Source organism: Siniperca chuatsi, linkage group LG5 (genome assembly GCF_020085105.1).
Source record: "Siniperca chuatsi isolate FFG_IHB_CAS linkage group LG5, ASM2008510v1, whole genome shotgun sequence".
Classification (NCBI taxonomy): domain Eukaryota; kingdom Metazoa; phylum Chordata; class Actinopteri; order Centrarchiformes; family Sinipercidae; genus Siniperca; species Siniperca chuatsi.
In genome coordinates, this window is record NC_058046.1 from 9,296,676 (window position 1) to 9,440,854 (window position 144,179).

The following is a 144,179-nucleotide window of genomic DNA, read 5'->3' on the forward strand; positions in this document are numbered from 1 at the left end:
ACACTCACGTTCATTAGTTGCAATAAGATACGCTCAGATCACCGTTCACCAAAAACACGAGCCTGTTCAGTGAACGGCGGTCTTTTAGTGCGTTTATGCACAACACTGGTCTTCAGCCCCAACTGATGCTGACTCGAGTGACATCACTCGAGGCAATTTATCTGACTTCACACAGCTCCCTCTGGAGCCACAAAAGGCTTTGAACAACTTTTTTCACATATGCAGTAGTACTTCCCAAGACCTGTAAACAGACATTAATGTGTAAAATTGGTGGAATCTCTCTTTAATGTGACAGAAATGAAATGTATTGCACTAAATGCTGGTTAAACTGAGGCAACCTCAGATACAATTTGACCTGACAACACACAGTATGACAGTACAGGGATAGAGACCACCAGTCTTCTAGCTTGTTTACGGTAAATAAATGTATCGATGTTAAATGCGACACACACTGAATCATATTTAATAAAGAAGCCTTTTAAAAAGCTATTCCATATGCATTTATTCAAAGCTCTTTATAAGGATGTTGAGGGTACTGCATTGGAGGTTTGCCACATTGGAGGCCAATGAAAATGAGATTGACTCGATACCCAAAATAAAAACTTACTGAAAAACAAATATTTAAATATTGTACATTTCTCCATGCTGCTGCTATTTGGTCGAATCCTTGTTCAACTGATAACTCACCTCTCCTGGCAATCTTGATCAGTTAATTTGTTGAAAAATTACCATTACAAAAGACTGCCTGTGATGAGACCCAGAGTTGGAAAAAAGTAGCACTCGCCTACTACAAAATGATCGATGGCTGAAATTCCAGTACAATAGCATTATTTTATTTTATTTTTTAAATGTGTTGATTTGGTAGGGACAGAGCACGTTAATGAGCAACAGTATAAAAATACAAGTTGTAAACATGCCGGAGTTTAGCAAAAATGTTAATTTGCATCCGTAGTCCCTAGGCAGGTAATATGTATTGTGTATGTAGTATGCCTACTGCATACATGATAAATGTCAGATTTATTCCCCAATGAACTATGTAGCATGTTTCCAAACACCAAAAATCCATTGTATACCTTGTCTGAGGTCTGTGTGCTGCATGTAGAGGCAGCCACAGCTGTTGCATGCAGACACACTGGGACAGAAAAGCAGCCAGAGAGTAGCTAGAGGGTCTCTTGTTGTCCTGCCTTTGTTGCCCTCCTCCTGCTGTCTTTAGCTCCATAGGAGAGCTGCGCAGGGCTAAGAGCGTGCCTCTGAGCATCAATAGTAGAGGGCTCACAGCATTGAGCACAGAAAGGACCGAGGCAGCGGGACAACTTAATACCATTCAGCCACTAATTAACTAATTGAAAGACTAAAGTCTCTAAATCTGGGAGTACAAATAACTGATTATGCCTTTGTGTCTGTACAGAAAGTGCTCATCCATTTTAAAATGAGGCGTAAAATCAAATGTACAGTGAGTGTGAAATCTTGTGGCTCAGCCCCATATTTATCAATGAGATCAATGCTCTCTTATTACTGACAGTGAAAAGAACCCATAAAGACTTGATTTACTGTTGTCTCTTTAACTCTGTTTTGCCTGGAAGAGTGGATGATGGGCTGTAGGTGATGAGTCAAGCCCATAAGGTCAAACACATGAAGCTGTAAAATGAGGTGTAAAACACATTCATAAGGTCCTTGAGTAGAGGAAGACAGGGGGAAGAGGGAAAAGATATAGAGCAGGAGAGTATCAGTGGAAAGAAATGGACTCCATTTTTGTAAGTCCTCCTCTCCAGCTGTCAGCCCGCTCCCTGTCCCATGGGGGGTTGCCACGGTGACAGGAGGCCACATGTCTTGGGGGCGTCGTTTTGGTCAAAGGACCCCATTGTTCTTGTGTTAAGCCGTCTTCACTGTGCCCGTCTGGCAGGGACAGGGGCTTTGGCTTCACACCCCTCACACACACTCTCCCTCTCAGACACAGAAAACACACCCCACACCCCCCTGTATAGAAGTGCATTACTTTGGCTGTTCACTCATACAAAAAAAACAACAACAGCCGATTCACTAAGTTAGAAGTTTTAAAATCAGACAGGGGAAAAAGATCACAGTCATAACATGGGCACATGATGCCATGAAAAACAGAAAAGAAACACACACAAGCCTAAAGCAATTCTTGTTCAGCAGTAGCACCCAACAAAAACTCCTTTGACACAAATTAATGTGCATCTATTTCCTCTCCTGACGATAACATCAGTTCTCGTGACTTCTTTCATCTCCTTATAATTGATCAAGTTGACAGGTGAATAACTGGCGACTGCAACTCCTCAGGTCCACCACCAGATGGCACAGGAGCCCCGCTGCGTCAACCCAGAACTATATTAGTGGCCATACTATTCTGTCCATTTGTCTTCCAGTGGGAATACAGAAGAGACCTTGGCAGACGCTCAGAGCCAGAAACCTCTGGTGTCCTTCAGCCAAGTGACTCTGACTTGATGTAAAAGGAGGGAGTCAATTACCCAGTGATGGATAGATTACAGTCATGCATCATTCTAGGAGCCAACTTTCCTATGTGAACTGAATTTGAAACTCAATTTGTTACTGCGCTCTCCATTCCTCTCTGACAGATGGATGGAGCCAGTAAAGAGGAGCTGATTTGAATCTGTGACTGGTGGAATCTGAGGTTAGAGGTCAATTTACCACTAGACATTTTGCTGTGTTCAAAATGTAGATCAGAATGGTAATTTATGTAGCAATGCACTCAGATATGGCAAAAGGTCCTGGTTTATGCGAAAGGAAAGCTGCTGTACTTGAACTGAGCTCACCACACAGCTGGAACATCACATTTATGGAGATAGTGGCGTTTTTTTTATCTGGATGAATTCCTTTCAGATTAGTCTAAATCATCTGTTTAAATGAACACAATTTGATCTAATGATATGGCTTTGCAAAGCATTTAATCTGAATCGGAGTCTAGGAAATAACGTTTGACATTTCAGGAAACTCACTGAGAACACACTAACTTATTTTAAAATTTGACAATAAGACAATTTCAATGTGACTGGTTCTTACTATTAATTATTGACAGTACATTAAAACCATCCATTAAAAAGCTCAGATAATGCATGAGACGGGGACCTCTTCTGGACATTTTCCTGTATGTCAACAGTTCAGATCACTGAGAAAAAAAATAAAAAAATCCAAACAAAACCATTCCAGCAATCACAAAACAGATTTGTACGAGCCTATTAATATAATTTCTGTGTGTAAGGCACATTTTCTCCCTCCATTACTATTCCATTATTCCAGCCTTGCTGACAGATGGTGAATGCAGTTCAGCCATATTCATCTATCCACAAAGAGTAGATATTGACTTGGAAATGCTCGATCCAGTGACTTTGGAGAGTATGACTGAAGATGCACTGTGATTACCAGCTGAGTGGTTGGATATTGATTAGGAGGTGGTCAGTGGAGATGATTGGGCTGTGGGCTCTCAGCGTATTGACTGGCTTGGTTAGCGGAGGGAAACTGGCTACAAATTACTGGTCAGCTCTAATAATTCACAAGGAACAACAGCATGTTTTAAACTAAAATAAAAACAATTAACCCGTTGTTTGGAAAATCATTCCATTTAATTTTAAGAAAACGGGATAGGTATGTATGAAGGTGTAATGAATTTATTAGTTATCCCCCTTTAATCTCAGTTCATTCAATAAGCAGACAATGTCCCATGTAGTCATTTTAAAGTCTCATGTAGCGTTGTCTCGTGTCTCCTCAGGGAGTGAGGGTTGGGGAGGTGGAGCAGCACTGAGCCGTCGGCCCCGGGTCCTCCTGCGGGCCCCTTTACTGGAGTCAGGGGAGGTCCGAGGCAGCCAGGCGAGACCTGCACTGTTGCTGCTGTGCTCTGCGTTGCTCTGGTTCCTCAGGCTGCGGCGTACTGAGCGCTGCCCTCTAGTGGCAACAGGTTTAAATACATCCTCAAAATTAAAGTCAGCCTGCCAGGGGGCGAGGTCCAACGGGGCTACTTCCCTCTCTTCCTGTCTATCAGAGCTTGAGCTGATGTTTTCCTGCTTGCTAGCTGCTTGGTGTCCCTGTTCCTTCTCCACTTCATGGCTCGTTTGGTGCTCCTCTGCCTGGGTCCCCTGCTCCTGTAGGACTGAGCTGTTTACAGAGCTCCTCCTGCCCCGCTTGGTTTTTCTCTGTACTGGCTCTAATGGCAGACTCAAAGTGTTGTTGGATTCCTCACCTGAAGCCGGGCAGTCTGAGGTGGATGCATCCAGACTGCCATGACATTCTAATTTTCCATCTGAGTCTGTGCAGTGCGCATCTGCAGAAGTCTGGGCATTAGGTTCAGTGTCAGCTCCTCCCTGTTCAGGTACCGTGTGGGTCAGTGGGGTTTCCCTTGATGCCGCAAGGTTTGTAGTGGTTTGGTCCTCACAGTGCTCCTCTGTCTTTCTTCCAGTTGGGTCCCGAGTCTCCTCAATGAGCAGGATACCATCAGCAACACTGACTTTCCTTTTCTTCAGTCCTCTCCCTCTGATCCTCGGACCTGACAGCCTCCCTGTGGTGCTTTCTTTACTGGAGTTGGGAGATGTGACGGAATCTTCTGAAGGATCGTCCAAGTCTTTTGTCACAGTGAGGTCACCTGTCACTTGAGTGTCAGTCATCTCAGGGTTCAAGTTGGTCTCATGATTTGGGGCTGTTGGGAGAAATGGACAACAAAACAACCCAAGTTCTAACTTTTCAGGACTCAAAAATAAACGTAGTGACTGACAACCATGACAACAATTTTGAAGGGAAAGTTTTTTTCCCCACCCAACAGCAAAGAAGCAAAATCCATAAATAACTATTACTTACTATAAAATATAGATATAGCTAGTTATTGTCTGCATGTTTTACCTGTGCAGCCCATAGAGGGAGTGTGCTGCATTGCTGGAGACTGGCTGATGAAGGACAACCTCTCAGTGATGGGACTCAGGTTGGGGTTCTTGGAGGCGTATGCCCGAGAGCCGTACAGGGAGCGGTCCACGTCCCTGCTCCACCGACGTGTTGCTGTGGAGGTCATCTGTGAAAAGACAATCTGTATTGTTAGAAAGGTTTGTACTGATATGTCAGTGTCAATTGAAAATTGCTTTTAGCTGGTCAGTATTCACTTAAGATATGATGCTGAGTGATTATTTCTTTTACATCTAATTAACACCATACTGGTTATCTGGGAAAGTGATTATGCTAATTGATTCTTACAGACTATTTTGATATCAGCAAGCACATAAACATATTTTTAGTGGAGCGTTTTGGTGTCTCATTGTGTAGGCGCTGTCAGAGGCTGGGGATTACTGAATGAATGAATATTATTATTATTATTATTATTATATAAAAATGCAAAAATAAAAACATTTTATCATACAGTTTGCAGTTAAAGCCTTTACTTCTCTACAGAATCTAGGCATGTTCAATGTAAAATCACCCATTTCCCTTCCCTAACACAGTATTATTGTTTCAGATTTATTATGGATCAGGATAAACCCTTTGAGATGTACCATTTCATTTTTGAGGGGTATTTAATCTTATTTGGTCCATCCTCTAATTGCTAAGGTCCCATCTGAATGACACCTTGTGCTTTACAGTGGATCTGGGAGTATTTACACACTGCTTTAATTACATTTCATCAGCTCTGCCCACATTCTGCGCAGTGAAATGGCAGAAATTAGTTATTTGGCCAATAAACAACAAACAAAAAACACAACTACAAAACTGTTAAAAGTTAGAAGAGCCAGACACTACAAGCTCAGTAAATGGTCTGTTTAATGTGAGCTACAGTAAGGATAGTTAGAGCTATCCAGACTGCCTTCAGACAACTTTGTTTGATGCATAGGGGAATGTATTGTCAAGTACAAACTACCTGCTGTGCTGTTATTAATCTTGCCCAAATGGGCTTCAAGGATAAATCTGGTGATATTCTGTACTTTTCTTACAGTCAACAAATATTATGAAAACACTAAAACCAACAATAAATGTATCCTCCTAACACGTGTTGTGTGTGTACCCAAAGCCTGATATATCCTATTCCTCTGTGCCATAGAGCGCCATTCCTTCATTCATGTTCCTTCATTATGATGAACATGGGCACTAGTTTATTTTGACTTGATCAAACACACACCGTTCTGGTGCTGTAAATACTCACTGGCGTACCAAGTCAGCCACTGTAAATAGTCCAACAAATTCACTATTTACTTCAGTTAATGTTTGTTTAAACCAGAATAATCATCAGTTTTAGGAAATTTAGTGTTTTCTAAAAATAAAACAGGGTACAGACAGGCTAGGGAAGTCGGAAAGTACTTAGACTAACACATTCATATAACACATTCCTAATGGAATTCCCATTATTTAAAAATCCTGTGTTGAGCATGAGAAATCTGTGGTGGTGTGCAATAGATGGCGATATATACGGGTAACACCGGGACGTATAAACATACATACACACAGTTCTTTTCCCCAACTCAGGCAAAGTAAGTTGTAGTTCGATTGTGCAGGTATCAGCTCCATGACTGCCTCTCAGAAAGACATATTTGCAGATCCCTCAGTGAAGTGGTGTAAAGAGAAATCAAACGAGCAGACTCCGCCAACTCACCTTCATCTTCCCAGAGGCCAACTTGGCAGCAGAGCGTGTCGACCTCTTCACAGGTTCGCTCTCCTCTGGCTGCTGGGGGAACACAGAGCTGGCATGAGGATATGTTATATAGAAAATCTCTCTGCCACACTCTCTCTCTCACACATAAAGTGGATATCCTCAGATGTGATTAGGTGCAGATCCGGTGGAATTAAACAGTAGATTAGATGGGAGCATGTTATGGCCCCTAAATTATTAAAAAGACAATCTCATCTGGTAAATGGAGATTTCTACAAGTGAGATCAAGCTGAAAGCAGTTTGTGGTAATAGCAGACCTTTCTCTTTCGACTGCTAGAGCGAGCTGGAGCCTCAATGGTAGATTCACACTCTGGTCCTGGCTGCTTTGGAAGAGATTTAGAAGTTTTAGGTGCATTAAATGGAAATTTCACAGTATTGGAATCTACTGAGGACAGTAATAATTACTCTGGCGATATCAACAGAACAGTCACTGAATAAGTGTGTGTAAAAATATATCTTGGGCACCCACAATGACCTATCCAAGAAATTTGATTAAAAATAAAATAAAGCTATAATAGTGATATTATATAAAATAGACCTTTTTCCTTCGGTTTCTAGATTGGGCTGGAGCTTCAACACCTGCTTCAAGTTGCTTCTCCTCCTCCTGCAAGGATGTAAGCTCATCCAGGGCATCCATCTTGGAGGTTGTGCTGGGTTTAGTCTCAGACTCTGAGGAAAATGTAATTGACAACTGTTTGAGACTGCCAGCTGTAGGTAATATTAATATTGATTCTGTGGGTTAGCATAGTAAACAGTAACCAACAGAGACTAAATACGTTTCACAGGACTTTGGTACAGCTGAATCCAAATGAAAAAGGTCCTGTACTGTCTTTGAAACTTGCAAGCAGGTTTAACATGTTTATCATTTTGACTGCCCTGATATTTTTTGGCTTGGTTTCTAAAGCTGACTTAACAATGAGAAACCTTAGCAGTTTGAGTTACACACAACAAAACTGAAATTTCATTTCTGTTTAGTCTTATAGTGTGACACGCTTGAATGTGTCAGGAGACAGGAGAAAGTTGAGAACAGGAGAGATGAAGACAAAGTTAAGACAAAGTGACAATGAAAGGAAAAAAATGGAGAAGTATGACGGCAATTCACCTATCAGAATCTGAGAAAGAGACTCCTCATGGAAAGCAGAGTTTAAATTCAACGGCTGAGTGTCCCACATACATTCTGAAAATGTAACAAATGGAAAGAGCAGCTGTTATACAAACAGACTTTGACTGCATTCTACTAGAGACAATAAGTGATAACTCTCTGGGTAACCAAACTGTAATAACAACCTGTATCACTTGTCACTGCAGAGTCAATCTCCTCCATTGAAGGGAAAACAATCTAGGACCAGAAAATAAAGAAAAACAACATTGTTCAATCATCAATACTGACTATAACATGTACAATCTAGACCAGGGGTCTATTCCAGAAAGCAGGTTTTACAAACTCTGACTAACCCTGAACTCTGAGTTGATGAACCCTGAGATGGGAAACTGCCGTTCAGTCAGTTCAATCAACTCATCATCAGTGGAGCTCCAATACTACGATTCATCATGACAACAGGTAAATAAAAAGGCAGAGCCTCCATTTTAATCCCGTGGACGTAGAGATATAAATGCATGTATATGCGGACTGTGCACATTTACCTTTAAAATAAGAACATGAGTCAGAATTGGAATACGGTCGATAAGTTAACACAATAAAGTTTTATTCAGTGTTGTCCATGAATTCATTATTTACCAGACATTTCCTTAATGGATAATAAAGTGGTGGAATTTGACTGTGTATTAGGCAGTAGCCTACATTACGTTTTAAATATATTTCTTAAGTTTTAATCTGATGGGGACAAAACACAGGGGCCAGCAGCTGAAGATGAAAAATATAGTTGAAGATTTAAAAAAAATATAGAGATCAAAGACAGACATGATTGTAAACTCACAATCTGATCCAGTAATATGTTTTGTGGTTTACACTTGAAAAGCGTTGGTTAAAATACAGTAAATTTTAAATTTTAGCCATCTATTTGGATCAACAGCATTCAGTGGCTTATTTCAGCTACTTTAACAAATGTAGTAAAATTAAACAGTCACTGAAATGCTGTTAAAACACCTTCAGACTATACACAGCCTATTTAAAAAACTCACTTTCTAACTACATTCTGCAGCTGCACCACGATCCTGCTCACTCAGCAATATATAAACATATAATCTCCAGTATTATAGGAATTATGTTCCATCAGTGCAACCAATCACATCATGAGTGAAAGAGATAATTATTCATTGATCCTACTGTCTACAGCTTCAAACCGATTTTTACCATTTAAACTGAGATTACACATTATGTGCAATAAACATTTTAGTGGAACTGCTCTAACAAAGTGACAGCTGTCTTGTGTGCACAGAGTCACAGTGTTTTCTGAGCTGAGTGACTTGATGCTGTGTAGTATTTGAATGTGAGAGCATAAAATGCGCTTTGATACGGACTGAATCACTGAGCGTGTCTGGCTCTGTAAGAGGGAGGAGACAGAGAGAAACTCAGGTTGGAACTGAAAACCCAGAGTTTCCCTTATCTCAGGGTTAACAAACATTTTCACTAAACCCGCTGTCTGGAATACACCCCAGATTGTGGCTCATATCCTGGTTCTTGGAAGTAATATACAGTTATTAAACAACATACACATGAATAACTCATGCATGTAATCTCTTCAGAATTGTATCCAGTTATAATTTCCAAGTATACTAAGAAAAAAAAAGTACCGTTGGCAAAACAAAAAAATGTAAAACAGTGTAATGTATTTACATGCGGCAGTACTAATTACACAAAGCAAAATAGCCCTAGTTGCTTGAGGAAATCTTGGATATTTGTAGCTGAGAGCAACCTGGATTATCCAGGTTATTTCAATGTAAAATTTCAACTATTATTTTATGACATGTACAGTACAGTATAAAAACCACACTACCATCACAGAAACATTACCAATCTTAAAAACAATCCTGGAATCTTGTCTACCTTTCCATCCGTCTCTTCACTGTCCTCTCCCACTGACTGGGTTCTGTGGCTGCGAGGCATTGCAAGTGTAGGTGAGGCACCAAACACAGTGGGGCTGCTGAGGTCTGGCTGAGCTTGTGGTGTCTGGGATTCACTCCTCTGTGGTGTCTTCAGCAGTGAACGCAGCTGTAAGCTCCCACCTGGGGTGGGTGCTCGGGCCGGCGTGCCACCCTTCTGTAACGGGGTGCTGGGGGGCAGGTTCTTATCAAAGAACTCAGGAGAGAGTGGACCTCCAAAGCGCACCCTCTTTTTCTTCTTCTTAACTATGTCATCCTCTCCTGCAAAGACAGTAAAACCATGAATGCAAAAATAAGCCATTTACCTTTGACACAATGAATGAATGTATGGAGAGGCAGGAAGTAAAGCTACTTTGCTATAAGCTCTTAGATTGTATAAATGGTTCTTGGTGTAATTGATATTTGGGAAAACTCTCAAACATCTTACCAAAAAATATTAAAATAAACATGCTGTTTATAGTTCAGAGTGCCTGCCTGTTTAATCAACACAGATCTAAGTTTTTCAGATATTTTCATGCCAATTAGACAAGAAAATAGTAAAAGAAACTCATCCTGTCTCCCCTGTGTCTTACAGGCTGTGTGTGTATCACTCACTGAGTCGAGTCGCAATGCACAGATTTGATTGGCTGAGTTGCGTCACGTGAGATTTCAATGATAAGACCTCTCAAGAAATCCAATCTAGATCACTTTGAACTAGTCAATTACAGACCCATTTCTAATCTTCCTTTTCTTGGTAAGCTTTTAGAGAAAAATGTTTTAAATCACTACTTGTTCATCTAAACAACAACGGCATTTTAGAAAGACTCCAATCTGGTTATCGAGCGAACCACAGCACAGAGGATGCACTACTGAAAGTTGTAAACGACCTGAGAATTATTGTGCATGCAAACAATGTGGCTGTCCTTCTCTTAGACCTCAGTTCAACATTCAACACAATCGATCAAAATTTTTTAAATTGACACACTCGAGAAATGGGTGGGTCTCTCTGACAGTGTTTTAGCTTGGTTTCAGTCGTATTTAGCTGAGACTTTTTTGTCAGCCTGGGTGCTCTTGTATCATATTATTGATTATGGCATTCCTCAAGGAAGCGCTCTCAACCCAATTTTGTTTTCATTATATATGCGCTTTCTTGGAAACATTATTAACCATCACCATGTCAACTACCATTTTTATGCTGATGGTACACAATTGTACATCTCAGTCTCTCCAAATGACCCCAATGCACTGCATGCTCTCATTGCCTGTCTCTCTGACATTAATGTATGGATGGGTAAACACTTTTTAAAGCTAAATGGGGGAAAAAAGATTCTACTAATAGGACCAAAAGCAACACGAGAAAAACTGCACTCAATGCTTGGTGGTCTTAGCATACAGGTTAAATCTAACATCACAAACCTGGGAGTGATTTTAGATTCCGATTTAAATTTTATTTCTCATTTTAACAAGGTCATTAAAACATCTTTTTTTCCATCTCAGAAATATTGACAAAGTCAGACCTTTTTTTAACTCAGAAAGATGCTGAAATACTCACTCATGCTTTTATTACTAGCCGTTTAGACTACTGTCATTCCCCTTTCACTGGATTACCCAAAGCATGGAAGAAATATACGGCTAGTTCAGAATGCTGCAGGCAGAGTCTTTACTAAAACAAAGAAAATGGATCACATTACCCCAGTACTTAAGACACTGCCCTGGCTACCTGTATCTTTTAGAATTGATTTTAAAGATCTTTTACCTGTTTATAGAGCTTTAAATGAGCTGGCTCCTCCCTACATCAGAGACTCCCTCTCATTGTATGTTCCAGCCAGATCACTAAGGTCCTCCACTGCTTTTCTTTAAATGATGTACCCCATAAAAGTATCGGTAAAAGTGCCTTCTGTTCTTATGCTCCTAAACTGTGGAACTCACTGCCTCTGGATATTAGAATGGCAACCTCTCTGTATTTTTAAAAAGGAAATTAAAGACTTCTTTATAATCTGGCTTTTAATTTGGAGTAAAGTTGGTCTATACATTATTTTTTATCCTTGGTGTTTATTTTCTTTTCTTTTTATTCTATTGAGTTTTATGTATTAACTTTTAAACATATTGTTTTATTGTTGTAAATGGTCTTTTTTTGTTTGTGTTGTTGTAATCTTACTATGTAAAGCACTTTGGGCTACATGTTTGTATTAAAAGGTGCTATATAAATAAAGCTGAGTTGAGTTGAGATGATTCTGGGCCACTAAACTGGAAAGGCTTGAAAACCTGCACCGGTTAAAATGGAAACACTCCAGCATGCTACAATGATTTCTATCACCAGCAGCTCAGCTTTTACGTTTTTATTTTTCAAATACCGTCATATAACCTGGTGAAATGTCAGGAAGCTATGAATGTATGAAAAAATATTCACCGCACATGCCTAACACACATGGTGTTCTCCGACACAGAAAACTCAAAAGCTGTTAATTGACATAAATTTCCTCTCTGAAAATACAACTTTGACACTCTCATGGTATGCAGGCTGGATACACTACATCAAGCTCAGCTCTATCTACCAAGCCTCAAAGGCAGGGTTAAACCAAGATTAAAGGCCAGTTACTCTTGCATGGCCACTGAAAGCACTGTGTGTTTACCTGTGTGCTTCATCTCCAGCAGAGAAGCAAAAGAGGAAATGTGGAAGGAGGAGGCAGGATGGGCTGGTGAAGCGGCTGCGGAATCATCAGGTGGTGGTCGGCTGGGGCTTTGGTGTTCAAAGACACCGTCCTGTTGAGAGAGAATACATGAGAGCCCCCATTCTGTTGGACTGTAGTTCAAAGAGCTCCTGCAATTTATCTGGTATTAGCATCAAATTTTGTACATAGAATCTGGAAGGACATTGAGTGTGAAATGATCTATATCAATTAATCTAAATCAGCTCACTGCAGGTTTTACATTTCTTTCCTTGCAATATTTAAAATGGAATGAAAAAAAAAATCTTGTTGTGTAAACCAACTGTTTTGAACAACAGCTGTCAGCACTGACCTAAGTGACAAAAACTGCATTTCTTACAGCTGCTAGATAACAAAAGCCTCGGTTAGCATTAGCAGTAGCTTAACATAGCAAATACACATCTCTGATACAGCCGTAGAAAAGCGGATTAGAAAACTTAGGCTGTTATATCTTAAATGAAAGTAAGAACAAGAATGTAGGAGAGTACTTAAAACTGACTTCTAAAAAAGGCACACTCTCTCTTGTTGCCTGCATGACTAGACAAGTTGAGCTAGACAGCACTTGGTAGAGGGAGGAGACGGTCACAGTTTGGCCCTGCTCTGAAGCAGAGCAACAATATCGTAGGTCTGCCTTGTTACCACCTGCTGTGTGGCTGCAGTTGAAGCGCATGAGATTCCTGCTCGGCACCGTGTTGCAACAGCAGTGGGCTTTACTGAGCCTGTGAGCAAAGCAAGGCCACTACATGTTTCAGAAAATTGAGTGCTTGGTTAGTTACTTATACAACAGCTCTTTAACTGTGTTTTCATGTTTGTTCCATATGAATCATGATAATGATGATCATTCTGTTACTTAAATGGCACTATCACAGCAGGAGGTCATCTGTGTCATAGCAGAACCATTAAAAGTCTACATCCATTTCTCTGTGATTCACTCCTAACTTTTCTGTGCACATGCATGTGTGTTGCAATCTGGATTAAGACCTAACCTGTTGGTTCTCAGTAGGGGAACTGGCTTGGAGCTCAAAGTCAACATGAAGTGGTGGGGATATGAGCACAGCTTGGGCCTCTTCCACAGTCTCACTGGATGGCAGTGGTCCTTGTGTCACAACCTGCGTCACTGGTTCTTCGTCCTCCTGTGGATATGATTAAGGAATTCCCACTGATTTCATTCTATTGCACAGCACCACAACAGCAAGAACACTACTGCCGTGGATACAGAAAATACGAATTTGGTGCTTAGAATGATACAGAAGACTTAAAACTTGATATTGCAAAAAGATGCAATGATAAATAAATAAACCTCAATACCAAGCACTTGAATTAAATGTGGTTTGCTTGAGAGTGTTTGTTTTTCTCTTTTTGGATGCTTGTAGTCAAAAAGTTCCGTGTAGCACTGAGATCTACCATTCATAGACGAGGAAAAAAATAATCAGCGGATTCAATGGAAGCCAGAGAGGTAAAACCTTTTAGTTAAATTATTTACAGCAGTCAAGTAAGTACATGGTTAGAGTGAGTGTACCTCCTGCTCCTTCAAACTGAAGTGGAGGATAGGAGCGCTGGCCTCTCTAATCTCCACCTCGCAGCCTTCTAGGGGGCCCAGGCGCCTCCTCTTGCTGGGTATGGGCGTCATCATTGGTGGGTGGTTCTCCTTCCCTCCATCATGGCTGTTCCCATCTGAGAGGGGAAAGAAAAACCCCCATCGAAAAGGGAAGTTACATAAAGCATACAAAAACAAACAAATGGGACTTGGGTAAACCTCAGTTAAATAAAAATAAAATATTACATATCAAATAAACATATACAAGACACAGCTTGAAAAACAACTTTATAAAACTTGATCAAAAGGAGTGGAGATAAAGTCTCACTTCAGCAACAAACAGCTCAGAAACTAGCCCATTTAAGAAGCTGACCAAACTCAGAAGAAATGACGGCTGTAAGATGTTGTCAGAGTCAGGCTTATACTGTGCTATGCATTAATCCACTGCTTTTGAACAGTGCCTCCAGACATCATAAAGAAATCCTACTGGCATAGATCTTCTTGAGAAATGAAACTATTAATCCCTTGGCAATGAGGCAGCCTCACCAGACAGATAATCTCTTGTCTTGATGCATCCTCCAGTGTTGCTGTCCTGCCTTGGCATCGGATCACAGACCTCACTCTCTTCCACATCCATCAGATTCTGGAAGGAGGCCATCTTCTGCCTCAGTGTGGAGGCGACCCGGGGAAGGAAGGGGCTACTTCTGACAAGCTGAAAGTTGAGACAGCAAAAAGAAATATATCTGCTCAGTGATGCAGCTTGACAGGTCATAGACTTCTGAAATTACTCATGTAGTATTACTGAGAGGCAGTACATCTAGCACATACACACACAATCCAGGAATATTATGGTTTGTTGAGCTGCACAGACAAGTCACAGTAAGTCTCATGCTAGAGAATATTCTGTCATTACCATTCACACAAGAGTAAAAGAATACTTTACTTTCTGCCAAGTGAAATTTGACCCAAAATATATACCTTTAGTATCAGACTCACCACCTGCAGACTTGAGAATTGAATCGGTAGAAAAAAAAGTCTAAAGAAAATTCTTAAACCGCTTCTGCAGTATAATGCACTATTCCGCTGTCCGTTATATGCTCACTGTGTTCCAAACATGGACTTTGCCAAAATATGGCTAAATGCACAGCTTTCATTTGAATCCTCAGCACGAGCCATTTGTGTTTGTGAGCAGACTCAAGCTTTTTAGTGCCCACCTCCTGTCCTTCATTGGTTAGAAATATGCTATCTTAATCAGTGAGCGAGCTAGGATAGAAATCATATGGAAGCTGTGCATTTAAAAAGATAATCCACAGATTTGTTGTGAGCAGTTTCATGTAGGAACTATTTTCTTTCTACAGATAATCCCTACATGAAACTGCTTACAACAAGGTCTGTAGATTATCTCGAGTAACCGGGTCATAATTTCTAGAAAGAGACACCGCTGTTGAGTTTTTCAAATGTATTTTTTGGTGCTTTGAGCACCACAAGCCGAGGGCCATATAGTCCCATTATATTAAAAAAATGCAGACAAGGACATGGATGATACACTCTCTGATGAGACGTGGCGACGTAGTTTTATGTGTAAACATACCACTTTTTCTGCATAAGGCATGGTCTCATTCAATTCAAAGTCGGGCATCAATTGCACTACTCACCTGAGAGGCTGGCCAAAATATATCCAGGCACCAACCCCGAGTGCCTGAGATGTCACCACAGTCCAGCTACGCTAGGTCACATGTTCTGGTCGTGCAATTCACTGGGTAGCTTCTGGGGAAGATCTTTGAATCAGTCTCCTACATTTGTGGCGGATCAATAGATCCTAACCCCATAATTGCTGTTTTTGGGGTGTCCAGGCAAATGTAATAGCATTTGTAATGCTGCTGGCCCGGAGGCTAATTATTCTGCACTGGAAGTCAGTAACACCTTCCTCGTTTAAACACTGGGTCAAGGAAGTACCTTCTCTGATTCTGTTAGAGAAGTTGAGATATAGTTGAAGTAGATCCCGGGGTAAATATACTAAAACTGGGGCCCCATTTATAGAATTTGTTGAAAGCATATCCTTAACTTGATATAATTTTCTCTTACACACCTACATACACATAAGATAGCCAGTTGGATTCAGTGATGCATAATGTTACACGATGGCCCTTTTTGAAATACTGCTAAACAATGCACATGTCAGGAATTGTCATACAGCCATACTATATGTATATGTATTTGAATCTATTATTATCATTATCGTTTTGTTTTCTTCCACTGAGACCCTGGGGGGAGGGGGGTTATATAATGCTACTGTCAATGTATGTTTGCTTTTGTTCTGTAAATTAAAAATCTATAAATAAAGTGATAAAAAAAGGAAAAAAAAAGAAGAAGCAGACATCGCTACGGCCAGTATCTACAAAACTCGGCAACTCACACCAACACAATCGAGATGGATAAGGTAAGAGGAAAAATATGTATTTTTGATTTTGGGGTGAACTGTGCCTTTAAACTCAGAGGTTGTCAATTGTTAGTCCAACTAAAAGACGTTTTAAACAACTGAAGCATATTTTGGTTTGGGACATACTGAGAATAACGATGGACAGCAGAGATGTGGATTATGGTGCAGAAGTGATTTGAAAAGTGTCAGTGGATATTAGCATGCTTTTTATGCCATGGAGACTTGTTACTATTAGAGTGCACTGACTGACTTGTTCTTTTGGGTGAGGTATCACTTAACTGAGCTCTGTAGGGACTGTTAATTTATAATATTAGAAAAAGCAGTAATGTACTGTACTATGTTAACGTATTAAACATGGCAGAAGAAACAAGGGTTTAAGCATTATTACACTTTCACATGGTTTGACCTTTCTTTCCACATTGATCTTGTCAAGGCTTGTTTTGTGGAATCAATATATCTGTGTGTAGTTTGACATTATCCCCCGACCCCATATAATAATATACTGTATATAACATAGGCTAATTAATCTACGCGTGGCAGAATGTGTGTTTTAATGCAGTGTTTCTGCTACATTCATTCACATGTGACAGGCTGTCAAGCTTGAAATTTCAGTGCTCCAGCAATCCCGTGTACATAATATAGCTTTCATTTCTCAACGAAGATCCCCCCCGCATTTGACAAAAGTCATTCAAACGGCAGTGTTACTGTTATGCTGTGTTCATTTGCTGCATGAAGCTACTCTCAATGATAATAAGGTCTGTATCTGGACACAATACCAGTAATCATACACAAGCAATTGTGTGTTACAAGTGTTCGACAACTCAGACATGATAGCCTGTCTGCCCTCAGGTCAGGATATGGTAATTATTTTACTGAAGCTGATGTGAAGTTCCACAACATGTATTTACAGGGCCTCTGTCTACACAAAGCAAATTACTCTTTTTATTAATTATCAAACATGCTTTACAGACAGAGGGGAAGCTAGTGCACACTTCACAGTAAATATTTATTTAATAATTGTGAAGTTAACTAGGCTTTAAAAATCTCAATGTCTCACTGTGTGCCTGTGCAAAATTAAGGTGTGTGAATTTGGTGCCAGCTCATCTGTAATCACCTGGTGAAGGTGGAGTGAATTGGCCAGAGCAAGTTCTGTATACGAGTGCACATATGTGAAGATGTTCTGTAGATGTGCAAAACTGCCATGTATGTACAACTACATGTTAGTGACAGTCCTTGTATGTGTCCGATAAAGAAACACAGAAAACGTATGCCACACAGTGACATACAGTATCAGTAATATGTCAGTTTCAATATTGATCACAGAGAGCCAATCAAAAGCCAGTCTGTAATCTGAACAATGCTTCACACTCCAATACGATGCGACAGAGGTCCAAGATGTGCTGAACTGTATCCCGAGAAGCATCTCACCTCTGGAGTTTGGAAGGTTTTTGGAGTCTTCATCCTCTGTTGTGCTATGAAGCGGATGAGGGAGTTTGTCTCTGGGGAGCCCCGGACACCTATGCTGGACCTCCGCCTTGCCTTTATTTGTGCTAGACGAGACTTATCTAGAGCAAGAGGGAGAAGAATGTCACTTCAGGTACACTGATTGGTACCATAAACGGGAAATATAAACGTCCCTTTGATGTTTTTTATCTCTGATTTTATGCATCAGTGGTGCTGAACAGTGCATCTGTTACTGCTTTTGGTCACATTTGTATGTTAGTAGTATGGTTTGATATGCTCACACTTTTCTTTTAGGATTGTTTAAATCCTAATATTACAGATTATAACAAACCCTACATTATATATACACAGCATTTCTCATGGCCTTTACCAGTGGTGGCTTAACAATTCTATCTATGGAAGGATATGTACTGTAACAGTTTAGCATCAAATTAGGACCAGTCCGCTCACCTTTGCGGTTTGATAATGATGCTGGGGTAAAACTTTGGACAGAGATGCCAAACTGATGAGGTGTGAGCTCGGAGAAATTCAGGGGGGGCAAGGTATCATTTAAAACAGGAGGGGAGTCCTCTTCTGAGGGGGACAATATTTTCTCCTCCTGATCTCCCTCGGTGCTAGCAGTGTTCATCTCCACGGTAGCCATCTGCATTGACAATTTGAATACATCTTATAATTCAAGAGCAACTGAACCACAAGAACATGCAGAGTGTCAACAGTAGTTACTTGGGAAAACGTAAGATGGATGACAACAGAAGGCGGGTCAGTCACCTGTATTTCCTTAATATATTCTTCCAAAAAGGCTCATGTAGGCCATGTCAGCTAACAATAATATGATTTCAACATTTTGTACGAACAAAACTTCGTGTCTAAAACACTGCAAAAAATTAATGTTCCATTGACTTTAGCAGGATGCTAATATAGTTAGCTGAACAACGTTACCACCGGTAACATAAGAAAACACGCTAATACTAAATTTGGTTAACTTCAAACGTCCTGCATGTGCTTAATAATAAGTGAGTGTGTTGAATGAATAGTGAACTGAAAGGTTCGGTAACAGGTTAACAATTACAGTTAGTTAGATTTTTGCCAGGGACGTAACGTTATTATCGCCGACTAACCTTAACTCGGTAAAAGCAGAACTAGCTTAACTTTATTTGTGGTTTAACGCTAACGTTAGTTTGTCATGACCTTCTCTTCACATGGGACGTTAGCTAACAGTAACAACAGTACTGTTAAAGATCATGGAGTGACAAGTAAAACACTTACCTTGTTAATCTAAGGAAAATGATAAGGATATCTGCTGTTAAAATATATATAAAACACATATAGACTATTATGTCATTAAAAAAAAGGCCACTAATATCTCAATACATGTTCCTATAAAAATACAAACGACAAAAAAAGGAGCAGAGAGCGATTCAAATCACGCTCCACGCCAGAGCCAGCGGATGCGTACGGATCCCTCCGCGAAAAAAGTCAGCAACCCTCGTAAACAACACACATTTTTACAACCGAAAAAAAACGCGGTATATTATGTAGTCTTGCTTATACATGTCAAATATGAATAGCAGCGACGCGCGTTGTCAAACGCGAGAAACAGAATCTTTCGGAGGAACTAACTTCCGTATTTTTAAGGGTTCAAAAGGGACCGGAACTCGTTTAATATGAATTGGCCAATAAAAATGCCAGGTAAGATACCACGTGACATCCGAAGTCAACGCAACCTCAATAGATGTTTGATTTTCTCATTTAAAAACTTTTCTTGTAATCAACATGATTATAAGATTAGCAAAGTGAACGGAGAGTGGCTTGATATGTACAAAAACAAACAAAACAAAACAAACTAACATCCAAACAACAACAAACCTCTTGCACATCATTAAAATGTACAGTCTTTACTGATTCATTGATGTGCACTTGTGATAATATCAATTCCCCATTAATTTAAATTGATACCGAGCAAACACCGGTCCATAGCCCAAATGCATGTTAGGAAAAAGCAAGCATAATGTTTTTAAAATAAAAAAAACCAACTTTTTTTTCCAGTGATCCAGCTGGATTTGATCTTGCTCCCTAGACCGTAGGGCCCCATCTGCTGTTGGCTGTCTTGAAACCAAACAGCTGGAGCTCGACTGCATCCCTCTCTCAGTCTGTTGGTTCATAGCTGACCTGATGCTCAAAGTTAAAACTCCCCCAATCTGTCAGCCAGACAGGTCGCTATCTTGCATTTTCTTGGAGGTTATATGGTGTGACATACTGTATTGTACTTATTCCTTTTACAGTTTTTTTTACAATCACATCTGCCTATGGGAGTTTACTTTTTCAAAACTCTTCACACAGTCTGTACAGCAGCAGTCAATGTGGATCACTTTTCATTGCTTTTACCACAAATGCATTCAGTGACCACAAATTTCATGAACTGTTTTCTCACTCAAACTAAATCTGTGTGTGTACACTCCATTTTGTAATGTTTTATAATTGTATGGGGTGATGTGGCATTTCACCATTCTCCTCCAGTCACAGAGTGGTTTAGAGTCCATCCCAGGATGGTGTCCCTTTTCCTTCCATCTTTCTCTCCATTCCTCAACCCCACAGAGGAATTCTTGTCCTCATGGAGGTTGAAAGTTTATGACCACCAGTCACATGATCAGATGTCCCTCTTGGACACAATGAATGCTGAGTGTGTTTTTGAGGAGTACTTTTGTGTTACCTCGCAATAAATTTTGCAATACATTTCTTCTTCCATTACTTCAGAGCCATAAGTCTATTTCCGCTCAGCTGCTTCCAGCGCAACGCTCCAGTATATCAGCTCATTGAACTTTACTTTGAACTGGGTATTAAGTATGCTGATATAATACTACTGCTCAATAGGCATGCATGGTTATGTAATTAGTGAAAGTGAATTAAATGAATTCTTAGATCAAGAGGTCTCTCCAGAAGAAAGCAGTGCGGTGATGTGCAGGATGCTGTCGGTTTCATTCGTAAACAGTTACTGTTCTCTGTGCTGTACTGGACCCCAGAGGGGTTTCACTGAGAAAAAGGAGACGTCTCCAGAGGCGGATGTGCAGTTGAATCTACCTCATAAAGCAAATGTGCTGTATTTGTAGGAGTCAAAAAAGCAACAAACAAGAAAGTGACTGAAATGCTGCAAACAGAGTCTGTGGTTCTGTCACAGAAAGAGCAGACAGCACTGAACCACTTGCAGAGATACATCAGGAATGCAGAGCAATGCAAGCTGGAAAGCTTTTTGCATTTTTTGCACAGGGTCCTCTGTTCTTTGCATAAAACAGATTAAAGTAACCTTCAATGCTGAAACAGATTTTGGTAGAAGGCCTGTTGCTATAAGTGTGGAGCAATAACCGATGTTCCTTATGCATACACCTCCTACCCAGAAGTTTGATAACGTTCTATCTGTTAACTTTTTTGCAATGGACATCATACAAGGTGAGGTGTCCATAAACAATCTCCTAACTTCCATTACAAATAGACATACGGCTCATAAGGAATGGAAGAAGAAAAGTATTGCGAGAGAACACTAAACATATTGCGAGGGAATGAAAAAATAATCCTCAAAAAATTCTCACCATGACCTTTAGGGGGCTCCATACATTTCCTGTAAGGTAGCACAAGCCATGCAATAAAGAAGTGACCTTATTTTTGCTGTAATGGAATCTTGGTTTATGATAAATAAAGAAATAAAAGATACTTTAAAAAAGACAATAGTGACACTAACTGTAATGTAATGTAATATATAACGAATGACAAAGTGTTAGTATAGGCAGACAAATGGTGTCACTGTTTGGGACCCGAGTTGATCCTGAGATGTGTATGAAGTGTTTTGGTTGCATTAGTGCTTTTTGGATGTGAGATTAACTGTGCTCAGCTGCATGATGCTACAGAGAACTGTGAAGAGTTTTGAAAAAGTCAACTCCTGTAGCGAAATGTGACTTAGCAATTGTAAAAAACTGTAACACACATAATATAGATGTGAGTTTTGGGCCACAACAGCAGGGAAACATAATGCTTTGTGTTCGTTCACTTGCTTTTCTTGTTGGTTTTTAATGGTGAAGTTGTGGTAAATAAAATAAATAAGCTTTAATGTTCAGTTGGTTATAAGCCAAACAACCACCAGAATGAGTGCCACTTTAAGAAAAGCAATTAAAAATGTATTTAACCATAAACTACATGCGATTTACAATGGTTAGACATTACTTAGAACATTCTCTGTGTGACTGAAAATCAATAAGCCCAAACAGGTGGGTGAACTGTGGTCTACTCTTGTAAAGCTCAGTAAACCCTACCCACATACACCAGTCCCAAACACACACAGAGTTCCTACTTTTGTGAGGTTTCAGAGTCGGTGGCGCAGCTGAATACACTGAGATCAGATGCAACAGTGAGCCTCTTTCCACAGTCGGGACTGTCGACCACATGAAGCATGTGGCTTCTTTTGTTGACACCAGGCAAGGCTGTGCAAGTTGATGGAAGCTTGACTGTTGTTGTTGTTGTTGTGTGGCACAGGCTGGGGAAATGAAACAACTCCAGACATTCACAGGTGAAATAACCGTGTATGTGTATGAGTTCCTGTCCAAAATGAGATGTTTACAATTTGAGAAGCTGAAAGTCTTATTTTGAGAAAGTAGAATGACCAACACAATGATACACAGTGTTTTGGAAACCAAAAGACTTGACTACAAAGTTCCAAAGAATCCACCTATATATTTGCTAATCATCCTCTACTATTCGTAAGATTTTGGGTTATGATGTTTCTACACAGGCCTTTTCCACTGTCCTTAAGGTATATTTTTGATTATGCTTCAAGGCCCTCATTTTGTCACAGGGAATATGCTTCTATACGATAACTGACTAACAGTGTCGTCATTTTAGGGGTAATAAGCTCAAGCCCTTCATCAACACAACTCGTCTTGTTCCAAATATGTTGGTTTGAACTGATTTTAAGTTTGATGTCATTTAACACTATCATCATAAAAGTGGATTTTTTCATATGTGACACAGGGATTGTGTGGAGTTGTTGATGTTGGTCTCTGTTCTTTTCCCTCCTGTAGATTAGATCACATTTGTATTGTACTACTACCACTCTGAGTGGCAGATGCTTTCATATCCCCAGCACGGTTTAGTGATTTATTTATGCTTCACTGCTTGCTTGCTAACTAGTTTTTCTACACTGTCAATGTCAACGCTTGGTGATAATTATTGGTTATTATGACAATAAATAAACATCAGCCTCACACCACTTTGTAATCATATTTGTGTGTTTATTTTCACTCTAAACACAAATATGTGGAATTACATATTTTTTATCCCAAACATAACTGCATACCCCCTGAGGTACAAGTACCCCTGGTTGGGAATCACTGGTTTAAATCACTGAAAATATACAAACGCCGTTCAATATACATTTCAATATATGCTTCCTAAATATGTCTTTCGTGATTTAGTGTTACACTTCCAAAAAGTTTGGGAATTCACAAGAGAGATTTAAAAATGAATGGTCAAAATTGAAGCAGCAGAAGTCGTGATATCCTGACCTTTAGGTCCTATATGAGTGAAGCTCCAAATGCACTGGGTCCTGTTCCCATAATGCAACCCAATAGCTTCTTTTTGTTAGACATTCTGTGCCTTGGTAACACTCTATGCCCCCAGTTTGTAATGGAAGTTTTATGTTATAAATTTGTAGTCTCCAAGCCCAGGCTGAGATAACTCTGATGACATCACTATGACATCATCAGGGTTATTTTCTCAGACTTGACAAAGCTCCTCCAGAGCCACAGAAAACATTATACACCTGTTTTCACAGGCCCAGTAGTGCTTCATATGACTAGTAAACAGACCTTTATGTGTAAAATTGGTGGACTTCCTCTTTAACAAACAAACTCACACACCTCGAGTATATCTCTATTTTTATTTGTGTATATATACACATATAAAAAATAAGGACATATGTACAATGATAATAAATATCAACATGTTTGTACAAGTGAAATAAGTTAACATATTTTAAAAACAAACATAAAAGATCAATAACAGACAAGCAAAAATGGGGGCAAAATAAAATTGGGGCAGTAATAGAATAATACAAATAATAATTTGAGAAAACAGCTGAACTTAAAGCCTTGTGTGGGAGAAAATATTATGAGCAAACACATGCTTAAGAACTGAAGAAATGCACATACAAGTACATTACACACACATTTATTTCAAGCTTGATACCTGTATTCCTTTATCTTTTTAGTTTTTGCAACATGTTATATATTAAAAGAAAAGCCTAATTGTAAAAGGGAAATATATTAAGACATAGCCAATTACCAGTGTAAAAAGCTAATATGTTTTAGTTATCTGCTTCACGGGATTTAATAATATAAAGTGGACACATTCTATCACTGATCTGCTTTGAATCAACAGATACTTATTTGGTTTTTAGGGGCTGACAAATTAAATAAGAATTTAATAAAGTATAAAGTAATAAAGTTTTGGTACATTATTCAGCCTTTCATAAAGTGAGGGGATAAAGAATTGGGTCCAGCAAATCACTACTGACACATAAACAGGAAGCAAACAGGAAATCCATCAGCCTCAAGCCATTTTTGAGTTTTGCTTAAAGGAAAATTTAGCTGCGGATAAAATATGCAGAAAGGTTGCAGACATCAGCTCAGTGTAGCAAAGTGGACGGACTGCTGAGACTTAAATATCGATCTGGAATCAAATAAAATTAATTTAAGTATTTCAACAAGAACAAAAGCAACTGCAGTCTACTTTGGCTTATCCAAAAGGTGAAGAGGCACAGAAAAAGTAAACATGTTGAAACATAGCCATGAATTCCTGTACAACCCTTGAACCATAAAATCAGACTTTTTTTTCCCAAAGAGAGCATTAGTGTTCCACAATATTAGTGTCTGTAAAAGTCCAAAAATGATGCACTTGTACAAGGATGATCATATCAAAGATGTACAGTCCACTTGCAGAGGATCATGCAACACTTGGATGGAGTGCTGATGGCTGAGTACCTCTTCAACCTTGAGATCATTTTGATATTCTACATCTCTCTCAGCACTCTGTACACAGAGGGGCAAATAAGGTCTTTTTGTCCTCCTCTTCCTTCTTGCTGTGTTCCTCTGGTCCCGACAGACACGTCCCAAAAACAAAAGCCACCCCTGATGGACAAAGCACAGAAAGAGGACAAAATAGTGTAAAGTTAGCAAACATATGTAGTGTTTGCTGTATTTCAAAGTTTCCTTGAAGTTAGATCAGAAAGTAGGTTATATTTTTTAGGACATCATTGCATCACCATGGAAAATATCACATTTTGGCAGCCTGTTGGTGGATTAGATCATTTAGTCTGCTACTTCATGCTAACACTTCATTATCACTTCACAGAATCATTGTAGGTGATAATATAAATAATATATAAGGGTATATGAGAATTTGCAGCAACTGTAAGACCAATATGTAATTATATCTGTCAGTTTTGAGTAGGAGATTGGTATGAAAAAGTCCTATATACTGTCTGAATCTTGCAAGTAGAACATTGTTATTAAACAGACGATTCAGTCTGACAAAGGTCTTCCTTAGGTCAACTTATTTTGATCCTTGTCAGATTTTCTCTTTAATAAAAAGTTCTAGTGGCATGCTTCGGGCAGTGCGGGTCCTTTTCTTATCTTTTACCATGAAAGTAGCTTTTCTGATGCACCTCTCCCTCTAGACTTAAATGAAAGTGTGCACAAGGACAACTTTTGATGAGAAGGAGAGTGGTCAAATTGTGCAGAGCATATGCTGTAAGAGTCTACAGCCACCCTAGTGCTCTGTGAGGCTATACTACAGTACTTTGAGCTAACGATGATATTAGGATACTGCATTCAGCTTAACAAATACATTCTGACTTGAAATATCCCTAAAATTTAACCAGGCTGCATTAGCTGTATTGAGTTTATATACTGTAATAATACCACTTTATATTATCATAACAAGATAAGTCTCCTAACCGTGGATAATGCTAGTCTCTTCAAGTGATGTTACCTTGAAGCAACAGACACAGTGGTCAACCAGTGATAATTTGTATTGTCTCGTCACTTAAATGAAGTTCGACATTTTGGGAAATACACTTATACCGAGAGTTAGATGATAAATTTGATACTACTCATATGCCTGTCCGCTAAATCTGGAGCTGGAGCCAGGAGATGGTTAGCTTAGCTTTGCATAAAGACTGACTAGAGGGGGAAACAGCTAGCCTGGCTTTGTCCAGTGCCTGCCGCTCTAAAGCTCACTAATTATCCTTTAAACCTTAGTCTAAAACGACAAATTGCTGTTTGACGTGGGGTTTATGTGCCAGATAATGTCTTGGCCGGGAACAGTGACTTTGTGGGGTTCACAACTTTTTTGTACAGATTAAACAAACAAGAGCTTTTTTTAACTTTAGTTAAAGAAAGGCTCATTGTTTTCCCCTGCTTTCAGTTTTAATTCTAGGTTAGCTAATCGTCTCATGGCTGTAGCTTCATATTCAACAGACAACTACATGAGTGGTATTGATCTTCTCATCTGATTCTCATTGACCAAGAAAGCAAATAAGCGTATTTCCCAAAATGTTTAATTTATCCTTTAAGTGATAAGTTGAGCAAAGAGAGAGCAATATAAATTAACTAAAAAATAAATAAAATAATTCTTAAAACTACACTGAGCAGTCAAAAAACTAAACTAGTTAGGTCTTTGCTTAAATCTGTTTGCATGAATTTAATTAAGTGGAACAATACCTTTCACTGGTTCACAGCTGCTTCCCGCCAGCAATCAGTCTGTCTGTCTGTCCATTCCTCCATCAACACTGTGTGTGTGTTCTTTTTGTGTAGGTGTGTTTAACAGTGTTCTTCCTCTGTATAAGTCCACAGTAGCCCCGGGTCAGTCTCTGGGCATCGGTAAGAGGGAGGGTTTTTATGGGGTTTAAGGGTGCTTCACAAACACACTGTAGTCCAGGATGGTTGGCATTCAGAGGACTGTGAGTGTGTAAGTGTGTGTGTGTGTGGGAGGGGTAGTTTCCTTCTTGGCAGTGCAAGTTACCACCCTCACCAAACACATAAGATATAAAGCACTTATTGAGACATCCACAGCGGTTGCAACAGTGAGGGTTCAACTACATTCTCCACGCCTAATGTCTTTACGTCAGCTTCAATTTGGAATTAAGTGTGCAGTTATTGTTCCGCTGCTAAGAGCTGAATGCAAATAGCCTTTTCTTTCTAAAGAGATCAACAAACATCCAAAAGGACTCAACCCAGACACGTATTACACACTGTGACTCTAATAAATGCCGTTTGGAGTGCACTTGTATTATATTGGACTTGAAGGTGCGTTTGAAGGTCACCGTGCAGGGCTGAGCGAGGAATGTAAGAGCTTGCCCTCACATTGTCATTCACAGAGGGGAGCCATTAGTCACTCGATAACCGTTTGAACACTGCTGTAGTCCGTAAGACATAGAAAAAGAACAACAAGAAATGTCTTAATTCAAACCAATCACAACAAATGAAAGCGGAAGGAATCGAGGAGTTTCTCGTGGGGAAAAAAATATTAATTGAGCAGAGAAAGTCTTGAGAGATTGTCCTTCATTCAAACTTTCACTCCAATTCACTTCATTTTCCATTTAATTTCCTCTCTCTTTGTCTCTCGCTCTCTCTCCTCTCAGTCCCACGCAGAGCTCCTGCTACGGGGACATGATTGTCGTCTTGCTTCGAGATTAATTAGTCTTTTTATACCACTCTCACACTCTTGGCTCACAAATACAAAAAGGGAAGACGTGCTTCCAGTTTTTAAGTGCAGTAAGCTGAAAAAGTCCCAAAGGAACAGAAGGACAGAGGATCAGTTCAATATTACCAGTCAGTTGCACTTGTCGTTCATCAACTGGTTTCAACACAGGGGCTAAAAGCCTCACTTGGAACACTCAACATAAAAGAAATGTGCCCTTCAGAAAATCTGTAACGCCATTTGTTTGATTTCCATGCTTGAGGTGTTCTCCTTTGCGTTCAGCCTTTTTACATACACAATTTACACAAGTGGCGATTGCACAGTGGAAGAAGAAAAAGCCACAATCATGACTACATGTTGCCCAGAACACAATAATAATAGGAGTCCATGTTGGTGAACACGGTGTGTGAGTGTGTATATTTAACATGCTGTGTGCTATAAATGTCTACAGTGAGCCAAACAGGCATTGGCAGAGCGAGAGAGAGAGAGCATGGGGAATTGACAGCGTGTCACTGAAAGAGAGAGAGAGAGCAGGCATCCTCAAAAGGAGGGAGGTAGGTTGGTTGTTTTGTTTTTCCAACTCAGGGAATGGAGACGGAGGAGGACAGGCCTAGACGGACGACTCCTCAGGGTTGGCGTCGGGCAACACGCTTCTCTGCTGCAGAGTGCGTCTCAGCTCTTCCTTGAAGGGGCTGGAGTAGTCGTTCCCGCCCATGCCCAGGCCTCCCAGCCCGCTGCCCCCAGCGCCAGCCCCGCTAGCCCTCTCCTCCCCTGCTGTGCTCAGGTTGAGGCGAATGTAGCCATTGCTACCGGAGCCTCGGATGTTGGTGAGGCTGAGACGGCTGGGGGAGTGGATGGGCTGGCCTGGAATGGCGCTGGGCGACGCCGTGCTGCTGACGCTGCTGGGCCCCAGGGCGTGACCGGGAACGATCTTCAGCGAGCCGTCTGAGTAATAGTAGTTGGCGCCTGTCTCCCAGAAGCGGTCCTCGTCGCTGGGCATCTTGCTGGGCACAAAGGTGGGTGGCTCCTTGGGCAGGGTGATTGGGTAGACCAGAGTGCTCTCAAGAGGCTTCATGTCGGCTCCCTTTCCCAGTGCCAGCTTCAGCCTCCTGCGCAGGTAAAGAGCTGCTACAAGGAGCAGCAGGCACGCCGCTCCGAGGGTGATGACCAGCACCCAGAACAGCCCCATGCTGCTGTCTGGAGCCCGGGCCTCCATGAAGACCGGAGCGCTGGCTACTACGGCCACTTGGTAGCGCTCTGTCTGAAACCTGACCCCCTGCTCCTCTGAGTAGCAGATATAGCGGCCCGCTTGCATCTGGCCCGCTTCGGGGACGACGAGGGCCTTGAGGGTCCGGTCGAAGCGTGGCCCTCTTACCTCTGGGTCACCAAGCTGGAGCTCACGGTCATTGAGAAACCAGCAGGGCTGAGCCAGGTTGGAGACCAGCTGGCAAGGCAGCACCATGTCAGACCCCACCACCACTGTGACGTTCCTCAGACGGGAGTGCTCTGCAGCGGAACAGGAGTAGAAGGAGGAGGTGGAGGGAAGAGCAGAAAGGAGAGGGGGTTAAGTGACATCCATAATAATTTAATTTCATATTCTACAGCAGCCAGCTCTCTTCTGCTTAATTCAATTTATTCAGCTAAATCCAAATGTATTCACTCAGTCCAGCTCAAGTCCATTCTCTTTCCTTGCTACTGACTTACTCCTGCACTGACAGTCAATTCCCACAAGGGGCCACTACTGAGGTGTGGCCCCATACTCACCAGGGCTGGGGATGGAGACGGGCTTATCGAACTTGGCTTTCCCCCGGCTGAACCTTTCCAGCGTGAGGTCCTGTGACAAGGAGGAGGTGGACCTGGAGGGGAAAGGGCAGAAAGCAGAGCGGAAGATGGATAATGGTCTCTCACTAGAACTGAGAGACATTTCCACACAGCGTACTACAAACACTGTATCCAGTATGTGTGCAATCTGTTGTGTAATAATAATAATAATACTCTAATATACTGATACAGTATATCAACCTATTATTACTTAGATTTAATAAAAGTTATCAAAAAAAAAGTTAGGGGGATTTAGACACTGCCAAGTTGGCGATGACCGGAGCCACCACACTGAGCTTCACACTGGCTCTTCAGAAACCTATGGCTGATATCACAGAGACAACGTCCATATTTTATATAGAGTTTAAGGGACACATAATATCTAAATACTGTTTCAGAGGCTTTTCCAATATTTGCAGTCAGCAACTTCTTCTTCAGTATAGTGTATGAATGCATGGGTGCACACAGGTAGTTGTCTCACCCGCGATGGAGGTCGATGCGGACACAGGCCCGACCCTCGCTGTCCCATGCGCAGTAGGGGTCCCGGGCGAGCAGACAGTCTGGCTGAGACTGATAGCGGCTGCAGTTGGCCAAGGGCAGCTGGAGAACCTCTGAACGAGAGCCGATGTACAAGTACTTCTACAGAGAAACAGAGAGAGAAGAATGAAGAGAGAAAGAGGAAGACAAAGAACAGATCCAGCCATCACCCAGAGACAGAAACCAGAGAGAGATGAAAAACAAGAAGAAAGATAAACAGAGAGAGAGGGAGAGTGACTCACTTAGGGGTTAGAGGAGATAATGGGATAATCACTCTCAATTACAATAACATTCACCTCCCCAACCCTCTTCCAATCCAATCTGGGTTGCGCTCTTTTCGCAAAAGCTGTTATAAAATGTCTGGTCGCCGCTAAGCCAGCATTAATGAGATAAGCAGTGGGCTTTAGGGCTGGGAACACCCCGTCAAAACTGCATCGATCGGTGGTCATGCCATTGTAGAGCCACGGGGACACGGCCTGTGTCAACACACTGGCTCAGTTGACAGGGCAGGGAGATTGAGAAAACAACAGGGGCAGGAGTTCAATTCCCTGCTGCGGTGAAGGATTGTAATTACTGTTATTGTGAAGAGGGTTTTAGATTCATGAGGCGACACTTGATCTGAAAAAGGGCAGTGTTGATAAAAACATCTGCTGGGTGGCACCGGGCCAATGGCACCGTGCTGACTGCCTGACTGTTGTCAATGGATCTATGATTGTAAGCGTCTGGCAAAAAGGGTGTTAACAGATCAGCAGAAGACAAAGTCCCACTGTTATCACTGAATACCAATGAACAAGTGATGCAACAGCAAAGCAAGCTAATGGAACCAAAACTTTCGAGGGATATGATCAGATGAAGTACAGAACCATGCTAGATGTGCTGAACAGGCAGGAGATTACCAAAAAAAAACCCCCCAAAAACCCCCAAACAAACTAAAAAGAGCAACTTGAGAGACCATTAAGATTTCTCATCCCTCAAAAAGACAGAAAACAATACATCTATGACGATAATATGCACATACTATACTGTGTGGGAGAAGCTGGAAGCTCAAGCTCAAATGATCAAAAAAAAGAAAAAAGAATAAGGATTGGCCAGCTGTGCAGAATCTCTTTTACTACTTCTGTCACTTTTCATGTGTAAAACAACAAACACCTCCCCATATTTAAATTATTATCATGTCTCACCCCTCTCTGTGACTGGCAGCATTTTTGGGCATTTTATGCCTTTATCAGATAGTGATAGTAACAACAAAGGTCCACAGCTGGATTTGAACCAGGGACAATGCAATTCATAGTTGACATCTTAACCTCTAAGCCACGGGGGGCCCTCCTTGCCAGCTTTTCACAACACCTCAGGTTGGTGAGATGGTCAAAACTGACGAAGGCTGAGCTATCCTGACATTTTGTTACTAGTTTGGGTCAAGCTCCAAAAACACTAGATGCATCTTTTCGTTAGACCCTGTGTGGTAAACATCCACATTTTCAAACTCTGCACCCCCAGTTGGTAATGCACACTTTCCATTAAAATGTGTAGTCTCCCCGGCCAGTTCAAGCTAACCCTAGTGACATCATCAGGGGATATATTCCCTCCTCCAGAGCCACAGAAGACTTTATACAACTGTTTTCACATGATTTGTGTAAAAGTGTAGTGCATAATGCCCTTGAAAAACAAATTCCTCGAAATAACTGAGAGACAGCCTATCCCCTTTTCCTTACCTTGGAGTGGGAGATGGTCAGGCTGTCCACTGGCTGGGCTGCCTCAAACAGCTGGATCTCCTCTATCACGTGGGCCTCGGAGCCCAGGATCACCACCCTTTGCAGCCAGCCCTCCGCTGCAGCACACAGGAGAGGAAGAGGATTCAGCTCACTTGTGATCTGTTCAGTCAAACTTTCAATTCAAGTTCACTTCAGTGCAATAGACTTTCTTCATTCCCTCAGAGCAATTTTTCATGCATAAAATCATATATTTTCAAAGAGATAGCATCAGCACTCGGCTGAGTCCCGATACAACATACCCAATAAACACACACATTTTACCTTGACAGCAGAACAGCTAATTTAAATATCATTGATATGATATTAAAACTATTTACACACACACACACCTGTGACTGCACACCAGTTCATTTGAATAATAAAGATGTGGTATCATAAATTTACCCATACACCCATGACTGCATACCAGTCAATTTAAATATTAATGATCTGTAAACAAACACCTGTGACTGCACAGTATTTTAGTTAAATATTAATGATACACTAACACATTCACAAACACACACCTGTGACTGCATAGAAGTTCATTTAAATATTAATGGTGAGATATTATAATATACAAACACACTCCTTTGATGCCAAAACAAAAGCTGAAAATCATCATGTATGCTAGCAACCACTTTCTTTAGCTGCCGTTCACAAACTATACTGATGGCAAAATAACATATACTGTGTTCCTTAATTCAGTGTCATCAGTTTGAATGCAACTTTCATCAACTTTGTGAAAATCAAATTTGTGAAACTTTAATGCCAGCTGCACTAAAATTTCATGCTACTCTGCAACTGAGAAAGACAGAAAATGAAAAAGAAAACAACTTCTCCTGCCAGAACTCACAGCTGCATTACTGAGTCCAGCTCAGCAAAAAACTAAGAATCTAAACGTGAATTTAAAAGAGTTGAGATACTGTTCCTGGCCTTTTAAGACCTTGGGTAAATGTAATAATATCAGAGACATTTGAAAACTTTTTCAAGGGGTGTGTGGGAAGCTGATGCTGGAGGAGGAGGAAGAGGAGATCTGCTTTCATGTAGGGCATTGTGAACAAGTTTAGATCCCCTGTGATGAAAGGCGTTTCAGGCACAGCTGGTGGGGTGACCTTGATGTGTGTGTGTGTGTGTGAGTGTGTGTATATCTATGGATGGAATAGTGTTACGTGCTGACATGTGCTTTCTTGTGTGGTCCTCTCGATTAAGAGACTGTCACGGATAATATTAAAAGCTAACCCGGTAGCCAACGGGAGGCTTGAGAGAAAGAAATACATGTACACACACACACACACACACACACATACGGCCAGTGCAAACGGCAGGCATATCATCACACTCGCCTCTCACGGCGTCAGGGACTAGTGTCGGCTAATCCCTCAATCCTGTAGCCTGGTTTTTCTAAAAAACAGTCTCCACGAGAGTTCCCTCTCTCTCTTTTCACATCAGCTGTCGCTATGCTGCAGCTAATAGCTAATCAAGCCCGCAGCCCAACTGGCACTATGAGCGCACGTCTGCCAAGGGCCCTGTTGAGTTTGTGCTGTGAAGCACGACAAGCGGGGATGACTGCACTTGGCTCAGGGAGTGTGAGTGTGTGTATGTGTGTGTGTATATCAATTTGTGAGTGTGTTACCCATGTGTGTGTGCCCATGTGTGTGTTGATGTGTCAATGTGTGTGTCCGGGTTGGCCTCCCTGCTTGCCAGAAGAGAAGCCCAGAGTCCGCTGTTGTCACACTGTCAGTTGCCACAGTCACTCTGCCGCTGCAGTGATCTGAATGGTAAGTAGTTGAGTCTCTCTCCATTCATGAGATGGGCTGCATTGAAATTCACATTCCCTGGAATCCACTGTCAGATTTGTGTTATTCAAGATTATGGCTCTGGGAGGGCAGACTGACTTCAAATCTGTGCCAAAACAGGACACCTGCATATGGGCCTGATGGCTACTGACTAGAGATATTAATTAAGTTGCGCATACGTAGACGTTTTCTTTGATGCATGAAGATGGATCTCAGCATGCAAATCAAGTCCTTAATTGAAACCCAGCTGAAGTCTGGCCAGATGGCATGTTGTTTTGCGCCACCATACCTAATGCCAGTACCTGTCCCTGTCTGCTGCCATGGCCTGTAAGCTCTCATCTCTTCAACAAATACTGTGTGCAACTCCCTTCAACACACACACACAGACACAAACATACACTCACCGACAGTGGGGGAATAGGGGAATATGAAGAGAGACTGTGTACCTAGGATGTCTTTTCACTGCCACATCGAGAGAACACAATACTACAAGAGGTGGCCAAAATAACAGGAACACCATACAATACAACAAGCCTGCAAAAAAATACTAGCTTTAACTTTAGCTTGTAAGGCTTAATTTACGTATATAGATATTGTGTCATAAAGGTGATGACATTTTTCAACAGTCATTTTTAAAGCTGGAGAGTGTGGTGTTCTCTTGGCCGGCATTGTATTGTAAGAGGCTATGGATATTTTGTCCCAAAAAAAAAAAAATTGACATGTAACTAGAAAAGGGGAAATTTTCTGAAGAGAATTTAAGTGTGCTCACTTATGTTGAAAATTGCAAGTGCTAACGCTGTAAACAGGTTAAAATGTCTTAAAGTGTTAACTGTTTGCATCTGAGAGGTTGAATGGGAGTTGCAGCTTAAGCTGAAGCACTTAAATAAGTTTAAGTGTCAGCTTAAGTTAGGAGCTGAAAGTTAGCGAAATCAGTTGGGCAGAAGTGAAATTGCTGAAAACATTTAAAATTTTTATTACATTTTAAGCCTTATAGGCATTTGAATTTTAAATGTATATGTAAGCACTAAAAAAAGTTAAACTAACATTTGAAGAGCAAGCACTGAAAGTAGTTGAACTGTCAGTTGAACTGTTAATGATGAAAGCAATAGAAATTTCATTTGAAGTTGAAACACTAGAGAGAGTTGAAGCGTGTACACTGTAACTAGTTGAAGCGTCAGTTGGTATGTACTGTAAGTAGTGATAGCCGTTGAAATGTCAGTTGGAGTACTTGAGCTGTTGAAGAATAAAAGTGAGTTGAGGTGTCATTTGATGTGTAGAGGCTGAAAGCAGTTGAAAGGTCATTTGAAGGGTAAGAGATGAAAGCAGTTGAAATATCGGTTAAACTGTTAATGATGAAAGCAAGTGAAATTCCAGTTGAAGTTGAGGCGCCAGACATAGTTTAAGTGTTAGCATTGTGGATAATTGAAGTGTCAGTTGGTATGTAAGCAGGGACAGCAGTTGAAATGTCAGCTGGAGTATGTGAGCTGTCAGTTGATGTGTAGAGGCTAAAAGCAGTTGAGATGTCAATTGAAGTGCAGGCACTGAAAGCAGTTGAACTGTCAATTGAAGGCTAAGAGATGAAAGGACTTAAATGATCAGTTTAAGTGTAGCAATGAAAGCAGTTGAAATTTCCCTTCAAAGTTGAAGCAGGAGGGATAGTTGAATTATGTGCACTGTAAACAGTTAAAGTGTCAGTAGGTTCAAGAGCTGAAGAGGTAGAGTGCATGACATCACATCACTCTAGGTTTGAACATTCCATGCAATACACACCAATGTAAAAAAGTAAGATGGTCTGAAAAGAGCATGAAACTTGAACTGCGATTACTGAAAAACTATGAAAGGTATGAAAAGGCTGAACTAATATGATTGAGTACAAATGGTGACTGGTTTACAGTCTGAATTAAGTATGAATGAGCATGAAATGAGTGGAAGATGGGCAGGAACACCGAATTCATTGCTTTTATTCTACTGGCTGATCCCAATGCCAGTATTTTTCAACTAAAACTACCTGTGACACCATTTTTGAGGCAATAATAGAAACCCTTGTGTAATATGTACCTGTGCCAATGAAAAGCATGTTGTATGCCCGCTGGTCCAGGGCGCTAACCCGATCCACCGCCAGCCTCGTGAAATTGACGCCCTTGGTGAGCAGCAGGGGGCGAGCCAGAGCTTTGTCCTCCATCAGCGGGTGCTTCTTGGCAAAGTTGAGCGTGGCGTCAGGCAGCTGCAGAGAGCTGTTGTAGTTGTTCTCCCTGTCTGAGTTAGTTATACACTGCAGCACAGACAGAGGATGGAGAGTCAGGGGAGGGGAATGGACACAGGGGAAATGGAGGAAGGAAAGGAATGGAGGAAAGGACAACGGGAAGAATGAGAGGGCCAAGAAGGAGAAAGAGGAAGAGGAGGAAACTTCTTAGCTGCAGCTGGCACAGGTTGGCATGGCTAGTTGGTTTTGAGATGACTGCTCTCCCTCTTTCTCTCTCTCCCTCCCTCTCCTGTTTTCCATCTTTCTTTCACTCTCGCTCTCACCTCCGCCTGCCATCACACCCCTTCCTCTGCTTCCTTTCCTTTCATCCCGGCTCATTATGTTCTTAGCTTTTCGTGTCATGCCAGGTTTGTTTTTTTCCACTTCCATCGCTACAGTACCCCACGCCACCCATTTCTACTTCCCTCCCTCCCTCTTTCATTATCCCTCCTCTGCCCACTTATCTCTGCTTTTGTGATGCAGTAAAAAACAGGTGCACAAAACCATTTTAGAATATACTCTCTTTTCCTGCTTCCTGAAGTTGTCTGGAAATATTTGCATTTACTAAACATCGTATCATATGTACCAGTACAGGGCATCTTTCTTACCGATCCAGGCCGTGGGACAGGGACAGCACCGGTGTAGCGTCCCCACCTTTGGGATGCCTCCCTGTACTCTTTGTAGGATCCTTCAAACACCTTCTTCACATCACCAATCAGGTACTGGCACACTGCCGACACGTCCACATCACCCCTGAAACATGCCAGCAAGGTGGGGAATTAGTGATGTGTGGCAGTAAAAACTGAGAGACCGTCCATCTGGAAAATGTGACTTTTCAGTAGCAAGTAGCTTCTGGATGTTGCACAAGTAAAGCCAAACTGACATGCAAGAATGTGAGATATGCTAAACAGAATGGAATATGGGAAAATATAGCTAAATATACATATTTGTTGCATATTAAAAGCATGGAATACCAACTACAAATTAACATGTTTGCAATAGGCAAACACTGCCAAGGTGAGAAGACGTGCTTTTAAACAATATTTTCAGTAATCACAGTGCAGTACATATTTTTCGTAAATGTTAACCTTACAGCCTAAACTTTCCTTTACTGAGTGAGCTGAAATGATTGGATGTGTTGACACATCTCCGTTCTTTCTGTGGAGAAGCAAATTGATGTACAAATTTATGTACATCTAATATACTTCTTTGATAGGCCACTGAAATCAATCAGTTGGTGCTATGACTGACCGTGATTTCATTTAATGGTAAGGTTGGGGTTGTGGGATCTTAATTTTATTTTCCAACCCAATTTTAGATGCTGAACTGAACTGAAATTGGATGTTGACGCATGACCCACACACATTAAATCATACTTGTACTCCTCATCTCACAAATATATTTGATTTCCATGCTCATTCACAGGAATGAAATCTTTTTTTAGTCCAGCTACCAAAACTGAGTCACTGACATATTGATACAAAGAGATATAGTTATGAATAAGCCAAACGTTGTACCCTAAAACATGACAAATAAATTCCAGACTGGTTCTTCAGTCTTCATTGCAGTTATTTGTTATTTACATTCATCGAGGTACACAGCTGCAAATTTTGCTTTAAATGGAGTGTGTATTGCCTCTGTAAAACGTCCGTTTTTTGGAAAACTGTGAACTGGAAAGAAGAGGTTGTGTCCACTAATGCAGTGTTTTTCCAGTCTGGAACATTATTGTTAATGTGCTAAGGTGAACGTCAAAACCAAAGGACAGCACTGATGTCTTAGCAAGTTAAAAAGATAGCCTATTCAGTGAGATTATGGCTTGAACTCCAAGTCATCATTTACATAATGTCCAATTATCTTAATGTTATCTCTATCAAAGCCATGGGGCTTTAAGGAATCCCCAGCGAGTCACACAGAGAAAGAGGATTAGGCTTTCTTTCCCAGCAGCAGTAGGAACTCTGAATGAAGAAACAAAGCTTGAAGTTCAAAGCTGGTTCACTTTGTGATATGATATCTTATTGAAGAACACAAAAGACTCACATCAAAGGGCATTACCCAGAGACGGAGAAAGTCTCCAACTTTCCTCCCAAAGAAAACCTCCTGCCCTCGCTCCTATTTCTTTGTTGATAAGTAACTCATTAACACATTACAGTTATGTAGTGGTCCAACAAATGCCAATCTTTATTCTACTAATAATACCACAGTCACTTATTAGACAAGTTACTATTGTCAACACCCTTCTAATTATCTGTTTGTAGTTTAATTATCACACTTAAATAACTTTTCTCTGTTGCTACTTCAGAAGAAAAATGTTGGAAAAATGTATTTTTTAATTTATCAAGCTAAAAACTAAGAGCCAAGAACAGTGAACACCAACAGTTTGTTTTCCGTAATTATTTTATTTTATTTCTGTATTATTTTATTTACCTGATTGTATTTGCCTCACTCCTGAAATGTTTTAATCCTGGTTCAACCATGTAAAGCACTTTGTAACATTGTTTTTTAAAAGTGCTGTAGAAATAAAGTCTTCTGATAAAAATGTGTCCTCTTCTTGTTTATGTTTTTATATAATTATTTGATTCTGTTTAGCAAATGGGTTCACTATCATCTGAAACACAATTAAGTCCATGTGACAATAAATCACTAATAAAACCAATAACACATTCAAGCACACTTGAATTGTATCCACTCAAAATAACTCACATTACTGTCAGTTAAAGGCGTATTATATTTAAGGCCAATTACACAGTAAATATCTAATCACATAAAGTACATAATTAGAGCCATCATATCAGAGTGACTGGCTGACCCATGATTTTAATAAAATATTTTAAGAGTATCTGACATGTTGGCAAAGTGATGTAGTGTCTTGCCTTGACCGCAGATGGCCCATGTAGTAATTAACTCACATTTATTTGAGGATGATACTGAAATTGAGCTATATCTACAGTGTCTATTACATGTCTCTGACAGTGCTCGCTCTGACTCACCACTGGGCATGGAAGATGCCGTAGAAGGTGGTTCCCCGCCAGTCCTGGCCCGGCAGTGTGAAGACGGCCCTCAGGTTGTTGAAGGAGACATGACGCTCTGGGAGGGAGCACTCCAGCCGGGCTTTCTGGAAGGTGGTCCACTTCTTCTGCAGGGTCCTGGTACCACCTAGGTCCCCCTGAGAGAGGACATATCAGGTCTTATCAATGGCTGATATTGGTCAATTATATATTAATTCTTTTGGATTTATTATTATTTAAGTCCCCCTCCACTCAAAAATATGTTTAGCTTATTGTCACTTCACTTGGATGTTTGAGCTTCACTGTGCAGAATGATGCATGTGCAGAGTTTGACACATTCATCTGTTGAAGAGAGACCCTGTGCTCACCTTAAATCTGAGTTTAAGACCAGTATGCATGAATGTGATTTTGTGACATCACAACGACTGTAGTTTGGAAGCCATATCAGACAGAAATTATTAATCAAAGCACAATATTTTTTATATCTTAAAGATCTTAAACTGTGCTGTGTCACTCACACATGACACACTGCTGTGCTCTTTGCAGCAGATATCCAACACATCCTTTGCAGTAATGCAGCATTTTTTCAAGAACAACTTTACAGCAGCTTAAAATCTTGTTTTTCTTGGCTTACAGTGCTTTAACTTCTCACCTTGCTGTAGTGATGTGTACTATATGGTGTGGTCAGTGCACCGTGACACCACTGTTGGGTGTGGCTACAGATGCAACAGAGCACACTTCTTACACACCGGTGTGGTTAAAGGTGCAACAGACATGAAGAGGGCAGTAAAACAGTATTCAGTTACTCTTTAAGCTGACAGTGCTCTACTCACTTTCTTGCTCTATTATGCTACTCTTGCTTATGTTGCATTTCATTAGCCTCACCTTTACCTGATGGATGCCTAATATCATCTCTGTACATACACTGTACATACTCTGTATCTACATAATAATAATATTATATTTATAATAATTAGCTGACTGAATTGTTGCCATGTTGGAAAAGCCTCTATAGAAGCATGGGTACCACTGAAATGCAGGATAACGATAATAATAATATTCAATTATAAACACTGTATATATTGATGAGCAATTCCTTTATATAGTGTTCTCTGGGCTCAAAAGAGGCCTGTCTGCCAGATATGTCTCATTCCTATTACCCTCAGTGATTGCAGAAGCTGTAAAAAAGGAATTAAAAAAATGCAAATGCTCATATTACAGCAGTGAGATATAAACATTGTGCTTCTGCTGCAATAGCAATATCAGTAGGATACACTAAATTATTCCTCGCTCTAGTACACATCATGTGTGAGCATCTGTTTCTAATTTCATTCAGAGAGCTTTATTGTTCATCACAGCGCAGACATTAAAGGGCACATCCCATAAAACAATGTATATACTGTACACTTAATTACATGCATCTCTCAAGACTATTAACAATCTGTCTCCATTTTGCTCAGTTTAAAGGTTACTGAGATGATATGGTTGCATGTGTAACTGTAACATGACACTAAAAAAACCTTTGCTGCGTTTAACTAAAAGGTCACTGAAATCATACAAAATAAAAAGAATTACAGCCAAAAGTCTCACTTAGTGGCTCTCCTCACAACAAGAAGCACCTCTGATGTCTGGCCATAATCACTGTGGTATATCAAATCTAATCAGTTATCCTAACGAGGCCATTAATTAAGCAAAATAATACATTAATTACCAAATAGCTCTATGTCAATGTAATTGTCTTCACATAACACATTGTTAGTAAACTGGTGTAGAGCTGAAATTCAGTTGCTCTTGCTGTTATGGGTCAAATTAAAGCACAGGACAGCTATTTTATGTGTGCATCATTTTGTGCTTTATTCTGGTATTATTATATCAAATTATAATGAAAAAACATGTATCCAAATTTGCTTGACTATTAGATGAATGCATACAGTATGGAAGTTCAGCGATGACAAAATTCGAACAGTAATCTGTCCTCAAGGCAAAATATAAGATAAAAAATCTAAGCATTAGCAATCTTTTGAGCCCTCTTGAGAAATTGCGTGTCTGAGTTTAAGTGAACAACAGTGCTTCCTGTGTTAGCTATCTAGACAGCTGTGTGCTCTCAGTTTTGGCAGCTTGTATCCCTTGCATGGTAATCCAGCTAAAAGCAGAACAAGCGTCAGATCTGACCTGAAAATAAAACGTCATTCTGATAAGTTTGTTTTGTAAGTAACGTCAGGCTATTCCCAGTGTGATTTATAAGCTTTGCAGGTATATATACTTGCTTTAAATATATAGTTGTAAAACAACTCTACTGGTTGCCTCCATATATGGACATCTCCTGTTGAAGTCTGTCAGCCCAAAACCGTTAGCAAGTGCTGTCTCACATTATTAGATGCTCAGAAACAGCTGCCAAAACAGCTGGAGAAAACAGCTGATTCCAAGCCAAGAATGCATGAAACTATGATTTTGCAGTCAAAACTTGTTTTGGGCTTACAAATCTGTCCCTGTGCACTATTAAACAGTCTCTTGCAGATTGATTACTGTTTGAATTAGTTTGTGCTGTTCCCTAGGTTTTGTCATTAATAAACGTCCACAGATACACCACACGGAAAGTGAGAATAATGCAGCTTTACGAGATTTCTAGTTGAATCTGTTCTGATCGGTTTTGATTATCAACCGAAGTATTACCTTGCAGACGCGGGCCACTCTGGCCACAGTGAGCTCAGTGTCACAGTCCAGCTCCAGTGCTCGCTCACTGAAGAAGAAGTAGATCTTGTCGTCGTCCCCTTCTTTACTGCCGCTGCTCTCTCTCACCAGGGCTGAACCCACAAAGTCCGGCTCTGCACACACACACACACACACACACACACACACACACACACACACACACACACACACACACACAGAAGAGTGGTATCAGAAAGTGTATTTACACATGATAGTAAAGACACACTAAACAAATAAGACAGTCTGAGCCTGTAGGTGCATTTGGACTGAATCACACACCTCACAAACACACACGTATTGACACACAAGCTTGACACCTCCATCTCATTCCCTGCCGCCCCTTCTCACCTCTCTGTCTATTTTCTATCATCACTCTCTCCCTCGCCTCATCTCTCCTCCAGTCATTTCTCGCTCTCTATCTCTCCAGTGCTCCCTATTAACGGTTCATTTTGTGTTTCTCACTTCTTCCTGTCCTCCCTGTCTTTCTCAGATTCTCTCTATATCCAGTCCTCATTAGGTTGTGAATTATATCTTCTTCTAGTAAAAGGCAGATACAGACATTTTTCAACTCAGGTTGCTGGGGACTTTAAATTCAACCATTTTTATGCAAAAGTATTTTTTTTAAATCACAAGGATACAGTGTTTCCCCAGATGGACTGTTCTTTTCAGTATAAAATCCTCTGAAGCAGCATTTTAAGCCATCATGGGATACAAAAACTCTCCACTGAAACCCAGGCCAATCAAATGCTTTTAAGCTGGCCAGAAGCTGCTTAAATTAAGGTGAGGCTAGCTTCATTGGTCCAAGTCTAGTTTTTAATAATAGCTCTGTATCAGCATGAAAAATAAACGGATACATCGGTCCAAACCTCAGCCTCATCTGTATGTTCCCCCTTCCTCCCCCTCCATTTCTCATTCCCCTCACCTCTCTCTCTATCTTTTCATCACCAAACCTAATGTCTGTTCTTTCATCACCCATTTTTCCTGCTGTGACTTCATCCTCTTCTCTCCCCTTCATTTCTCTCCAAGTGGCTCGCTCCTTTCCCCCACCTCCTTCCCCCAAAAGATAACGATCCCTTGCTGTAGCCGAGTCCTGCGCTTCATTTCCTGCAACTCATTTCTCTTTCTCTTGTACTTGCATGATTCCGGCTCTTATTTTTTAATGAAAGTCAGTTAAAAAGAAGCAGAAGTTATCAACCTCTAATGTGATTTATTTTATTTGAATACATATTTAATTTGTCAGTGTCGCAGTATCTTGAAAGAAAATCTCAAACCTGAACTGATGCAGAATATTTTAGTTTAATTCTATAAGTATGGATGAATAGATATTTTTCCATAAATTTAAATTTTCTTTTGAATATAATTTTAGGATACAAGTTTACAATTTTCAGTTCCCTAAACCCCTCCCCAGCACACTGTAACTAGGCATGGTATGCATGGAAATCTAGTAATGGCGACACTGGGTTTCTTTGTACTGTAGTTTGAACGGTAGTTTGGTGGTGCCTTTCGAAAACCAAAACCAAAACAGACACACTAGTACAAACAGCGTAGCTAGTACTAAGGAGCATATCATTAGCTATTCGTTACCCAAGATAGTGTTACATTTACCAGATTCATCGGCCAGCCCTTCTTCTTAAAGGCTTTTCACTTGCATCAATGAAACATAGCTTGAAATACAAAGACTGAGGCAGACATTTAACATGTGTTGCTTGTCCAAGTATGTTTTTCTATAGTAAGCGTTCAAACAGGGTTATGTTAGAACGAAATAACAGTTTAATCAATTTATTTTTAATACTGTACTATAATACTTTGGCTGATTAGCTAATCTGCAATAAAAAAACAATGCTGCCACTTATTTCCAAACAAGAAACAAATATCGGTAATTTGGGGATTTATGGGCAAAGAACTGGTCAAATACAAACATATGGAGTATTGACCAAAATTATATAAAATGTTTTTTCTATCTCCCTGTCTCTCTTTCAGTTGGCAGGATTACCACGTCTTTCTCTTTGTCTTTATCATATCCTCTATTTCACTTACCATTGAGCCAGGCAGGCAAGTATTCGCTCTTCATGCTGTAGTGCTGTTGGCCCAGGTTCCTCAGAATGACTGGCTCTGTACCCAGGAAGTTGTTGAGCGTTGCTGAGTACAGCTCCTTATCTGTACCAGCAAAATGCAAGCTTTAGTTTAATTCTGTTTTTCAGGCACAATTGTACAGGCTAACAATGAGAGAAGGTCAGTGGTTCAGCAGGGAGACACAAAAAAGAATGGAGAACGGGTGCCTATAGGTTCAATGAAGCTGTTCAAACTGAAGTGAATGTAGCATGCAAAGTTAAATTGGACTTCTGGACTCTCAGTGCAATCGTATGGCTACAAAACAGATGGGAAAAGCTGCAGGAGCAGTTTGTGGAGATTTGATGGACATTTTATGCTTCTGTTAGAGCTGTAAAAACATGGTGCTGTTCACTTTACTATACTGACTGCTGAGATGGAACAACAGGAGCCAGTGTGTTTGGTGTTGATGTGAATGTCAGTGGATTTCCAACCCTGGACTAATCATTTCTGATTTTAAATGATCCTTAAATGATCATTACACCCATACAGAAACTTATAAAAACTTAGTATTGTCTGTATATGGAGTACATGAAAACATGCATGCATTTACATAAAGCTAAGAACAATATGTGCTCACACTAACACACACACACACACACATATTTTTACTCACCCACTATCAGGCCTGTATGCCCCTTGGCAGGGTCATATGGGCATTTGCCCTTCCCATCTTCCAGGGCTACAGTGTTGAGGGTAAAATAATCCGCCTTCTGCAAGCACACACACACACACACACACACACAGATACACACAAAATGAGGAACAAAGGTGGTTCGTGGTCAGTATGTATTATGACCCACATGACACAGCTGCAAGCTCTGTGTGTTCATTACAAGGACCATAGCTTCGCCCCTCGCCATGTTGTCCGATTGCATCAGTGTCACATATATGCACACACGCACTAGCATTCACACATTCAGCTAGCCCAGCGTGAGATACTTTTTTCCATTGCATATATTTTTATTTTGTCACACAGTGGTCTGAGCCTAAGGTCAGATGGCAGACATCTCAAGTTGACACCTGTCAGCACTGGCTCGCAGTAACTCACTATCGAGGGAAACACTCACGTTCACACACACACACACACGCACGCACGCACGCACGCACGCACGCACGCACGCACGCACGCACGCACGCACGCACGCACGCACACACACACAAACACACACACGCATACTTACCACGTAGGTGCATTTGGGCTGGAAGGCGTAAGTGCCACAGGTGTAGAGGTGTGTGTGGTTGTAGCTTTGCAGGAAACGGATATAGTTGAAGCACTCGGTCTGTGAAGGAGAGAGAAGGAATTGTTAGAATGCTATTGTCTTTCTTAAAGGGGCAATCAGTGCTGTTTTGTCCTCTGTTAACGTGAAGCCTATTCCACCATGAAGACTTTCAGTATCCTCCCACATCCTGTGATTTAGTTTTACTCTAATGCTTCAATGTGATTTCTTTTAAATCCCCATTCACCTGACATACCTCAATAACTACAATAAACTCAATAAATTAGATCATGTTTGCTGATAATATCAGATTATTAAAAATGTGTGAAATCAGTTGGCCAGTCAGCGATTGAAAAGATCTTTTGGTTGTGCCATTTTCTTTTTTTGGGTGTACAAACGGGTAAACTTGAAGACACTGAACATTGGCAGCCTCCAAGAACTGCATTTTACTCTTATCTGTTTTGTGTATGATGTCAGTCAACGTAAATACTGTTATACAAGTGTTCAGTGTCCTATTGAGGACATAACTTAAATGTCCAGTGTGTAACATTTAGGAGGATCTATTGGCAGAAATGGAATATAATATTTATAAGTACCTGAAAATAAGAATTGTTGTGTTTTCATTATCTTAGAATAAGCAGTTTTTATCTACAGAGGGAGCGGGTCCCTTTCTACGGAGTCCGCCAATGTTGAACTGCCATGTTTCTACTGTAGCCCAGAACTGAGAAACCAAACATTGACTCCAGATAGTTTCGTTCGTGTTTTGCGGCCACCGTAGTTTCTTCTACACACTTGGAAGGGGGAGGGTGATGGTTGAGGGTATTCAAATGGTTGCAAACTGCAATTTTACCACTAGATTCCACTAAATTCTACACACTGGACCTTTAATAGATGATGTAGTGATGCAACCACATTATCTCAGTAACCTTTAAACTGAACAAAAAAGGGACAGATTGTTTCCATTCAACGGATATGTTTGTAATTAACAGTATAATATATTCAGTGTTTTATGGGAAGTGGCCTTTAATGTCTGCACTGTGATGAACAATAAAGCTATTTGAATGGAATTGGAAGCAGATGCTCACACATAATGCTAGAGGAATGCATCCAGTCGATGTTGCCATTGCAGCAGCAAAAAAAAATCTGTATCTCACGGCTGTAATACGAGCAATAGGATTGTTTTAAATTCATTTTTACAGCTCCTACAATCAGTGAGGATAATCAGGATGAAATGTGTCTGGCAGACGAGCCTCTTTCAAGCCCACAACTACAACATTACATAAAAAGACTAATCGTTTAATACAACGACGGGCACTGTAAACATCATATGGTTAGTCTTGTGTAGTCAGTCATTTCCTGTTAGATATATAACCATACAGTACGTAAGCATTCACAGCTATTTAAGTCACTAGACTGAAGTAGTTGTGTAGAATAAAATAACTTTTACTAGTATTTTTGAGTAAATGTTCTATACATCACAGGCCATCATACTGTATTTTAAGAGCCACACCCAAAACAGAAAAAACATCAGTTTTCAGAAGGTAAATTTTAAATACACATTAAGTTTTAATAACTATTTGAAAACACTTGAGTATTTTTTAACTCTCCAGTTATGCAAATTTCTCAACATGTATTTTTGTATTTATTTTTGAGTCAATTTTAGTTAAAGTAGTGTTACTGCTACTACTGCACTCCATTTACGTATTTCCCGATAGGTTTAAAACCACTTTAAAAGTTAATATTGTGCAATGAGAGAAGTTTTAACTCAATTTCCAAAAGATCTGTGTCTTTCTACAACATATTAAATGAGACCTCTTACAAATGTAGATTATGCAGCCTAAGCAGTGGGAAGCCCTTGCTGAGGCTAAAGTGTGGAGCTGGGGGCCAATTCACTCTATTTGTTTACAAATGTACCACCACTGATGCTAACAACTGGAGGATGATAAGCTATGGGCATTGTAGGAGTTAATGCTGAATTACAAAGAGTTACTCCTCTGTTAAAAATCATCATAAAAGATTTGGAAAAAGTAGAACATCATTATGAGATTTGTTAAAAATGTTTTATCTGACTGAAGGATGGTTCTCTGACTGTGATATGTCATCTGTACATCATTATAAGAAGCAAATGTATATATTAAAAAAAAAGTTTCTTGCGGAGATTTAGATAAGAAGATTGATACTACTCTCATGTCAGTCTGTTAAATATGAAGCTACCGCCGGCTACCAGTTACATTAGCTTAGCATAAAGATTGGAAACATTGGGAAACAGCTAGCCTGTCAACCTACCAGCACCTCTGAAACCTCACTAATTTTTAATGTTTAATCCATACAAAAACTCTTGGCGGGTGCACATGACTTCATGGAGTCCTGTCATCACCGTCACATTCCACACTAGAGTAGAGAAAGAGGTTCCTAATCAATGATGTGTTTATGTAAGGTAATTATGTATTAGCAATAGTGTTTGTATTTGTTATATAATATGTTATGGCTAATAAATATTCCATTCAATTTCATTTTTTTTTTTATTGTATTGTGCCAGATTTAGTATTACTGAACTGATAAAGCCTCAGTGTCAGTCTTTATCAAATATTACATTCTTTCTGGAGCTGAACACTTGCTGAATCAAACCACCTTAAAAGTTGCTGATCCTAACAGTGTCTGGGAGATGCACTTCACTGTGTGCTAATGTAATGACTGGAAGGTTTCCAGTTTGAAACCCCAGACTGACTTGACAAAATGTAATTGAGCAAAGTGAAGTGAATAATGTTGCTCTCATAAACCGCTGTCTGAAAAATTACTCCCATGGTGCCCTTGAGCATGGCAGGTAACCCCAGCAACACTGACACGCTGTCAGCTAAAATCCATGTTACCTGGTTGTTCTTCCCCTTGGCAACACACTCTCTCTTCTTATCCTGCGGAGCCGGCCAGTCAATCTGGAGAAAAATAAGCGACAGATGTGATGAGGGTAACACGTCGTTTCCAGGAATGTTGTTGTCTGCCTTTGGCCCATAAGTATTACATCTCGCAAATTTTTTTTTTCATTAGTTGGCAGTGACCATAAAAAAATGCACTGTAAATAGATGTGTAAATGACATCACCTCATTTCTTTCCAACAGGGTGCACTTAGAGACACATCATGTCAAAAAATTTCACACTTTCCTTGTTGCCATTTTGATAAACTCGGCCTCTACACTCTGCACTCTTGGCCACTAGCTGTTGTAACTATAGCAACAACCAATGACTCACAAAAATAGCACATTTTACAAGTACATTTTGGTATTGAAAAATGGAATTTTTTTTATAGATGCACTATAACAGGCCCACAATGAACCCTACCAAATTGGTACTAAGTTGTTTCTGAAAGATTGGAGTACAAAGTTATCCTAGTTCACCCTGAACTACAGAGTTACTAACTAAATACTAAACTAACTAAAGCTTAAGTATGTTAAAATAGTCCACAGACTGAGCAGCCCAGGTGGTGCAGGGAAAATGCCCCACTGCAGAGACCCAAGTTCAGTCCCTGGCAGCTTCTGAATTGGCCCTATCACACACTATTAGTGGTAGGTAGGAAACTGTGAGGCCCTTACTGCATTAAAATTCCCTAATAATTATACCATTGTTTAAAGGATCAAAGACAGCCTGGCAAGAATAGTGTACCATCATGCCCTTGTACTTCTCTAGTGACAAGCTTTTGTCCTCCAAAAGGTAAAATTCTGCTGAAACATGTAGGGAGGAAGCAAATAAAAAAGGAAAGTGCACATTCTTCCACACTTTGTCTGTACTTTCTTTAACCAATGGCCTTTGCTATTTAGTATTATTTACAGTAGCTGCTTTTTTTAATGACTGTGCAACACATGGCTGAACTTTGCTCCGTGGACAGAGGTCCAAAATATGAACTGTGTTCACTAAGCGGTTTCCACACCATTAGAAATAATTACTCTGGTCATTACATGCAGAGAGCTGCAGCAAATTTAGAATGAAACTCTGATTTACTTGACTGGATTTAAACCAACAGCAATCAAACAATGGGTTATTGCCATATACTGTACTGGTAGATAGACTGCGCTTTAAAAACTAGACTTATAATACTGACTTTTATATATTATGATAATACCGGCTTTTAATGGCCTTGAAAGGGAAAAAAATTAAATAAAAACATGTATTACATAAAAATGTTTCCAGATACAACACCTCTTTTTAGTTCGATTTCTCTAGTTCAGTACAGTTCATATTTAATAATAATATTCCACTGGCAAGTCACAAGAAAATGATTCACCTTACCCCTCCCTACCACGGTCCACTGAATACCCACATTTATTCTCCTATTCCTTTGGTCACTGTAGAAATGATGGAGTTATAATGGTTAAGATTTAATAACCGAATTAATCATTAGGATCAGTGGCTGTGAAATATTACCTGTAGGATCTGTGGTTTTAACTAAAGAAAGACAAGTTAAAATGAAGCATAGCAACGCCAGCACTTTATTGTTACTTTTAATTTGTTCCCGGGGGATTCTCATTAGTTGCTAGTCTACTTTATTATCTAATCCAAGAAATTCACTCTTCATTTGCTCCACAGATCAGGTAATTAACAAAAAATGTCAGACAGTAGTGAGTTGACAAGTAGTAGTACAGTAGCTTTCATTGTTAATGATTAACAGCCTATAAAGAAACATCTGCCAAAAGAAATGTCCTCTACCTCACATTAATACATGGCAATAATAATAAGCAACAGCTCTTAGGCAAATATTTCAACTCTCTTCACATTAGTGTGTTTGTATACATTTTAGAGTATTTGTGTGACAAATAGATTGTAGAAAGTAAGTTTGTTTAATAAGTATCTTACATAGTCAGTGAAAAGGTCTTAAATTTTGAAAATGGAGTGGAAACATTTATTTTGGTTTCACGTAATGTCTGATGTTTTATCTCATGCAAATATCTCACATGCAAATAATGCAGTCTATGTTTTTATCCATAAGCAAATGAATAAAAAATACCTTAAATTGAACACTGGTTCTCAAATACCTCAAAGTGCTGGTTGAAATTGTAATATAGTGTACACTGATGGTCCTAAAAACAAATTTGTACAGCAAAGATAGGTAAATATGTGAACCAAATTTCATGTCATTTGAACAATATTTGCAACATTTTGTACATAAAATGCTGGAGCTAGGTGAAACTGTGCATTACTGTTGCAAATGTATTCAAAATTGTATCAGTGGTGTCTGAGTTACCACACGGGATGACTGAACAAAATGAATAAATTAAATAATCCACAATCATCATGGGAAAGAACATAACTAAATAATGTAGTTGGAAAGCACTTCAGACATGAATGGGAGCTGCGTGTCTCAAAAAAAGTCAAAATCCTCATAAAAACATCGCTAGAAAATATCCAGGGAATAAAGACAGACATGAAGATAATGAAGAAAGACAGCGAGTAAGACAGCAGCAAAGAAAAGAGTGGCAGTTAAAGGAAGGAAGGTGGAGGAGGGGTGAGAGAGTGATGGGCAGATGGTGACAGAGGGGATGGACTATTCCCTTGTCCTTGCACAGTCATTTTTCTGTGTTGGCTCCTTCCCTCTACATTGCACACTGGGGGCTGACAACAGGTGGTATTATCATTACTGTAAGACTCATAACCCTCACTCAAACAGCCTGTGCCTGTGTTGTGTGTGTGTGTGTGTGTGTGTGTGTGTGTGTGCATCTAATAACTGCTCATTATGGCGGTAAATCAGATAACAATCCCCAAACCGCTGCAGGCTGCTCCATACACCTTCATTGGACTGCTGTAATTGTATTGATTGCAATATGGACCAATTATTGAGGGAGCAAAGCAAAACCAGATTGAGTCTCTGAGGCTTTAGCATCTCTGTATGTGTAACTGTGTGTGTATTAGGTTAGGACAAGAGTATTTATAGAGCTTTTTCAACAAACAGGTTCGCCCCACAGTGCTTCACAGAAAAACAAGATACACAAATTAAAACAAGGACAATAAAAAACATGATTGAATAAGTGCATCATAAACTCAGAGAAACAGGGCCAAAGCCTGTGCAAGTGTATGTGCAAGTGAGAGTGCCTGCATACTCCCACACATTCACAGTGGATATGTTTGTGCTGATAGAAGCGAAATATTGGAGCAAATAGCCATACATATTATGATCTAATATTTGGCAGCTTACTCACACTATTACTGATGGAGGCTTTTAGCAACAGATTAGATAAATAACTTCCAAATAAAGTAATAACTTTGCCAAATGTCAGAAAACATCTGAACTAAGTCCAAAATATGTAAAACCTTTTTATGTTTTTGTAGCATGTTTTGGTGCTTTTTATGGTTTAACCTAGTTGAAAGATTTCATGTATGGAGCCTAAAACAAACAAACAAACAAACAAAAAAAATCAGTAAAAGGTTATCAGAAAAGTCTAAAACACTACACATAATAATAGACTAATATAACTAATATTGATAGTTAAATACTGAAAATGGAGTGTAAGAAATAAAGCTTTGTATTTTTCCTTTAACCTCCAGTCAGTTGATAAAAAAGCAAAAAAGCATTTTATTTTTGTGCAGAGAAGTAGTGATTGCTAAACACACTAAGCACCGGCCTTTTCAGCTAGCTACCTAACTGAAGCTAACTTTCATTATAAAACTACACCAGCCAGTACACGTAATATTAATCATCCATATGCTGTACTGCGCATTGCTGTAGCATTACTATATAAACTCTCATAACGGTAGCTGAAGCATTTTAGATGGCAAGCTAACGTTAACTAAGTTAGCTAGCTACTTGGAAGTTCACAGAAACCATGCTTCTATCTTCATAACATTATCTTGACCTTCAAGTGTGCATCTCTTGTCTTCATCAAGGGCCACAACGGAAATAAGTAGGCTACATTTCTTTTCACATTCCATTTTCATTTAACTAACAATATTATTCTGATGTATTTAGTATTTGACTTGTATGATAACATTTTACTACATTTTGTCAGTTTCAGGGCTCCATATACATGGTTTTCTACAGTTGAAAAAAAATGCTTTAACACTTTGGTTTGTGGCTTTTGGTTTACCCTCTCAAAAAATGTATTAAACTAAAAAAATACATGTGGGTCAAACCAAAAGCTATGCTGTTTTGTGCTTTGGAAATGCTGACATAATGGAGGGCTCTAAACTAACAGTGGCAATTAATACATTTTATTATATTATATGTACCATTCAAGAGGACACTTTTGTACATTTTGAGAATATGTTAAATGGCTTGACAGTTGTACATTATTAGCTTCTAAAAAGCCTGAAGATTTAATAAAAGAAGTACAGGCCAGACCAATAAAAAACCCAACAACTAGTATGACTCAGTCGACTTTTATTAGGTTCTTTGATTATCTGCCAGAATTTTCTTTTGTGTGCGTGTTCTTAATTAAATGTCCTTTAGTCCATAAATGAGCCCAAAAAAGAATAAAATAAGGTCAGTCTGTAAGTTAACAGGCAGCAAAGAAGTGTGGCAGCAGCAGAGATTAAGCTTCATGTTGTCTTTCCTTTCGTGCTTATCCAAGCTGAACCTCAGTAATATTTAAAGTTTTTCTATAATAATTATATCGCAGTTAATATCATAATTGAATTTGGTTTATTTAAATTAAGTATTTGCAATGTGTGTTTATCGCTGCAGTGCTCAGTAACCAGGCCGTGTGGAGGAGATGATGCTTTTTATTCTGATAACAGTCCATCATGAAGCTCTGTGATATTAAATCTTGTGTGTTATCATTTAATTTCTTGCATTTCTACAAAAGCCTTTCAGAATGTGTGGGTGTTTTCAGCGGCAGTTAGGCAGTGTTGTGAATATAATTGTTTTTCTTGAAATCCTTTCTTTTCCATATTGAACCTTTGTAAATTTCAATCCCTTTAAGGGGCGGAAAATAAAGCCTTTAAAGTGTGTGTGTGTGTGTGTGTGTGTGTGTGTTCATGTGTGTGTTACCTGTGGCCGTAGCTGTCTGCTAATATCGTTGGGGTCCAGGGCAAACAATGCCTCCCGTGCTCCGACGTACAAAACCCTCTCGTGGTCGGACAGAGTCAGCATGCTGTAGTTGAACACTCCCTGAATGCTGAACCTTGCCATGCTGTCCAACACATCTGGATAAAGACACACAGATTAATCGTTACATTACTGATAATACATAGCTGCAAAATAGCACCTTTCCTTTCAACTGGTCTCTTGACAGATGACAGAATAAAACCTGAGAAGAACATTTCACACTTCCCTTGTTGAAATTTGTTGATGTCTCAGTTTATTCACACCATCAAGCCTCGCCCACTCCACCACCTATAGCTTAATGCCATCCATTCTGCTTGTACTGTGCATGGTACATGCTGTTGTTTACAGCTCCTTTAATGTTTTGGTTCACTCAGTGCTCTCATCAGCATTGTTTCAAGACGCAGCAGGCAGCTGTTTTCAGTGAAAAAGCTCAGATAAACCCACTGTACAGGTCCACACGGCTGAAAGACAAAGTTAGCAGATACCTGTAGCTGGTCAACATAGGAATTCAGGAATTGATGGAGACTTACATTTGCCAGGTGGTCAGAAACTCACAAGGAATGCTAATGTTTCTCAGTGTCTGTTGGATGTGTAAATAGGTAAGTTAACACACTCGTCATATAAAAGTGATAATTTGACAATGTTGTGTTTACAGCTTGTTGCACTGCCCCCAAGTTGCCAAAAAACAATTAATGCAGGTTTAAACATTAACGTTTTTGCTAGCGAAATGGCTATTAGCATAGTGTTCTCCAGTTCAGCAGAGAGTAGACCAACTGCCCTCTCATTCCATTTAAGTGACTACAAGATTCAATTTGACCCCATTTACACCTCTGCTGTGTCCTCAACTCCCAGAGTAAAGTACCACAGTGCATTAGCAATAATCCACTACACACTGAGAGTCCTCCATTTAAAGATAAAAACTTCAAATTAACAAAGGCAGTGAAAATAACAAAATATCAACACAGCATAAATGCAACTATACTTAAAACTACTAAAAGCTGTCACGATTATAACTCATCAGGTCCTAATGAGTTTGCAGAAACTACCCACAGTATCTAGCTTCAGGATCTGTTGTGAATTATTCCTGCAGGATGGAAGGCTGCACTGAAAGCTTCCCAAGCTCTGTATTTACTTTAAGAACCTGGAGCAGAAGCCAGTCCTCAGGGCAAGGCTGATAAGTTCCAGATCTGCATGTCAGAAGTGAGATAAGGTGGTCTTCTATTTAGAAAAGCTGTGCAAATAAACAAGAAGCAGTCATGCTCTTGCCCTACCAGCCCTTGTTTTGATGAAGAATGTGGTGGCGTGTGCCATTATAGCCACCAGTTATATTGATGAATACAGATGATATCACCATAATATAGGACTGATTGTGAACCTGCAGGTTGTACAGATGTGCAACCATCTCTATCTGTTTATCTATAAAAGAAACTAACCTTCAACAGCTTCAGTCAGCCAATGCTTTAATGTGAGTTTTAAAAGTGAGTTTGTTATTGACACTTGTACACAAGCGCAGAGCCGATGGCTCATTGCAGAAGGGGAGAGGACCTGTAGTGGGCTCTTATACGGCCTAAAGGCTGTATGGAGATGCAACACAGATTCAAGGGGACACTTACGGAGATGGAAGGGCGGAACAGAGAGAAATGCGGATTACAGTGAGATGTGCTATTTCAGCTCCATGGATTTATCAACAGCACAACCGCTGATAGGCTATTTCAGAACGATGGTCGGTGACATGGATTTTACCAGTAATTTGCTCAAACCTCAGGAAAATTAAGGATAAAAAAGTAATGCAGACTAAACTAGCGGGCAGGCAACCAAGGACAGAAGGCAAATGAATACATAGTTTGACATTCAGTGATGTTGGATGCCCATACAGCCACACAGCCATATAACCTACAATTGTACAAGCAATGTGTGGCATGCTGTTACTACAATGACCAAGCGGACACAGCAGTCTGAAACACAAGCAGCAACAAACAACGCTGTTTTTGAAAATGGACAGATAGCCAGCATCTATGACAAGCCGAGACATGTCCTAACAAATCGGCTAATGAATATGAAACAACTTAGCCTATCAATGATGTTTTCATCCAGCAACTGTCAGTTTGAATCCAATCCAGCAAAAATGACATGGAATCCATTGTAGCCTATATGAAATGTCCAATGTCCACTATCCCAAAAATGTTTGAACACTCCAAACTCAAACGTATTTCCGAACTAGTAATGTGACTTGATATTATGGCAACCATCCTCCTCTCCTTCATCCTCGCAACCATTTCAGCCACCTTGTTCTTGACATGACAGTTTCCCTCTCTATGGATAGTAAGGTGAGGTTTGAGAGCCTGTCATAGGTTGTTTTTAATTAACTTCAGGCGGCTGAAACTGCGTCCCAGATTTGCACTGGTGACTGGTAGAGTTTTGTAAGTACGATACAAAATACTGATGTTGGGAAAAGCCCTTTCCATATTGTTGCAGATAATGAATGATTCTGTTCTGTCTCAGCTGTGGACACATTTCCAGCATTGGAAGTTGGCTAGACCCTGGATTCTGTTGGTTGCGTCATAATATTGTTATTGTGTGCTGTCCAAATATTTGGACAAATTATATTTTGATGCTTTGGCAACATTGTTCTTGAAACTTTCATGTCAATAAAGCCTCTTTGAACAGAATTGAATTGATTGATAGAGAGAGATTGACATTGGTAATGATGATGTCACATCACCTCTTGATTTTGAACTGATTTCAGAAACACTCTGACCTGGACTTTTTTACACGTTTAATGTTACGAAAAACTGCGTGGGAAACAGAAATACAGCAAACAGGCTGCAAGCTTTTAAAACTTAAGACTGGGTCCTGTTGAGGGGGTACTAAGGGGGTGGAATCAACGACAATACAATCAGGCCACAGTGCCCCCGCTGGTGAGACGAGAATCCCTTGGCAGTGGTGGGGGTTCGTCTCCCACACAGACGTGGTTTGAGTCGGACTTTGCCGCAATCAAGACAGTCATGCAGATTGCGCCCAGGGTGGGCTCCTTTGTAACTGGAGAGAACCATGCGCCCGGGGCCGCCGCACCCCCCCTGCTCCGGTACAGATGGAACAATAGAAATTCCATTACGACTGGTAATTTTCAATCTGAGAAAATCGGCTGATCGGCCGATGATACCTATATTTTTCTTACAGACAAAGAAGAACATAGGTTGATAACCTGTATGAACAATGTTTTAGCTAGGATGGATATCTGGTTCAAATGGAATAAGTTATCCCTTAATGTTAAAAAGAGTGCTTATATAATCTATGAACTAATGTGCTTGAATATGTATCCCATGTTAAGATCTTAGGTGTAATTATTGATGATCAGCTTAACTGGAAAAAACACATCTCTTGTCAAACAAAGTTGCAAAAAAGATTGGTATTTTACGGAGAGTAAGACATCTTATCAAGAAAAAATATTCTGGATCTATATTACTCTATGATTTATCCCTTCATATCTCTTCTTTGTAACTAGATCTCAGATCCACTGTTATTACACTAATATTGATAGTTAAATACTGTCTTAAACAAGATCTTAAACAATTTCTCTTGATGGAGTTCACTACTATGTAAAAGTGGTATGATACAGTGTATGATATCAGTGCAAATATTTGTCACTGTAATCCTTGTTTTTGCTTTTTCTCTCTAGTATTTCCTGTTTGGAATTTGTATTCTCTTTTTTCTTTTAGATATTTAAAAAAAAATGTACGTCTGTTGTGAAATTGTGGCAAGCATAGCCTAGCTGTTTCTCATCTTAATGTTAGGTGGCTTCCTTTTACAAGCCCTTATTGTTTTTTTTTCCATCCCGCCTGTGCATTTTTCTTATGTTATTGTACACTTTTCTCTTTTGTTCAATTTTATAATATGCACAAAAAAATAAAGAAAGAAAGAATCTTGTATTGGAAAACAACCTCAATTGTGTTTTGCCTCAATTTAGCAGCTTTTAGACTAAATATTGTTTAGTATAAAGACAAAATTAAGCACTGCAGCATTAAGGAGACTCCCTCAATGGAAAAGAGCAGCTTAATCTAGGCCAAACACAGCACCAATACACAACAATACAGAGATTTAGAGTTGGACCCAGAAGCATTATAGTAAATGGGAAATGAGATCCAAGTGACAACGTGGACAGAATGCAGAGCTTAAGATTGCTTATAAATGCACACTAATAATGGGTGTAAATCTGCAGGTGTGATTAGATTGTTCATTATCTGGGCTGCACATCCAGATGCAGATCGCATTTTAATACAAGGCCTAAATGAGGCCTTTTACTCTGATTAGGCTATCGCTCTGAGTATTAACGCAATATTAGCCTCCTTGTAAACCCAGTTATTGATCAAATAGCTGAATCGATGTGATTTATCTCTGACTGTCTACTTTGTTTAAGGATTGCCCATATTTTTGGGTTGTTTCTCATTTTGCTGCTCACAGACCGACACAAACAATCTCAAAAAGATTATAAGAAAATCACAAAATGTTCTCTCCATGGTCCCATCTGCAGGGCTTGTTGAAAAACCAGAGCTGACTTTTTTCATCAAAATTTAAAAAGATGCACCCACTGTTTTGCTGTTTCACTCTCTCTCTCTCTCTCGCTCACACACACACATACATACACATTCCCAAATACACACACACTGTTCAAATCCCCTGACTAGCATACAGACAAACTAGTGGTGCAGAGCAGATGAGAAAGCAAGACAGAGACAGGAGGAAAGAGAGAAAGGATGGTGTTTAGTTTTCATTATCCATACTCTTGTTGCTTGTAGTGTCACCTTGTTCTCCCTCTCCTCCTCTCACTCACTTTATCTGGGCTGATAGAATGCGTGCAAAACGCGAGGCGACGACAGCCCGCGCTGCGCGTAATGCGATCTCATAAATTGACTAAGAATATTTCTTTTTTTGTTTTCTACAGCATGAATCTTTCCACTTCTTCTGCCGTTTTCCTAACTGAAAATAGCAGCTGAAATCCAGGAAGGGAACAGCAGGAACTGGTGTGATTTATGGTGTGACTAACTGCTCATGTGACGTTGTGGCCTAGTTGGGACTAAATAGACTTATATACATGGAGCAGGCTGTGTGTGTGTGTGTGTGTGTGAGAGAGAGACAAAAGAAAGGAAGGTTAGAAAAGTGAGGCTTGTTTTACAGAAAACCAACATTGCTTTCAACTGAGTGCAATCACATCAAACACACTGACCATTTTACACCGAATGTGGTGCCAAAATCAAGAAAAACAAGCTTTCAACATGAATGTTAAAGTTCTGAAAGAGCTTGGAATAATTGAAAGTAGTACTGTTGCGATAATTACGTTATCGACTTATTGTACAGAGAGTCAGTAGGTGTGGCGTGTGGGGCAGGCAGGTTTGAGCTTCTCTCTCACTCTTTTTCTCCGGATCTCTGGATTAGAGCGTTCCTATAGCTTGTAAATATGTAAATAGTTTGTTTGATCTTCTCCCTCCCTTTGTAGATAAAAAAAAACATTTTTTCTCCAAATATACAATGTTATTGAGACAGACATAATGGAAAGTTAGAACATCTACAGTGGTCATCTGCTGATGAAGACTGTGTCATATGGTCGAAAGCTCCAGAAGAAACTAGTAAGTGGACCTTGAGTGTAAAATACTGTGTCAACTACTGTTTCCAAGGTCAAGAATGAACTGTCAAGCTCCAGTTCATTCATTCATTGTCAGGCGAGACAATTTTATAAGGCCCCCTACATGTTTAGAATTCATCGTTAATTTTTCCAATTAATATTTTTCCATGGCCTTTTATTCTAGAGTAATCATATAATTTTCTAGCAAGGTTGCATTAAAAGGAGAATAAAAATTATCTTTTATTTAATATATATATATATATATTATTTTTTTTAAAGAAAACCATCATTGCTTTCAACTGAGTGCAAAACGTCAATGAACTGACAGTTTTAGACCAAAGGTGATGCCAGAATCAGGAAAAAGAAGAATTTTGGGCATTATTATTTTACAGCCTGGGGGGCCAGATCCATGGCCCCCATGTAATTTGAGTTTGAGATCCCAGATTCAGGGATTTTGCAATGAGGGCAAAAGCTACTATTATACACGGGTATTTATCTACTTGAAATTTGACCACTTTCATGCATAAAGATACACAATGTTCCAAGTTTGAACTATTGACACCAGAAAAGTCTAAAAGCCTTTACAACAGCATTTTGACCATCATGGCACAATAAAAACCCCCACTTAAACCCTGCTGCTAACCAGCGTCCGCGTGTGCATGTGTGTTAAACTGTAATCACGCAGCACACATTATAAAAAAACATGGTCAGTCAAATCTGGTTATGTTATGGTTAAAAAAACCTGAGAGGCGACATGTTGTGAGAGGTACAGAGGGATGGAAGGAGCGAGATAGATGAGAAGAGGGAATAAGGAACCAAAGGAAGGAAGGGGGATAAGTACTGAAGTCAGCTTATTATCTGAAGAGCAGCGGTGTATAAACATTGGAGGGCATGTACGGATGAGGGCGCTTGATGAGAGTGAGTGAAGAGAGAGAGAGAGAGAGAGAGAGAGAGAGGCGACATCCTCAGGGGAGAACTGAGCACATCTGCTGTGTTCCACACAGCCGGGCAAAAAAACTCCAGAGCTGACACACTTTTACTAAGTTACACACACACACACACACACACACACACACACACACACACACACACACACACACACACACACAAGCTCACACTTGTGTCGAGGTACGTGGTGGCTATATACACAAATCAGTGCACGTCTGAACACATAAACACACAGAATATACAAAGTTTATGTGTAAGCTAAAAGACACATTGCATTTGCACAAACAAAACACACACACACACACACACACACACACACATACACACAAACGCAGAGTCCTGCATAGATCTCCAGGGTACCTGCTCAGTGACTTGAACGTCTCTCCACCAACAGAGGGAAAGTTTTGCTCCGAGTGGCTTGTTTGAAGTGATCATTAAGAGGCGATATGGGCAGATGCACTTACCATCTGCCACCACACTGTGGCAGCCCTGAGGCTGCCTGCTGTGTGTGTGTATGTTTCTCTATAACTGACACAAGACTGTCCACACCTGTGGTTCATCCCTATTTATGTGTGTATGTTTTTTGAAAGACAGTGTGTGAGTTCAAATTGATGTAAACAGCATGTGTAAGTTTAATAGAAATCTGACTTTTTAGATGTTTTTACAGCTGTGGAGAGCTGAATATAAAGAAAACTAAAGTGCCAAAACAACAAGAACATACTTAAATCCACAAACTCCAAAACATTAAGGAAGCATATTGTACAACTAACATTGCACTGAATATACTGTAATGCAGCACACAGAATCCTGTCCCGCCACTGTATACTGAAAAGAATCAGCCCTTTATTTACTTTATGTAAGGCATTTGAAAACTGTAAAACTAGGGTTGTTTTCAGACTTTTCCATCATTTTAAGGACCTGATGAGTGTGTGTGTGTGTGTGTAAAGGTGGTTTGAGTTACAAGGCCTTTGATGCTTGGAGACAACAGTTTGTAGGGAACAGAAGAAAAGGGAGAATATAAATAAAAGAGTGCAAATAAAAAATGGAGGGCAGAGACTGGGGGAGGCGTAATGAGTCCAACAGATGACGGGAGAAATACAAACAAAAGGGAAAAAATAGAAAGCCATAGTAGAAAGGGAGAATACAAAAGACAAACAACTCAGAGGGCCTGACTGAGGTCAGTATCATTGGAAACAGAGGTGATCAGAGTTACTGCACTACAAGACCCCTTCACTGACTGTGTGTGTGTTTGTCTTTAAATGGGTGTGAGACTGTGATAGAAGAGGGTAATAAAAACAGACAAAGAGAGTATGACAGGCATTTGGATCTCTATGTGTGTGGATGGATTATACAGTATTGTTGATAACAACACAGACATTTAAATGAAGAGATGTTGGGGACTTAAAAAAGAAAAGTTTAAGAAAAAAAATGGGTTTACCCCCATTTTTTAGGTCTAACTTTGAAGTAAATACATGGTAGTACAAGTACAAGTACCTTAAAAGTACATTAAAAGTAAATGTGCTTGTTACATTCCACCACTGTCAAAGGCATGTAGTTGTTGTGTGGATATACAATTGTGAGCAGGACTATTTGGAAGAACTTCTTCCTATTTGGTTCATGACAGGAAGCTACGGGCAGAGTGGGGAGCTACTGCCAAAAACTACCAATTCCTTCTCTCATTGATTTTTTGTTTTTATTTTTACTTGTATGTCTTTGTGCATCCGATGTTTGGCAGACTAAAGTTTGAGTGTTGGATGTCAGGGTGTCCTTGAGTGCACCGCAAGGGTGAATTTTCAGACAGTTGTAGTATCACGCGGCAAAACATTATCAAGAACAGCATAATGGGAATTTGTTAAATTCTTGCAATAAAAGAAAGTGGTTCAGCATTCAACTCTCATATATTGAATGTGTTTTGCTTCTTGGGATGCAGCAACAAGGACAAAAAACTGCTCACTCTGATGGTACAACAGTAATATAAACTATATACAAATATGGTTAATGGGATAAAATATGCAACACTAAACCAAAAGCAGCTCCTTAGACATCGCAGCTATAAAACATAACTTACATCTGAGGCACAGACTGTGCCTTTAACACATCAAACAAAGTGCCCTCCTACGCTGTTGCTAGGCATTTAACACAAACTGAGCTAGGTGAAACATTTTGTCTGTAAACAGGTATTGAGGTCTACATCCAACAGACATAGAAAACAAATCAGGACATTCTGCAGACATTTTAAGGAAAAACATATATACTGTATATATATATACAGTATATATATATTTATAAATGGCAAACAGCGTGGGAGAGAGCACGTCCCCTGTTTTACACCAAATGGGGTTGGAAACCAACCTGTTCTATAGTCATTGACCTGCACACATGCAACTAGGGTTTGGTTAACAACTTTTAAGGCATTATAAAATTTACCATCTATACGTGATTTTAGTCATTTGAAATTGAGAAGGTCATGATTTATGCAGTCAAAAGCTTTCTGAAAATCTATGAAACTACTAAAAGTGGGCCTCCCCTCTTGTATTCTAGCATGAATTATAGTAGATAAAGAATAAATGTGGTCAATACCGGCTCTATTCTTTCGAAAGCAACAGACCAAATGTCTCCAAATAACAGTACAATCGCTCATTATGAATATTGGAATAGAGTTTTTAAACCGAACTGAGAAGACTTATCTCCCTATAATTCAAAGGAACTCTAGGATCATTATTTTGACACTTAGGGATTGGTTTTATAACAGATTTATACCAAACAGAGGGAACCAAGCTGTATAATGTGCTTGTGTCTGTGCACACTTCATTGTAGGGTATCTCAGGGTCATGTCACGGCCTCACCATCCAGCCCAGCCCAAATCAAACCAAGCCAAACTGAGCCAGACCAAACAGAACTCCCATGTGAGGCGGAGGAGAAGGAGGGGACGAGGGGGAGCGCCTGTTGCTGAAAAGGTCTCATCCTGGGCCTAGCCTCTGTAATCTGCCTCCATCAGCGTTCCAGTGGAGCTCCAGCCGCCCTATCCCTGTCTGCTATAAATACATCCAACCTCTGCTTATAGCTTCTAACCGCTGAGCCACTCACACACCAAACTATGATTAAAGGCCTATTTTAGGGAGAGCTTTGAAGCAGCGACAAACGCCGAATGAGAGGCAGAGACAGACAGACAGAGGAGGGAGAGACGTTGCGCAGCGCCCACACAAACATGCAGATATACCCGAGCGTGCACACAGAGCCTCGTCAGACCTTCATCTGAGCAGGTACCCTCTTTGAAGGAAAAAACAACACTGCGCACACAAAGGCGCACACACTCCCACGTGGATGCTCAAGCTTTTGTCTGCCGAACAGACGACAAGTTCGCAGGAGAGTCAGGTGTACGACAGAATGAGAGCATGGAGATAGAGAGAGACAAGAAAGGGAGATATATACATACCTTTACTAGCTAGATCTGCAAATATACCTTTTGTCTGTTGTAGACTGAATTTAGGTTATTATAGATCACATGCTATTGTAAATTTAGAAATATATATATAGCAATATATAGATTTATAGCATTATTCTATAATGCTAATTCAGTCTGCAACACAAGGAATTCATGTACTTAACTAGCTTGTGACTGAATCAATATGCCATAAAGAATAATAGCAAGTAAATTGATGACTGCATAATAAAAGTACATGTTTTTAAGCTGAAGAATTACTCGTCTCTGTGTGGTTTAAATGTGTAAGCCCTTGTTTGTTGGTTATGGAGCATTTGTATTTCCTATACAGCATTATTGTTTTCGATAAACAGTCATAGCAATAGAGTGATTGAATTCAACAGAATTGGAAGAGCGAGATGAAGGGATGGGAGAGTGGGAGGAGAGGAAGTGATAAAAGTGGATTAACACAACAACGGAACAAGTGAGCCCAGTGGGGATGGGGATGGTGGGTGGGGGAGATGAAAGAGGGAGCAGGGATGAAACAGCCTAGCTTGGTGGGGGGCTGCCATTGCAATCCACAACAAGCAGAACAAATCAAGAGCTGGTTGATGCCACAAGTGAGGTTTTTCCATTCCAGCGACATGGTTCAGCATGTATGACTGGTACAGCAGTGGGCACCAGCTGGGGAGAGTTAGGCCTTTTTGTACAATGCTGTGGTGATGACACATACACACACACACACACAAAGAGAGAAAGAGGGGAGCCTGTGGAGCTCAACGGGTGCAGCACGGCACTGCTATAGTTTTGGAATTTGACTCAATGAATGATTTACATGCCAAAAATGACAAGTATTTGGTGATTCAGAAAAAGGGGACTTCTTATCTGAGTGAAAAGCCATTAAGAATATGGAACATTACACTCAAACCCAGCATGATAATGATAAAACATCCTCCTACTGTAGATACATGTATAGAAGTCTGTCAAAAAGTCACAAAAGAATTGAGTTAGGCTTCCACACAAGCCAGTACTCCCAGTGTAGTCTGGCTACAACTAACAGTTACTTAATTAATCTGTCGACCATTTTTTTGGTTACTCCAGTGCTCAAACTGGGCCTGTACTGGCATTAAATGACATTAATTTGGCAGAAACTTTTGTCCAAAGCAACTCAAATTGGTTTTCTACACACATTGGAAGCAATTTGGGGTGCGGTGTCTTGCTCAAGGACACGTTAAAATGTAGATAGGAATGGTTGGGGATTGAACCGCCATCCCTAACAAGCTTACGATTAAAACCCAACCCTACTTTACCAACTGAGCTACAGCCTCAAGTGGTGCATTCCATCCATCTGAGTTGCTTAGTACACAGTACCAAGTTTTTTTGAATAACTACAGGTACTCATGGTGTAGTTACTGTGAGTGTTGGAAAAAATAGACTCATTTTCTATTTAAAACATCTGAGGCGGAAATTTGCAGCTACGTGAGGTGCAGCATGTGGTCTAGTTCATTCAGAAAGCCGCTAATGGTTTGTGCAGAAGTATCAGGGGTACTTTTTTGGGCTGGCACAAGATGTACTTTTACTATTTTGTATTATTAATTGTTAATTCATACCATCAAATTATTTATTCTTGCACACGACTTGTATCCCCCTATGCTGCATGCACATGATATCTCCAGGCTGTTGAGAACTGGCACCTTTTATATTTCAAGTTCATACAATGCCAGAAAATTGTGAAAAATGGCCATCACAAACTCTTCAAATTGCCTGTTTTTTCCCCAACCAATAGTCAAAACCCCCAAATATATTGAATTTACAATGAAATAAAACCGAAAATATGCAAATCCTCACATTTGAGGTGCATTAACCAGCAAATGTTTGGCAATTTCTGCTTGTTAAATAACTTAAAAATTGTTTCAAAATTGTTGTTGATTATTTTCCTGTCGATCTCCTGTAGTACTGTGTAATTTAGTGAATAAATATGTAATCAAACTGCATCATTAAGGAAAAAACACATGTGAAATTTATGTTTTACCTGGAAACATACTTCACATGCCTATATCAGGTGTCATCACGTGTAAAATGTGAAAATAACCACATATTTGAAACCATTACATGTGATGCAAAATTGTTTTCACAAGTAATGTCTTACTGTACATTTCACATAAAATATCTGAAAATCACATGTGCCTATGTGAATTTATCACGTGCAATGTCAGAAACCCACATGTGCATGTATGTGAAATGTTCACTTTTGATTTAAGGATAAGAATAATGGATGGCAGTGATTTTTAATATAATTTCAATAGTGGTAAACCAGTGCATCAGTTCAACCATGGCACTACTACCACAAGAAGGTGCTTTGAATAAGAGTTGCCTTTGAGTGGCATTTTCATTTTAATCCACATGCCCACGTGCCCACACATCAGCTCTCACAAAGTCAGTATGACAACAGAGAGCACTCCAGGTCCTGACATCTGGTCCAGGCTGTTAATCTTCACTGACCAATCAGCACAGGGTCAGGGGATGAGTGACACTCATAGCAGATAAAAAGCGATGATGAATCTCCTTCTTCCATCCCTCCCTCCTTCTCCCCCATCTGTTCTCCCAGTCACGCACAGCCTCTCTCTGCCTCCTCCTCTGCCTCGCTCTCAACCACTCATTACTGTAATTGGAGGGTTTGGGGAGATACGGCAGAGAGACAGAAAGAAGGGAAAAAAGAGAAAGGTTGAGAGAGAGAGGTTTCTGGAGGTCAGAGGCCCAGCCCTTCTCCACTTTCCTTCTGCACTATTTTTTTTCTCCCACCATCTCTCATTCTATCTTTCTTTTTCTAAATCAAAAGGCATACATTTGCCTTGGCTTTTCTTTAAAGATGCAGGGCTCATTTTCTGCATCAAAGCTGGATAGATTTTCAAATAACATATCAAGTTTCTAAGGGCTCTATTTCTCCTACTCTCTTCACCTCCCTCTTTCTTTCTCTTATACTTTCTTTCTCTCTTCCTTTCTTTGTTTAACCACAGCTGCTGCATTTTGTCATAGTTTTGGCTCATTGGGCTGGGCTAAGGAGTGCATGTGTGTGTGAGTGAGTGTATGAACCCAACGGGTGAAACCCAGAAAGAGAGAGGGAAAGAGGGTGTTAGAGAGAGAAAAAGATAGAAAGGAGTGGGAGAAGACAGTGGTATTATCAGATCAAGTATTTTCTGTGGTCAGTGGAAATAGGCCAGGTTAAGGTGCGTGAAAATGGCTTAAAACAACACAATGGATGCTCCAATCAGCTGTGGTCAATTCAGTAAGAAGAAAAAGGACAGAGCAGGTCAGGCCCAGAGACTGAATGAAAGAGGCAAAGGTGAAAGAGAAAACAAGTGAGAAAGAAGATACAAAATCCTTTCCTCTTTATGTTTAAAGAAAAAGGCTGGCGATATTCTATATTTTTCTTATTGTCAACAAATCCCATGAAAAGAACAAACAATTAATTGATCCTTCCAGAGGTATAGACTTGAGTTGTATGACTTGGACTTGCGTTAGGCTCGAGCTTAGACTCAACTTGACAAAACTTGCAACTTGAATTTGACTACTTACTTTTTAAAAGAGAAATAAAATGTTCTTCCTCTTACAAAGGTTGAATGTATAAATAATATAAGGAATCCTTGCTCTATTACATGCATTTATTTTTTTTTACAGATACAACCTAGTAAGTATAACATCAGAATAACAATAGCCTTTAAGTAAAATGTATGGATGAGAAGACCTTTAGCAAAAAATGATGAATGAGAGATTTGTACAATATGAACATAAATATGAAATATTAACCACATAAAAGTGAAAAGAAATCAAGATACATGCACTACATCAGTGATTAGAAAAGAAAAGTATGTAAATTTGCAGCTCTCATTAGCAGCTCTACGAGGGCTATACATAATGTGTGTACATAAAATGTCTCATTAGTAGCCAACTGTGATTTTTCTTTCTCTCCATAAATGTGACGAGTAGCTGGTGAGGAATAACAACAGCCTAAAATTCAAAATGTCAACATGTGACTTTTAAAAAATAAAAGAAGAAGAAGGGGTGGATAGATAGCGAGGGAACGAGACACACACACACACACACACACACACACACACACACACACACACACACACACACAGAGGATGTTTGTGTTTCTTCTTCTTTAACCTCATGTAATTGCTGGGTGGGGGTGGGGGTGGGTGGGTAAATATTATCTCTTCAACCATCTCTGCCCCACCATAACCCACCCAACTCTCACACACACATACACACACACCCCTCCTGCACTGCCCAGAGCTCCAAATCCCTCAGACTGCCAGCCTAAGCAGTACACACACTCGCACACACATATAAACAAAGGGGGATTAGATAGACAGACACACAGCTACACGCACACACTCTCTCTCTACACAAATAGGTATATACACACATGCCCTCTGTGCTCCCACATTTTCTCTCACTCTAGTTTTTCATTGCCTGTCTTCTTGCCCCTGTCTTGCAAACTCACACTGCATGCAAACAGCATACACATGTTTATATGGATGCTGTGTGTCTGTGCAGGGAGACACCTCCATGCAAAACATGGGTGAATGGCCTGCAGAGTGTGTGTGTGTGTGTTCTTTCCTCTCTGTCGTTCCAATGAGGCTACTTTCTGTCCTTTTAAGGCAGTTAGTGACTGGCCTCTCTCTCCCAGTCTTTCTCTATGTCTCTCTCTCTTGCTTTCCTTCCATTATATGTCTCCTCTCTCTCTTCTCATTTCTCCCCCTCCAATCCCTCCCTCCCTCTTTCTGCAGCTTTGTTTTTCCATTTCGTCTCTCTCCTATCTCCTCCTCAGCACTGTAGCAAGAACCCATCCATATAAGTCATTTAACCCAGTACTGAGCCTGAAAATCTCATTTTTCTTTAACCAAGTGGAGAAATCTGTCAACGGTAAGATAATCCCAGTTGTTTCCAATGCAAATCAATTTGTGTCAAGAATATTTCTGCACTCAAGTGCCAGACTCAGGTATGATAGAAGTGACATGATCTGCCTTCTCCTGCGTTTCATGACAAGGCTTTTACTTCGAAAACATTCATGACAAAAGAGTGAAGCTGCACTAGAAGCGAGGGGAGTTATCGTGTCTCTACAGGCATATTTATTCACCCATTTTTCAGACAAATGCAAAAAATTTGATATTTTTTGGAAGTGCGTCTTTTTTGCTCCTTCCATATAAGACCATGTGTTTGCAGCTGTCCCTGTTTGCCCTGTCTGGTGTGTCTTTACCACAAGTGTGTTCAGACCAAAGTGCAGCAGAGATCTGGGCCACTCTTGGCCAGCACTGGCTTTGCTTTGTCACACTGGAGCATTTGACCAGAAAGTATTGATGCCCTATCGATTGTTTTCCCTCCAGCCTCTGTCCTTACATCCGACCGCAACACCAGTGATGACTGTAGCATGGAGGGATGAGAGGATGGAAGATGGCTGTGGGAGGGGGGGGGGTGCATAGCGGCATGAGAGAGCAGCTTTTGAAATATCCCCACACCGCACCACCACCGCTGCCACCAAGCGCCATTCTCCTCGAGAGCGGCTGAAATCTGAGCTCTTTGTGAAAACGCAATAAGAGCATTTCGGGTTCATACGATGAGCCGCGCCATACAAAGCAAAAAAGGGGAGGGGAGGGATAAAAGGCAAAGAAAGAGGCGAAAAAGAAGGGAAAGGAGAGCTAGATATTTGATGAAAGGTGGAATAGGTAGTACAGGGAGGTGAGAAAATAAAGCTTTTCCCCCCATATTTTTTTCCCCTCTTTATAGTATTTCCCTAATCCCCAAGAGAGAGAATGCAGCACTTCCCCTTTGAGGGATTAAAAAAAGACTATTTCTCAGCTTGCAACAATTGGTATTGTTCAGTGAAGAAAGCTGGGCCTGGCTGCAGAGGAGGGCCGAGATAAAGAGTGCAAATACAGTTGAGCGCTAGGATTAGACTGATGTATTGTTTTACTGAGGGTCGATGTCGGCCTCTTAACAAAAATCAGAAATCATCCAGCTCTGATATAATGGAAAATCCTCCTTGATTGTTGTAATGGAATACATTTTTGCAATTATTGGTTTTGTATCAGATGTCTGACCAGATAAATCATTCCAGGGCCAGCTTGGAGGATTCTACCAACAGCTGTCCGTCAATAAAATACTTCTTAAGGCCTGGCCTCAGTGGATTTGGTTGCAGGAACGTAAATCTGTGCAGATTTTTGTGCTGAGTTCAACTGTGGTAAACTTTGACATTCAAATTTACATGCAAGCCATCTTGATAGTACTGATTTTTGAGACTCTAGAGAGTCTAAAATGGAGAAAGCTATGTACGCCAGCTACTGTGTTGCACCATGTACTTTTATTCACCCCCCTCTGTCGGTGTATAAACTGCTCCACAAAAGAGGAATAGTTTGAGACAGTTATGAGACAGAAGTTGATGGTATAAATACATCTTATTGTCCTGTTAGTGACCAAGCTAACAAGCTTGTAACTGACAGTCAGTGGCCTAAGCCCAGCAACTTCAAAGACACAGTGAAATAAAAAATACAACTTCTAATTGTGGGTCCCTGTGTTAATTGTTCCGTTATCTCTTAATATATGCCAAATATATGTTAAAAAAATCTTTTTGAGTTCAGGATGAGTCATCAAAAATATTTTTGTGTTTTACAGGAAAAGAAAAGACACGGATTTTAATATAAAAACACCCAAAAAAATTTTTTTAGACACAGGATTAGAACTTGGAGCCTCTACCTAAAGGAATTCTGTAAGTTTGGCTTTCACTAGAAAGTTTCAGTGCCCCCTGAGGTCTATCAGCTGGTATTAGACTGCTCACTCACCCTGGTATCGAACAGTCTTGCGTGGGACTGGATTCCAGTTGAGACCCAGCGACTTCTCCCATCCAACCAGAAACAGCAGGAGCAAGACCTTGGTCCCGCCCATGGCTCCCATGTCAGCTCCCATTCGTCGGAATTGGCGCTGAGTGACGGATCGAGGAATCAATCAGTTGATCAGATGGACTCGAGAGAGCAGCCTGGCTCTTGGCAGCCTGTCGAGAGAAAGAAAAACCAATACATCAGCTGGAATCAGCAATTCACCTCCTTTATTGGCTTGGTTGTTTATCAGAAACAATTTTGTCAGAACAGTATTTACAACTTGCACATTTTTCAACAAGCCACACAAAACAGTTCACATATTCCAGCTGCACTGAAAGATAAATTTCTCACTTTGAAAACATGTACTATAAAATTGAACATGGTCATCAAAATCCACAGTAATGTAAAACAAAAATGAGTTATGCAAATCATTAAAGCCAACAAGGACATAGCTGTAATCTGTGTATGTGCTTCTGTGTGTGTGTGTGTCTGCCAACAAAAACAAACCAAACATTTTAATGACTTTTGGCCAGGGGTTTATCCAGGAAAATTTCCCCTGTCCAACTCTCACTCTGAGCAATAATCCAGCTATCGCTACTCAAAAAGCTCAGAAATAGCTTATCGCTGCACTCTTGTCAAGCTAATTCAGCAGCAGTATATTAAACTGGGGCTGAGTTATCAAAGTTAATTGGCGCTGGCAACGCATCAAACGCCAATGTGTTGGGAAATGAATGTCGAGGCAAGGACAATCCAATAGCACTGTGTTGTAAATGAATTGGTTTATACCTAATGAACATGTCAAGTGTGAGGCTACAGAGCAACATTACAGTCCAATAACAGCACAGGATGATTGACTTGTTACGGTGCTGCAGGTGAGACTGATGCACAAGGTGTAGAATAGAGGAACCAACTCTCAAGTGTGTTTTTGTATGCTTGTGAGGACCTGTCAGCCCTTAAACCATTCCCTTATGTCAAATCGTCATTTTGTATGAACTCAGTGACATCAATTAGAGGCATAAATCTGTTAAGCACACAAATTCAAGAAGAAACTTATTTCCAGCCCTAGATAAATGATCATCTTTTTCATTAGTAGCTTCACTTTTATTAGCAGTGTTAAAGTGTGAAAATATTTTTTAATCTTTAATATCTTTATCTCTAATATCTTTTAAAATATTTTTTTAGTAATGTTGCTTTCATCAGTGGATTTGTTGCAGCCACCTGTGCTGAAAAACATCTAAGAAAGACATTACATATTCTGCTTGTTCTACAAAACTGCTAGTGGAAAGACATATTTATCAAAAAATCTAGACTGATTTATTGGTTAAAAGGTCGATTCACCCAAATTACAAAAAGAAATTTCTCACTTACTTCTAGTGGTATGTAGTCATACAGATGGTTTTAATTGTTCAAACTGTCTCCATTACTAACGGCGTCAGTATGCCTCAAGTGAACTAGGTTGTACAATGTGTCATTTGACTAAACGACCACACTTAAAGGCGGAGGGGAAAAGCCTGCCGTCATAACCTCTGCCTGGCCCACATCTCTCTATGTCTTTTGCATGTCTCAACACAATTAATAGTACAAATAAGGAGCACACTCTCTGCTCAAAGGCATTCATGGTGTTGTACATGAAAACACTGTGTATAGTGCATATGATTGTCAGATTGTCTGTTTTCGAATGGTTACAAAAATTGTCAGAAGCAGCCCCGCCCCATTACCCCATTGAAAATTGGTTTTCAGACACTGTTAAAATAATAGTCTGATAAGCACTTTGTTTGAAGCATACTAAGGTCTGAAGGACAATCAACAAAACATTCTGTTCACAGTTTTCATATAGGGACCCCTTTTTTCTCGGTGGAAAGTAGTTTCAATGAAAACTCTTCACAGTATGGTTTTCGGATTACCTAGAGGAACTAGCACACTGTCTAGAAATAGTCGACACTGTTAAATTTAAATGTAATTTTTAAATGCTGTGAATTCCACGAGAAAAATTCTTTTCACATCTATTGTATTCAAATGCCAGCAAAAATCTCGTACTCTACTAATCTCCAACTCACTAAGCATATTTAAACCAAGTCTAATTACGCTAAACCAATTACTGAACTTTAACCTAACCACTGTAGATATAAGGAATGATGGATCTTTCTTAATGTTTCTATTCTTATGAGGACCAAATACTCTCATGAGAATTGAAATACAAAGATGCACATACACACACAGAAATGCACACACACCATCTGTACTCTTTCCCTTCTGCACCTGCTGCTGTGTATCAGCGAATGAAATGGCGCCTATGATGATGCATGCTCATTGGAGAAGGGAATCCATTAACTTTTAAACAGGCACAAAATGTCAAACTGCATTTACTTTAACCCAGTACAAAGACGGAAAATACCTCTATATATGTAGCATATTTTACGTCTCCTACTCCCTCTCCCTCATGTATTCTCACACGTGAATATTAAAGTCCGGTGCTGGCAAATAAACATTTTGGTTTATTTGATGGATTGGCAGGGGAGATAATTGAGATTTGGATATGTGTGTGTGTGCATGTGTATGTGCCCACGTCCAACCAACGTGACTGCTATTGATTACACTTTTGAGAGGAAAATAAGAAGAGGCAGAAAGAAGAAAAAAAATCAAACACCCCCCACACTCCCCCGCCACCCTCCACCCCCAGATCAGATCATGGCGACGTGCTGTTCAATGAGCGTGCTAAAACGCTGGGTTTGGATGAAAGCTCCTCAAGCCTCGCAGTGCCGACTACCAGCTTTATTGGATCGATGCTAGAGGTCGTGCCGGCCAACGCTTGAGTGAGCCGAGATTGAGATTGAGATGGAGGGAGGGAGCGAGGGATGAAGGGCTGATGTGAGGATGTGAGAAATGGAGGGAGAGTTATGGAGAAAGAAAAAACACATTTGGAGACGTAGCAGGAGGCTTGCATTTTAAATGTTTTTTTCTCCACCAACGTCCACTCTTCCATCTCTGTGCTGAGAGGTAACAAAGTGAAGTGGGCATCCTAAAGATCGGATTAACTGAAGAGGCAGCGTGTAAACACTACAGGGGAAGAGGAGGAGGACGAGGATGGCGGAGGAGACGGAGATTCAAGGCTTCTGTTTGAGAAAAAGCTTTAAAATCAAATTCAATGCACACTTCTTATATCCACTTTCTCTTTTTCTGTTTGCTGCCTCTTTCTGCTTTTCTTTCATTCCATCTCCCTCCCTTTCCTCTTTCCTGACGGTCTAACAGTGTAACATTTTGTCACTAACATTATAGCCAAAGCGCTACACTAAATGTTGATTTTCAAATCCAGTTTTATCTATCGAGGACATTCCCTTTTCACCCAGAGCACAAGACACAGTAGTGTTGAAACGTTAGTCTGTTTGCACAATTAAAGGCTGCAAATCAATCGGTGTTCTCCAGTCTCTGTTTTTCCCTTGGAAGTTTGCTGTCCTCTAACTGAGAAGCACCTGATTCAGCTGCATATTGATTGAAGATGCATGGAGAACCCTTTTTCAACAGACTGCAACCCCCTTTAACCATAACAGGAAATAGCAGGTACAGAGAAAGGTGAGACTCTCAAGGGACTGCTACAACCTGCAAGGGGAGGGTCACGTGACAGTGGGCTACTTTTCGGGAAACTTGTTAACTCGTCTACTTGTACTGTAAAGCTGGATTTATAGTTAAAGCAAGGGGTTAACAGTAGTGCCTTTATAGATACTTACGGTGTAGGTTTTAGCTTTAGATTTCACCTGCTGATAACACCATTAGACGGATGTATCGTACAGGATCAGGTCATATTGCAATCACAAGGATTGCTTCGATATAAATTACTTATTCATTTCTGTATTACTGTTGTATTATCACAGATTTTTCTCAGAAATTCTTTAATGTGTTGGTCTGTCACACAATAAAAGACCAACTCTTTTCAGAATTTCTGGCTGGAACAGAACAGCTCTTTGCCGTTGTAGTAAAATGACAATAAACGTAATTTTCCATAATAAATTCCTACTTAAATGCATCCATTGTAACAGTTAAAAAAAATAAAAACTCATAAAACAACACTGTCAAACCCACGATCCATAAGCAGTGGTGGTAGAAGTACACATATTATTTATTATTTACTATCCTCTGCTTTAAAGTAAAAGTAGAAATATTACAATGAAAAAAGTTACAAGTAAAAGTCCTGAATTTAATTGTACAGAAGAAGTACAAAAATATTATCAGCAATATGTATCAAAATGTATCAAAAGCAAAAGTACTACAGCAGAATGGCCCCTGTGTTACACTATATGTGATAATTATTACTTATGCTAACATGTTCATAGCATTTTAATGTTCAAACATATACATTTGAGTGGTTTTCTCTATAACAATGGGTCATATCTTAAAAACTAGACATGTTTTGTATGTAAAATCTGCAATGTAACTAGTAACAGCTGTCAAATAAATGTACAATATTCACCTAGTAGAAGTGTAAAGTAGCTTAAAATAGAAGTAGTCAGGTAAATTATAAAGAGTACGGTCTAGGCGCTATGTAAATAAAAATGAATTGAATTGAATTAAAGAACAAATACCTCAAAAGTGTACTGAAGGACAGCACTGGAGCAAATTTACTACATTCCCACGCTTACTATAGTATAGCATTGTAATAATAGCTCACACAGCCACTAGTGGTCAGCTGGCAGGAAACATGCTAGCAGGTTATCTCGCTAGCAGAGGTGCTAGCTTTGAGAGCATGTAGCAGCGCAAACCATTTAAAAACCAGCAAAGGCATAGTCTTCAGTTCAGTTTGATGCATTTAGCTGCTTTAATAGCATATAGCAGAGGGATTCCATACAGTGCCAGTATAGAAAATTGAGCCGTTGTTGACTACTTCTCTTCACTTGACACCACTGCTGCTAAAATTGCACATTGAATCTTCAAGCCACATCTGCAGGGATCTTTATGAATGCTGGGGGCAAAGGCTGAAGTCAGTCTATGATATATTTTTCTTTTTCTTTCTGTCAGACCGACTCTTATGATGCCCCGTTGTGTCGTAAGAAGCGAGATTCAGCCTCCCTCTCCCCTGGTGACCAAATTAACTCACTTGCTCTGTCTCTCACCACGGCCTCTTTAAGGTCCTGCGGTGTCACATAACTCTGCAGGCGGTATCAAATCATCTTTTAGCTGCTGGTGTTGTTGTTGAGCCTTCTTTAGCTAATGAGCTGAGACACGGCAGCCTAATAATATCAGTCACCACTCCACAATGGAGAGCTCATTAAAACATACAGCGAAATAGGCCACATGTTCTGATTAGGTTGCTGAGCTCCTGTGTGTGTTTTGGCTGTGCTTGCTGATTTGTATGTGCACGTGTGTGTGTTTTTTGCCTGAATGTGTGCTTGCATGCGTGTTTCTTGTGTGTATTTCGAGGTACTGTAAGACGAGTCCCTGTAGGGAGAAGCAAAGCAGGGTCGTTTCTTCGAAGTGAGCGGATGTCGGGGAAAAAAAGGATGAGAAGGACAACGTTTTCAATCCCCATCTGTCTGTCCTCTTTTCTTCACCGCTGTCCTCTTCCTGCCCTTCATTTTCCCCACCTCTCTTTTCCTGGCAGCCTTTTCCTTCCCCTCCTCACATATTACTACAAACACACACACACACACACACACACACACACACACACACACACACACACACACACTGACCTCTGGTGCAGCCCTAGCTGATTACTAGTCCTTCCAGGCATTGTTTAACTTTTAACCCTGACCTCTGACCCTTTTGTGGGTTACAGAGAGCCAGGGCGCATCACCCACCACCCTCCACTCTGACTATCAAACTGAGACAGACTTAATGTCCATTAACCCGTAACTGCCCCTACACACACACACACACACACACACACACACACACACACACACACGTACGGACGGATGGACTAAAGCTCCCACCCGTCATCTCCCCTCTCGCCTCCTGCAAAACAAACACAGCGGCTACCGTCAGCTTTCTTCCTTCCTTCCTTCCTTCCTTCCTGCAACCCCGTCCCCTCCCCTTTCCCTCCAACTTTTAGTGCTCCAGGAGCATTTAGAAACACACACAAATACACACAAGTGCAAACTCTCACACAAAAGCTGTTTCACCTAAATAGAACAAACTGGATCAAACGATTTCACACCTCATGGATGGAGGGATGAGAGCGGCTCCTGGACTTTTATGCCGCGTTCCCCTCACTTTGAAATCATCATAGTGGTAAGTTGGAGCAGCACTGGTGCATTAATGGTTGGACATGTATGGGTTTCTAGGGCTGCCGATAGTCAACAGTATTTTTATTGGATACAGGTTCAAATGATCTCTCATTTCACTTGTTTTAACTTTTAGGTCTAAATAATAGATAAGAATTATTTAATGATATTTTACTACCTGAGACCAGAGAGGAATCTCTATCACACAGGCAGTGGATGTCATTGAATAAGAAAAATGTGGGTACTATAAGAGGAACTGTTTGATTGGTGGCACAGTTCAGCTTTTTGAACTTTACTTTCGACAGCTCTTAAAGATAAATTGTTCAAAACATTTTCCACAGAGAAGGATTTGTTGCCGAAATCATAATTTGTGACCCGAGTTCATCCAGTTTCATTTTTGTGATTCAAATGCATTCAGGGGGTTCAAAATGTTATCTGAGAGTCTGTGAACCCACCTGAGAGCCTTGGTTGAAGGCGCATCATATGATAATTTTAACCAATTTAGAGGAATTTTTACAGCTGAAACATTTTGAGCAGCGATCAGCCCTTAAAAACATGGAGGTCCCTCAAAAAGAGTTTCAGTGATTTGAATCCGAGATGATCACACACTGTAAGTCGCTCTGTATGACAGCTTTAGCTAAATGCCTGGAATATAAATGTAAAAATATACAATGGCTCCACTTGTGGCGATGCATCAAAGAAGAGCTTTCAAGGTTCTCGGTTCAAGTCCAGAGCAAAATGGCTATGAAATCGGAGTGAAAAAATATCATGCTACAGCGATCCCTGCAAAATTGATGACTTGTGGGATGTGAAGTGAGGGAAATCAACATGGACTTCAGCATTTTTTTTTTTTGCTATTTCTTCTCACTTTTTTATACAGTGCTGCAGAGCCATGCATGCAACAGGGCTGAGAGAACACAGCTCTATGTTGCACAGAGATGCTTTTTTCTATACAGTGACAAGAAAAATGAAGGCAACAGAGCTGATGCCCTGCTTTTATGTGTGTGGAGCTAATGGAGCAGACATGGACACTCTACTGACAGTGAAACACGCACACACCCACCCACACCATACACACATACTCAGCTTCTGAGAGCCTTTTTACAAAGACAAAGGTGGACACTTAAAGTAGGTAGAGTGTGTGTGTTTGTATATGAGAATCTGCATAGCTTGAATGCACGGTTTAAAGCAATATCAAGCATGAGCGAGTCTGCATCTAAGTGATAGCATTAGCTAGCATATCTGCGAATATAGGTGTGAACACACTGTGCTGACCAGCTCACATTAAAGAGCTGTGCGTTTATGGCAGTGTGTGTGGGTGATGTGCTGGCAGATTGTGCAGTGTGTTTGTGTTGAGCTGGCACAGATGAAAGACCGATAATCAAAGAGGGGTTTGATCGGCTGCATGCAGTTTGTGAATGTGTGTATGAATGTAGAAGATGAATGGGAGACAGTGTGTGATCGTGCTTGCTGTAGCGTCCTTCTGAAACATCCAACACGATGTTAACATATTCCAAAAAGTGTTTAAAATTCCCCTTTAAAACTGCTACCATCAATATGTGAGCCACCCATCGATTTCCATGCACCTGAGCACATGATTTCCCATATTTGCACACAATTACTGATTTGCTAACCAGCGGCGGTGCATCAAGCAATACAACGGCATCAAGTTAATGTCATTGACTTTCCTTTCACATTGTGATTGGAATTCACTTCCCATCCTAATTACCTCAAATTGAAGCGGAACTGAGCACCACATTTGACTTTAAATAACCTATTTCCACTGATGGAAATGTCAAAAAAAAAACCTCCCATGAGAGCTTGCAGCGTAACATCTTAGCCTCCCTGCTGCCAGCACCCTGCTCTTTCATGTCTCTCCCCCGGGAGATTCTGCAGGCCTTCAAATCTCCATCTTCTCTCCTTTCATCCTTACTGTAATTCTTGCTAGCTCGCAAACCCCCCCCCCCTTGTCTGTGTCATGGTCGGCTGGTCAGGCGTGGTCGGCTTATAATTCTTTGATCGGGGCTCTGATCTCTTCCATCAGTGCCAGGGGCTCCAGCTGATTACAGATGAAATGGATCTGATTTGGACTCTGACTGCAGGCCAAACACCTGCTCAGACCCGAGGAAGTTAGAGAAGAGGAGGTGCAGGCGAGATGAAACCGGAGAGACTGATGTCCAGCTAATCAGACAGCGAGACCATCTGTGCTTTTGGTCGGTGGCACTGAACGTGCGCCTGATGGAAGCAGATCTTACTCCAAACATCTGGGGAGTGGACGTGGTATGGAAAAATTTCACACAGCAGACAGACAATGTTCGCGACTAGCTGCTGAACATAGTGGAAGATTTAGCGGCTAAAGATATCCTTGGGTATCTGACTGAATCTATGAAATTCTTTTTGCAGCCTTCATTACCTACCTTAAGGAGCTGAAAACCAACCCTGAAGAAATCTGAGTTTGAGAGTTTTTACTGTTCATAGATGATTCTAATCATTGGTTTTCAACCCCGTGCCCAGGAGGTCCATGGTTTTAATTCTAGCCAATCACCACAGCAGCTAATTTCACTCAGTGCATTAGCCTCTGGTAAAAGGTGCTAATCAGTAAAATGAGCAGACCTGGTCATGTGCTACTTTCAGAAACTTTCCACCCTGATAAAATATTAAATTAAATACTTGATAATTTAATTAAAAAAAAGATTTAAAATCTATCTCATGATTTACTTCCACATTTGTCTTGATAAATGCAACGATAAGGTAAAAACAACTGGCGGGTTGAAGAAAGGGGATGTCATCTTTCTGAGCCAGAACAAGAAAGACAGCGATGGAAAAAAATTGCCACAAAAATGGAAAAGCTTGGATGAGATCGACTTTATACAGGGTGATGTGAAATTGAAAGAACAACTATTAAATCAGCACATTTCTTCAATCGACATGACAACCGTGAAGTTAAGTCAACTGTTTCTGGCTTCCTTTGTCGACTGAATATGATGTTGACGAGACAGATACGTCAGTCACTACTGATTGGTTAGGACAAAATAAGCCCAAAACAGTACAGTAAAATAAACCTCCATGCAGTAAATTGTTAATATGTGTCAGGATTAATCACAGTATGACCATTTAAAGATTATGGACTTCTAGACTGGACTCTGGGCTAATTGGTTGGTTGAACATCTACTTAGATGTCATTGGTTCTCTTAATCATTTAACCTGATTGTGGAAACCAGGATTTTCGTTTACTGAGAATTAAATAAGATTACTTCTGAAAGCCAACAATAACCAGGTTAGTTGTGTGCGAGCAGACACACTGTCTGTGTTTTCCTCTCTGTCAGTCTCTCCATCTAGGGCTCCCTCTCCCTTTTCTCTCTGGTCGACCTTGTGCCGTCAGGGTTGAAAACCAGTGTGTTGTTTCTGATGAGCACACATGAGTGCAGTGAGAAACGGTAAAAGCCATGTGCACTCTGCCCTGCCCTGGTCTGCGCAGACCAAGGGGATGCTGGGACAGCACTCTGACCTGTCATCAATGCACATATATAAGTGTGTGCACTAGCCCATGAACACCATGGGCTTGTAGTTATAGGTCGATCGGCCTTGCTCAAGGCAATGGACTGGCTTATGAACAGCAGGCTAACACACACACACACACATACACACACAAATTCATTCATACTAACATTGTTTTTGGTGCACATTTACATACATTACTGAATATAAATGCTGCACACATACTGTATATGGACTACTACATACACACATATACATGCATGGTTACATTTTACTGAAACAATTGACTTGTATATATAATTGACTTTTTATATACAGTATATTTATATATAAACCTATTTTTTCCACCCACTTGTATGTACATAATAGTTCTATGTTTAGTTTTACCTATCTTTGTTCATCTTTGTTGTCCTTGTTTTTAGCTGTATGTCTATTTCTATCTTCCTGTAAATTGTTCTTGGTACTGTGTGTCAGTACGTTGAGAGCAACTTAAAACCGGAGTCACATTGCTTATAGTTGTCCACATAAAGCTGATTCTGATTCTGCATTCACACATACAGTACATTTATGTGGACCACACACGCACATACACTGTACATGCATACAAAACATAAAAGGAATGCTTTCACACGTGTCATATGCACACCCGCAGACGCACATGCACGCCTTGCAACCTGCTCCTCACACACCAGAGCACTAATCAAATCACTCCGGCAAATATGCTCTTTTCCCCGCCAGCCAGATTCAGACAAACAAAAACGCTGACAAACTTTCTCTGTTGTATTTCAAAGCTCATTAAAAAGTATTCACTGCTGTACAATTTAGCGTTGTAATCAGCTCTGAATAATAGAAATGGTCGTATTGACGCCTGCAGGCACCCGACGTACTGTCTCATTTCAGAACAACAACCGCTGGGCGTGTGAATGCAAAACACTATGACACACACATGCCCACGCACAAACTATCTCCCTCTCACTTTGGTTTCTCTCTCTGGCTGCCAGCCTCTAGAACACTCACAGTGTATTCTGGCTTGGGGAGGCCGCCTACTATGCTCCTAGGGGGGCTAATTGTCCGGTAGCGCTCCTTCGCTTCCCCTCCCACTCTCTCTGTCCTCTCCCCTCTCCTCTGCTCTGTTCTTTGAGCGTTTCGTTGGGGAAGGGGTTCAGGAGTTCACACTGAGCCCAGAGCCCTGGATCCCAGTGAGGTGCCATGGGGCATAAAGGTTACACCTAGCTGGACTCCTATAGAAACAGCCCACACATCTCAATGACAGGCAGGTGGGGAGGGAGGGAGGTTTACACTGACAGAGAGATGAATTGAATGATAGCTGATAGAAGAAAAACAAGACTGAAAGGGGAAGACACAGGTGATTGTAGTGTAAATACTGAGGGTCAGAATGACTTTGTGGGCTTTCATGGTAAACTTTCTTATTCAGAGACATGAAGTAGCATTTTTATATATTTATCTAATTTTACGGCTTTCCAAGGAGCCTCGTAGTAGCAAGGTTCCATATGCTGTCCAAATATATATGGCCACAATCGCTAACACTAGATGGTCCATATAAACACCCATTCTGCATGCATCAACACTGTGCACTGCAATCTTGCTGCTTCACCACTACCTGCTTTCAGCACATTTAACTCCCTTCACCTCCCCAGCTCCCTCCTGTATTAGCATTTAGATTTATCTATAATTTAGAATGTTTCTCTCAATATGTGTTCATGTTCATCAGATGTTGTGTATCTGCTGTTGGATTTGTGAGCTCAGGGACAGTCTGTGTCAAGCTTGTTCTGATTTTTCCAGAGCGTCCCATGAGCAGAGCCACAAACTAAAATGTGTATTATTGTTGAAGTAAATGGTTAAAACTTGACCTGAGCTGCTTTCTGATCGTCATCATCATTATTCATGTCCTATTTTTGTTAGATTTAGCCATCAGTCCTACTGTTAATAATGACATTGTACTCATCAAGTTAGTTGGTAAAATCTGGGAACACGGCATCATCAATAAAAAGAAGTGAGTCGATTTAAAGGACCAGTGTGTCACATTTGGGAGGATCTATTGGCAGAAATGGAATATAATATAAGTTTGTTTTCATTAAACTGAAAATAAGAATCGTATTTTCATTACCTTAGAATAAGCTGTTTATAGAGCAGGTCCCCTTCCACGGAGGCCACCATGTTGCACCGCCATGTTTCTGTAGCCCAGAACGGACAAACCAAACACTGACTCTAGATTGGGTCTTTTGCGTTTTTTTGCCACCGTAGTTTCTCCTACACACTTGGAAGGGGAGGGTGAGGTGAACCGTACTCAAATAGTTGGAAACTGCAATTTCACCGCTAGATGCCACAAAATCCTACACACTGCTCCTGTAACACTGAATATTGAGGGAAGAACATTAGCTTTCTTTTAGCTTTTAGAGGTATTTGATGACTGGTCAATACAAATATGACCAGTCACATTATTGTTATTATTATTATTATTACCCATATATTGGGTGGGGGGAAGAAGAATAAAAGTGCAAGTCAGCAATAGCCCTGCCCCCCTGGGGTGATTACTGACTTGCACTTTTATTCTTCTTTGCTGTTTTACTTTTCATTCATAAGCCATTCAAATCCCTGGAAGGCAAGCAAAAGCTGTAAAGGAAAATAGCAAGAGACACTTTCCCCTGACTCAACAACTACTAACAATGAATGTGCCTTTGAGCAAGGCAGTTAACCCAGCTTGATTCAATGTCCTCAGTGACTGAGAGAAGCCTGCAGACAATGAAAGAGTTGAGCTTCTGGTACTGGGCAGTTCCCAGTGGCCAAAATTAGCAAGCTGTGGTTGTACTGGGCAGTTACCAGGAATGAATGTGCATTACTGTAAAAAATGCAAAGCAGGACATTTCTGAAGAAGCGTTTGCATACTCAGCAGAAGCAAATCCTTCCCTGGATGAATAAATGTATTAAAAAAAATCTGCCAACAACAGCTATCGGATCAGTTAACGAAATCAATGGTCATCAGCTAAAAATGCACCTGGCAGACATACAGTACAGACAGATATTTGTTGAAGAGAAGATAGGAGAAGTGAAAGGTAAGAGGAGTGAGAAGAGAGCGGTAGGCCTCAGTGCTCTAACCCAGGGTCTATTAGAGCCTGATTGGGCCCATTAGGAGGGAAAGACGATATGCGAACCGCGAGCAGTGCTCCTCAGGACCGGCTCTACATTAACCACTGCCTGCTCTCTACTTTGTTGAACACATGGGCTGATCGATAGCAATGAGAAGGAAGGAGAGGAGGATAGAAGGTGGCGGGGCGAGCAGGAGAGAAAAGAGGTCCAGGTTTATGGGAAGATAAGCTAGGATCGATAGAGAGACAAGAACTGCTGCTGCGTGGAGAGAGAGGCTGGAGGAATGCGAGATGCGACAGGTTCACACTCATTCACCTCATCAAACCGGACGGAGGGGAACCTGTGTGTGTGCGCCAGGACACTTGGGCAAGCATTGCTTGTGTGTATACGTGTGTGTGTGTCAAACATACTTACATTTGGCAGCAGAGCCCTTTTGCATGTTTACTACAACAATGGTAGTATATTGCAATTCTCAAAGGAAGGCCATTACTCAAATAATGGATGATGTGATTAACAACCCTAAAAGCATTTCAACATAATGTACATTACCACAGCACTAATTCCAGTCATGCTCATCAATCTACTGCTCTGGGTTTTCTTTTTTTAAAAACAGGAATGTTGTTGTCATGCACTTCATACTTTACTGATTTAGTTTTTGTTTGGGGTTAAGCTACTGTTAGCTGAAACTCATTTCCTGCGGATGCTTCACTTTAAAAGTCTATCAGGAAAGAGCAGGATTATGCTGTTTGAGCTGCTGGAAGGCTTTTAGTGTGAAACATTGTTGCAGGAAGTATTGAGTATCAAAAACAAAAACAAAACTGTCAAACTGGAATGAATTAGTGAGTATTTCTGTTAAATGAATACCAACACCTTTGGTGGTTGTTTTACGAGGGGTTATGTGCTAAAACAATTTTTTTGGTCAGGGGCAGTGACTTCCTGCAGAACATTAAACCAGGAAAGACTTACCATATGCCCTTTGAGGCACTGTAAGGGTTTTAATGTGATACATCATTGCAGGAAGTGTTTCATTGACAGTAGCTTAACAGTGATCCAAAAACGGCATAATGGAAACAACTGGAAAAAATTAGTGAATGAAAGCAGAACTTCTGTTTGAAAAGGAAAAACTCAGAGCAACAGAGTGGTGAGTATAACATGACTATGATGTTGTAGTTGTGGAGTTAATGCAGTGGAAGATTACGCTGAATTTATCAGGACAACAGGGAAATATGGAGGAAATGTTGACTTTGCATTAATAGCAAATTAAAACAGGAGTAGAGCAGAAGACCGGAAGTTGTGTTACTAAAATATGAAAAAAATATACTTATAAAAACAGTAAAGTTTAGGATTAAAGGCCTGTCTTAAATATCCATTTGTTTCAAATACATCCCTGCTTCTCTCTGCAGTTGACGTATTTAAAGGTCTTGACTGCTGTTTGAGAATTCATGACAGTAGCTTGTGTTGTATTACATGTACCTCAATGCGCAGGGTTGTGTAAGTGTGCATAAACACAGCAGTTCTTGCATGCCTGTCACCTGTCACCCTTTGATGTACATAACCTCCACCTCCATCTTTCTTGCATTTTCCTCTCCGTCCCCTTCCTCTTCCTCCCTCTATCACTCTCTCTACTCTCACTGTCATGTCCCCTTTATTTCCCCTTTCTCCACCCTTCTCCACAAGCTGCCGGTGTCTGTGATGACACCCTGTCAGAGAAAAGCTATTTATGATCGGCAGCCAATATCCTCACAGAGATAAACACACACTGTGAGACACACACACACACACACACACACAGAATTATTAGAGGAATGAGGGATAAGTGACAGTGTAAGAGAGAGAAACACACACTTGCAGAAAAACTGGATTGAGGAATAGAGCAGTGTTGCCTGAGATGTGTGTGTGGCTTGTCGTCACGAGTATGTGTGTGTGTTTCAGTGCATCCCTCTTCTGCCTATACGTCTCTGTATTCTGTAGGTGGAGGTTGAGATACAAATTACTTTTTTTATGGGAGGCAATTTACTAAAGTCTGCCGGAGCACCCAGTCGCTCGATCAAACAGACAACTGATTGTAAATGGGAGAGCCCTTCATCACACACTTTAAACAAGAGATGGCCACCTACTAACTTACACACACGCTCTCACACATACATACATATCACACATAGTAATATCCAGTGTCCTACAATGACAAAGGCATAGGTTTGGTTTCAGACGTAATGGGAGGAGCTATCTAAGATCTGGGGTTCTGGCTTGATTGTTAAAAAAAATTTACATTTACTGTTGCACATTAACACACCATGATTAAAATTGGTTACTGTGCTTTCAAATAATGGTAATCCAAGAAAAAAAAAATATTGCAAATATTGTCCTTCACAGCCTTATCTTGATTGATGTCAAGCTATATCGTTTTTTCAAATTTTAAATCAAAACATTTTGTTTTGTTTTTTTACAATAAAAACATGCAGACAGGCTGCTACAACCAGCCAAAGCAGGTAACTGCCTGGGTCCCAATACCCCATATTCATTGTGTGTCTGTTGGTAATTTCCTTAATTGCAAATTTGTTTGGGAATGTACGCCACTAAAGCACAATATAAACCAAAATGATAAGGGCCTTAAACGAATAGCAGATTTTGCAAAATACGCGTATTTGCTTTCTTGCCAAGAGTTCGATGAGAAGAATGATTCCACGCCCACATCTGTATGTTCAACATGAACCTGGAGCCAGGACATGTTAGCTTAACATGAAGACAAAAAGTCTTGTCTTGTCTCGAGGCTGCCAGGCAAACAGAGGAGACTCCAGCCAAGGAATAGTCCAGTACATAACCCCCCGTGAAACCACAACTTCTCGTCTTTACACTTCATGCTCATTAGCTTTAGAGGTGCTGGTAAAGCTCTTGCTGCTACTTATAAAGCTTATTGTGAGCACACGGTAATAAATATTATATAGAATATATATAGAATTCAGGCGGCTGGAGAGTAGGACACTGTTTACAGAGATTTTAGTGAGTAAATCAAACTAAAAGTGGAAAAGTGGAAATTATTGCCTTGTACTTTGATGCATTTAGACTAAAACTTTAGATTATGATATAGGAAATGATGATTAAATGCACTAAACACAAATCAGAAAATTCATTTTTAGTAAACCTAAAATTTCAATTCTGTGCTTGGTCGGTCAGATTCACTTCACTACTGGCAGTGCTGCAATCCATTCATTTCTCCTTTCTCCCTCTCTTTCTTTCTTCCTTGTTTTCCACTTTTATGCTTCAGGCGAAATATGGCCGCCTCACTTTCACTCACACAATCAGGAAAAGGCGTGAGCGCCCCACATACACGCACACACTCTCACACCCATAACCTTCAGCATCTTTCTTAACAAAATGTTCTGAAATCCAATATCCTACCCAAATTCAACGTTGTCTCCCCCCCCACCTTTTCTTTTTGTTTGCTTTTTTCTTATCTCCCGGCTCTTGCATCTCTCTCCTCTTTCTCTTTGTCTCGCTTCAGAATAATTTCTTCCTGGGACTACCTGAAAATGCCTGTAATTTCCATGTCCTGTTTTGACAACTGCCACCCTCCCCCCTCCTGCATGGTTTTCCTTTTCCTCCTCATATTCCCTTTCTTATTTCTTTTGATTATTCACTCATTTTACATGCCCCCCATTCCTCCTCCTTTCTTTCCTCTGTTCTCCTCTCTCATTCACTCTGCCAGTCATGCTGTTTGCTGAGGAAGGTTTCACAGGAGGGAGAAAAGATGCTGCTGTGTTTTTCTTCTCCACCCTTTGTTATGTTTTTACTTTCTTACTTGTTTTCTTCTCCTCCCTTGCGCGTCTGTGTGCTTTCTTCTTAATCTCCCTTTCAGGTTTTTTTTTGCCTCTGTCTTCTTGGTGAATGTTGAAAAGAGACACTCGACTCAGATGAAGGTCACATTGGGCTAAGGGAGAAAAAGAAGAACAAGAGAGGGGTAATGAGTGACGGGGGTGGAAGTTTGTGTGTGTGCACATGCATGTGAGAGTGGCAAGGCTGCTTTAATCATTTGAATGTGTCGCACACATACAGTACACAGAAACATTAAAGGCCTGGTCACACCAGAAAGTGGCACAGTGAAATTCAGCTTCAGTCTACGGTTCTAGAAACTTGGGGACTACTTACATGGCTAGTTTGGTGAACTACTGTAGCTGGAGAGCTAACCACTAGTACGCTAGCAAGCCAGGACCATGCTAGCCCTAGTCAGTCACAATAGAGAGCCAAAGTGATTAAGTGGTACATTTTCACGGGAGCTGTAGTTCTTCCGATCTCTCCGAGACAGAAATGCTGAATGAGAGATTGCATTGAGTTACAGAAGCTAGTGGAACAAAGATGTGACCTCATGACTTTGATTCTCTTTATTTTCTGTGTACCGTGTACTGGCATTTTGTTCTTAGGATTGTTTCATTCAATAAAGAGTTATTGAAGTGTGAAAAAAACTCTCTGAGCTAGCTAGCTTCGCAAGCAAGTCCACACAGTTTATTCAAAATATGTATTTGTGCCATCAGCTCCTGTCTCATAACTGTCTGAAAATCATTCCTCAGTTGTGGAGCAGATTACACAGGAAGGTTATATAAAACTGGATGATGCAACACAGCTAACAAGTTACAATAGCTGTTGGTCAATGGCATGAATTCATGCACTAAAATGTGCAAAACTTTGCCATTTTAATTGCTGTTCTGACCGGGTTTCAATACACACATGAAACACATACTCTGACACACAAAGCCACACACATCTACACACACACACCCCCCTGAACCCTTAAGGCTCACATTCATTGGATCCCAGGGTTCACACTGCAGATCACATAACTAACTGCCAAGTCTCAGTCAGTGTGTGTGTGGTTCATGTAAGTGTGTAGAGGCCAAGATTCATGTCAACATCAATGGCTCACTAATCACAATGAGAGGGCCTAGGGCCAAGCAGATACTGTCAGTAACGTATGGGCCGGCTAGTGTTACACAGAGCGAGCATACAAAGGCAACAGCAAAACCTCTGACACCATCATAGTTCATTCACTGCTGTCAATAAACTAGACACTGAAAACTCAGCTACACTCTGTGCACTTTGCGCTGCACTATATCGACTGGAACAGCTGTGATGTTCATTAGACGTTATTGATTGAATACAAAAAAAAACTAACAAATGGTGCACAGAGCCTTGATATAACTCTCACAAAAAGGAAATCTTTGAAAAACGTATCTACATTTTTTTGGGGCAAATTTATGTGAATGGCACGATGCCCTTTAACGTAAAGTCTTACATGAAAAAAACAACAACAAATCAGTGTCCATATAGCTCCAAAATGTCAACTTTTCATGAGGTAAGAAAAACAGCTCTGCTTTAATCTTTGTGAGAATGCATTTTTCAAACAACTCAATAGGTTTTTTAAATGGTTTATTTATCCAAAGAAGTAAAAACAATTTCTCAAACCACGAAATAACTTTTAATCCTTCATGGTTTTCACTGGGCACTGACAATATGAAACCTGCTACTGACTTGCTTTTCTGAAGGAAGAGAACACCCAAAGACGGGTTAAATCCTCCTCTGATGGTTGCAAGCAAATAAAAAGCAGGTTACGTAAAAATCTGAAAGTCCGAAATTGAGTTAGTTTAATTAAATGTAATGGAAAGTGAATTTAGACTTGATGAGGAACCTCACGGCTATGAGTAACTCACCATATGAGCACGAGTGTGTGTGTGTGTGTGTGTGTTAACTGCTTCTGGTAGAACGTTTAACCCTTCGGTGAGTGTCTCCACCTGGGACTGAACCGGCGGCGTGTCTGCTGAAGCTTTAACAGCAGAATAACTTTAAAGGCTGTTAGGAAAAAAATCTCTCCAAAATGAAATATACTGCTGCTACTGAGGCCACTGGCTGGGTTACCTATAGGGCTGGATGAACTCAAACACACACACACACACATACACACAACTATGTGACAACACAGCAGCATACTGGCCATCTCTGGTGGATTTTTCCTAAATAAGTAAGTCATCCAGACCTCAGCTTTCCATTGGCTTCATCCAGGAGAACACAGCAGCCAAAACCCTGCAAAGCTCCACACACACACACACACACACACACACACACACACACACACACACACACACACACACACACACACACACACACACACACACATAAATATGCATGCACATCTACACGCAAACCAATGAACACACATAGACTTCCAAAACACACACACACACACACACAAACACACACACACACACACATACACATGCGTGGCCAAAAAGGAAGAAGGGGGTGGAGTGAGGGTGGGGGGAATAGAGGGGTCTGGTTAAAAAGCAGGATTTCACAAACACCTGCACACACACACACACACACACACACACACACACACACACACACACACACACACACACACACACACACACACACACCTCCCGCTGCTGGCTGCCTGTGTGTTTGACAGGCAGCACAGTGAGTGGCTGTGTGGAAGCCAGCCAGCTGCTTGTGAATCAGCAATGACTAACAGTTTAAACCTGAAGTTTCTGCGCTAATCGCCTGCATGCTTATTGCAAATGTATGTGTGTGTGTGTGTGCATGTGGGTGGATGTGTTGTAAATACCCACGTGTGTGAGCATGGCAGAGTGTGTATCCATGCCTGGACGTGTGTTGATGTGTTTGCCTGCCACTATGTGAGCCTTCCCTATCAGGCCCAATTGTGACAACCCAGGCCTTTAATTGCTTTGCACCAAATTTGACATTGTCTAAGCTGACAGCACCCTGATGAGCAGAATAAAAGTGGAGTGACGATGTACCCATCACTTCCTCCAATCTGCCTCGACAAGAACACAACTCTGAGCTCCGTTTGATCGCTGCACAAGACAATGCAATGGGATGCTAATCACATGCAAAGACCCAAGCTTTGAGCGTGTGCCAAAGTGTGTGGGTCTGCCTTGTAAGAGTGCGTGTGTGTGTGTGTGGCAGTAATGGCAGCTCTAATCAGTGGCAGGATTGGAAGAGGCATGTGGCAATAAAGCCCAACAAAATGCCTGCCAGTCCCTATTAAGAGTCGAGCACTCTCCGAAAACCTGGCTGACGACACACACATATACACGCACACGCACTTCATCTTGGTGGACATCTGGCCAAGGTTAGCGTTATATCTGAGCAATGAACGCCAACTGCCAACCCCCTTATCACTTCACCTATACCTCCAACACCACCACCACCCGCACCCCTTTAAGAAACATAAAGGTTTGAGCTGCAAAGCTTGACTTTGCAGTCTTTGTCGTCCAGAGTGATTTAGTCGTGAAGTCTGACCTCTCTAAGTGCAGCCCATTACTCGCGGGTTGTGATTTACAAGCTAAAATTAGAGGTGGCCACCATTTGCTGGGGCCATTATCAGTGCCAAGACACGACAGACTCAATTCCCACTGAGATCCCTCATGAGAGTCGTCAATCCATATTCAACTGAAGGATTGGTTATTCATTCTATTGTACCATAGAAATGACTGATATACAGTTGACGGTTTAGCATTTGTCTTCCTCATGCTTTGCCTTGTATGTGAAATGTTGTAATAAATAAAGCTTTGTAGATCAGTTATAAGCCATAAATAAGCGCAACTTTGGTTTGCCAGATTGTGTAAAATCCCTTTGACTGTGACTTGCGTTCTGCAAGCAGAGGGGATTTGGACCCAAATCAATTTCTTCATCAACTTTTTATGCATTTATTGTTAGCAACATTTATAGCAGCATTATTACCAAACACCAGCCTCAGGGATTTTTCACAACTTCGTAGCCCAAAATTAGTTCTCAAATCATTTTACAGGTCTTGGGGAATACTTCTGCATATATGAAATGTATATGTAATTGCCTCAAGTGATGTAACTTGGTAAAGTTGGCTTGGGCTGAAGAAAATGAAAAAGAATCTGGTTGCGTGGAGTTAGAAAGAAGCAAGCTTACCAGACCTCTGTAGCCCGCTCCTCATGTCTGCTTGAGGCCAGTGGCTCGAAGCTACATTAGTCGCCACAAGCAAATCTCTGACCAACCTGTGGGCGGTCAGGTTGTATGTGGAGTGCATGAACTAAAAAAGACAACATCTACATATACTTTTCTCCCAGATTGCTAATCTGTCAGAAAATAAAATGGAGAGTGGTGGCACCCATTGTAAAGATGCATAGTAAACTTTTTGCTATTTATATTTCATGACTGCTCTAACATTAGCAGTACCAGAGGAAATTCACTTTGCCAGCTTCGAACTTTGTAACTGCAGCCCACAGCACAGATGCTATCAAAGCCTCTGGCACTGCAGTCGGTCAGAACACATCGACCAAGTTTTTGGCAGTGTGAACAAGTCTTTTTGTCTCTGCACCGTGACAAAAAACCCCTCTGCATTTGTTGGTGTCGACAGATAAAGTGATTGTGATTTAGATTTTTTCAGGGAAGTGGGACCTTTCCACTATCATCCACTCATTTCCTGTGTAAGTCACAGAACCTGCGTTGGGTGCTTTTGGCAACAGATATTGGTTTTAGCTCAGCAGCTGTGATTATTATTCTCACTGTGCCAGAACACACAGGAGCCACGGTGGATACAAAAAGTTGAGTAGCACCTGTTGTGTGAGCTAAACTGAGGAAGACACACAAGACGAAAAATGTTCATATTTGTCAATATATCCACAACATATGCACGGGTGCTTTATATCACAGCACCTACTCCACAAGGTTTAATCTGTTTTGAAAGTTAAAAGGGAAGAGTGGCAGAGGCAGGGCAGAGTTCATGCAATTGGATTAATACACGTCTAATTTTTAGTTTTAAGGTGTATGTCCACGAGAGAAAAAAAGCCCTGTAATGGGGTGAGATTGGTGAATGCATGGGCTGGGAGGTCTTTGTGTGCATGCATGTGTTGCGTGAGACATCTGTTTACATAAGTGGGCGGATGTGATGGTAAAGCACTGGCTTGGGCCCTGGCCTTTTCACAACAAGGCCCAGGGCTGCGCCAATATTTTTCTCATAAAGGAGTAAAGCCAAACAAATTCCCTCTTTCTGAGGCGCTCTGTGATAAAACCTGCAACATTCCATACTGGGCTTTTCACTCGACCACTTTCACTCCTGATTTTTGCTTTTCTCACCACGTGCTCTTTATGGGTGTCAACTTTTCCATCTAGTGAAATGTCAGATAATGATGTGAATGCTGAAAAAGTGCCGCTGTCCAATTTAAATAATTATTTTGATGCCAATGATGTTCTAGACTAATCAGTGTGTCACCTGCTTGTTTTACCACTTGTAACTGATCTGAAGCTACACTCATAATTATTTTTGCATTAAAAATGGACTAAATGATTATGTGTAATGTGAAATGTGTCACTTGTAGTGACGAACCCAGAGAGAATTATCATCCAGCTCTGCAGTTCTACTTAGCTGAACTGAGTGTTTTAGCATCTCCAAATGAAGGCTAATTAGTGTCACTAAAATTAGTGTCTGCTAAATGTCTAAATATTTAAAAAACAAAATGTTTGCTAGCAACTTTATATGGTGATAATACTGTATGTTAAGGTGGTGTGTATATCTTGTTATGCTGCCCTTGAGTGCCAATAAATAAATAAATACATAAAATAACATAATTGCTACTGCTTTAAAATATAGTAATTGGAGTTTCCTTTAACACACTCATTTATGCGACAGCTACGTTCTGACCTTCGGGCTTATTAGAGAAAAATGTCTTTATTTTCATACATGCATGGGTGTCAATGACAAAAGAAGCAATCATTAAAAGTATTCTTGAAAAAGTTTTTTTTTTTATCTGTTTGTAATTTCACAGCATTGCTCCCGACATTATATGGGACTGAACTCTCCAAAGAAGACTGGTATGACTCAGTGTCTCCCTGAAGGAGACACTGAACCATTACGGGGGAGTACGCAGCATTTCAGGTCTTGCATGGGCCCTAAAGAACAATGGCGCCCACCAGTGAATAAGTACACCGGGTAAACATACTGCTGTTCTCTGCATAATCTGTGATTTTATAGACTCATTCAAGGTCAAAGCGAGAGTGATTTTTCTTCTTCTTCTCCTGTGGAATAATCAGAGGCAGGGATATCCTGTTTCATTAGCTTTACTCTCACTGCTGCTGCCGTCGGTCCAACAAAATGTAACTGGCTGAGGGTCAGAGCAGCAGCTGAAATAGCAAATAGCCAGGAAACCCTACATGGGTGGAGGATTATTGACAAAGAGGAAGGTTAAAGAGTAATATATGTGAGCATGGATCAATTCATGCATCTACTGCTGTGAGCGTGTGTGTTCATTTGCGCACCACATGCATATTTCCCATGTGTTTGTGACGCTTAATTTGCGCACGTGTTCATACTTGCATCTGCCCCTGCTCGTGCATGTGTGTGTGTGTGTATAGCTGTGTCGGTGACAGTAACAGCATGAGCTCCATGCGTTATCTCATTACGTGGCTCTCCCAGGCTGCAGGAGGACCCTGTCCCTAATGACTTCTGTGCTCATCCTGGTGAGGCAGACAGAGGGCAAAATGAGGGCCGTCCTCCCCCTCCATGGTAACTGCCAGACCCCTGGGGGCCCATTGCTTGGTTGGCTGTCCCACTCAGGCTCCAGCTCCGGCCTTGGGGATGGATACAGAGGGAAGCTCGACAGCTAAACAAATGAGATCACCTCCCACAACTGCCCATGTCCACCTAACCTGACTCCACATACAGTTTATCAACCTGGGCGACCTTTGCTAATCCTAATTCTTTAAAGGGTCAGTTCACCCAAATTACAAACACATATTTAGTGGTACAGTATATGGCCACGCAGATAATTTTGGTTTTATTTTGATCAGGTTTGCCACAGTTCTAAAGTGCTGTTGTTGTTTGAAAGCTGTATTTGAACTTGAGTACTTGTTCATGCTGGAGAAACAGTTTTGAATCCTGCCCAAACCATCCTGCCACAACAGATCAACACAGGAAAAACACTATGGGGCATTATACAAAACATCATGGGAAACCATCAGCAAAGCTTGCGCTTCTCGATATAATCCATTTCAAAGAAGAAAAAACATTGCAGGTGACAGAGTTTGAGAGATCGGATTAATGCAACAGAAAATAAAATCAAGCAACAATGAAAGTATACTGTAGCCTACTGTACCTTAACCACCTGCGGTGGGTGCTTAGTGGCAGTCCTGGATGTTCTAATTTATACTAAAACCTCATCTGTTTTTAAAAGGTTTAGTTTTTAATGGACAGGATGCATTGTACTGATAGCATCGGCCTCAGTTTCAAAATTACTGTGCGCTTGTTAGAGCCAATTAGGTCAGACAGCAGCAGTTCACAAGATGATGAAAATTATGCATTTTTATATCATTGTATAAAACCACTGATCAACCAAACCAAAATCAGCTACATGGTCAGATACCACTAGGGAAGCGTTACAAAATATGACTTTAATTTAAGTGAACTGACGCATTAACTATTAACCAAGTCATACTTGTCACAAGAGAGTTGGAGTGACAACAGGCAGAAATGCCCTGCACTTTGAAGGAAATTACTCATCTTTCTATTCTTGTGAGGACATCTGTTCCTCCTAACACACACAGCAAGTGACTGACGTCTACACACACGCACACACAGTGGACTCAACCTGTTTAGCCCGACATAATGAAGCACATAATCACATCCACGGACGCTGAGATGCAAAGGAGTTATATCAAGAAGGATTATCCCTGTTACAGCCACACACACACACACACACACACACACACACACACACACACACACACACACACACACACACACCAAAGGAAGACAGGAGAAGGCGTTGAAATGTATGTATGAATACATAAAAATGGAATTCTTCTCCTCAAAATAATAATATTTTGACTAGATCAAAGAGTCACAAAGAGAGAAAAAAAAAGAAAGGAAGAACACACACACACACACACACACACACACACACACACCCTCTGAGCAGCTCTGGCTGAGGTCATCTTTATTAATAAGCCCTCTGACAACAAACACACTCACATCAAGGGCCTCGCCTTCCCTCCATCCTTACGTCACACTCCCTCCCTTCCTTAGTGCCTTGAGAAATGGCAATTGCCAGACTGACACAGTGGGGGGGTTGTCTGTAACCTCACACACACACACACACACACACACACACACACACACACACACACACACGCACACACACACACAGTGCAAGATGGCCTAGAGACAGCATGTCAGTGATCTGTCAGAGGGTAACAGTGCAGAACAGGTGTGTACGTGAGTCTGTGTGTGTTTGTGTATTTTGGGCGGAAGCAAAAGAGAGGAAGGCCAGACAGAGAGGAAGTTTGCCCTGCACACACATACAGACCCACACTTAGAAACATGCCCCGGCTCATTTGTTCCCACTGACAGGAGAGGAGAGGGATGGTTCTCTACAAGACATGCCTAAGGGAGGAGGACAGGTGTGTGTTGAGTGTGTGTGTGTGTGTGTGTGTGTGTGTGTGTGTGTGTGTGTGTGTGTGTGTGTGTGAGGGAGTCGGAGGAAGAAAAGCAGAGGAAGTGAGCAAAAATTTGAATCAAAGCCTAAGATTGCGTGTGTCTACTTATGTGTGTGTGTTTCTTTTATCTACTTGTGTATGTTTACCTCTCAGTATTTGTGTGTGTGTGATGTTTGCTCTGTGAGAGGGTGACTGTACTACTATGAGATACTATGAGACAGGATTTTGCATTGCCCAATGATATTGCATTCCATTCATCCATCAATACATTTGCTTATGCTTACATGCTTATCCAGGTCCAGGAAGTGGTGGCAGCAGGCTAAGCAAGGTAGGCCAGATGTCCTTCTCCCTAGCTACGTCTTCCAGTTCTTTCTGGTGATGAGGTGTTCCCAGGACATATGGGATATGAACTGCAATCCCTTCAGTATGTTCTGGGTTTGCCCAGAACACCTCCACCCAGAAGAAGGCGACCAGGGAGCATCCTAATCAGATGCCCGAACTACCTAAACTGGATCCTTTAAATCCATAGACGCAGCGGTTCTACTCAAGCTCTTTCTGTTAATCTGACCTCAAAGCCCAATTGATACTTTCTGCATCCCTGTGGATTTAAGGGCCAACGTGACATTTTGTCATCCAGCCATGTCTGGGAGGGCCCACATGGACCATGCATTTGCAGCCCAAAATTTGTGATTTGAATAAAACAAGTCCAATCTTGTGCTTTCTGTCTCTACACAAAGCTCATGAGCATAGGTGAAGTCTGGAACATAAATTGACTCTGTAAATCAAGAGTGCCGCCTTCAGGTTAAGCTCCCTCTTCACCTCTACAGCCTGGTAGAGCCAGGTTCAACTTTTTTGCTGGACCACCCTTCATCCGTTTTTGCTGGAGCCCCCTGTGTCCAGACCGCTGTGCAAATGCAGTGTTCTCATTTAAATGAAAGAGGGGGCTGTGTTTTTCCATGCAATGCTAATTCCGGTCTGAACACTCTCAAGTAAAAATCATTAGCTAATATTATATTTTTCTGCTTAGATGTTCTGTTGAAGAAGTTTGGGCTTCTGTAGGTGGCACTCTTTTCCTTTCCAAGCCACAGTGACTGTCACTATCATGCTAAACAAGATGCATCTTCTTCTAATTATTTCAAACTGCTGTTGAGGCTGCCAAATACAAGACACATTACTTCCCATGATGCTACTTGTTCCAGAGGATTCTTCATGGGAATGAATTACATAACACTGAGTGTTTACTACAGCAAAGCTCCGGGTACAACAAACAAATAAAAGCATTAAGAACTGAATATACTGTATGTTTAATAACTAGTGTGTTGTGAGAGAAGCAAAGGGTGTGGCAGATTATCACATTAATTAATCCCATTATGAAACAAAGTTTTTCCTGTTATATGCAGTAAGTTATGTATTACAAGATGAACATTCTGTGACAAGATTAATTGTTTGTCATGCCTGATCTTTAAGGGAGCTCAGGAACACAACATGTGACACATTTCAACCTCAGCAGATTGTCTTGCTCAGTAAATGCAGAACAGCTGGTGAATTTCACCATTCGCTCTGGTTAAGCTGCATTTAACATTTGGTTAAAAGGCAATTTCTTTTTCCACCTCAATGAAGCTGTTTTATGGTATTTGTGCTTCTTTTGGATGCCGTTGAGTGGCGAGATGGCAAAGACAGTGAGGGTACAAACACAAACGTTGCCAGCTGGGTTGAACACACTATGTTGTTAGTATGAGTGATACAGCTTAGACCTCTGAAGCCCTGGGATGACATCCCAAAAAACTATTTCTATAGTCTGGGCCCATTTTCTGGTGCATCCTCTCAGGGAAAAAGAACTGAAGTGTCCTTGAAGTGGCTCTTGAGGGAGACTATATTTACTATTGTACCATATGCTTGCATGGATTCTTGCATGTATATATAGATGTAAATTCAATGATCCTTCAAAAATAGACGTGAAGAGACGTTAGGCATTTGCATTCATCTCACTGTTCTGCGGCTCACTAAATGGTAAACAACTGGCAGCCCAGACACCATGACCAACAAGGATTATATCACCTCGTCATGAGATCACAGCGGGCCAGTAGCCAATTGCTTGATGTGCTTTACACTGTCAGGACCAGTGGAGACGAGATGAAACTCTCCACTCAAACCCTCGGCTCACTTACATTCTATCCATTTCCAATGTTAGCTTAATTAACTGGAATCAATGGTGCAGTAATGGACAGTGAGCGACTGTGTTAAAGTGTAATGCTACCTGTTAAATGCAGCTGCTGGCGGTTCAATGCGGGTAGAATGCTTGCCTTGCAATGTTGTAATGATAAATTACAGGTGGGAGTGGGAAAGGAAGAGCTTAGGGAAGGGAGACGGAGTTTGATTTGGAATTTTAAAGGTTGATATCTTCAGAGTGAAGCTGCAGATTGTCAGTGCTTAGGCTAGATATTCAGGCTTTAGAAATTTGACTGCTGAATTGCAAAAGGACAACTTGGATTCAGTGCTCTCTGTGCAGTTTATTCTTGTCAGGGTGGAAAATTCTCTGAAGCCGCCTTTACACCGTCATGTGACATCCAATAAAAACCATACAAACGAAATTCTTTAAGGTGGGTTAGCAGCTCCTTAATAAGGCAAGTTTCACTGCATGGTTTTACAGGCTGACTGCCCAGCCACTACAGAGAAAAATCACTACTTCACCTACGTTACAATCGCAGATTGAAACTCAGTAAAATCAGCTTGATGTTATTCTAACAAAAACATAAAGATCTGCTTTTAAAACCCATAATTTATTCATACACACTGTCATCACATGCAGCTTTGTCACTGGGAAGCTTTTTCAACTTTCCATCAACTGTCACTAATTGCAGACCATTTTGAATAATATCAACATAAACAAACCTGCCTCCGAATAAATGTGAAGCTCACTGGTAGTTGACACATGCTGTCAGCCCTTGAATCAAAAGCTCAGCAGTCAATTTGAGATGGAAAAATGTCTTCAGTCTGATAAATTGAACCCACATCTGCACATAACCAAAACCAGTGGTGGGCTGACTGTTTAGACAAACTGGCAGCATGCAAATACGAATTGGTATGTTTAAAAAGGATGTGTCAAATTCAAGACACATCTATCATTCTTTTCTAAAAAATATATATCTAAACATTAGGACACATACTGAGACATTCAAAGGAAAACATTAATTCCACTAATTTAAACAGAAAAAGTCCCTGAGGTAAACAGTTGCAAAAGTAAAACCTTTAAAACCGACCACAGCACTGTGATCAACAGGTTAAAAAAAACCCTATGATTAAAAAAAAAATACTCAAAAGCAAAACTCCAAAAACCGCTAGAAAGAGTGAAAGAGCGTCCTCTGGCCCTTTAAGTCAAGGTTAGAGGAAAGAACTAGGCCATTTTGTTGCTGCAATGGAAAAACAAAAGCGGCAGGGTGTCTGGGTGGCAAGCAGGGAGGGTAGAAAATGACAGCGGTACAAAGAAATCAAATAAAGACTGACAATAAATGAAGTGCAGAGGAGGCCTGTGGTCACCGAGCAGAAGTCAGCGAGCTGCTGACGACAACAATCACACACTCTGCCTCTGTCTTTTTTATCTGCAGTATTTGCCGCTTTCCTTTTCTTGTCTGCATCACTCTATCTCACTTTTTCTGATTCTCTTTCATCATCTCAGACACTTCTCTGGCTCCCATTCGCTCTATATGACTTTTCTCCATTCTTTCATTTATTTCAGCCTCCATTTGCTCTTATTCTCAGCTCTGTCTGGCACTTTCTGACTTTCTCTCTCTTTTTGTGTTTATTGGACTCTCTCTCTGCCTATTTGTGTCTCCCATTTCCAGGCTATTTAGCCACCTGACACTGTATCTGTCTCTATTCAGTCACTTTTCTTTGAGGGAATAATACGACATTTTGGGAAATACACTTTTTAGCTTTCTTCCAAAGACTAAAATGAATAGATTGATACCAGTCTCTTATGTCTGTACACTGAATATGAAGCCACAGCCAGGAGATGGTTAGCATAGCTTAGAAGACTGGACCCAGTCTTAAGGTAACAATGTAGTTTAATCCGTACAAAAAACAAAAGTAAAAAAGACAATTTGCAGTTTTATGGAGGATTATGTGTGGGACTATTTCTTGGATGGGAGCAGTGACTACCTGGATGAAAAGACTACAGAAAATATTTCCCAAAGTATCAAACTATTATTATAAAAGAATAGTTCAATAAGTTGAAGAAACACACCTTTTTACTTCCTTTCCAAGAGTGAAACGAGAAGTTTGAAAAGATTGTTAAGTGCAGGGCTAGAGCTGGGATGTGTTTAGCGTAGCATAAAGAGGAAAACAGCTAATCTGGCTCTGTCTGAAGTAGTTTGGTGAAAAAATACACTTACCATAGCTTATGAATTAACACAGTTTATCTTGTTTGTTTGTTGGAATTCTTGAACTAATTTCAATTCCTCATTTAAGACCTTTTGTAGTTCTCCAGATGTGGGCACTGATGTGTATACTGTGGGATCATCTTCATACATTGCAATGCTGGTATTATTCAAAATTAATGGAAAATCATTAGTAAAAATTGAAAAACAAAAACGGTTCTTAACAACTCTCTTGAGGCACACCGCACTTTACTGCTCTTACCTCAGAATAACCATTAAAATATACTGTAGATTTCCTGTCAGTAAGATAACTTCTGATCCATGCAGCTGAAGATGGTTCAAAGCCATAACAATTCAACTCAATCAACAAGTTGTGATCAATTATATCAAATGCTCAGATCTGAATAGTGTCTACCTGTGCAGTCCCTCCATTTAAATAAATGATGAGGAATTGACCAATTCCACGTTCTCTCTTCTAGAACCAGTAAGTCAATAGACCCACTCCAACTGCTGCAACTGTACCACAGAGCAAACAAACACACACACACACACACACACACACACACACACACACACACACACACACACACACACACACACACACACACACACACACGCACACAGTGACTGAGATACACATTGATGTCTTCATAGTTTGGTAACAACACCCTGGTGCACTTTCTCAGATGTTTGAGTGTGTGTATCATACTGAGTGCTACTGCCAGGTGAGATAAGACACACACATAAATCATAACTACAAGCTTTTGATGCCTTCATACTAATTACAAACTGTCTGTGTGTGTGTTTAAGAGTGTTTAAGATTGTGTGTGTGTGGGAGGTGTGACGCAGTATGTACGACAGAGCAAGAATATGTGAGAACACAGTGTATGAATGTGTTGGACACACGCACGCACGCACGCGCGTGTGTGTGTATGTATGTGCACACATCTTAATCTCCCAGCTTAGACAAACCCAGCATAGTTTCTAGTAAATGTTGTTAATAAAGTCTAGCAGGAGCTCTGTCTGTCATACAACTGTGGTAATGCACACACACACACACACACACACACACACACACACACACACACACACACACACAGATGGATACACACAATATGCAGATATATATAATTAATAAGACTAAAGGAGATGCAGACACAAAGCACTTAGACAAAGACATACTCTCACACCAACACACACACATATAAAGTCACGGACAAAAACACAGGTACACACTGACATTCAGACACAAAGAGATAAAGATGCACACAGGTTGGCACACACTCACATAGATGCAGACACAAAGAAACAGCCACACAATCTCAGAGAAACAAAGGCAAAGGCATACACAGAGACACAAAGAAACAGATACACACACACACACACACACACACACACACACACACACACACACAGACTGCGACAGACGGCGTGGGCCTGACAGCATGCAGCAGATCCACCACCAGCTCTGTGACGCTGATGAGCGACACAATCCTCATACGCTACAAGCGCTCAGGCAGCATGCTGCGATGGCGAATGCAGCTTTAGAGAAGATGGTTTTGTGCGCTACATAATACGGGAGACATTCAACAACACAGCAGCTCTGTGGAACAAAGCAAGTGTCCATGCAGCTGCAAGAGAGAGAAATCACACACAAACATGAACACAAAGAGGACAGTGGAGCACTCACGCCCTCACACAGAGACAGTGGTTGATAATTATGAATGAGTGTGAATACACAAACAGCTACACACACAGAGTTACCTGGCACAACCCTCACATTAAAGCGGCTATGACTTGCCCGCCTATGATTTTATATTGCCGACTTTTAATCAGAATAGGCTGCTAACTGTCTCCTTAAAGCCCCCTCCCCACTTTCATCTTACTGTACAAGCATCCCTGACCTGATATAGAGATACAATGTAAAATCACTTTAATTAACGACAGCTTATGTAACAGTTGTTGTGGTTGCTGGAAAATGAACCTGAAACTTATTAAGCAAATTATTGACCAATCATGCCCAAACCACTTTAATTACAGTTTTTTGTTCCACTCCGTACATTTAAGACGGTTAGCTAACATGTATAAAGTTACACCTGATACTTTAGAGGTGTACTTTAGAGAGACTTTAGTCTGTATCTGTTCACAACACCAGTAATCCTACAACTCCGACTGTTGCATGTATTAGAGAAAAACGTGATGGTGTGTCATTATGAGGTTGATGCACTGTAAGGTAACAATTTCATAAACATTCTAAATAATATAGATGCAATTTTCACAAGCCTTAAAAGCATGTTGGTGTATAAACGTCTCTACTTATAGTCCACTGTAAGTTGTCTGTTACAGCCTCACGTTAGCTCGCACATATTCCAATCAGTTCACAGACAGGTTTACACATTTTACATTTGTGAAAAAAGAGCACTGGTATAAATCAATAATAAATAGATAATATCTGCCCATAATTCTTTAAAAAAAATCCTTAATCTTAAATCCTTAATTGCTGTGCTCACCAAGTTCTATGAGCTGAGGCTGATCTCAACTAAAAATGAGAAGGCCAATAACAGTTGGTAGCGAACAAAAACGCCTCAAGCAGTGAAAAAGTCCGCCACCTTACTTCCTAAAACTTGACAGGCATTTTATACCTTTTGTCTGTCTCTATATGGACGTCAGATAACTTGTGAAATGTAGCTGGGTGGAGCAACAGGTAATGCGCTCATCTATGTGGCCATACCTGACCTTAAACCCAGGATATATCAGGTTGTACCAATCATTATTAGCCAACACTCTGATATTGAACACTGACTAAAGATGCTTTCCATTTTAAGCCTCCTTGGTACTTTTCTTCACCTCATGGTTCCCTTTTTTAACACACACACATAAAGTGTACGCACTTCCTCTCTTGGGGAAATATACTAATCAGATTTCTTGCTGAGAGTAACATGAAAAGATCAATACTACTCTCATATCTGTCCGTTACATATAACTAAAAGGCTACAGCCAACAGTTGATTAGCTTAGCTTAGCAGAAAGACTGGAGACAGGGGGAAACAGCCTGGCTCTGTCCTATGGTAACTGCCTACCAGCACCTCTAAAGCTCACTGATTAGCATGTCATATCTTGTTTGCTTAATCCGTACAAAACCAAAGTGTAAAGAAATTTAAATAGGCCGGCACATAACCCCCCATAAAACCACAAATTGTCCATTTTTACACTTCTGATTAAAATTTAGCATCGACATCCATTTAGAGAATCACAAAGACACAGATATGAATACGCGGGCACACACTCATCAAAGCACACAACCCCACCCCTCTGTTACCCAGCTAAGTGTTGGGGAAAGAGAGAAATACACACTCCACCATAACCATACACACACACCCGATTAACCACACAGTCACACATCCACACACAGCAGCGAACTTAATTTCAAAATCAATTAATTAAAAAGCACGACCCTCTCCCACAGGGAGTGAAAGACAAATTTGAGGAATTTAATCCTGGTACACAAATCAGAGCTGTTCAGCCGCAGAGATATGAGAGGACAGGCTGGATGGAGGGATGGAGGATGGACGGTCAATGAATTTTAAAAAGGGAAGGCGTTTTAACTCAGTCGCTTCAATTTGACACGACTCCTCTTGCTTTTCCTGCTATACCGTAATGCTTCTATCTATCTATCTATCTATCTATCTATCTATCTATCTGTCTGTCTGTCTGTCTGTCTGTCTGTCTGTCTGTCTGTCTGTCTGTCTGTCTATCTATCTATCTATCTATCTATCTACCTACCTACCTACCTACCTACCTATCTACCTATCTATCTATCTATCTATCTATCTATCTATCTATCTATCTATCTATCTATCTATCTATCTATCTATCGATATATTTTCTGATGGACAGCAGAGAAGAAAAAGCACAATCAGCAGAGAAAGTGAGCAAGATGGAAAGAGAGTAAGTGTGTGTGTGTGTGTATCTGTGTGTTGGTGGGGTTCATCAGCATCCTTCTCTCACTCCCTCACTGTCTCTTTCCATTAGTTTTCAGGCTTTTTTTAAAGAGACGTGTTATTGATTTTTTGATGCGTAGAAGCTGAGGGGGGCTCAGAGTTTGTGTGTGTGTGTGTGTGCGTGTGTGTGAGTTCGTTCTCCGCGGCTGGTCTAACCTCGGGCAAAAAATCATTATAAAGACTTTGCCTTTCTCTCCTCCCTGGTGTTCCTAAAAAAGACTTTGCCTAATAGGTACGAAAAAAAAAAACACTGCGAGATAAACTGTTCCATATGCCACGAGTCTGTGTGTGAGTGAGAGAGAAGATAAAGACAATGTGTGAGTTCAAGTGTGAGTGAATGAAGGTGTGGGCGCAAATGCGTACATGTGTGAATGTGTTAGTACAGGTGAGTGTGTGTGAGAAAATGCACATGGCCTTCCATATTTGTCTGATGTTACGATTGTGTGTTTGAGAGCTTGTGAGAGTGTGTGTGTGAAAGCATGAACAGTGGATGAAGTGTTCAGATCCTTTCCTTAAGTAAAAGTAGCAAGCAACAATAATCTCTGCTCATTGAACATCGTATATCTTCTGTATTTTGGTGATCTTTAATTTTTCAGATAAACTGAAGAAATAAAGAAGTTTATCTTTATACAATACTCACATGCCATATGTACTGGTCACTATAATCACTCCTCTCAGTTCTCAAAGATATATTCCTAACTCAAGTTAGACAAATCAACTGGGTATATTTGTTCTAGTAACAGCGTGTAGGTTTAATGCCGGTGTTTTGTCCTAGCAGAAAACGTACATGTGGCTACCAGGACGTATCCCTCCGCCTTGGCTCAGCAAGAAAACATTGTCAAGGGAAACACAAAGAGAAACTTACGTATGAAAAGGACAGTGAATCTGGAGGATACCTGCTTGATTTGCCTAAATCAGACTTCTGAAGCCTCATATTAGCTTCAGCTGAACTTTTGCCCCTTCTTCCAAGTGTTCCTTATTCTTTCACTACATAAACCATTTAAAAACACATTTGCTTGTCTGAAAAATGCTCTGTCACAGAGCTTGAAACTGGGCTTTTTTTCTTAGCTCGTGAAATCTTGATGTTTTGGAGATACGTGTTTTTCAAAGGACAGCGTAATGTAAAAATAGTCTATTACACGGAAAAGTCCTGCAAAACTCCAATTAAGTAGGAATACATACTGTACTTATTGTCAGCAAAATATACTTAAGTATCAAAAGTAAAAGTAGTCATTATGCAGAAAGGCCCCATTCAAAGTGTTATATTATTAAATATGATGTTGTTCTTAATGCATTTACATGTAAGTAGTATATTAATGTTACAGCTGGTCAAGGTATAGCTAATTTGATCTACTTTGTACAATTTAATACATAAATTATTTTAGCTGAACATGTGTTTGGTATGTTAAATCTTAACCTGCAACCTGTAAATTAGTGGACTAATATTGGCACAATAATTTCCCTCTGTGATGTAGTGGAGTATTAGTAGTAATAATAGTAGTAGTAGTAAGTACGAAGTATGAAGTACCATAAAATTATAATGCTCAAGTAAAGTACCTCATAACTGTACTGAAGTGCTTGAGTAAATTTCATTCATGCTTGGAAAGCATACATACCCCTGTGTGCATGCATGTATGTGCATATATGTCAGAGCATAACACTGTATATGTGTGTGACGCTGCACGCGGAGAGGACTATTACAAAAATACACAGGGAGCACAGCAGTGGGGACTAGGGGCAAGAAAAGAGAATAAGAGAGAGTACCAAGAAGCAAAAGATGAGAAAGATTGAAAGAGAGACTGAGAGAAGAAGGTGAGAGCCAGGTTGGAAATTGATGGTGTAATTGTTGACTGCTGGTCGGCTCTTATCTTGGTTTCTCAGGACTGTTGTCTGGGCGAGCTGGCTTCTTTCTCGCTTTACAATCTCTGTCTCTCTCTAGGAGTAGACCAAACCTGGCAACCCACATACTTTTCTCGATTTTTCCCTCTTGCCAGCCCTTGTATTCTTCCCAATCCTTGTCTTTCTCCTCTTTTATCTCCTTTCTGTCGTATTACTGTGGCCTCATCCCACTGAGCATATTTCTTTCTTTTTTTCTCTTTCCATCCCTCTCATCAGACAGTCCGACATCATGCAGAGAGCAGTGGACTGGAAAAGAGCATCAGGAGAGGGGGGGAGTGAAGCCAGCCGGGGGTCAAAGGTGAGTCTGCAGCAGGATAGGGGCGGGTGAGGGGGCAAACACAGACTCTGTCTCTCTCTTTCACCCCCTCCCCAGCACACAAGCCAGAGCAACACTTCAACAACAGGACTATTATAGCTGCAGCTGCTGATACAGCTGGGCTCAAAGGAGATCTTAGTGCTGGACTCGAGGTGAGGCCAGTGAGGTGCTAACCAGAGCTAGCACCCAGAGAAAGTGAATCATTAGCCCCTTTTATACAGCCTGTTCAAGGCAGGAATGTTGCGCTGTTATTCCGCCTCGCCGTTCTGTTTAAAACGTACAAACACAAAATGTGGGGGGCAGTGTTTTTCCGCCGTTAAGCCGACAGTGGAGGTAGTAACAGAGCCGAATTAACATCTGTGTAAATGGGGGAGCAGGCAGGACGGGACACACTAGATACCGACGCTGTTGTGTTACATGTCGTGCCTCTTTTGCTCCCGGAATGCCGGCATGGTATCTAAAATCACACACTGAGGCAGCATTATGCCGCTGTTGTTTGGTTCAGTGTAAAAAAGCGAAGCCGCCATAATGGGTCTGTTTATTTTTTGGCTATTGTGGTAAAAAATGTTCCGTTGTGAAATAATCTAGGTACAATTAGGGCTGGGACGATTCATCGACGCAATCGACGCCATCAATTATGGCTGCACCCGGTCAAAGCATGGATTCCCCCGGAGAACAAGCTGCAGCATTAAAACCTCGCCCATAATCTCCCCTCGCTCTACCCCCTCCTGTGCGGTCTACTGACAGTCGCACATGCTCTGCAGAGAAACACACACAAAGAGACTTATGCCGTCGTTTTGTAAAAGCTTGTAAGTGCACCTGTTGTTGCCGATGTCATTCGGTACCACGTTGGTTTCGATCATTTCGATAGGCGACGTCATTAACAACAAGCCTCATCCATACACAGCTGCTGTAAAACGGAATCGTGGGTGAGAAAAATCAAAAACGGGAGTTGTGTTTTTTGGCAAATTTATAAAACATAGTGCTGACGAAGAAAGTCAACAGTGCAGACACATACGGGGAGAGAGAAACAGAAAGAGGCAGGCGGGATGAGCCGCTGTGTGTGTACAGAGACCAGATGTGTGTGTGGGGAAAAGAGAACCGAGGGAAAAAGCAAGGTGAGCAGATTCAAGTAGTTTGTGAGTAAACACTAAAATAAGGTGGTGAATTAAGTAGAATTAAAATGGTACCATAAGAAATAACCTACTAGAAATAGGGTAATATATTAATTTATTCTTTCAAATATATTTTCACATAGACAAATATATTTTTGTTACAGAATAATGCCCTGCAGTGCATACTTTGTTTCTTGTTGCATTTGTTTGTGTTTAAGAGAAAATGATTTAATCAAATATTGAAATATTAATGAGAAAGTTTTAGATATTTATTTTGGGTCAATTAATTGTTATATTAATCAAGTAATTAAAAAATAATCTTTAGAATATTCAATAAATTTGTCGAAAAAAACATTGTTAGGTGCAGCCCTAGGTACAATGCATGATAGAGGATAAAACTAAAACCTACAAGGTAATAAATCCTCAAAAATGTTATGTCGATCTGCTTAGTGGCCACCAGTAGAAAGCTGTGGTTGTACTGGGCAGCTCCCACTGTGAAGGTGGGCACCCTGCCAGAGTATGTGAAGGAAATCAGCTAACATTGCGTTTTTCCATGAATTATAGGACTGTTTCCAGCTGGTATAAAGATCCTGCATATCAGGATCAAATATCCAGCTATATGTCAGTCAGATCTCGCCATTTACATTGAGTATTTACTGTATGTTGTATTCTTGTTGTCTGCAGGATCCCATCACATCTATCGTGGGCAATATGCAAAGCAGACGAGTAGGTGAGGAGGTGGCATCGTCAACAAAAACAAACAGCAGGTTCAGGATATTTAGGCATGATACTGTACAGCCTGTATTTACTTTTCATTCAAGGCAAAAAGGGGTTGTGTTTAACAAGTGTTTCACACAAGGCAACAGTAACAGTCACAGGTTACCTCGCTGCAGTAGAGTTAGCAGCTGCTGTGAACACTGTTTCAGTTCCTGCTTCGCTATAGATGAAGAAAAGGAGCAGTGACTCATGGGCTCAGATCATGCTGGCGTCGTCATAGGATCCATGAGGCAAAATCTGATTAGTCAGTCAGGGGGCAAGGCATCTCATTCCTCCTCATCGCACTTGCAATCATTTTTGACAAATCATGCTGGCGCTTTGCTAAGACATCTCCAATGAAAGAAAAGAAATACACCTCAGCTGTGATATTTAAACAGTATTTCACACTTTGTCTGCCATCATCTTCACACTTGCCAAAAGAGCCCCATGGTACTAAAAAAAAGTACTTCTTTAGTAGTAAAAGCCACACTGGTCTATCATTGATTTTTCAACAATAAAGGGTAGCATTGACTTCCCAGTAAGACTTGATAGGCTGAGTTTCCATTAGGAAGTGCAACGCTAAATTAACTTTGAATTTCCAATTAGAGGTGCTACACTGGGTAAACATCTATGTTTTCATTTTGGAGGGGCTAACAACTAACTTTGAGTTTCCTGCACTACCAAGATAACAATAGACAAACACAGCAGGAAATAAGTAACGGTAGCGCTTAGTCTTCCAACAGCTACGAAGGCTAAGCTACTCCCACATACTAGCTAAGCTGAGCTCTCAGAGAGCAGCCATGTAGGGCCCCTCTTGCAGCTGATAAGCCTGCATGGGCCCGTCTGTAGTGCCTACCCTGGAGAGAGGCCATTAGCCCGGCTGCAGCGCCTTCCTGGATAAGCTGCAGCTTACCAGCCTGCGAGCCGCAGGGCAACTTTTTATTGTCCTTTCAAAACTTTATGTGTGAGTGTGGGGAGATAGCTTGGGAGGGGCTGTGTGTGATGGAGTCTGCAATACAGTAGGCTATGTGTGTGTACATGTGCTCATGCTGCGCGCTCCAGACACTTCCTGCCCACTAACGGCCAGTCCCACGGTAGGGAGGGCGAGCTCTATCGGACCAGAACAATGCCAAAAAAAAAGGCAGTCATAAAAACAAACTACCATGCTCTGGTTAACACGGGGAAGGGGGGGTATGGTACACAGCCCCCTACTGCCCACTGCATATGCATCATTATTCACATTCACACATTAATACACACAATCACAGATATCCAGTTCATGAGCCAGTATTTTTTACTGTTATCTTTTGCTGGTAGCTCATATACATTTGCATACACTATCCAGGAAACACTGCATGAATACAGCAAGAAGCAACAGCTGAATATGCATAGGCATATACTTATGCAAAGTTCACACACACAAACACACACACACACACACACAGCAATGTTGCCACTAACAGTAAACAATAGGAACCTCAGCATTCACACTAGGTCCAAAAAGCTTTGACGTGTCACCAAAACCAGAATAACAAAAAAGAGAATAATTCCGGTGGTCCTCTGTACACAAAACACAGTGTGGACAACTGAGCCAAAAACATCTGCTGAGTCAGAACAAACAAAACAACAAGCAGCCGATGAACAGGCACGTTGGGAGCTTCAGAAAACATACTAAATACCTTACATGGTGCCCCCGAAACACAGTTGGCTCACTGACAAGATTTTTGGCCAAGCATATTACTATCTCTCCCCATTCCTGCTTTACAATTTCATCCGCAGTCAAGGACGGGCAGACCCAGGAAATAGGATGAAACAGGAAAGATGAGGCCAGCTGCTATTTGAAGAGGAAATTACTGGACACGTATCAAATATGATGAAGATTTCTCTCCCAGAGTCTGTCTTCGACTCAGTCAGAAGATAAAAAAAAAAAAAAACATTGCATGGCCTAAAATACTGTAAATGGATGGATACTGTGATTTACATGTAGATACTATAACATTATATTACTGCAGTGACAACTCATCAAAGGAATAGTTCGACATTCTGGGAAATACGCTTATTCGCTTTCGTGCCTAGAGTTAGATGAGAAAATCAATACCACTCTAATGTCTGAATGCTAAATATGTAGCTAGAGTCAGCAGCCAGTTAGCTTAGCTAAGCGGAATGTCTAAAAGCAGGGGAAAACAGCTAACCTGACTCTGTCCAAAGGTAACAAAATCTGCCAACCAGCACCTTTAAAGCTCACTAATTAACATTATATTTAGTTTGTTTATTCCATACAAAAACCAAAGTGTAAAAATGGGGTTACATAGGCTAGCTGCTTCCCCCTGTTTCCAGTTTTTATTCTAAGATAGCCTTGGATTTAACAGAATGAGAATGGTATTGATCTTCTCATCTAACTCTTGGCAAGAAAGCGAATGAGCATATTTCCCAAAATGTCGAACTATATCTTTAATCCGTAAAAAACTGAAGTGTAAAAGTGACAAGTTGCAGTTTTATGGGGGGTTACCTTCTGGACTATTTCTTATTCCTGGAAATTAACTAGCTAGTAGTTAACTGTTTTCTCACTGCTTTTAGTGTTTATGCTAAGCTAAACTAAGCTAAGCTAACCGTTTCCTCATTCCAGCTTCATACCCTCATAACTTCATAATTATTCCTTTAATTAACTATAATATTAAAAACAGAAAGACATAAACTAGCACCTTCACAGTTGCTCACCTGCTGTATTTTATTATTTACTGAAATACTGCATCATCACTTTTTATGACATTGTTTTTACTGAACCCTGCTCAGTCACAAGTAAGCAAAAAATCCATTTAACCTTTCTAACTCGATGTGTCCTGTTTTACATAGATACTTGGATGGAAACTCAGTTATTGATAGTCAGATCATACACAGAGAGTGGAGAAAAATAGAGATAGATAGTGGGGGGTTATGATAGACAGAGAGAGAGAGAGAGATAGAGAGGCTGGCGGGCAGCAGATGGCCAATAGTGGTCAGCTGGTAACAAACAAGCAGGTCAGGGCTCTCCTTCACCTCCATTCTACCACTCATAAATAATGCAGAGGACCCGAGCTGCCCAGAGCAGCTCCACCAAGTTTCTTCTAAAGGCCTCCAGTAACTATCGAAGTAAGACACATGAAGGCAGATACAGAGTTTGTTGTGCCGAAGCAAAGCACAAACCTTTATGTCTGCGGGGAGCGATGGATTACTCTCCATCTGTTCGTTCATTTGTTTCAGACAATAGTGATTAGATTTGGGTGACGCCCCTCACCACAGCATTCTGACATTTTTAAAATTACATTGATCAGCCTGACGGGGAAAATTACAGGTCAGAATGAAAGCTTTGATAAACAAAACTTCCACATTACAAGAGTGAAAAGATTTGGTGCATCCAGCTATAGTTGCTCTACAGATTAGCCTCCAGGAACGTCGGTATGCCCCATATTGGATTTTCCACCAGTTTGACTTTCCTGGAAACACTTTTCCTCCCTCAAGGCTTATTTATTTATTGATTGCCCCAAAGGGCGGCTGCATCATTCATAGAGGGTGACAAATATTTATTACTGCCTTGTGTCTGTATTATGAGTATTGCATTTTTTGGCAATAATGTTACTTTTTGACAATAATGCCAATAAGACTTCATTCAGTTTAACTGAACTGATTTGAGCGAGAGAGAGAAAGATCCATAATGGCTGCTTCTGGGGCATTCAGGGTGCTGGCACTACTATTAGAGCCACCAAAAGGATTATACTACTTTCCTCTATACGAGCATAGTTTTCATTCACAATAGGCTGAATATGCACTTGTCTGTTCAATTAAAGTTGAGCTATATAAGTGGTAAGTGCTTACACTTTGGCAATGCAAAAATGACCTCATTATGCTACTTGAATTGAGCCGAAAAAAAAATATGTGTGCGTAAGTGGGTGAGAGAGACAGAGGATGAGAGAGAGAGAGAGCTCAAAGGGAAGGGCTAAGTTGCAGAAGAGCAAAAGCTTCTCGTCTCGGAACAACTGCACTCACAGCCGCTGCCAAAACCCTCTGGATCCATCTTCCCTGCCTGATGGAAACTTCTCAACAGGCCTTAAAGCCACTGAGAGGGGGCTGGAGGTTGTGCAGTGTGATGTGTGTGTGTGCTTCTGCTTGTGCACAATTTGTGTTCTGTATTAATAGTGCCTCCTGTAGCATTTTAACATCAATAAATTATAGCTGCATCAACTTTGAGACAGAAACTTTTCTGTAAACAAATGAGGCAGGAAGAGCTGGAAGAGCTCCCCACACTGCAAATAAAGAAAACATGAGCAAATGAAGAAACATTATCAAACATCAACAACGATACACATGTCCCATAAATCCATCCATCCATCCATTTTCTACCGCTTGGTCCCCGTTAGGGGGTCGCGGGTGACTGGAGCCTATCCCAGTGACTTCGGGCCTTAGGCAGGGCACACCCTGGACAGTGGCCAACTCGTCGCAGGGCGTGCACAGACACAGACAAGGACAGACAACCATTCACTCACACATTCATTCAATACGGGCAATTTAGAGTTATCAATTAACCTACACATGCATGTCTTTGGACGGTGGGAGGAAGCCGGAGAACCCGGAGAGAACCCACGGTAACACGGGGAGGACATGCAGACTCCACCCAGAGAGATTGTGTGATGTTGGTCCGGTCCGGGAATCGAACCCACGAACCCACGATCTCCTTATTGGGAGGCAGGAGCTGTAGCCGCTCTGCCACCGTGCACCCCCTGTCCCATAAATATAACATGCAAATTGGGAAACACAGTCACAAATTTCACAACACAGAAATGTTACAAAAGAGTTTATTATACATACAAAAAACACTTGATTTTCGAGTGTGGTGTTGATGGACACTATTGTCCCACAATGCAGTGCACAAACAAAATGGAGGTTTTACTCGCATTTGCAAAAATGTACATATATTGCAGGTGGTGGTGAGACAGCTCCAGGAATATATTGGAAAATGAAAGAGAAGTATTAAATCATTGGAAAAAAACATGGGACAAAACAATACACGACAAAATAAGTTTCCGGGGACACTAAAAACTGATGAACAACGTGCTAGGAATTAACTAAAGGTTAATGCTAGGTGTAGAGCTAACATCAATAATATCAGAATCATAGAATCAGAGTGTTAAATTTAAAACAAACATTGTTAGCTTACTTTCCAACATCATTGACAAGACAGTCAACTTCAGCCAATTTTTAGTTTCTCCCAGAAACTTCTAATGTGTTATTTGTGTTGTGTACGACTTTGCTTGTGTTTTTCAATTCGTGGTGCATTTCTTCATGTCCTGTATGCGCTGTCAAATGGGTGGAAGTGTTTCTTAATTTGCTTGTGTTTTGTCCATTTGCATGTGTTTTTCTTAAATTGCAGTGTGTTGAGCTATCTTGGCCACCGCAGATTTCCTCCTGGATTGATTTACAGCACAAAGAAAGATTTCTTTAGGGCACAGAAGATGTAGAGGGGGCTGTTCTTCTAGTTAGAGGTAAACATTTTTCAAAATCGCAGATGGTGGAAGGGGAGAAGGTCAATGAAACAACCAGAAAAAGGTTGTTTCTCTTCAGGAAAGGCAAAGAGAAATAAGGGCACATCACAGCAAGTTAGGGTGGTAGGACAAAAAGCAACATCCTAGTTACAGGAAGTAACAAGATTCATGGTTTTTGGTCTTGCTTTGGACAAAAACAAAAAAAATGGAAATGGAGCCACAAGTTGTCTCATCAACAATTATGGTGATTACACAAGCTATCATGATTAATGTGCCAATGACATGCTAATGTGCAAAAAAGCCTTAATGTTTGTGTGTGTGATTTAGTGAGCCAGACTTCTGTTCCGGTGTCACTGTCATGTTTAGTCCACAGCTGTGCACATATCACACCTTCTCTCAACACACACACACACACACACACACACACACACACACACACACACACACACACACATGCATTACCTTAGTTCTCTAGTTAATAGGATCTTTGATAATGAACTAATAGCAATAATAATGAACGCATTGCATTGAAAGCATGAAAACACAAGGTTTATATCACTTTGACCCTGCACCCTGCCAAAGCCCATTTACCATTATGATCATGTAAACAAGCCTCTTCCCTTCCTTCTTCTCTAAACATCAGCTTGTCCAGCCCAGCCCCGCCTCCTGCTGTTCCCCTCCAGCACACACACACACACACACACACACACACACACACACACACACACACACACAACCCATCTGCTTCGGCTCTCCAGACCTTGCATCTGGCCTGCCATGAACCATATCTCTGTTCAACACAAACACACATTTAAACATACACACAAACACAAACACTGTGAAGCAAACGAGTCGGGGCGATTGCATGAACCATCAGGACACAGAGGGCATGGCCGGAGATGTGAACTCCCTTCAGCTCAGCAGGAAACACAGACCAGTTTTGAAACAGCAAAAACAAAAGCAAATCTGCCTCTGACCGAGTGTTTAAAAAGAAAAGGCAGTCAGATAGAGTAGGAATTAAATCGTTGGTGGAATAAAAAGGATGTTTTGACAAAAAAAGCCTCCTGTGGGAAGCTGACGTATGAACTGTTGCTCAGCAGAGGATGTGAAAAAAAGCCTCTCCCACCATTGAAAATACATTATCGTTAGCGAATTCAGATCCATACGCTCTCACAGCACCATAGCCAGCACGAACCCAGACTGAATGGGGCTGTGTGTGTGTTCCTGTATGCAAAGCTTTTGAGTTACATCACCAGAAATCATCCCGTTATCACAGGAGTTTACTGTGCATTCAGCTGCTTGCCATGTGGGCCACAGTATCTGTTGCATTGACGTGATGCACGTGACACAGAGATGACAATTAAACACACACACACACAGCAGACAAGAGACATCTGCTGCAGTGACAATGTGACGGCTATGATGCAATGTTGGTACTTTGGTGTCAAAACACACAGTATAGGTCAAAAATGTGCACACATGCACAAAGACGGGCAAACACATAGACTGACACAGATAGCGAAGTACAGCTGAAGTGACTGGTTGATTAACTGACTAATCAGAAAATTAATCAGCAACTATTTTCATAATTGATTCATCGTTTGAGTTACTTTTCAAACAAACATACCGAAAAAAAATTTCGGTATGTTTGTGTGTATGTTGTGTATGTTTTACACTTTTCAAATGTAAGGATTTGCAGCTTTTCTTTGTTTTATATAGTAAATTTAACATCTTTGGGTTTAAGACTGTGGGTCAGGAAAAACATCTGAAGACGTCAGATTAGGCTCTTGGAAACGTTGGGCATTTTACTTTATTTTCTGACATTTTATAGGCAAACCAATTAATCGAGGAGGAGAAAATAACTGGCAGATTAAGATATTATGGAAATAATCACTTGTTTGCAGCCCTATAGTGAAGTGGACGGCAGCAGGAACACATGTACTACACACCACCCAAAAGGGGACATGAGCGCACGTAAATACATGCACGGCGTAAATAACAGATAAAAGTTGAAAGAAGTTCCACATCTGTCCAACTTTTACTCAAACGCCACAAATTAAATATTAAAAAACCCTTACGTGACATGTGTATGCCTGAACCTGACTGTAAACGCAGGCCTGTTTGCGTGTATGTATGATGCATGTGGTCCTTTGTCTGCATGACTGTGTGCAGTTTAATTGTGTGTGTGTGAGGAGCATGAGGAGTGTGTGAAGGAAGATGGGAAGGAGGCTGGCTGTCAGGATGTGGAGTTCATTGTCTGTCCGACAATGAAGAGATCGAGTCGGCAGGAGTCCTGTGGCTCTCTCAATGGAGGCATTAACATCTGGGGCCAGAGGGCTGCAGTGTGTGTGTGTGTACGTGTGTGTGTGGTTGTGTGTCTTTGTTGCAACTGGCATTGCTAAAACTGGATTTTCATGGCTTTTTCTGACTGGGAATAATGCAGCTGTCAGGAGGAATGCTTCAACAACCAAACTGGTTTTCAAACATATCTCCCTGTAACCTGCGTCAGTCTTGTATAATCTACTCTGTGTAATAATATCAAGGATTGTGTCTTTTTTAAAGGTCTGTGAACTTGATTTCACAAATTAAAAGGTGAGTAAAGGGAATTTTGGTAGGATTATCCTCCGCTACATCCTTCTACACTGCAAATGTCAACTTGCGGCTCAATGCTAGAGCTGAATTCTACCAGTATATTACTTTCATTAATCTTTGCAAATGACACACCGAACTACCCGCCCACTAACCTTATGAAAAAGAAATCTTATGACAGTCCTTATGAGAAAATTACACAAATATCAAAGCAGAAAGTGGCTCCTCAAGCACAATATCGCTCATATAAAGTCATCCTCTCTACCTCCTCTACCCCACATGGCAATAACATGACTCCACTAACTTCTCCCACAACCCTTACTGTCTCTCCCTGTGCTGTCTGTTAGTTAACTGGCACTGGCACCATCCAGCTTGTAAAAAAAAAGAAAAAAGAAAAAACACTAGAAAAACCAGGCAGACCCCCCACTCCTCCTAAACCACCACCTTTTACACAAATCCTTTCTCACTGTCCAGTGTGGACGCCTGCCCCCCTAAGTAATTACACTAATCACTCAACTGAAGCTAATACTTACTTCATTAAAAAAAAAAAAAAAAAAAAAAATCAGAAGGGGAATAAGGGGAAAAGCACTCCAAAGTAAGTCAGTGGATTATTGTCACCATAAGAGCTTAATTTTTGAGTGTCAGCTGAGCAAGCGGGAAATAGAGGCAGCAATTCAAGGGACTCAATGCTTTTATGGCATTGGAAGTGGATGAGGGCTGTCATATATGACACCTACAGTATAACTACTTTGTGAAAATGGACTATGTAGATTTCTGTATATGTTTTCAGTAGGATGCTGTAGAACTCTAAAAGCATGCATCTATGTGAGTGCAGAATACTTCTGTAAACTGCCATCTCTATAAACTACAAAACTCTATGTTCAGGCAGACAACAGTAGTCACAAAGTAAGTTAGGAATATTATTGGAATATTGCATTTATACCAACGAAGATGCAAAACACTATCAGGCAAAGAAAGGTTCCTGAAAGTTCATTATAGAGCACCACAGACACCCCAGACTTTTACATATTACAGGCAAATAATAAAAGACGAACAGATGTTTCCTTAGAATTGGTACATAGACATAATTGTGGCATGTAACCGCACAAATAGTATCATAAATATGATATAGTACAAATCGTATGGTATAGTTGCATTGCTGGACTGTGATTGGAGCAGTGCATGCTGTAGATATTCAGACTACAGTGAAACCCCGGAGTTGATTCCCTTCCAACTGCTCCTGACCGCAGTGCGCTGTGTTTACACTGCGCGAAATGGAGATAAAGTTGCATCACATTGAGCCCCAAAAGGACAACCTACAACACCTAAATGATCTGTTTAGACAACGCATTGTATCTAAAGCGTCCTATTCCCAAGAAAAGGGAGCTTTATGGCAACAGTTGGAGATCTGGAGACTCCGGATCAGGATGTTTTCTACCGCTGCTTCCTTCGTCTACTTTTAATCTCGCAGCACTGCAACCACCATTAGGACAAATAACGGCTATAAACTTACCTTATTATTACGGTGATGGTGGTGATGATTACAGGCAACGCGTCCTGCGCTTTCCTCTCCGTCTTCCTCTGACGACAGATCCAGTATCCTTTTCACCCTCTCTCTTCTTTCTCCGTTATCTCGGATTTGTTTTTGAATTTGAGTTATAAATTATTCCACATCCTCATCAATTTCAGATGAATTCGCCCACGGTTTCTCTCTTCTCTTTTCTTATTTCCTCTATTTTTTAATAAAAAAATGTTTGGACTATAAGGCAAATCAAGCCATATGATCCTGTCATTCAGTTTCAACACAGAGGAACTGGCTCTCCGCGCAACTCCCTCCCAAGGCTTTGTAACACGAAACCAGAGGAGGAGGAGGAGGAGGAGGAGGAGAAAAATGGGGAAATGGAAAGAAAGAAAAGAGAGCGTGAATTTAATCCGCTATCTGGGACGAGCTAGATCTATCCGCCTCTCTGCGCAGAAGTTTCAGCAGTCCGTTCTAAACAGACATACCGGAGTAGTCGTGGCGCTGCGTGTCTGTGCCAATCTCCACTGGAAATGATGTGTGTGTGTGTGTGTGGTGGTGCGTGGCGCTGCAGCGTGTGTGCTCCCCCAGCCTACTTCTGCAGTAGCATCACAGCAGGGACCTGGAGGATTTCAAAAAAAGGTACACAAACAGGTCTCCGCCCATTAGCCTCTCCGAACAAGGGCCCCAACAGAGGCAAGCCCCCCCCCCCAGCAGCCATTACACTGCCTGATTAAGAGCGTTTCATTGTGAGGAAAGTGAAGGCCTGTTTTGGCAAAGTGCTTCCCAACCTGGGTCTGACCTGAGAAACTCGGAGGTGTTTTTTAACAGGGTTGGGGAGCAGGGTGGCCTGGCTGTTAAAGAGACCATTGTTAGACTGGAGGGTCTGGTTCTTCACCACTTCCTGTCTCGCGGTAGAGCCAGTGAGCAAGGCACTGGCTCCAAAACCTGCTCTGTATCTGAGCCTGACTGTTGAGCTCCCTGTATGGCAGAGAACAGAGAAAATGTTCCACAAGAGATCAATACAGCATTAATACAGCAATATTATGATTGCCTTCACTGTTATTGCACTGAACTGAGGGGAAAACAATGGTGTAAGAGTAAAAATAATCTGTTGTTTTGTAGTATTTGATCTCTTTTCACATGAAGCCTTTAACCAAATAACTTTTATAGTTTCTGTTGTTCTATTCTATTCAGTTTTCTTTGTCTCATGAAAAGATCAATAATGTGACTTTATAAATGGATGGACTATGGTCTAAAACATCTTATCACATGACATGATATAATGATATGTTTATGGATTCTTCTCAAAACATGAATTGCTTTTATCTGCTGCAATTATTAGAAATGTTCAGCCCCAAAAGAAGATGCCAAATATATGATATAAGCAGTGGTGGAAGAAGTACTGAGGTCTTTAGTAAAAGCAGCAATATCACACTGTTAAAATACTCCATTACAAGTGAAAGCCCTGCATTCATCATGTTTTTGCTCAAAAATGTGTTTTGCTTATTGTTCCTTCACTTGGATGTTTGAGCTTCAGTGTGCAGGATGCTGTTTGTGTTGGACACTGAAACGCTGTTTTCACATTTATCTGCTGGAGGGAGGAAGTTTCTCTGTGCTCACGTTAAATCTGAGTTTAAGAACTGTATGTTTGAGCAAGGTTTTGTGACATCACACCCAGTTTGGAAGCCAATTGTGGTCCAGTATGCGACTTACACAAGTGTCATATGGAAATTTGAAAACTCCAGTGTACACTGAGAAAGGACTTTTCAGTGAAGTAGGAGACATCTTGTGTCCAGCAGGTAAACTTTTGAAATGAACAATATTTGCATATTTGTAGATTCTGGATTTTTCAACGAGAAAGAAGGAATAGATGTAATTTTAAGAATTTAAAATGAGTTACTTGAAATTGTTTGTGGGAAAACCATATCAGACACAAATTACTAATCAAATCAGAGTATTTTGTCTTTGTCATGTCTTAAAACATGTCTGGAGGAAATCTTCAACTGTAACAGGTCATTCATATTACAAGAGTGAAGGATTGTATTTTCACATGACCATGTTATGCGAGCTCTGGCATGTTCATCAAGAGCAATTTGAAGTTCATTGTCTTGACTGAGGACAACAGGAAGAGCTGGGGGTTTCCGCTCTGAGGTTAATGTCCACTCTACTCTTCAACCAAAGTGACTCTACGATATGCAATTACATTGGGGAGCAAGACACCAATCACATACAGTTTGTACACAACATCACTCATGTTGTATATATTGCTTAGTGCTCTTAGAGGTACTGCAGCGATCTAATATTGCACTTTTGGGAGTTGGGAGACTCACAAGAGACACATTTAAAAAAATAAAATAGTCTAAATCAAAGCAGCACAGGCTGAAATATAATGACTTTTAGCACCTAGTATGGGCCAAGCTCCAAAAACATTATACAAATGACTTGTAACTTGTAAACTGAACTTAATGTGTAAAATCGGTGGAGGGGCCCTTTAATAACTAACTGTATAACAACATTAGAACAGTGGAAACATTGTAGAACACAATGTAAAACACTATAAGAGCAGTAACAATGCAGGGACACATGAAATAAGACTTTTGTCCATCAGATTGTTGCCTCGGTGTATGCTGGGAGGTTTCCTTTCAGGCCTATTTTGGGATGCTTCGACGTAAACTCATACCCTCATTTTAAATTGACTTAGACAAGAATAAATAAATAATTTTATACAAAACATACAATGAGTGAGCACTTTTGTCAGTGTATGTTTATTGATCGTGCTCAGAACATGATTTGCTGCTGTTATTATGAACCGGCAGTCTCTACAGAAAAGACTAAATATCTGCTATATATGATTAATAATCCTGAGCAGAGAGGACAAAAACATGAAATAACACACAAGACATGGGATTATGATCCAAAGATTAAGTGTACAGATTAGAAAGCAAATATTAGAATGATAATCTCTATGGATTAGCACAGAAAACATTGCAAATTATTGTGTAAGTGTTGATGTAGCTGCAGACACCATGGGGCCTTTAACTTCAGCACAAATGAATAAACCAAGACTCACACAGGCTATCTCCCATAGAAAAGGCCTAAACATCTTCGACTATGTGTTGCATTTTCTTTTACTGCAATACCCCCCCCCCTGCGCTGTGAAGATAGTTGCCCAAATCCTCACACAGACAGATTACAAAATAAACAAGGCTGAATTATAATGCTCATAATCTCGAACACACATCAGGTTGTAGACGCTCTGGCACAGATTTGTTTAGTTTGAGAGTTAATGAGTTTGGATTTAGGACACTAATTTGGAGTTGGACTCTCGTTCCACAGTGTGTTAAAAACAGCTCAGTGATGAAAAGGAGAAGTAGCACGGCCTCGGGCCACATCAAGAGACACTGTTTAGAGAATGTGGGTTTCGTGCTAGAGAGTTGAGCTTACTATGGCGAACATGGTCTTCTAGGAATTTTAAATAAAAGGAAAACATTTTTAAACAAGAAAGAAGTAGACCTTGACCGTCCCTCTATTTTCAGCATCTATCCCAGTCAATAACACTTCAAAATGAAAGACTATGATGAAAATTAATTTGCAGGGATTATTTGCACCCAAGGTTGGATAAAATAGACTTCAGGTGTATTATGTGAAGAAGCAGTCATGCGTGAAGTTCCATGCCTGACCTCAAGTTCAATTTGTTATTGATGTATTGTGCTGCTGATTCAGCACCGGCCTGGAATAAATAAATTTCAGTTTACCGAACAACTTTAGATTGTGGTTTTACTTGTTCTCTTACTCAATTTCCTATATGCTGAGCCAGTTTCATGGCCCCCAGGCCTGTGAAAGCCACTCAGATCTTACTTTAGAAATCCATGGTGCTGAGAGGACAATACTGCAGTCTCTCTGCTATGCTTGAAATCTTTAAATTTGTCCATGAAGCAACTCCAGCTTCTGTTTCTTGAGCATATATCATCATTATGTTCATTCTTAGGCTTCAGTTTTTAGTTAGATGGTCAAAAATGTCTGTTTGAGCTGTCTATCATAAGAGTCTCATTCAGAGTCTGTCTGGCTCGCTCTCTTTTTTTATAAGCTTTCAAAATGTATCACGTTTCATGCCAAACTGCGCTGGAATTTAATTCACACCTCCACTCCAATGGGAGCTTTTTTATTCCCTTTTTTATTTTTTTGTTCGAACACCTGCAGTGGGCGTGAAGAAGCACTCAATTTGTCAGCGTTTCTGTTTATCAGTCAATGTACAGCCGTCAACAGACTGAAAGCGAAAACTTTCCCGCATACAGCAATGCCATTGCTTTGAGCATAAGGCCTTGAGAGTGTGAAAGCATAAATTATAGGCTAATGGCTGACAGAGCGGCAAAGAAAGATAGCGGCTGATAGCGTGTCAGCAGCTTGGAGCTCTCGCTTACTGTTTTTCACAGCATCTGATAAACAATAACAAGGATACGCGAGTAATTACAGCATTCCAATAGCATGTTTTTTTTTCTTCCAGAAATTAATATGAGAGGATAAAAAGATGCAGATTTGCATTTTACTTTGCAAGAGCTTCAATGGATCATTTTTAGATTAAAAGTTCTTTCAATAAATCACAGGTTTCTTTAGTCTGTGTACCACTGCAGTGAGTTAACTCTATATGGATGGATGAGGCTCTATTGACTACCTCACCAACAGACAGACAGGGCTCGTTTGTAGACCATGCTCCATTTCTTCCTGTCTTCAGTCGGACTTCAGTTACAACACAAGAAGCTGCCATTTACGAAAATGTTCTGATGACTCAGTCATTGCCGGATGCATCAATAATGGAGAAGAGGGTGAACAGAGGAGGCTGATACAAGACTTTGTTCAGTGGTGCCTCCAACTCAATGCAAACAAGACTAAGGAGGTGGTGGTGGACACGTTTCACTCACTTTTTATTGGGGAACTGCTAAAATGAGTAAAATGAGTAGGACACAAGCTAAACATACCAATGGTTTCACTCCTTTTCACTTTATGATGTATGTAAATCACATGCTGATGGACATATGTGTTACCATGGTTATAAAATGATGAATACAGGCTTTGTATTTAACTTTTAATTGAAACTTCATTGTCTCCTCACTATATAATAGTTACTATTTACTTTGGTGTATATAGTATTTAGTACCTTTTATTTTCTTTCATGCTTCACTTCTATACAGTAGATGGTCATAATGTCTATAGTATTCTTGTTTGAGTTTTTTTTTGTTACTTATCTACGAAACTGTTGTGACACTTTTTCTCCTACTCCCCGTTTATCTTAATTTAGCGATGGGACTGATTCAAAATAAAGACATAAAACGTCTACAGTGTGCAAGCAGACAACCTGATGCAGAATGCAGCTTAATCCACACTGTTAGCTTCCAGGACGGTCTCTATGAGGCTGGCTCGGAAAATCCAGCTCTTCATATAGTAAACGTAGGAGGGATTAACTTTAGTGATTCACAATTCAGGTCAATCTTCCCCGGCAACAACAGAGAAAGAGATTTTGCTGGTATTGATGGGAACTAAACCCTAAAGAGCTTCCGCTTCAAGGCAGGACAAAAAATAAATAAAAAATCCCTCCAAACATCATTGTTTTTCACCACTCCCAGACCTTATGTGTCTCAGAACTGGTGGTACCAAGGTTGTATGAGTGACAAGCAGCATAAGGAACATCATTTAACACATGTCTGGCAAATGTTGAAAGCAGGCCAGGCGGTGTGAAAGTGGGGTAAAGTCTCATTATGAGACAGAGCACAGGTCACCTCCCCTGAGCCTCTGCTCTTTTTGCATTGCTCTTCTCGCTTTGCTCTGTTTGGACTTTTCCATCACAATGAGACTTTGGGTTTACTTTGGCTGAGATTGATACTGGGGAACGGTTAGAGCTGGGAAACAGTTATTCTGAGCGATTACCTCATTTACCTCATGTTACCTTTCATTGTCAGATGGAGTTTTTAATAGTACAGAGAAATTCACAGCTTTTTCAACATCACAGGTGGCTCACTATGTGTTAATGTGTGCACAAATCTATTGTCACTTGAGGAAGATGCAAGGCATCAATTTGGAGCCTGTAATGTCTCTATTAAAATCATCATTATTCAAATATGTACATTCTTACTAAAAGATATGTATCATATGCTCTACTTGACAGACATCAGTCCAATTAAAGTAGGCAGAATTGACCTTATCAGAATTAGGATACTAGCAGCTGGATCGTAAAGAGATTGAAATGAAAAGTAATGAATGGTTTTAACACCCAGCAGTGGCAGTTTGATTCTAAACGGTGGAGAACCAAAGTTGTCATAATCAATCTAAAGGTCTTTACGCAACGTTAGCTTTTTGACAGAAAACCGCTTTCAGCCGCTGCTGATCTGTCACATTTCATCTCATTGCAATTTCATGGGTAAACATTTGTGGAACGAAGTGGAGAAATCTCCTGTCTTCATCTGAAATGAATGGCCCAAATGTTTCATTGCCTCTGCAGTCGCCTGGTGGTTAATATCTATTGAGATGAGTGTATTAAAGCATGCCCCATATGATGAGTAGCTCCCTCCTTCCCCCGATGGAAGACGGAAATTACAGCTCAAGAGAACATCATTTCATTCAACTTGTATATTCATTAAAGGGCGATAAACCAGGTTTTAATCAGAGCATTTTCAGTGTGAAAAAAACAACAACAATCGTCTAAGAATTGCTTTTCATTACCGCTTCATAAACATGCTTCATCTTTTCGATCTGACCTGCAGTTGAAATTGTGGTATCTGATTAGAAAGGAAAGAATACGACCTGCTTTCATCAAAGAAAGGTAGTTCAGTTTAGGAGAGTGTTTTTTCCCCACACTAGAAAGGAGCTTAATTTTCTTAAAAGTCGGGGTGATAGATCAGCTAGATGACAGAGATAAAACACTGGTTCAGCCCTAAGTTTCTTTCACTTAATTTCACAAAGTCGCCAAGCCTATAAATCAGTGTTGGATCTCTGCTTAATTTGGATTTCTGCATAGATTGCCCCATTGCTGTACTTTCTCTCTTGATGGGATAACAGCATGCTAATTTACTGTCTTATGTAAAGAGGAATAGTTTCAGGAGGGTATTAAATTTCACTGGAAAATGTAAAAGTGGGATTTCTTCAGTCTCCAAACGAGAGTGTGCCACCTGTCAGTGCAGAGGGAAAAACTGCTGAGGGAGGCAGGGTTGGGGCCCCTGTATCTCCCCTCACCTCTTTATCTTCTGCTGTGCCCCTGGCCCCTCGTTAGCTTACTATAATAAATAGCAACAAGAGTCCTCACTTCTCTCTGCTCCATCACTCTCCTAGCTGCAAAGTCTGCCTGATGAATCTTCTTCGGCAGCTATGCATATGCAAACACACTGGCAAACATGAGAGAAATTATACATGGGCAGCTTAACTCCTACACTGTACTGTTCTTTTTCAGGAAAATACATGGGAATAGGCTCTGGTTATGCCTGCATTTTGATACTCTCATTTGCGATGCCAAAGGTTCGGCCAGCGTCTGAATGAAAACAATCCTTGCTTTAACAACGTGCAGCCATTTTTTTAAAAGGCCATTTTCTGCCTCAGGCTTGTTGGTTGGGTATGAATGCACATCATTTGTGTCCACTTGTTTGCTTGGAGAAAGCTGCCGCGAATGTTGAATACAGCGAGCTCTACCAACCCTTAGCATTGAGAATGTGTTTCTGTGACTGTGCATTTTTTATCCATGGCCGAATTCCACATTGAATGCATAATCAGATTTAACAAGACTAAAGCTGTGTCCAAAATCCATACTACATGCTAAATCTAAGCAGGTTTGAGTATGTAGTGTGTTGACACCAGAAGTGACAAAATGAAGTATACTCAAAACAGTCAGCATTCAGACTAAAAACCCCTGATTTTATAATGATGGACAATTCAATGCATTGAACAATGCAATGAGCTACTCACAGCTGCAAAAAGATTAAACAAATTGTGGATGGTGGTAAAAGAGCTTTGTGAACACCCCAGAAAAGAAACAACAACTATCAAATCCTTGGAAAAACATTTTAATATCTATTTGTGTAATTTAATTAGCAGTGATGTTCCAAGGTTGCAGTTTGATTGGCATGATTTTTGATAATTAGCACTAAACACAAAGTAGAGACAATTTGAGATGCTCAAAACCACAAATGTCAACCTCGTGGTGATGTAAGAAGAATAGTCAGGGGATCACCAAAGTCAGTGGATTCATCCTATGGGCACCATGAAGATCTGTACCAAATTGCATGGCAGTACATCCAATAGTTGTTGAGATGTTTCACAAAAAAAAAAACAACAGAGAAAAAGTCAGGGCATCAACAAAGTCATTAGAATTTTGGAGATCACAAATGTCTGTACAAAATTTCACAGCAATCTATCCAGTATTTGTTGAGATATTTCAGTCAGGAACAAAGTGGTAGACTGAAGCTAGCCACACAGCTAGCATGGATAAAAACATCTAAATGTAACAACTAGCACATGGGTCACATAAAATGCAACATGCGTACATCATTCAAATGGCATTGAATTATATTCTTGATCACTGAGGACAATGGCTTGGTAAAGGCATGTGCAAGCAACAGGGCAGAGAGGATTACAATCCTGACACATTGCTCAAATCGAGCTTGTTTTTGTGAGCATTTTTCTGCCCCAGTGTCATCTAATGCAATCATCCTTCAATCAGTGTTCAACGGTGAAAATCTAATCACACTGGTTTGAGGTTTCAGAAAGCCATCTGCTTTAATCCAATTCTTGACAAATATCCCTGTCACGGCACTCCCTCTGCCACCGTAACTACTACCCATTTCAGCAGGCTAATTTTACAGGTTCATCTTGTTAGGGATGAGACGGATATGAGGGGCTGACGGTGTTTGGATTCTGGAGACAGCCGCTACCACCTCCCACACCCTTGACCATCCCACCGAGGATTTTTTCCACTGCTGTGACCTCGGGTAACCCCTCAGTCGTCTGGACAATGACGGACAGACACTGAGCTTCTTTCTGTCTGCCAAAGCCCCCTGCCTTATGCATTCTCTGGAGCCTGGGTGTAGGAATGCCCTTCCGAGGCATCTTTCCAATCCTAAAGGGCAACTCCCTCAGCCGTGAAAAACAGTCGAAATACTTACACTTGCCATAAATGCCTATAAGCTAGGCAATCATTCATGCTTTATAATGTTGTCCTCGGCAACACGGCAACACTGAGGGCCTCTGATAGGGAAAACAAAAGACAAATGACTGACCGTGCCCTTTTCTAATCTATCAATTTCTTCTAGAGCCCTTTGTCCTTCAAGCTCAGTGCCGCATGTGGGCCTGGTTTTGTTCATGTATTGTATCACCCTGAAAATACCTTGGACAGTGTTTGAACTTGCTCAGACACATTTATTCGATGACCTTTAGCCAAAACCAACTTGACTGAGATGTTCCCTGAGTTCAACCTGACATATTTGCATACAGGGGTTGTCAAGTACCTGGAAATCTCTATCAGACACTCTTGCACAAGCAAAAATGAGATGTTTACAGGCAGATGTGGCATTTATACGGGGCTCCATAGGATCATTTAGTGATATTTAACATTTCCTTGCACGCCGTAGAGCCATTTGAGTGTCTCCATCCTGCTGGGTAAGTGAGCGGACTGGTACCATCAGCAGACAGACTGTGGGCACTGGCTAGAGACTTAAGACCCATTGTTAGAGAAGCAGTTTAAATACCAGTATGTTGTTAATACCCCCATACGCTGATTCACACATACTGCCTCCTCACATGCAAACGGAAACACACATACACGTCAACACTCCTACATTTGTAGCTCCAAGAATCACCACTATTATTTCCAATAGCTGTGTGTGTGTGTGTGTGTGTGGAGCAGTCAGTACAATATATAACAGTGTAGTTCTTTCTGGTAAGACTGAATTGTCCTGTATAACCACTTGACCCCCACCCCCCATGGCAATCCCAATAAAACCTGGATTATTTTTATAACACAACGTACGGCTGCTGACTTTACAAGCTCCCCTCCAGCTCCTGGGTGAGAGAGAGGGGTGGAAAAAGAAGAAAAAGGAAAGAAAGGCCAGGTCAAAACTGCTCCGTGTCTCCAAAAGGGCAGCATATCCAAAACCATCAATGAAGGCCTTTTCTGCTGCGAGGAAAAATAAACACCCTGACTGATCCTTTTTCTTTTTTTTTTCTTGCTTTTGCTTCAGTCTGGTGCTATAAAAGGGGCACTACTGTAGCTATAGTTCCCATGCAAACCTGGTGGCTTTCCTGTCCTGTCCACTATCATCATCTTTATCTTGTGGAAAGGTCAAATTTAGATGTGTCTGTGCAGTTAAATAGCTCTTCCCTGTCTGCTACAATAAAGGGTGACAAAAAAGGGAACTCCTTGTCACAAATCTAACATTGTTTCAATTTGAGTTATACTACTACAATTACAATAGAAAGAAACATCTTTTGTTATTAGGTCCTCTCAAATTTCCCCCAAACTTTTTCTAACAAGTTTTCCACATATTTGCTCTCTGAAAAAACAGAAGGTAGAATTGTAATTTTTATTTTTATTTTGTTCCCCCAATATTCAACCTTCCCTTATGAGATGTATTACATAAAAAAGAGATCATACTTCAAAAGAGTTTTTTTTTCCATATGCAGAGGACAACAGTCCTGTCTTTGTATCAGGGTTTTATTTTCCCATATCAATCACATATGTAGTTAACAGGACAAATGTTTGTTTTGAGAAACAGAACGTGAATCATATCAGTGATTGAACAGTAACAATTAATTTGTTATTGTACACTCACTCTTTTGTTCTTAATCATAACAGAAAACATTTAGCATTTTAAAAATATATGGTTGGGTTCCTGACTATGAAAAATATATATGTTTTTAAATCCAATTTTGCCTCTTGCATATGCCATGATGTGCAGGATCATGCGTAATTGTTAATGTCTTGACATTTAAAGGTCCAGTGTGTAACATTTAGGAGGCGCTATTGGCAGAAATGGAGTATAATATTCATAAGTATGTTTTCATTACCGTATAATCACCTGAAAAAAAGAATCATTGTGTTTTCATTACCTTAGAATAACCTGGGAGGGAGAGGGTCCTCTTCCACGAAGGTCGCCATGTTGCACCGCCATGTTTCTACAGTAGCCCAGAATGGGTTTCTCGTGAGTTTCGCGGCCACCATAGTTTCTCCTACACGCTTGGAAGGGGAGGGTGAGGCGAGTGATATTCAAATGGCTGCAAAGTCCAATTTCACCGCTAGATGCCACTAAATCCTACATACTGGACCTTTAAGTCTATAATGCAAATTCAGCATCACACCTTGTCAATTGTTCTACTAATCAGTGAAGTGAGATGGAACATTATGACTGTAGCTGTTTACAGTTTGGAATGTAATTCATATGATCCATTTAATAAATCACTTTGCACGTAGAAATTCCCTTATGTGTAAAATGAGAGCTTACGTGGGTTGTAGCGTTTAGTAGCTCTTGATTCAAACACGTTGCTGGAAAAAAAACATGATGTATCATTTTTGATCATTATCTTAAATTCTTTATGCTTTTCTTATTTTAGTTACCCATTGTTAAGGGGTTGTACCAACTCAATACTGTTATATTATAGTTTTGCAGTATATTCAAAGTCAAGGGTAGGGTCCAAAGAAAATATTGGGTGTAGGGTGGGGAGGGTCTTGCTATTTTAAAAAGTTAAATATAGTACTAGAAAAGACCAAGTTCGTACAATGTGTTGTCAGACCACATCGGAAGGCAAAAGTGTTCTGAAAGGCTACATTCGAAGGCAGAGTGAAACACCGGTGGTCATAGACAGGCTGGAGAAGCGATAATCTTTGTCTTGCAATAACACATGGCACACATTTCCGAACATAGTTGTGTAATGAACAAAAAATGAAAGCTTGAGAAAGAAGTTCAAACCCTGGCTCCTTTCTCACCTTAGCACAGCTGGCCAATCACAGTGTGAAGTGGTTGTGAATGTTTTTAGTTTCATACACAGCCCCCGCAATCCAATGCCGTAAAGATATGGGAGAAGGTGGTTGCGAAGATGTTAAGCCATCTGACAAGCAGTTCTGATGAAGCATACAGGCAGCAGCCTTCCCCACCCCAATAATTTTTGTTCAGTCCCTAATTTTATTGAGTGAACATATTGCAAGAACATTGGTTGCCAAATCAGTTTGATTTCCCTGAACACTGACAAGAGAGGCAGTTGAGTTATTGGAGATTTTGACTGTGAGAGAGCAAACAACTGCCAATGAGGAGTATTATTAATATGCCAGGTAGTGTAACTCACAATTTTTTGGACTCTTTTCAAGTAATATATTAATTTGCTTATTACTCCATTGGTAAAGTATTTTTACACCACTATTTTATCTTGCTGTTAAAGCTGTAAAATTGTCAGTTGCATTCTCTTGTCCTCTAAAATTGGGACTAAACTTAATTTCCCTTCCTCTCTGTGCTCCTTGATAAAATCAAAGTTGAGAGAATATTTCTTCCAGGCAAAGCCAACTTTTCTGCCATTTCTCATCTGAGCTCAGTGCGATTTGCGAGGGGACGATGACTAATTCTATGAAAATTAATCAGGGCGACTGGGGGGTGGGATGTATTTCCTGGATAATTCAACTTTAATCTTATATTTAGAAGAGGTGATAACAAAAGTAACGACTTATTTCTGTGATCAGAAAGTGTAATGTGGCATTACTTAAATTGAAATAGTAATTTGTTTCACATTGTTGTGTGGCTCTGTGAAAAAGGCTGGGATGGGTTGGGGTTGGGGTGGGGGTGGGTGGCTGCAGGAGCTGCTGCATCAGCATGTGTGCAGTAATGTGATAGCGAGGCCTGGCCGCACAAAGAAAACACAGCCAGCTCTCTAACAACCCTCCCAGTTAGACCCTGAGAGGGATGGGCGGCATGTGGATGGGTGGTGAGGGGCTGGGCAGCACCGCTTCAGTAATTATGCTGCCTTCAAATGCTGGTGGAAATATTGTAATTCTAAGTTAAGCGCATATGAAAAATATTAAATGTGGTAGCCTGAACTGCAGAGATGTGACCTTTAGGGAGTAATAAAGCAGGGAAGCTGAGCCAACACCTGCTGGCAAATATGACATACCTATTTTATTTTTTAATCTCTTTTAGTGTCATATGTTTCTACTTTTTATTTTAGTTGTCATTTTTTATTTTATTACATATCATCAGTTGTATTTTTGATGCATGTTATCTTCTATACTGCGGAAGACGTTTGCCGTAAGCTGCTTGAAGCCTACTTTTGCTATAGAGTCAGTTTTTCTTCAACCAAAAGAACTTGACTGCTGTTATACTGTAAGTCATATTTAAGACTGGAAGGAAGGGTTTATGTAGAGCAGTTGAAGGTAGAATTGTCCTCTTTAAAGCCAGACCTGTCCCACTTTCAACAGAGATGCATGCATAATTTTGGAAGTAGGAGTTGGTTAGTAGGTGGCAAGGCACTACCAGAGTTTTATGTTGCTTTCAGTTGCTCTGCATGATAGCATAGGCAGTGCTGGATATTTTTTTTTGCTGCAGCTAGTTGGGGACTTAATTATTTATTGGTGGGGATTTGTAATTTGTGGTAAATACATGAACAAATAAGGCACAAACATGTTGAAAGTCAATTTCAAGTATCATATGTCTAATAAAAACACTTCTGATAACTCAGAAGTACTATGCACTAATAGGACTGGTAAATAGGACCCAGTTGCAGACAGAATGTATGCAGATACAGAAATAGACAGGGAAAATCTGTTTGTCAAACGTGGTAATTTAACGGTGGGGCTACAGTGGGGTTATTGTAATACTGGATGGTGCTGTAGCCCAAACAACAAACATGTTAGTACATCTTTAAATAGTGATGCATTTTATCTGTTTTAATTAGATTTAAATTACTTGGTGATGTTGTTGCCATGGTTTCTATGTTTTTAACCTCTGTACATTACATATCACCAGGCTCAGGCTTTAGAGTAAACGCTATCCTACTTTCCTAGTCCCACTTTATAATGTTCATATCCAATCTGTTTAATGTTTTCTAATCATATTAACTACTATTGCGTTGTTCCAATGCTCAAACAATTTCATAAAATCATATTTCAATAGTTCTGTTTTAGTACTTGAAGGTGGCATTGACTAGAGGCTCCAGCTGTAAGGGGGTAGGTGGTCAAGCCAGGACAGATGTGTTTAAGCTGGCAGGGAAAGTAAAATGGAGGAGGAGGAGTGGAGAACTTCCCCCAAGGCCCTGCTGCTTTCATCGAAACACTTCCTGGTTCTGAACTTAAATCCCCCCTCCATCACTCCCTAGGGTGGTATCCCCTGACCGTTCTCACTTTCACCACGTGACAGATGCACATTGTGCTGGTGTTTTAAAAAGTGGGCTGCTATTGTAGCTCACTGAGTAGAGATCTGGATAATACGGCACATATGGGATGGATTGGGTCTTTTACTGTGTGACATAACGGCTCCATTTGACTTTTTTCCACGCTCATATACACATTTTCATACTGTGTACACACAAGCACACGTGTTCAGACACACAGCGCTCTGCTGTGCTGTCATACAGACTCTGGTGGGATCAGGTGGTGATGAGAACAGAGCATGCGACTCTCCACTAGCGACCTGGATATGAACAACAAACACACTGGGAGCTTTGTGAACAGTTTAAATTCTGTTCGGAATGCTATAATAAACACACACCGCACAGATGCACACACACACACACACACACACACACACACCCTTGTGTTGTGTTTGTATTTGCCCTGATTCAGTTGGGTAGAAAAGGGAGAAAAAAAATCCTTTTGAAACCTGAAACTCATCTCCATCAGCAGCCCCTGTGCTCCCCTCCACCAGGCCAGGAGCAGAGCAGCAGCAGCAGGAGAACACGGGCCTCTGTTGTCTCAGCCGGAGCCCTTTGGATATATTTTGAACCCCTTCTCCCAACGGACACAGCAGCATAGAGGCCTTGTTGTACTGAGGAGCATGTGAACGCACTGCTGACTTGACCGTGGTGAGCAATGTGACTCGTTACTGTAACAAGGTCAGTCTGCCCTGACAGAGTTGAGTTTGTGTGTGTGTGTGTGTGTGTGTGTGTGTCCGCACACATTTGTACTCCACCTGCGTAGGCAGGCATGGATATAATAGAGACTTACAGTGCAGTATCTATGTCTGCGTGTGTGTCAGTCAATTGCCTTTTACAATGACTGTACAGAAATAAGAAACACAGAAAATACAGACGAACCAATGATTCACATACCATTACATATAAAAGTGCAAAAAAATACGCTTCAGAATTTCTTCACTGAATAGATCTATGTAAATACGGTCTGTGAAAATCCTTCCATTGCTATAACAACATCACAAACTATGGGCTCAAATAATAATAATACAGAGTTGAATCAATCTTTCTCTGACACATATTGAAACAAACTAAGCTTTGCAAAGATAGTTTTCAGAGTCATGGTATTGTATTGTTTTGCACTGTTTTGAAATGTGTTCTGTGTACAGTCCTTTTAAAACACTTTTTTGCAATAAATGTGTTTTCTCCCTGATTAATTGACCGGACACTAAAGTCTGCTTTTCTTACATCAGTAATGTATGACCAGTTGGGATACACACAAAATGGTGATTTTAAGCTATGCCAGCGGCAAAGCTCGATGGGGATGGTATTATCAGTCTGTTAGTCTGACTTTGAGTCTCTCTGACTTTTGTCCATAGTGAAATACCTCAGCAGCTACTGCATGGAGCAAATTGAAGTTTGGTACATTTTTGGTCCATATAGGGTGAATTTGAGTGACTTTTGTGATCCTCTGACTTTGCATCTGTGCCACCAAAAGCTCATTTCCACTTTTCCAACACTTCAATTAAGAAAAACTAATTACAGATTAACAACTGATAGATTCCTGTCAGCCTCATTCCAAAATACTACATTTATTATTAGCATATTAGCATATGCTACATCCCAACCTGCATAAAGTTATTGCTTGCCTTACCCTTAGTAATGCTAACATGCTAACAAGGTAGCCTGGTTCCAGCCCTTTGCTGCCCACATCTCAGAATGGCTCAACGATTCAAAATGGTCTGGTGTTGTGCTTCTTGAAACGCTGTTTCCCGCGTTGGAGAGATCAATCAGATTTGTAGGCGGGACTAAGAATGGGGATGTTATCTTCTGTTTAGCCTACCTAGCTACATTCATGAAAAAGTAGTGAAAAATGGCGAAAAGAGTGGCTGAGATTGACGCAGCTGTACAGATTGTGTTAAGTCGACTTACAAAAATAAAAAGTCTTAAAATGACATATTTCTTTGATCAGTGTAAAAAAAGCTAACTGCTCCTAGCAACCACTACCATGGCTTTTGAAAATGATGGCGGGATGGATGCATCACTCCCTTCTGATTGGTTAGGGCAGAACAAAACAAAATAACCCCTCCTCACAACAAGAAATCAGCAATAATGAACACAATGTCAGGCTGAATAAATGTAGTGAAACAAAATGGCTATTCAGTCTGAGTTTTAGAATACTAACAAAGTACATTTAAAGCTGATGAAGTAAAGCTCAAACTGACAAATGACACCTGAGGCTGACAAAGTACAGCTTAGGCTGATGAAAGTTGAACCAAATCAGACAAGATAGAGCTGAGCCTGAAATGTCCTAAAATAATAAAGACTTTTGATTTAAATATGGCTTTTCCTGTGGCATCACCCTCAGGCCAAGCTTTATATTTGCCCCACCAGTGGTAAGGAACTAAAAATAGTCAAGTGGTCTCATTTTCATCCAACAATTCCATTTAAAGTCTCATGGTCTGCTTCCATGGCTGTAGACTTAACCTATGTCAAACTCACTCTCTCATTTATGTACATGGATTTAGCTTACATTTTTATGGTTAAACAACAACATGCTGTATTAATTCACTATATTAACTCTGCTTGTATGTCTCTGTAATGTGTTTACACGCCATCTGCATGTCTACCGCAGCCTAATTTTGTGAATATCTTCAATATGTTTTACGCTTCACTATGAACATTTGTTGCATGTGGAGGTCCTCGGGGGCCCTCTGGAGCAGCAGAGTTCTGCTTAATGCACGGCAGCTACTGGAATCCCACTCATCTGCTCGGAGTGAGCGGGCATAAACAGGAACCCCTGGGAGCCAGTAACATGTTAAACGATCTGACTCCAGTCCTGCTCAACCTTATCCAGCCAAGGCAATAAGAGATATGAGAGTGTGGTGTATGTGCTTCTGCTAGTCTCTGCGACAAGAGTTCTGTGTATGTGTGGGTATTATGAGCACTGCCTTAGGATGAATGACACTAAGCCAAGAGAGAAAAAAAGATGGAAAAAAAGAGAGCTGCTGAGAAAAAAGATGCAAATTACCAAGACAGAACTGGATGAAATCGACTGGAATTACTCCTGTAAGAATCATTCCTGGTGTGGCGGGAGAGGCAGAGCTACCTTTGTGTGAACAAGACGGTGTAGTCCCTCATTCGTCCAGGAGTGTTCTATCGTAGAAAAGGTTTCAGTCGTAGTCATCTGGACACTGTTTTCAGAATCAAGACGTTTCGGCTCCCATCCGGAAGTCATTCTCAATTGTGTGAACAGTTCAAAGGCGGTGGATACATCTCTCGTGGCTGTAATGCAGCCAAATATATACAGTATGGTGTGATCCATGTATATACACATAGATAATAGTAAATAACAATAAAGGTGTGTTTCAAGAAACACAGGATCAGAGAGCAAATGATGGCTGCTGGTGAGAAAGTGTCAGACTTATCAGCTTGTCCACCACCTGTTCTGGTACACCGGAGGGAGCAGAGCAAGATACAAAGCGCATAGGAGGAGAAGGAGATATAGAGACAGAGAGAATGAGAGAATAGGGGATAAAACGAGTGAGGAGGAGATACAAGGAGAGGAAGAATAAAACAGACACTTGTGGAGAGAAAGAGAAGGGAAAAATCTGAGGTCTAGAGAGTGAGATGGAGAAAGAGAACAGGAGCCACAAAGAAGGGAAAGAGTGGCAAAACAGATAATGACTGCAGAGAGATGTGGGGAGAAAAGGAGATGGAAAGTGAATGAGAAAGCTATCTTAGGAAAGGGAATGAAGGCTAGAGGAGGAGATAAAGAGGGAAAGTAAGCTCAAGAGGCAGAGAAAGAGAAAAAGGTCGAAAGAGCAAGAAAGATAGCAACAGTGTGAGAGATAGACAGCGAGAGGAGGGTGAGAGGCAGAGAGACAGAGAAGTGGATGTTTCAGGCCATTTCCTGTGATGATAGCCAGAGGCTTATTTTTTACCTTCCTCCAATTCCCCCCCCCAACTCCACCACACTCCCATCTAACCGCTCCTCTGCCACCCACCCTCTCCCAGCCAATCGAAACACACTCACACACTCACTCACATGCTGGCATACAATTTGATTGCGAAGAGTTAACCTCTGTCTGGCTACTGTAAAACGCATGGCGGCACGACAATAATGGAATCCGGGAGCAACACTTGTTTCTCAGTCCATTCAGCCTTGCTCAACAAGTGACTGCTTGAAAATAATTACATCTCATTTTATTCATTGTCAGTGAATTACCTGCTTGAATGGCTGCGCACAATGGCACCCCGAGATGTGGATACATGGGCGGGGCTGGAGCTGTGGGCTTGGAAGTGTGTGTGCGTGTGTGTGTGTGTTAGCGTGTTTAAATGTATGTTACGTGAATGGTTGCATACAGATTTGACTTCTTTGACCTTTTCTGCTCTCTTCAGAATATGACTGTGTAGTTATGTCTGTATATAAGTATGCTTTTAGTTGTTAATATAATAGTTAATAATAGCTGTTAATATTAAGTACTTTAGTAGTTCTCAGATCAAAGAGAACATCTGCTGTTCTGAATATGTATGCCTAGTCTTCAAAATAATATGACCAACACTTTTTCCTATGTAAATTCCAGAAAAAATATTGTCTTATATTTAGGCTTATTCAGTATTTTTTGGTCAGGAGCAGTGACTTCTTAGAGGTACAGGTAGGTCAATTGTTTTTACCTTTGGACAGAGACAGGCTAGCTGTTTCCCCGTAGTCTTTATGCTAAGCTAAGCTAACTGGCTGCTGGCTTTACCTTCATATTTAATAGACAGATATAAGATTGGTATCATTCCTCTCGTCTAACTTGAGGCAAGAAAGTGAAAACGCCTATTTCCAAAAATGTCACACTACTCTTTTAAAAAGGAGCAGATTGGTTTAAACTGATTTTCATCCGGATTTTGTTTCGCTACAAACCCAGATTTGTTGTGATTGCTGTTGCAAGAGGATCACCACAGAGGATCACCACAGTAAACAAGTTGCTTTTGTGATGCTGACAGCTCAGAAAAAGCCTCCGCTAATAGAATAGGAAAAGGGTGAGAAAATGCAAATGATGTGTTGTTTATATGCCACTCTTATCAAATTTTCACTTGCTTTTTAAAAAATCAAAATAGACAGAAAATAATGAGTTTAATTGTTTATCCTTTCATTTGTGCATGTGAGTGCACAATATTGGTTACCTCACAAGTGAGTGTGGGTGTACAATATGAGTTACATTACAAGTTAACTTTTCCCTTGTGTGTGTGTGTGTGTGTGTGTGCATGAAGTATGTGTGTGCTTGTGGGCTGTTTGTCCAGACTATTGGAGAGCAGACAACTGGAGAGGGGGAGAAGATGTAGCTGTAAATATTTAATGTCGTCCATGCACTATCGTTGCCCTGCATTAGACTTGAGGCAGAAATGAACACCTGATTGTTATGACCGGGCAGCGTTGGACAGCAATTGGCTAGCAGACAGAGTGAGAGACAGAAAAGTACAGGGGAGAATAAATCTTGAAAATTGCTCTTTCTCTCTCTCTGGATTTATTTTGTTTGCAGGGCAGAGGCATAATGGTTCAATAAAGTGTGCAATAAAATGGAAAGGAAGAGGTGTGAGCAGTAAGTTGACTAAAGCTGTGGCAAAGTCCCCGCATCTTATCTGTAGTCAGATCTTTCTTTCTTTGGATATTGCTGACTAATAACTGATGACTGAAAAGACATTATTGGGTAAATATGATAAATATTAGACATAATCATTTGTCAAAAGATCAGCTGTTAGGGAATAGTTATGAATGTTCTGGTTGTGACCTTGAAATACAAGCTATATTTTTATATAAACAATAGATTGACTATGTGTTATGTAGAAGGTGTCGCTCATAGCAACAAACCCACAGAGAAATGTCACCTGTGTCACCTAATTTCCCTTAGCTGTATGGCATGTTTTAGCATTTTTCAGCTCATTGTTTTGGTTTTACAGCTGGCAACTTTACTATTTTGGTTCAGTCTCATTGCTTTCATCAGCCTCAATTCTAGCAACAGCAGGCAGCTGTTTTCAGCGAGAAAACTCTTAAAACCCACTGTACACTACCTAGCACCACACAGGCAGACAGACAAAATACATGATTGACTGGTGAACATAGTGGAGCCTTTAGCATTTAGCTAAAATAGCTTAAGTAACCTTAACTCAGTAATTTTAGCTGCCTAAACTTAGCCACATCGTAACCATAGAGGTGACAGACCAGAAAACTCTCTTTTTATAATGGTCATGTGTCTCGTTTTGGAAGGCAATGGCAAATGAGCTGTTTTATTGTTTGGGTATGAAGGGCTTGTTGTTGTGGTCATATGGTCGTTTCAGATGTGGTGTCCCAGTTGTAAACACAAGATGGGCAAATAATCATTTATAAAGTTGATATGGCAAACATGTTAGCAAACAGTTACTTATTTAGCAACATTAGCATTTATTTTGAGTCGTAGTTCTGTCCACCTGGAAAATGTTCAATATTCACTCTCATTTTTGCTCTGTTTTGGTCTCCACCAATTACTGAGGGAAATATCTGTCTCTTTACCTGCTAAATGCACTACTTTGTTCAGTTTGTTGTTTGGTGCTGGGCAAGTAGCGTACAGTGGGTTTATCTGAGATTTTTTGCTGAAAACAGCTGAATCTGATCAGAGCAGTGATGGTGAATAGTAAAGTTGTGGACAAGAAAAACAAAAACAATGAGCTAAAAGATGCCAAAATGCCCCATAGCGCTGAGGGGAACTGTAAAGTCGGTTGATAATTCTCTGTGGGTTCGTCTCTACAAGCAACACCTTTCACCTTACACGTAGTCATTTGACCAATTGTTAATATAGACACATTGATTCGCGCAGCCTTAAGAAGTAGAATGCATGTTAATATAACCTGTTAATGTCCATGCATTTGTGATTTTGTGTGTGACTTTTTGTGTGTTGTGTTTTCAGCACATTTGTGTGTCTGAAAGGCTTTCTTTCCAGAACACTGAGCTTAAAAGCATCGCTGAAAAACAATCATCTCTCAACACTCTCAATTTCATTTTGTAAATTCTGTAAAAGAAACATACTGACTAAGCTTCTACCCTATTAAAACATTTTCATTTTTTTGTCATTTTTCTTTTTTTACTGTGTGCTGTCGGTCATTATTGGTAAGAACTGGTGTCTGCACAGCTGATTTTGGAACAACTCTCGTCACTTTTTCCCCTTGGGGGAAGCCTGGCATTGTCATTCTCGATCTCTCCAGACCTCTGCTGCATCGATACGAGCCCTGCTGGCTTTTTCCCCTCCCTTGGCTGCAGCATTGAGCCATTTGGAAAAGATGTTTCTATACTTGGGTTTCTACCAGCATCAATAGCAATATTATCACTCCCTCTCCTTCTCCTCCTCTCCTTTCTTGCATTATCCCTCCATATGCCTTGCTTTCTGTTTTTTGCTAATTTGATATTGCTGATGTGATGTGAATGTCATGAATTGTGTCCTTTGCCTTTGGGGTTTCTTGTCTGACCTAGCAGTTATTTTTTCTGTGTCCTATATCAAGTTGTCAGCCTTGGCTGTCCACCATCAAGGATGCTTGCCCTCGCTTGCCCATCTGTCTGTGTCTCTCTTACTCTGTTAATCCTGCCTTCTTTCTTCGTTCTCATCAGTTTTGAACACTCTGGTATTAATCTACTTCTACAGTGACCAGCCAGAAGAAACCTTTTTTACTGGCCCACCTTTAACATGTTAATAAACATTTTCTCTTTTACTGAAAATATGAAATCACACAAGTAAAACAATAAAAAATAACACTGTATATAGTCATACAAATCAGTATGTTTATAAAATGTTATCAAACCTTTGAGCTTTACAGGCCATAAACCATGTTTACTTTCTCTTCTAAATTAGCAAAAAAACTGATACTATGATCAAATTTTAACTCCTATAATTTGTCTATACTGAATATCCAATAAAAAAACAGTATTGCTGTGTTAATCTTCTGCAATCAATAGTATTTAACCTGGCTAGGTGAAACAGGATTAAAACTATATTATCAAATAAAAGTCTAAAACTGTTTTGACCATCCATTATCAATAGGCAATAGAATGAAGGTTTCTAGTATTTTTGAAGTGCCTTGGATTCCATTTTTCTTGAAGACTCTTGTATCCAGAGAGCAGCTAGTAACTCAACACAGAGCCTGGCTGGCTCCTTCTCATTTCTTCCCTTGCTCATTCTTCTATTTTCCTCTTGCTCTCTCTCTTCATTCTGCCATTAGTTCAATCAAATTATTGGCATTCCTGCAAAAGCGCTGCACAAAATGCAGTTTCAAACACCGGTAATCAACAATACTCTCTCTTTTTTCTGCCTCCTTCTCCTCTCTTTCTTTCTCTTTTCCATTCCAGACAATGGCTGGCGTAGACAGACAATATACAGCTGTCATCTTACCTCCCCCCCCGTCCCTTGACTCCACCTCCACTAACATCTGTTGTGTCCAGTCAGGCTTTGGGAGGGGTAGTGAGGGGGTGGATGCTGAGGTCAAACCAATCTCTATGCAGATTGTAATGACTTCCTGTGTCCGTCCCCCCTCCCATCTTCTTCTTCTTCTCTCTCTTGGTGCAGCTCCCAGGGGGCTGCTGGGAAGCATGTCTGATCTCTGAATGGGTCTCTGTTACCGACAAGCTGTTGTCCAGCCCGATTCCCACCATCATTACCATAATGGACGACCCTGAGAATAATATGTGCACAGGGGAGCACATATACACATCAGGTTCATATACAGAATATGGATGCATTTATGCATGATTGGATACGTAGGTGCACCTCCTTGTTTATAGACTCCTCACTGCAACAGACAGTGCACCATATGGTCGGGACTGACAACCTAAAGCATAACTATGAAGTACACACAGTTTCAGTTACTGCCTGATGGTCAAGACAAGCAATTAAAGCCACTTTGAACATGGATCAATCCTTGGTACCAAACAGACTGAGTTTCCAGCACCTCAAAAACCTCCTGGGATTGTCACAGGATGTTTACAGCTTGAACATGCAAAATCTCTGCAAGATCCCAGTGGAACATTTCCAAATACATGACTCAAAGGCCCCATTTACACTTGTCATTTTGAGTGTCTCGTATCCGGATAAAATCCTGATGAGATTTAAGACACTTTCATTTACACTTAGCCACATATATATATGCTTATGCCAGATCATGAATCTGATTACAATCCGTCTTGGTTTTCCCAGCTACATGCAAATTAGGGTCGGCCCTCCTCCAGTCCAGAAGGAGGTGTAATACACCTGAAAATGTTTGGTAAATGCCAAAAATGCCAGAAGAAGAACAACTACTGGACTTTAGCAGTTTAGTCACAACAATAGCAGTTTAGCTAGCATTAGCTAACAGCTATCCATAAGCTAACACAAACACATGAATGAATGTATTTATGAACTACAAGCAAGACTAAAATTTTATCGTCTCCACGGCTCTAACTCACTCCGCTCCATCACCCATACAGATCAACGCTCTCTCACCCACACACATCATTCATTGGTTGAACTGATCAGGAATCAGATAAATGCTACAGCAGTGCCAAGTGTGCCATGTATTTGACTGTATATGTAGCAATGGCTGGAGCCATTTTTCCTTCTTGCTGCAGTTTGAAAGAGAACAATGGCTGATTTCAGTGTAATTTTAGTGCAACTTTAGCTGCCGTTATCACGAGAAGACTGGTCAAGGATGTATAAAGAAAATCAGACAGTGAGGGGCTATTTCCACAGACTGCTTACTGACATAGTTACACTCCCTGGGAGGAGTAAAGACTATGTTTGTGTCTTGGAGAGACTGACGCATTTACAGTATACATTTTCAACATCTGGCTAGAATGCATCTCAAACCACCTCCAGAGGTAATTTAAGCAGTTGGATTTCAATTTGTCTTGAATGCTTCTTGCATGCATTTACACTTAGAGACCTATCAAATCCACATCAAGATGCATGAAGCAACTCAATGTAAATTGGTTAAAGAGTTTAAGCTGTTGTAAGGCAAAATCGAGTCAGCACCTGTGTTGAAATTAATAAAGAAACAAATAACATCTGTTGGATGTCAGACATAGAATTAGGACCATGGGAGGGGGGCAGGTGAACAACTGAAATGTGTGCACTTGATTGATAGTTTGCACATTCTGTAGTGCAGCAGTGGCCTAACCATCACTCATAAAATCTCACCAACTCCAGGCATTCTGACATCAAGGTCTGTGTGTTGTGTGTTTGTACACCACAGTTTCTTCATACCAACAAAAAAAAAAATTCAAAAACAACATTTCAGTAAATCCAACCTATTAGTTATTGCATAACTGCACATGACATTCATGTTTATGTGCACAATCAGAAAGATGTCAATTGCTTACAAGGATGCATTAAGTAATTGACTTTCATCAACCTTTACTGCAGAAAAATCACAAACAATTTCAAGAAATCCAACCTTTTAGTTTTTGCATACGCACAAGTTAAAATCCAATCTGTTCATCTGAATGTTTCATGAATGAGGCCCAGCAAACACATATACTGTATAGTCTACACATTCAAGATCAACACCTTCCCAATCTGCTCCCATGGCATTCCCTCAGTCAGAGAGGGGGTGTTTTAGCTCAAACTCCCAACTAATTAAGAGAGAAATGAGTGCGCCACAGGGTTCTGGCTCGACTTTGAACATTATCATCTCTCTTGCAGATACCCTCGGTCGCCTGTTCTTTTCTGGGAGCCTCGTCTTTGGTTGTAGCGATGCATGATCCTCCCCATTTGTCAGTCTGGCTAATCAGCCAGGCCATTCACGTGGAGATGGCAGCTATCCACCAAGTCGACCCAGGAAGGGCGACCCGCTCATTACCATGACTCTTTGTTAATCAGTCCCTCCTCCTCTTTCTTTTATTTTACAGTTCTTTACTCTCTTAGCAGCGCCTTTTTCTTTGGATTCTTTCTCTTCATTTTCATTCTTCCTCTGGCTCCATTTCTCTGTCTGGCTGAAAAACCACTGAGGACCTGCCAGTTCTTGAAGCCATTCAGCTGAATCTTATGTGTCTGCCTCTGAGTCCCAGCTTGGTGGGGGTGAAGCGGAGGACACCGTGTTACATTTGAGTTAACAGGCAACGCTGGCGGGACGCTTCGCCACGGGCCCTTTCTGCCGAGCGCCTACGATTACTTAAGCAGAACTTAGACAATGAATGACTGGTGACAACATGCAAATGATACCGCTGCAGATACTGGTAAGCCAGCTGTGGGGGCTGGCTGTAAGTGGTGTTACTGTCTCATGTCTGCCACTGCAGCGAGCTGCTATTGGTATGTCATGAAATATGCTACTGCTGCTGCTAATGGTGGGTGGGGGGTGATGTGCAAGTGAAGCCTGTTGAGTTTCATGTGACTTTATGATGCTATGAAGAGGTCCAAAGGGTCAGAGATCAAACACAACTTAAGACACACATGTATACAAACATACATACAAGCATGCAGCTTTGTAACCATCTACAACACTGCTCCATTGTGTGTGTGTGTGTGTGTGTGTGTGTGTGTGTGTGTGTGTGTGTGTGTGTGTGTTTCCCTGGCTATGTGGCCCTGGCAGAAGGTTAAAGTGGGCAAAGTGGGTACGACTGCCTGGTGTCGCCTGAGGACTGCAGGCTGTCAGCCATGACTGTCAGAGAAAGCCAGTTTGTCTGACATGTCCTCTTGTGTGACTAACTGTACAGTACATTCATGTGTATGTGCACATGTATAATTATGTACAGGAGATGTGCATTCCTTTATCAGCCTCTGTTGATTAATTCTCACATTTTCACAATAAAGACAAGTAAGCAGGCTAATTAGAGCAGAGCTGCAATAAAAAAACATCAAGTGAGAAGGAAATATATTACCCTGAAAATTACACTTCTTCACAAATGTGTACAAATATTTCCTGAAATGGTAATCTATTCACTCCAAACTGTGAACATTAAAACTAAAGCACACACAACAGAAAATAAAATCATCCACTCAAAATCATTGTGTAGAATTTTTACTTTTCTTTCATCAGTAAGACAAACAGCATCGAATATATAGACACTGCTTCCGGGAAATACCATTACACAATCAGGACAGCATGAAATATATAAACACACTACTAAGATACTTACAAACAAATCAGAAACCAACTTTCAATATGTCAGTGTGGAAGCATAACATTACACAATATAAAATTTCATGACTGTATTCCATTAAACTGAATTTATACTATAGAACAGATGTTAAGGAAACTACTGTATGTGTGAAGAAGGGTTGAAGCTATATTTCACATAGACCAATCATAGACTGCTCAAGAATCAAGTAATTTACCTGCACTGCTTTGGACAGTGATTAAATATTGATAAAACCCAGTTTTAGGGATTATTGATGTTGGCCTCCTCCAACTGGCCAATTTATTGGGAGAAGGCCAATCTTTAGAACTAGCCATAGATTATGTAAAACAGGAATTGGAACGATACATTTTAAAGTAATAGTTCATTTTGGGACATACACTTATTTTTTGGGCTTTTTGCCTTTATTTGATAGGAACAGCTGAAGAGAGACAGGAAATGTGGGAGAGAGAGAGGATGACATGCAGCAAAGGATCGCATGCTGGATTCAAACCCGAGCCGCTGCAGTAAAGACCTTGTACATGGGGTGCGTGCTCTACTGGATGAGCTTTCATTCTATTCACTTTCTTGCAGAGAGTTAGATTGAAATGACTCCTATGTGATTATTGTTATT

General features: G+C 40.6%; 2 protein-coding genes and 1 long non-coding RNA gene across 7 annotated transcripts; 1 reads left to right on the forward strand and 2 right to left on the reverse strand.

Annotated features, from left to right (window-relative positions):
- Positions 1-2,036: 2,036 nt before the first annotated feature.
- Positions 2,037-19,465, reverse strand: cdca2 (cell division cycle associated 2). Of its 4 annotated transcripts, none has more exons than XM_044196636.1 (15): positions 19,119-19,465; positions 18,303-18,495; positions 17,817-17,953; positions 14,495-14,660; positions 13,931-14,085; positions 13,398-13,544; positions 12,337-12,466; positions 9,669-9,985; positions 7,949-8,000; positions 7,764-7,838; positions 7,200-7,330; positions 6,919-6,984; positions 6,605-6,673; positions 4,873-5,038; positions 2,037-4,672 (listed from the first exon to the last, which is right to left on the reverse strand). In XM_044196636.1, exons 2-15 carry the CDS (start codon positions 18,493-18,495, stop codon positions 3,723-3,725), a joined length of 2,754 nt encoding a protein of 917 aa, XP_044052571.1. In that variant the 5' UTR covers positions 19,119-19,465; the 3' UTR covers positions 2,037-3,722. The 4 variants fall into 4 exon arrangements, with proteins under 4 accessions (XP_044052571.1, XP_044052572.1, XP_044052569.1 ...); XM_044196637.1 differs by having other exon boundaries at positions 6,919-6,981; positions 19,119-19,464; XM_044196634.1 differs by having other exon boundaries at positions 6,605-6,676; positions 19,119-19,464.
- Positions 19,466-23,756: 4,291 nt separating this feature from the next.
- On the reverse strand, positions 23,757-117,757 carry sema4c (sema domain, immunoglobulin domain (Ig), transmembrane domain (TM) and short cytoplasmic domain, (semaphorin) 4C). 2 transcript variants are annotated; one of them, XM_044196317.1, is made up of 17 exons: positions 117,073-117,757; positions 86,315-86,443; positions 69,656-69,864; positions 52,765-52,919; positions 47,663-47,725; positions 44,757-44,855; positions 44,189-44,285; positions 43,501-43,620; positions 41,425-41,576; positions 38,734-38,909; positions 36,355-36,499; positions 35,563-35,776; positions 31,667-31,782; positions 29,899-30,056; positions 29,361-29,452; positions 26,618-29,102; positions 23,757-25,024 (listed from the first exon to the last, which is right to left on the reverse strand). In XM_044196317.1, the coding sequence occupies exons 3-16, from the start codon at positions 69,777-69,779 to the stop codon at positions 28,207-28,209; spliced, it is 2,607 nt and encodes an 868-aa protein (XP_044052252.1). In that variant the 5' UTR covers positions 69,780-69,864; positions 86,315-86,443; positions 117,073-117,757; the 3' UTR covers positions 23,757-25,024; positions 26,618-28,206. The 2 variants fall into 2 exon arrangements, with proteins under 2 accessions (XP_044052252.1, XP_044052253.1); XM_044196318.1 differs by lacking the exon at positions 86,315-86,443.
- LOC122876257 lies at positions 94,808-96,284 on the forward strand. The gene is made up of 2 exons (XR_006378048.1): positions 94,808-94,956; positions 95,289-96,284. It is a non-coding gene; the product is annotated as an uncharacterized LOC122876257 (long non-coding RNA).
- Positions 117,758-144,179: the final 26,422 nt, after the last annotated feature.

What these genes read in the sequence shown, in the direction of transcription:
- cdca2 (XM_044196634.1), bottom strand. Translation starts at nt 18,495, where the DNA reads ATGGCTACCGTGGAGATGAACACTGCTAGCACCGAGGGAGATCAGGAG. An exon ending in AAACCTTCCAAACTCCAGAG is followed by an intron (nt 14,661 to 17,816) that starts GTGAGATGCTTC and finishes CTCAACTTTCAG; the next exon opens with CTTGTCAGAAGTAGCCCCTT. An exon ending in CTAGCAGTCGAAAGAGAAAG is followed by an intron (nt 6,677 to 6,918) that starts GTCTGCTATTAC and finishes GTGTTCCCCCAG; the next exon opens with CAGCCAGAGGAGAGCGAACC.
- sema4c (XM_044196318.1), bottom strand. Translation starts at nt 69,779, where the DNA reads ATGGGAGCTGACATGGGAGCCATGGGCGGGACCAAGGTCTTGCTCCTG. An exon ending in CAAGACTGTTCGATACCAGG is followed by an intron (nt 52,920 to 69,655) that starts GTGAGTGAGCAG and finishes GTCTTTATCCAG; the next exon opens with ATGTGTTGGACAGCATGGCA. An exon ending in CTTGCCTGCCTGGCTCAATG is followed by an intron (nt 41,577 to 43,500) that starts GTAAGTGAAATA and finishes GTGTGTGTGCAG; the next exon opens with AGCCGGACTTTGTGGGTTCA.